The sequence below is a fragment of the Lampetra planeri genome, chromosome 16 (assembly GCF_965212315.1).
Source record: "Lampetra planeri chromosome 16, kcLamPlan1.2.h2, whole genome shotgun sequence".
Classification (NCBI taxonomy): Eukaryota; Metazoa; Chordata; class Hyperoartia; order Petromyzontiformes; family Petromyzontidae; genus Lampetra; species Lampetra planeri.
In genome coordinates this window covers 6,092,537-6,233,122 of record NC_136122.1, presented here as the reverse complement: position 1 = coordinate 6,233,122, position 140,586 = coordinate 6,092,537, and the positions used below count along the sequence as shown (strand labels likewise).

Below are 140,586 nucleotides of genomic sequence, written 5' to 3'. Positions count from 1 at the left end.
TCCGAAAGCGCGCGATGCTACGGCTGTCTTTGATGTTGAGCCAAAAGCCGCCGCTGCGAGGGTGACCGGAGTTCGCGCGATGATTTGTGCTCCCTGACGAGGTCATCGATGGATCGCGGGTCACTTGTGGCAGGCGCTTGGTGTGTAATGAGCGAGACCTTAAGACAGGGGTCGGCAACCTGCGGCTCCGGAGCCGCATGCGGCTCTTTTGAACCTTGACCGCGGCTCCGGGGCGGATGCTAGCGAGGGGAGGAGGCGCACTGTGACACCTGCTCTGGCGTTGCCGCTGCTGACAGGTCGCCGCTCCGCTCCACACTGCCCGCCCGGTGACAGGCAATAACGTTGCCGTTGCTTTGTCACATGTTTGGAAGAAGTAAAAACCTTCCTGGGCAGCAAAGAGCTCACCTTTGCTGAGCTGGAACAGCCAGAGTGGCTGGAAAAATTACATTTTATGGTAGACATGACAGCACATCTAAACACGCTAAATACAACCCTTCAAGGGAAAGGAGGCACATCCCTGCACATGCTGGAGGAGGTTTTGGCATTCGAGCGCAAGTTGACAGTGTTTGTCAAAGATTTACAGAGAGGTACACTGTCTCACTTTCCCTCTTTGAGAGAGTTCAAACAAAGTCATGATACGATAAATTTGGAATATTTCAAGTCTGCAATCACCACAATGCAAAGTTCGTTTGGGAAACGATTCTGTGAGTTCAGAGAGGAAAAAACGACATTATCCTTCCCTGTCACTCCCCTGGCGATCGATCCATCCCTATTGAATATGACTGCATTTGCAGGTGTAAGTCAACCTGATCTTGAGATGGAACTGGCCGATATAGCCGACAAAGATATATGGGTGTCCAAGTTCAAATGCTTGACCGCTACTCTTGAGGATGTTGCCCGTCAGAAGGCCATTCTGGCTCAGAATCATAAATGGAGTGATATTGAAAACCTTCCCAAACAGGACAAACTTGTATTCGAAACATGGAATGCCATCCCCAACACTTATATAAACATGAAAAAGTATGCATTTGGAGTCCTGTCGATCTTCGGCTCCACATATGTATGTGAGCAGGTCTTCTCCAACATGAACTATATTAAAAACAAACATCGATCACGCCTCACAGATGACAGCTTGCAAGCCTGTGTGAAAATGAAGGTGACGTCTTACAGCCCTGATGTGCAGACACTGTGCACTGAGGTTCAGGAGCAAAAATCCCATTAACCAGGTAATTTAGCTATTAATTTGCAAAAATATATTTTACATTGTTAAGTGAAAAAGTCCTTTTTTTATTCAGATTGACAGCTGACTGCACGATCCTGTATATAGCAATAAGGTAAGAAACAATATATGCAGTGTTATATTTGTTTTAAATGTTGCAATGGTTTTGCGGCTCCCAGTTTATTTTTTCCTTCGGAAACGGGTCCAAGTGGCTCTTTATGTCTTAAAGGTTGCAGACCCCTGCCTTAAGAGTATTAGGGAGCTCCATCTGGTGTTGTATGAGAGAGGCCTTATATACTTCTGGAGTCTCCGCAGTAATCTCTGACCAGTGTCATCTTCGACGTGGTGTGTGTTTCGCCGTCGGAGTGAGTCTCAGAATGACCGGCTTTACAATAAAACTCACAACAGTAGCAACCGCAATGTAGTTGTAGAACAATACAAGCAATACAAACGTGAACACGTGAAAGAGAAATTGGGTGACGTTTTAGCTCTACGATCAGTCGTGTTTTAGAACCCACATCTTTCACGATTGGCAGTAAATATTAAATCGTTTTGCATCGGTGTGCTTGGAGATTACAACAGAAGTGATAGTACAACGACAATGATATTATTCACGGTTCTTTTTTGGCGAAAGCAACGCTCACTAATACGGCCAAATCGGCCAGAAACGAACACGTGTTTGCGCATTTACCCCCCCCCCCCCACAAATATTCACAGCAACTGCCTTTCCACCAACGCACCGATGAGCCCCGTGAATTCTGTTGTTTTGTTGCGAGAACTGCGAGCGTGATGGAGTCGCGTTGTTTTGTCGCCGTCAACCCGCCGTGTGCCCGGCTCGTCGTGTCGGCACCGTGGAGGGGGCCTCGTGCGAGAGTTTCTCTTTGGACTTGTGTTGGGTTTTTTTGTGGCCGATGTAATGCGGCCTCGAATTGAGAGTTATTCTGATACTTACGAGACATTCCAAAGCAAGGGACAGTCATATACGGAAGCTGGTTTGGCTCTTGGTGGATGTTGTTCCAACACGTGCGTTGTTCGTTGTGTCACCCTTGTACAGTGTGCAGAAAACGATTCGGACAAAGGTGCCTTGCGTGTAGTAGGTGTGTGGACAATTCTGACAATGAGATTTACAGCCCCTTATCAACTCACTGGTGGATGAAGGCCTTCTCAGACCGTGTCGTGATTGGTGCTCATTTGATTATACTTCACCGTGCTGGTCAATGTTTACTTTGTCACACGTAAAGTCGCGTTTAGCCAGTTACCCAGCTAGTTTGCAAGGAAGATAATTGGTGCATCTGCACAGAGCAACAACGTCAACGCGATCCGTACGGAGAAACGGGAAACAGAATAGACCAGAACGCGTCAGAGGTCCGGGCAGAAATATTGCGTAAAGAACAAATATTAACACACTTCACAATTTATGGGTTGATTCGAGAGGCAGGTGGGGAAAGACCGATTTGGATAAAACTCACCACTGGCGTTAGCCGTGGCCAGGAATTCAACTTACTTTTCCGGTAAAAAAGAGACATTTAAATACGAATGGAATGGTAAAAAAACACATTTAAATACAGGGGGGGGGGTACAGTTTCACCATTCTTCACGACACCGGTTTGTGTGGGTCGGTGAAATCGTTTCCCTGTGCAGGTGCTTAGGTGTCCTGTTACATCACAGAATCGTGTAGATTTTGGCGATAAGCTTGTGGAGGCCCCCATCCAGCAGTGGATAGAACACGCCTGACGATGTTGAATCATTCAGGGTACATTTCAGAATTTGGAAGAAAAAAAATGTTCAATGTAGTTTATTGTCAAAAAATATATAAGAATGAAAAATGTATTGTGGGTATTGTAGTGAGACAAATTATGCACCGGTCAAGTAAATGGATATTGTCTGTTTCGACTTCAGAGCGCGTGTGGGAGCTTCTATCGCCGATAGATGCTTCCAGAAGGACGCGTTGTGTGTGCCACACGCATCAGCAACTTGTGCCGAACGCACGTGTGGGCGCACACGCCTCGTGTTATACAGCATGAGGCATTGAGTGTTTTTTTGCGAGTGTTTATGTGATCTCAAGTCCATCGGTTTTGTGTTTTTTGGTAACCCCCCCCCCCCCCGGAAAGCAGGTGGCCGTTACGTGGCCAACATCTGCCACGTGTGCGAGATTTGAAAAGGAGGCATGAACTATATTCACAACTGTTGTGCACACAAATCGTTAAACAATTTCTCATTGCATTTTTTGCTTGTTTGCCTTACACGCAAGCGGGGTGAGTGTTTTTTTTGTTTTTCTTGGAAACCGATGAAATGTAAAGTTTTGCCGTCTGCACGAGTGGTCGTAGCGGCTCTTCCGACGCGTTTTCGGGCTGTGCCACGTGTTGTCAGCCCTGATGTCCAACGTTTCCCTCCACGTTGCCGGGGAGCTTCTGTAAAGAAGTGGAATGAAATGTTGGACATGATACCAAAATCTAAATGTAAGTTTTTTATTTTACCAGGTCAAAATTTTACCTGGCTAAATGTTATCTGGTAAAAAAAATTACCTGCTTAAAATGTTACCTGGTAAAACATTTTACCTGTTTAAAATGTTACCTGGTAAAATGAAAAATAATGTATAGCTTAAAGCCCACTGAGCTCTTTTTTAAAAGCAACCTGGCCACGAATGATCGCTCAAAGAAGTGGCTTCTCATCACGTGAATATTTATAGCAGCCAAATACTCTAAACGCGTGTTAATTCTGAATGTGGAGGGAAAAACCGGAGGACCCGGAGAAAAATCCACGCGACCATGGGGAGAGAGACACGCAAACTCCAAATATACAGCAGGCGTCAGGGTCGGCATCGAACCCACGACCTTCTGTATACCTCGGGAGGTAGTTAACATATCGTCACCGTGTCACCGCCAACGCGCGCTCCAACCTGAAAGACATCAAGAGAGCGCTAAGCACCACAACCCTTGTATAAAGGTGTCAGTTTTGTACCAGTTTAAAGGGTAAACCCCTACTACTATATTTTGCCACTGGTAAAGGAGGTCTCATAGTGTAAATGCTTACCCCGAGCTCTCAATACTCTGATAGTGCACTGTTTTTGAGTTGTACGCCTTTTGGCGTCATCTGGTCCAACACCAATGGAGACTAGGCTCTAAGGAAAGCTGTCTCGGGTGTGGACCAATCAACTTCAAGGACAGTGCATATCATTACCATTATCAGAGTTGTTTCTTTTTGTTTGCATTTTGACTGCTTGTGTTGCGGTTATTGCAAACATGATGCCTTGTATAAAGGTGTCAGTTTTGTACCAGTTTAAAGGGTAAAAACCTACTACTACAACACCACAACCCTATGCATCCCACGGTATGTGACGTCATCCGGTGCCTGTCCACACGTGCGTGCGTGTGCTGCTCAGCTCGAGTTCGTCGTCGTTTGTTCTGCAACTCGCGTCGTGTACCTTAGGTGTCGCGCTCTCAAGTGTCGCACGTTCGCTGGGAAGGGAATTGCTCCGACGCTACATTTTTTTGGGGGGGGAGGCAGGGGGGGAGTTTGAGATAGGGCAGTCGACACAGATGCAAACGCGTAAGCGACTCGTCGACTCGGCGGGGAGGATCATCTCTCGCCGTCTCAGTGCCCGCAATGAAATCGTGCGACAGTGAGCAGCCCCGGTGGTTTACAGTTTATGCAAAGTAAATGCAAATGTCACCGCGCGCAGGCTTTATGAAAATGTACAAGGCACAGAAGAGATGGCGGGGGCATGTTTACGAGAGAGTACAAATGAGACGATAATGATTGAATCGCGATACCAAAACAAAAGTCGAAAAGTTGTGGCAGGGATAAATCCATGCCGCGACAAGCGATCGGAAAACTTGATAAAAAAAACTTCACCTGCCTCGCACGAGGTGTGAAACGCCATACAATATCGCCACGAGTACAGAGGCAGTGACGCCCCCCCACCCTTCCGCTGGCAATTGATCAAAACAATAGTTCGCTGAAACTACAATAAAAATAGGCCCCCAACTCAACCCCTCCCTGCTGGAATCTGTTTGATTTGACTCTCACCAACCCCAGCCATTCTCGCGCCCCTCTCGGGCCAAACTGGTGCATCATAGCCTTCTCCGTGACCCTGTCGCCGCATATTTTTGAACTAAACTATTTGTTATTTTACCAGGTCAGGCCCACTGAGCTATGTAGCTCTTTTTCAGAAGCGACATGGCCATCGCAGATGATAGCTCAAAGAAGTGGCTTCTCATCACGTGGACATTTATAGCAGCCAAATACTCTACACGCGTGACGTTGATTCTAAATGTGGAGGGGAAAACCGGAGAAAAATCCACGCGACCACGGGGAGAGAGACACGCAAACTCCAAATATACAGGCGTCAGGGTTGGGATCGAACCCACAATATATCTCCGCCCTGCGAGCTGATATAGCGGGTCATTCTGCAAGGACCTTCCCGTTGCACTATGAAAAAACAAGCTGGGTGGGTTACACGGTCCACATGCAGAATATACTATAACGGACAGCTTTTTGCAAATTATAACTCAGAAAGGGCTTTATCATACAACAACAGGATTTGGCCCATTATTTTCTGCTGACCGCACATGTTTAGTCTGCTGATTGTTGGACTGAAACGCCTGCCACTCTGTGCCATGAGAATAAAATTAATATTCTTAGGTTTTTTCGGTAAAGTCACGTAGGTAAAAACATTAAAATTAATAAAAGTAAAATAAAATAAGTACAGCTGTCGTGGCTGTGACGGTTCCACCTGAAGACGGAAGCTTGTGTTGCCTCCGAAACGTCGTGATTTTTATTTTATTTTACTTTTATTAATTTTAATGTTTTACCTACGTGACTTTACCGAAAAAACCTAAGAATATGAATCCTTGCAGTCACGAAAGCTTCAAATCTAGAAATAATATTAATAATCAGCAATGCATCAGAATTTCGTAGCTTTTCTTTGTCGAACCGTGCCTGAATACAACTCAGCCGAATCACGTTAAGATTTTCAGCTTAAGACTATCGCGATTGTTTGTTATGTTTTCAGTCCGTACGACGTTGTTACTCTGAAAACTAGTTATTGATGCAGTGTCTAAAGTATAAATGCACCCACAGCTTGTTTGGGTGAGAGCTTTGATGAACAGTAAATACACAAGAACAATCTGAGAGTACTCACAATCAGCGAAATCAGGTTGCATTCTGCTGTCATGTGATTCTAGTTTTCCTGTCATGGCAGTTATAATTACACTCATCATTTTCTATAGATCGATAACTAAAGTTGCACTTGAATCAAGGGAATAAAAATGGCTTGTAATGAAACAAATGAGGAAACTTTTCTACCTTTATAACCTGATTCTCTTGTAGGAATATACCGGTGTCATTCTGGAATGGTATTACCAAGTCACGTGTATCCGTCATGATAGTGTTCCTTATGCAGGAAAAAGCCTCGCTTAGATTCAACACTTTTTTTCGGACGGTCCTGCATTTGGATGCAATGAGAATTGCACTGCTCATGCGTACCTACACATATGCACCTCTGCCAAAGGTTCAACACAAAGCGACCTAACTATGATGTAGACTTGATCGTAAATGAAATACACTGGCACCTTAACTAACGTTCAATGTGCAAGACATTTAAAGTGCGCAAATCCGTATATGCAAGCGTCGTGAATGTCGGTGCACGGTGACTGAAGTGGTGTCAGGTGACACGATGCCTCTCCCAGACTCTCTGCGCGTGCCACCAGGGGCGCAGGTGTCACGGTGGGTGTCGTCGGGGTTACCCCCAACATGTTGGACTTAAAACTTTGGTGACTGCAGGAATTCATATTCCTTGGGTTATTTCGGTAAAGTCACGTTGATGAATAGAACAAAATAATAAAAAATAACGTCAATAAAAAATATCACGACGTTTCGATCGCAACACAAGCGACCGCTTTTTATTATTTTTTCTACTTACGTGACTTTACCGAAAAAAACCAAAGAGTATGAATCCTTGCAGTCACAAAAACTTCAAATCTAGAATATGTACCCCCAATATGTCTGGGATTGGACCCTCTGTGAGGATTGGGCAAAGGCATAGCCCAGCTGACAAAAAAAACACTCCATAGACGTGGCCGTAGAGAGAGACAGAGCCACAACAATTTTGATTTTAAAAAAATCGAGCTATTTTTTGAGTCTGCGGTTTTTTTTCCGTCCTACAAGTTGGCAATAATAAAGAATACACCGATTAATTATGGGACCTTTAAATCGCCCCCTCGCGCACAATACAGCCGGCTCAATACTGAGCCGATAGACAGTAGTTGCGCAGATAGATGTTGTATAATTAGAGCAAAGTAGGATAAAGTCGGAGCGGGGGGGTAGTTGAGACGAGAGAGTTGGACGACTCAACTCCCCAAGTGTGCCTGTGGCCTGTGGCCACTGTCTCAGCGTGCTCGCTTGACTTGCTTCGGTAATTGTGCGGCATTTCTTCTTTTACTTGCGTGCGTGATACAATTGTTGGTTGAAGGAGCGTCATCTAAACGAGTGACAAAAGTTTGGTCTGCTCTACCCCCCCTCCCAGACGCGAGCCCACGGTGCAACTGTGGGTACCGACTGCTGTCAGTTTTAAAAAAAATATTTAGTGCAGTTGCAAAGCAATTGTCGTAAACACAAGCACCGCGGACGCATCATCGGATGGCTTTCGTGTTACTGCGTAAGCGACAACCCGAGCGTAAACACACACACAAAGACAAAGATCCCCCGTATAGCCTTCACAGACTGTCGGGGCAAGTGCTGTTAGCGAGCACCTATGAAGGCCAGAACGGTACATGATGCGGTTGGTTTTGGCAGCACCATGCCCGGCCGCCTTTGTCTCCCTAGTGGCGATGTGTTTACGCACCGCACCAGGTATTCATTTGAGGCTGAGTCGACCTAGGGGAGGCCCAGGACCGGTTCAGATAATCGTCACTGGTGTTGCCCGTGAGCGGGAATCGAACTCGGCTCGCCGAGTTCGTAGCGCAGCGCCCTAACCACTACACCACCGCTCCCCAAACCCACACAAACTCACACACACAAACACACAAACTCAACACACATAAACTCACACACACACAAACTCACACACACAAACTCAACACACACAAACTCACACACAAACTCACACACACAAACACACACACACACAAACTCACACACAAACTCACACACACAAACTCACACACACAAACACACACACACAAACTCACACACACAAACTCTCACACACACAAACTCACACACAAACTCTCACACACAAACTCACACACACAAACTCACACACACAAACTCTCACACACACAAACTCACACACACACAAACTCACACACACAAACACACAACCTCACACACAAACTCACACACACAAACACACACACACACAAACTCACACACACACAAACACAAACTCACACACACAAACTCACACACACAAACTCTCACACACACAAACTCTCACACACACAAACACACACACACAAACTCACACACACAAACTCACACACACACACAAACTCACACACACAAACTCACACACACAAACTCAACACACACACAAACTCACACACACATACTCAACACACACAAACTCACACACACAAACTCACACACACACACACAAACTCACACACACACAAACTCACACACACACACACAAACTCACACACACACACACAAACTCACACACACAAACTCTCACACACACAAACTCACACACACACAAACTCAATACACACGAGAGCATGGACGCGAAAACGATCGCGAGTGTGTGTGTCTGATTGCCAAAAAAAATGTTCCCGATCATTACTTGGCTAAAATATAAACATGAAACAACAAATTCGGTGCGTAGTGTTGGCTGTGCCTGTGGTCATAAACTTGTTTTAAATTACACTTTCTTGGGGGAAAAAAACTTTGTAAATTATTTTGTATTGTAATAAATTAATTTAAAGATGGCGGTGTTTCTCAGTTTACTGTTTTTATTGTTGCTTGATTATATTCATTCATAGCCAAGTCGTGTCGGTAAAACCGGTTATTTCACTCATTACAAGTCTGTGCGGTAGTTGCAAGGAGGTTATATATGACTGGTCCTGAGATTCCAGCCTTCTGCTTGTATAATCCCTCCAAAACAGCTGCCCGCGTTATTTAATACTTTTGCACGCAGAGAACAGCTTGAAAAAAAAATGCCACGTGAGAATTGATGTGTCTGTTTCATTTTGTACAAATAAAGGGCTTAGGAAGTCAAGACCTTTTTTAAAAATACTTTTGTTTACATAACTTTACTAAACAACACCAAGACATAGTGTTCTAATGTTACATTCTTGTTTTATATGTGACATTTACACCACTGCCCTGGAGCGCTCCAATTGCTGAGCATAGTGTGGCATTATGGACTGATATTGCAATCTCATTTTGGTTTCGGTTCATGTGTATTCCACGCCGTATATTCTACCATATACATATTTGTCTCGGGTGTTTTCTTTTTAACCCAGGGCTCCCTTGCGCAAGAGGCTTTTGTTTCAATAGGCTCTCGCTCGGCTTTAGAGTTCATTCAATTGCAAATCACTGTTACGCTGAGTTAATGGAGCTTAAAGAATCTCCGTCTGGACAGAGACTAACACAGGATTCCTCTGACGGCAAACAGGCTTTCGCTGATTTTTTTTGTAAAAAGAAAACAGAGGTACATTGAGATGCTCTGCTGACCTACAGGTCAGAGCACTGAGCTGGCCGGCAACCACCGAGATTCTGGGTTTGAATCCAGGCAGTAACTTCTTGACGAGGCTGCCTCCTCCTCAAGTTGTCGTGTGAGTTGACGAACTCAGCCCAGTCACCAATGACCGCACACACAACAACAACAACCAAAACCCCATCACACTACATTTTTAATCTGCATTTCATCCCGCTTAAATCCAATGCTCGTCATCCCTTTCACTAACCCGCGCCAACCATCGTGGTGAAATACGAACAATGGTCTCCCCACGGCACGGTGAGGCCTTCAGACAACAGTGGATTGTCAAAGCGCTCTAAATTGTATTTACGTTATTAAATTAAACATTGCACTGCAGCCGGTACGATTTACGATTGCAAACTTTGTTCGCGTCCGAGTTAATTATTATCGAGTGAATGGATTTTTAAAGTTCTGCAAGTGCGCGATGCCCTCTGGTGGTTACATTTGTTGCTGCTGCCGTTTGTTTTTGTGGGAGACTCGAGCAAAGCTGCGAGAAAGGCGATCAGTGGGCAAATAAGTAATATATTAAAAAACATTTTTTTTAAACACGCTTTTATGAAATGTACTAGTATAATGGAAGAACTCCACGACTCCAGGAAGTGGCCCCGAAGCTTGCCATAACGTAAGGGACCGTGGGCAATTACAGCCAACGTCAGTTTACCGTGGACAATTAGACCCAAGCCGAAACATAAATAAAATAGAAAGTTTAAAAATGTCTACATTTTTATGATAGAATATAGTATTGTCATCAGTATGACATAAGTATACCAAGTTTGCAGTCGATACCACATTGGGAAGTGGGTAAAAATTTAGTTACAAGGTTTGAGAATACAACAACGACAATAACAACAGAGTGAGTTCAATGAAAGTGTGTAATAAAGAAGATCGTCAGACCCGAAAAGTGGGCCATCTGTGGATGTTTGCTGTCATGTCATCGATATAATAAGTTACTGATTGGCCTTGTCGGGTGGTGGAGGGTTTCGACACATTTATACTTACGCGATCTAACCAAAAAAACCTCTATTATGAAGGTATAATAAGTTACATCATACATCATGGGACCTCCTTTGCCAGTACCAAAATATAAGAATAGGTTTTTCCCCTTTTTTCTGGCAACAAAACTTAAACCTTTTTTTACAAGGAATCATGTCTGCATTAACCACAATACTTGTGGTCAGAATGCAAAAAAAACATACTCTGATAATATATGCATTGTCTTTGAAACTGATTGGTCCACACCAGAGACAGCTTTCTTTTGAGTCTCGTCTCAAAACGGTGCTAGACCAGAGGACGCCAAAATGCGAACAGCACAAAGACAATCACTATCAGAGTAATGAGAGCTCGGGGTGAGCAGCGACATCATGGGACCTCCTTTCTCGTATAATAAGTTGTTTACATATTTTAAGATCGTTAAGGTGGCTCTTTGGCGAGATGTTAACTACCTCACCTGGTATGCAGGGGGGCGTGGGTTCGTTGCCGACACTGACGCCTGCTGCTGTATATTTGGAGTTTGCATGCTACTCTCCCCATGGTGGTCGCGTGGATTTTTCTCCGGGTCCTCCGGTTTTTTTCCCCTCCACAATGAGAAACATGCGTTTAGAGTATTTGGCTGCTATACATTGATACGCCACTTCATTGAGCTACCATTTGTGGCGAGGTTGCTTCTGAAAAGGGGTTCTATAGCTCTGCGGACCTCACTTGATAAAATAAAAGTAGTTTAGTTTTAGTTTACGTGGCTTAGGAGGCAGAGAAGTCAGCCGGCACCGCTGACATCCTGGATTTGAACCGAGGCAGCTGCCCATGTTTATTAAACCGGGTTCTCACGTGTAACGAGTTTGATGGCCTTCCGCATGCCCACCGTGTAATGCACTAATACATCACATTTAAATATGGGTTTCACTTAATTTGTCTAAATTCCACCTCTGCAACTTAAAAATTTCGGCTTTGTAGACCTGAGATGAACAATTATGCAGTCCATTAAATGTGCGTCACTCACGTGGATAAATGCGGCTTTTCTAAGTGACTTCAGCAGTAGTTCTGTAATATCATCCTCCTGGGACATTCTCCGACCAATCTAACTGCCGCTGCCCCACTTCTTCTCATGGAAGTTTGGGAGTTAAATCGGATAACAAGTGTCTAATCCCAGGGTGCGGTGTCTATGTTCCAGAGAGCCAGACATATGTAGTCGATATTAATGTTCTCGGCTCTTACATGACCTTAGATAAGCCAAAATAATATAAATAAAAATAGAAATAAAAGAATAAATCACGACGTTTCGGAGGCAACACCAGTCTCCGTCATCAGGTGGGACCGTCACAGCTAAAATGAAACAGTAAATTTTAGCTGTGACGGTCCCACCTAATGACGGAGATTTGTGTTGCCTCCGAAACGTCGTGATTTATTATTTTATTTATATTATTATTTCTATTCTTTTTATTACATATTATTAATTACTTATTTTTACCTACGTGACTTTACCGAAAAAACCTAAGAATAGGGAACAATAAGTCGTCTTTTGTAAAAAAAATATATATATATATATACTTTTTTAAACACTCTGTATATATGAATCATTGCCTATAAGGATCTTCCAGACCTCGCCAATGGAAGAGTCTCGAGTATTTGAGGACCGATGCATCTTAGGGTTTAAAACAAAAAGGTCAACGTAACGTTAACATTCATTCTCACTCCATACACGGGGAGTACATCACTGTTAGTCAGGGGTGGGGAACCTTTTTTTCTGCCAAGGGCCATTTGGATATTTATAACATCATTCGCGGGCCATACACAATTATCAACTTAAAAATTTGCCCGTTATATTTGGTCAAACATTTAATTAACTCACCCCTAATGCGATGGCTGGAACTGCTTCTCTTTGGTGAGGCGTGTGATGTTAGCCGGTATTGATGATGTTGCTACTCGCAAATGCTTTTCCAGGTTTGCTCCTAGATTTATTGAATTTCGAGTCCCGCCTGCGGTTGCCTGGGCAGGGCCACACCAAATGATTTCGCGGGCCTCATACGGCCCGCGGGCCGGACGTTTCCCACCCCTCCTCTAAGCCATCAATCTGAACCTGGAGGTTGATGGAGCGCACAGAGCACCGTGTGTGAAACTCTCCACGTGCAGAGTTACAAGACGGCCGGCAGGTGGCAGTATAGTAAGTAGGTGGCTGACCTAAAGTTGGGGTGTGGGGGGGGGGGTCGCATTTAAAAATATAAATGTCAGTTATTGGAGTCGTTTGACCATACTGCACCACACTGGTTAGTGCAGACTTGTGAAGGGGCGAGGGATTCAGGACCAGTTCTGATATCGCTTGCCACTGGCTGGGAATCGAACTCGGATCACTGGGTTCAATGCGCAGAGTGTACACCACCGCACCATACATCGGGCAATAGCCTCTAACACGCGTGGAATTTCTCTCGGCCGGACAGTTTCCTCCCAACACACAAAATACTCAACGAGGAAAAGGCAAAATATCCCAAGGAGAGCACCCTCCTTTCAGAGGTCTCTCTAAAGAAATAATAACTCTTGTCAATTACTGAGATACGTGTGCAGCTATTGATATTTTCGTATATATTTTTTTGTTTTACCAATTTTCATTTTACGTTCTCTTGAGTTGTAGGTGCATGAAACATGCATCGAAATTGGGGGAGGGTTTTTGTTCATTAAAAAAATATCAAATAATATTTTAAGACGTAAATAACAGCACGCTAAAGTCCATCATTCGTGTCATTTCTGCAAGTGAAAAAAAATCATAAATAACTGTTATAAAGAAACAAAAGTTTGGGAAGGTGTTTACATTCTAGATTTGTTTGGGTGTTTGGAATCTGTAATGGAGCGCCCGTTGTGGCTTTATTTATTGCTCCCAAACAAACAAACAAACGGGACTCCACCCACGCCTCCCCCGTTGTCCAGAAGCCCTTTGAAGAACCCGCGTGGCTCTTGACTGCACAATGGGAACACATCACGGGCACGAGAGGCAATCGTAAAAAAAATATACAGATCTGTGCGCGCCTGGTTTTGGAGGGCAGAGGGCACCAAAGTGTAGAGGAGGCAATTAACCCATGAACTGCTGCCGAGTTGAAGGGCGTAAATCAGCGTCGCTGCTTTCCACACACTCCTTTCGCACCCTTTGCTCTTCATCAATCCGCCACTGCCGAGTCATACCTCTCCACGCTGCTCACTGCTGGTTTTGGCGAAATCGGCGCCCACCACCGGTGCCGGATGTCATTCACCGCTGATGATTTTTGCCGTGGTCGGGGAATCAAACTCGGGTCACGGGGTTCATAGCACAGGTGCGTTAGTCACCGCACCAACCTTCGCCCCCCCCCCCCCCCCCATATACTCCCCCCACGATCCATTCTCCTGTTGAATGTTATCAATAAAACTAAGTATTCTCCCTGCCGACTTGAGTGTGGAGCAGTGTCCATCTCATCTCCACTGGCAGCCCTGAGCCAGCGATGGAAATTCCGCATTCCCTCGATGGAGAGAAGAGCCTCTGTATACCAGCCTGCATTGAGTACCCGCTGAGGTTGCGAACAGATGCGCTGGGGAGACTGAGATAGTTGGACATGGTGCTTACCGCGTCTCTATCTCAGTCTTCGCATCAATTACATGTTCCTTCTTTCTAATTTCTATTTTCTATTATCAGGTAAAGTCCACTGAGCTATTATCTATTTTTTTCAGAGGCGACCTGGCCACACATGGTAGGTCATCGAAGTGTTATTGTGTGAATTTATAGCAGCCAAATATTGTAATCTAAATGCACGTTTCTAAATGTGGAGGGGAAAACCGGAGGTCCCCGAGGGAAATCCACGTGACCACGGGGAGAGAGACTTGCCGACTCCAAATGTACGGGCGTCGGGATCAGGGTAGAACCCACGACCTCCTGCATACCAGGCGAGGTAGTTAACATCTCCGAGCCACCGTGGCGACTATTGTTACATCGCAGAGCCATGACAGAAGGCGACAGATTGGAGAGGCCTTCATTCAGCAGCGGATTGACAATGGCTGATGATGATGATGATAGCGGCTAGTTTATCCATAAAGGTGATTAATTGAATCTTGTTTTTTTTATATTGTAGTGTTTGTAGTGGCCACTCGTGGCTGCGGGAGCCGCATTAACCTTTTAACACAGCACACGTAAAAAAGGAAAACCATTTATTTTGAAACATGCTGTTCGATGCATGTCTCGTGAACTTAAGAATCGATGTTAATCGATGCATCATTGCAACTCAAATACCATGTTAAGTGTGTGGATACCAAAAAGGCACTTGAAGGGTCCCCATCGATATTTCTGTGATGTCACCTTCCACAAGCTATTCTAGAACACAGGGTGACACGCGGCTTTATGAGAGTTCTGAATAGACGCTTTAATGAAGTGATGCCAGTAGCACCATTGGAATATAACGATAGGAAAGGATCAACATTTTGAATGACCCGAAGGTCAGCTTATCTGATTTTAAGAAGAACAATAAATACGTCCCATGTTGCTCAAGCACTTAAATGTTTGAGTACCCCTAAGCATATCCATTCCTAACGAGCATCAATGGTCGTACCCCACAGAAGAACCACTCAGCTGTAAGTGTACCCTGCAGACAATAGTCCTTATTGAATCCTGCGATGGTCAGAACATCGCTGAGACGGGTACGGCTATCTCCTGCGCACAACGTGTTCTTCACGCATTTTCAGTGGGGGGGCACTTTCACCGATAAGACATCGTCAGTGTGAGGGCCACCACACATTTTAAACCATTGGGATTTGACAGCACAATGATGATGGGGGGGGGGGGTGTAGTCACGTGTTGTGTACTGTCGGGGGCCGCACGCCAGGGGCCGCACTGAAGGCCACCAGCGGGCCGCCAGTGGCCCGCGGGCCTTGCAGTGAAGAACACTGATCTATGCTCGATGGCGCGATCTTAGCTGCACTCCCTGGGCCTTCCTGAATGAACCCTGCCAGGACCTCGGTGAGGAGGCAGCTATTGTCCTAAACTTTTCTTCTTTGGTTCTTTAACTCGCTTTTTGCCATATCCAGCTATACCCCAGTGGCCCGCGGGCCTTGCAATGAAGAACACTGCCCCACGCGATGGAAATGTAAGAATTGTTCAGCGTTGGGATTGTGGTCACCAAATCTCTAAATCTCACGGGCGCCACGGTGGAGAGATGTTAACTCCCTCGCCTTGTGTGCAGGAGGTCGTAGGATCGACCCTGACGCCTGCTGTATATTTGGAGTTTGCATGTTCTCCTCGTGGTCCCGTGGATTTTTCTCCGGGTCCTCCGGTTTTTCCCACCACATTTAGAAACATTTGGCTGCTATGAATTCCAACATGACGATAAGCCACTTAGTTGAGCTGTCATTTGTGATAGCGAGGTCGCGTCTGAAAAATAGATACATGTAGCTCAGAGGGCTTTGCCTGGTAAATAAAAATAAATAGTTTAGTTCAAAGCTTGGAGCACCACAGTAGACGCCACTGCTAACCCTCTGCCGAAATTCGCCGGCATCACAGACAGTCACCACGCTTGACTCTGCAACCTGGGCATGGACATAGCCACACGTAGATCATCACAGTCGCCACCATCGGAAGAATAAAAAGAAAAACACCTGCCGATGTGGTCATCCTAATAGTGACAAACAAACATTAATCGCGTCATGTAAACAGACTGTACAGTGTGCCGCCGTTATAAAGGAAAGGAAGCGGTCTTATCAGGTGCAATGAATAAACGTAAACTCTAAACAAGGGCATTTAACGGTGCAAGAATGTTGACAATCTATTAGTGGCGGCTTTTGTTTTGCGCCTGAGTATGCCGACAAAGGATAAGAAGTTACATTTAGCTTCGGCGCGAGGCATTGAGGCCGCATTCTGTTTGAAGAGTGAAAAATCCACGAGAAGATGTTTGTCGAAGTATTTGGACACGCTGTGGCTGCTCCAAATCCTTATCCCCATGGGGCCGTTACCCACATCTCTCGGTTAATTCGATCCGTAGTTTGAGTGTTTAACTCCTCCGGTGGACCAACATTGGCAACTGCGATTTTCTCACAAATCACGCGTCAGAGATAAACGGCTAAACATTTAAACACATCTTTCACCATCGGCATATTTTTTTTTCGCAATTCTCTCTTTATTTTCCTTTAATGCTTGGAACAACAACAACAACCACCACACACACACACACACCAAAAACAGAACATTTTCACATATACATTACTGTATTCTTTTATCGCAGCACTTTGTACCGGCATTCCAAGAAGACTCTCCGTTTCAGAGGCACGGGCACAGGTGTGACCACCACGGCATTCTTGTGCCGATGAACCTTGACTTCGCCCGCCTCGCTCCGCGCGCCGCTCTGATCTCTCTCGCCCTCCCCGCCAAAAAGAACCAACACCACCCCCTCCCAAAGCAACACCACACACACACACACCCCACACACACACACATCCCACACACACACACCCTACACACCCACACACACACACCCTACACACCCACACACACACCACACACACACACCCCACACACCCCATACACACACCACACACACCCACACACACACATCCCACACACACGCCTCACACACACACACCACACACACACCACACACACCACACACACACACCTCACACACCACACACACCACACACACACACATCCCACACACACACCTCACACACACACACCACACACACACACCACACACACACCACACACACACACCACACACACACACCTCACACACACACACCACACACATACAACACACACACACACCCCACACACACACACACACGCCACACACACACCCACACACACACATCCCACACACCCCACACACCCCACACACACATCCCTCACACGCATCCCCACACACACACCACACACACCCAACACACACACCCCACACACCCCACACACACACCATACCCCACACACACCCCACACACATACACACACCCCACACACACACCCCACACACACACCCCACACACACACCCCCACACACACCCCCACACACACACCACACACACACACCCCACACACACCCCCACACACACACCCCCCACACACACCCCACACACACCCACACACCCCCCCCCCCCACACACACACACCCCACACACACACACACACCACACACACACCACACACACACCACACACACACACCCCACACACACCCCACACACACACACCCCACACACACCCACACACACACACATACACACACCCACACACACACAACACACCACACACACACCACACACACACCACACACCCCCCACACACACCCCACACACACACACCACACACACACACCCCACACACACCCCCACACACACACCCCCCACACACACCCCACACACACCCACACACACCCCCCCCCCCACACACACACACCCCACACACACACACACACCACACACACACCACACACACACCACACACACACACCCCACACACACCCCACACACACACACACACCCCACACACACACACACACATACACACACCCACACACACACAACACACCACACACACACCACACACACACCACACACCCCACACACACACCCCACACACACACACACCCCACACACACACACCCCCCACACACACACACCCCACACACACACACCCCACACACACCACACACACACGACCCCCACACACACACCCCATACACACACACCCCATACACACACACCCCCACACACACACACACACATACACACACCCACACACACACAACACACCACACACACACCACACACACACCACACACCCCACACACACACCCCACACACACACACACCCCACACACACACACCCCCCACACACACACACCCCACACACACACACCCCACACACACCACACACACACGACCCCCACACACACACACCCCATACACACACACCCCCACACACACACCCCACACACACAGAAGTAGTCATTCTCACCGCAACAACAACAAACAACAATTCAACGAGCCGGGCCGCTGTAGGGCGCTTTCGGTGGCTAGGAGATGTTAACTACCTCGCCTGGTACGCAGGAGGTCGTGGGTTCTATTCTGGCCCTGACGATGCCTGCTGTATATTTTGAGTTTGCATGGCTCTCTCTCTCTCCCTGTGTCCCCGTGTTCGCGTGGATTTTTCTCGGGGTCCTCTGTTTTTTTTCCCCTCCGCATTTAGAATTAACATCGTGCGCTCAGATTATTTAAGCTGCTGTATATTTCCACGTGGGCGGTTGTTATAAAAAAGGTCACCACTTTGGGATATCATTTGTGGCCAGGTCGCTTACTGAAAAGGAGCTACATAGCTCAGTGGGACGTTACCGGGTAAAATAACAAAAATGAGTTGAACAGATTTTCGTTTAAAAATATATAACGATGAACAACATTGGGGAAAGGGAAGTCTGGGTCGGGTTGGAGAGGTGGGCTGAACTCCCCCCTCCCCAACACCTTCTGAAGGCTGAGCCCACCCCGCCCCCACCTTATAAAATGACGAAAGTAACATCACAAAATATTGATGCAATATTTAACGCGAATGGGCGGTTGTTTTTCAAAGGGTCACCACTTTCGCGAGACACCGTTAGCCATTAAAAACAAAGACCGCCCGTATAGCCTTAACAAGTGCTGTTAGCGAGCACCTACGAAGGCCGGCACGACACACGAGAGGGTGGGTGGCCAGCACCACGCCCGGCCGCCTTTGTCTCCCCAGCGACGATGTTTACACATCGCACCAGGTACTCGCTTGAGGCTGAGTCGACCTAGAGGAGGCCCAGGACCGATGCAGATAAATCGTCAATGGTGTTGACCGTGAACGGGAATCTGTCGCCATGTGCCCGCGTCCGTTTCAGCGGCAGTGAATCCGGTGTTGATCGACAGACTGCGGGCAATAGCAGTCGTAAGCAGCTCGGCACAATGTTGACATCATTTCAATAAAGTGATGGATCCTGCGGCCTGTACTCGCGTGTGTAGACACACGCGCAGGGCGTGACAGCCCGGGCAGAATGCGCGATTGGCAAAAAGCAGCTGTAATTGTTAACATTTGTTTCAAGTTCTGTTGAGCATTGACTGTGTTTTGCATCACTTCCCCTCTCCGGTCCGTGTATGCCTCCCCCTCCCACCCCGAGTTCACTCTGCACGGGGTTCGATAATGAGATGGCAGTACTGAGAGAATTAAGTGCCTGTGAAGAGAGGTGGTTTACGGCACGGAGGGCACTGACCGATCCGTGTGGAATTGCGTTACCTCCTTGATTTTTTCCAGGAACTCCAGTTTCACGATAGCCCTGGATGAGTCACCGTGGCCGTTTAAACACAACTACAAAGGCCACTTGCCGAGCCAAATTTGCCCAATGCCAAACCTCCTGTTTTGTCCATGTTCGCAGCGTTGTACAGCCCCTTCCTTGGTCGATCGACTGCTGGATGAGGGCCTCTTCACCATGTTGGTAAGTGCGGACTGATGAAGGTGGAGAACATACAAAACATGGAAGCATAGAAGTACAGTACAACGATGGATTTTTTTTCTGCACTTGCCCCTCTGATGACCACCATGTTGCCGAGACGAACTTTTTATCTTCATGCATGGTGATGGTCACCCATCCAACTACTCTCCGGTATAATACCTGCTTAGCCACAGAAGTTCTGACGATATCGGGCTCATTTCACGTAACCTGGTCCAATGTTCTCACGGATGCTGCGTTGTCAATGGGAGTAGTTCGTTGCTGAGAGTGTGAATATTTTCGGAAGAGAAAATACGTCTGCGGTTTTTTTTCCCCCCTATGACGGGAATAAGCTATGCGCTTTGAGGAAGTTGTGCAAAGTCTCTCAACGTGATCAAACAAACTAGTTGTTTTCAAACTAAACCAAAGCCCTAAAAAACATTAGTCTACCAATTTCATGGGACCTCCTTTTCCAGTACCAAAATATGATAATAGGTTTTCCCATTTTTTCTGGTAACAAAACAGGTGTTCAGATGTTAAAACACCAAAATGAAACCTTTTACAAGGAATCATGTCTGCTCTTAGGTTTTTTTCGGTAAAGTCACATAGGTAAAATAAATGAATGATAAAATGTAATAATAAAAAGAATAGAAATAATAATAGAAATAAAAGAATATTATAAATTCTATTATTTTTATTATTTATTTTTATTATTTATTTATTTTTTCCTACGTGACTTTACCGAAAAAACCTAAGAGTATGAATCCTTGCAGTCACGAAAGCTTCAAATCTAGAATTAATCATGTCTGCATTAACCACAATACTTGTGGTCAGAATGCAAACAAAAACATCCTCTAATAATATATGCATTGTCTTTGAAACTGATTGGTCCACACCAGAGACAGCTTTCTTTTTAGCCTCGTCTCAAACGGTGTTAGACCAGAGGTGTCTAACACCGTTTGAGACTAGGCATGATTCCTTGTAAAAGATTTCAGTTTGGTGTTTTAACATCTTAATACCTGTTTTGTTGCCAAAAAATGGTGAAAACCCTATTCTCAGTCTACCAATGTGTTGCTAGACATAAAACAAATACGTCTTCATGAAACCAACCGAAAGTACTGCAATATATTTCAGAGCCATGTTATTTATTTGATGCATTACTTCGTAGGTTTGTAATGCCCCACGAAATAATGCATCATTGCAAAAGTGGGTCGCCGAGGTGCTGAATGGCACGAAATGTTGGTGCAATGTCACAGGTGTCGCCGGCTGGTGCCAGCCCACTGGTCGCTGGGGTAAGTGAGGCGGCCTCACTGCGAGAATGGAGCCACACAGACAGGGCCTGTGTGAGAGAGAGAGGTGGACACACGGTGAGAGATGAAGAGACACAGAGAGGTCAACGTGAGAGACAGAGGGAGAGACACGGAGAGGACTTTGTGTGAGAGTGATGGAGAGACACGGGGAGGCCAGCGTCTGAGAGAGAGAGGGGGCACAGTGAGAGATGGAGAGACACGGAGAGACACGGAGAGGCCTGTGTGTGAGAGTGATGGAGAGACACGGAGAGGACTCTGTGTGTGAGAGTGATTGAGAGACACGGAGAGGCCTGCGTGAGAGAGAGAGGGGACACAGTGAGAGATGGAGAGACACGGAGAGACACGGAGAGGACTGTGTGTGAGAGGGAGATGGGACACAGTGAGAGATGGAGAGACACGGAGAGACACTGAGAGGACTGTGTGTGAGAGAGAGATGGGACACAGTGAGAGATGGAGAGACACGGAGAGACACGGAGAGGACTGCGTGTGAGAGAGAGGGGGGACACAGTGAGAGATGGAGAGACACTGAGAGACACGGAGAGGACTGCGTGAGAGTGAGAGGGGACACAGTGAGAGATGGAGAGACACGGAGAGACACGGAGAGGCCTGTGTGTGAGAGTGATGGAGAGACACGGAGAGGACTCTGTGTGAGAGTGATGGAGAGACACGGGGAGGCCTGCGTGTGAGAGAGAGGCGACACAGTGAGAGATGGAGAGACACGGATAGGCCTGTGTGTGGGAAAGAGAGAGGGGGGGACAGGCTGTGAGTGAGGGCGCAGGGAGGAGTTGCGTGAGGTGGGGTCGGGTACCCCGATCGCTTTGCGGAGTCATCAATCAACGCCGCGGTCCTTGCTGTCAGTGATGCCACATTGTGCCGTGGCAGTTTGGCGGAACCCTGGAACTCAATTGAAGAATCCGTGCCACTGCGAGACCATGCCCGCCCGCCCGCCTACTCGCCGTGCCTCGTCACTCTTTCCGGGACCCGCCGCTTTGAAACCGATCGGTGTTGGGAAAGCTGAGAATTGAAGACATTTTCAGAGAATTTCAATTTTTTTTTTCGTGTGTGAGCGTGGTGCGTGAAAGGGTTGGGCTTTGGAAATTAGCTGGGCGCTTGTGTGGAGGGTTGCGCAGAGGTGAGGCACAGAAGAAAGAAAGACGTGTTTTTGAACCAGGCGAAAGCAATCCGACGTTTGTTTGGCTTCGTTATTTATTTATTTGTGTTATTTCCTTTCAAACTAGGATTACCCTGGGAAGTTTGCGGCCAGCAATTTCGGGTTGCGCACGAACGCCATCTCGAAGCGTGGCTCGTGCAGTGCATTGTGGGGTCTTGCAGTGAGAAGAGCCACTGAGGATTGCGGATCGGAGTCTTGATTCAGACTGGAGGAATCCGATGAGCTATGAAGCCCTTGTTCACATATGTCCAGTAGAGGCGGGTCATGTTAATGGTTACTTCCTTTTTTATATTTATGCTTGTACACCACTGCCAGTGTTTTCCTTATCTTTTATTTGAATTCCACCATGCCAACAATTTTGTATTTCATTTAATCCTGCTCACCCTACCTCTGATAGGATAAGCACATTGGATGACTGTAAACACCGTTTACATGACATGAAGACATTCCCGTTGTAGTCGTGGGCTACACGAGCCTGTTGAAGTGTTTCAAAGTATCTCTTTGGTGTCATCTTTCAGTATCTCTTTGATGCCGTTCTGCAATGTTCATCTTCGCATACGGGCGGCGGAGGCGGTGGTGGTGGCGGTGGCGATGCACGTGGCCTGCAATCCAGCACTGCCCGAGGCGAACGTTGTGAAACTCCATTCCCGTACCCGAGGTGCCATACCCTGGCTTGCCAGGAGACGGCGTTACGGCAAATGTGGACCCCACCTGTTCCATCTGTATGGGATAGAGTGTTGCTCTCGGACATGCGTGTGTTTTATCCGGGCGCTCCGATTTCCTCCCACGTGCATAAACACATTTATGAGCTGATAGCACTTTCATATATATATAGAGGACCGCAGAGCTTGGGGAATTGTTGGCCCCGGTCCACCGCCTGACTGCTGCTGCCGCATTCCCGCTTGCATGTGGATCCTCCCCACGCCTCTGAGTCGTTTCGCTCCCTGAGAGAGAGAGAGCGAGTGCGTTACATGCTGGCATTGTCATTAGTATTATACGTGCATGCCTTTAAGCGATTCGTGCAAATTCCTGGGCATTTCTCTTAAGAGCTGTGGACCTCAATTATGTTTCGCGATTGCACTCATCAGCTGAGACATGGGATTGGCAGTTCGCATATTTTGTGTATCAACATTAAATGTATGGCCAGCGTGAAAGAGCGGTGATTACATTCGGGAGGAAATGAGAGTGTAAAAAGAAAACACACAAACGGCTCGACAGGCATCTCAGTAGCCTACTTGCTCTACTGCCTGCCAACGTCACAAAGTTGCAAGTGAATCCCGCACGCAAACCAGACGACACGATCTCCAGGTGACTCACCAACCCTGCCCATAGCATAGGCGTCACTTCAGAAGGAAAAAAACGGTTATTAAAAACAAATGCATACTCGTGAATTAGGTGACGTACGCAAGGCGCATTTACCTTCGGAAATATTAAATTTGCAGTACGGTGCCCGATGTGTTACGTTCAGGGTATGACGCGCTTGCATATTTGCAGAGAGTTGTTATGGTTCTTTATTTGGGTCTCACAGACTTTGGGCAACCGTCGGATCAATTTGACTGACTGTTTTTACAGGGGGGCGTCCTTAATAGCAGCAGCACAGCTTAAAAGTAGAGTTTAATTCATATTTGTTCGTCGACACGAGAAGTGCAATGCTCCCGAACCCCCAACAGTTACGGACGGACAGAGCTAATGCCAAAAAAAAAACATTTTTTGAAACCCGAGTTGGAAGAGGTTTTAAAAGAAACCTGCGTCATTCCAGAAAATGGTCACTTGACCCTTGACCCCCCCCCCCCCATCAAACACGTTTCCCGGCAGATGAGATAACATCCAGGATTTATTGGCTGTAAAATCTGTCTCGAGGGGCGCTGGTCTCTTTATGATGATGCCACCGCCATCGCCTTAATTGTCCTCCGCCTGTAAATCCTCTTCGCTCGCTCCCTTCGAGCGGGAGGTCTCCTCTCCTCCTCGTGCCCCACCTATCCCGGCACCCCGTGGGAGCCTGCCTCGCCCGCACCTTAATCATAATGATAGCAGGTGTCGCCTTACCTGCCGGGACCGCTACGTTACATAAGAAGAAGGCGCTCGGGGAGTCTTATCTGGAAAGGGTGGTAGAGGCAGGGGGCAGAGTGGGTGGGGGGGGCACAGAGTGGGATGGGAGGGGGTGCAGAGACATCCGAGATTGGTGTTACGCCTGTGGCCCCGTAACGCAAGCGGCCCGCTACAATCCGTATCTCTGGCATCAACACAAACACGGGCAGCCCGGGTCACAGGCAGCCTCGTCCCGGGCCGTGACCCCCCGCCCCCCCCCCCCCCACGAAAGGTCTTCTTGCTGCTGCTGCTACTGCTGCTGTGTGGACCCGCGTGTGTCTGTCAAAGGGCCTGCGTGTGTTAGCGCGCTGCGCTACGAATTTGGCCACCCGGGTTCGATTTCCGCTCACGGCCAACACCCAGTGACGATTATCTGAACCGGTCCTGGGCCTCCCCTAGGTCGACTCAGCCTAAAATTAGTACCTAGTGAAATTAGTAAATATATCCAAGAGGGAGACAAAGGCGGCCGGGCGTGGTGTTGGCCACCCTCCCTCTCGTGTGCCGTGCCGGCCTTCATAGCTGCTCGCTAACAGCACTTGCCTCTACACTCTGTTAATGCTAGACGGGGGATCTTTGTCTTTTTGTGGTATTGTCGTGGTTAGCGCGCTGTGCTACGAACCCGACGACCCTAATTCAATTCAAACTCACGGTCAACACCGGTGACGAATATCTGAACCGATTCTTAGCCTCCCCTAGGTCGACTCAGCCTAAAATTAGTACCTAGTGAAATTTGTAAATATATCCAAGAGGGAGACAAAGGCGGCCGGACGTAGTGCTGGCCACCCACCTCCTCGTGTGCCGTGCCGGCCTTCATAGGTGCTACTCGCTAGCAGCACTTGCCCCAATAGTCTGTTAAAGGCTATATGGTGATCTCTATTTTTGTGTAATTCATGGTGTGTATAATAATGAATGGCTTGTCTAGTATGCGTATAACACACGGTGTGTATATAATGGTGCCTGATACATGGCTTACACATGGCACCATACCATACTTCGCGTGACCCTACTTCACCATGTTGGTCAGTGCGGGGTGGGGGGATGACTCGATCCAGTTCGCATATCACTCCCCACTGATGTGAGCCGTCGCTGAGAATCGAACTCATGCTGCGCTAACCACTGCGCCACCCCTCCATCGCCACGACTACTCTTACCTGTATGTTTTTGTTCCATGGATTACATGCATGAGTCATGCGTTATGAATGACGTCATGGCACTCAACATACGTTACAGGAAACGATATCTGTCATGGATTGTTTGCAGCCTGATGTGTATCAAGTAAGGTCCATGTTTACCCGTGATTGTACTGAATATGACGCTCATCCTTACGTAGATTGTGCAACCACCGTATTTATTGATACCTTTATTGATAATGTTTTGATATTGTATGCACGTACGTGGTTTTTTTTGGTTCATATTGACATGGGTCTGCTGAATTAATATTTTTCTATCTCTACCCTTTTTGTCAAACCCACTATTGTGGGTTGTTTGACCATACTTCACCACACCGGTCACTGCAGATGGGGGTGAGGGATGGGGTGGGGGTAGCGGGGGGTGGTTGACGCAATCAGGACCGGTTCAGATTTCAACTCACCCCTGATCTTTGCCATGGCTGGGAATCGAACTCATGCTCGCAGTGTTCATAGCGCAGTGCGCTGCGGACCCGAACACGCTGTTACCGAAGCACGTTGCTCTGCAAAAGAAAAGAAGAGGCAGTACTCGTTGCTCGCACTCTGCTCACGATCCTCCTGCACTCGGAGCACTAAAAGCAATCGGCATTTTGACGCCGTGGAATGCCGAGATAAAAATGGATTTTGTGCACGGGCGCGTAAACGATCTATTCCAACGGAGGGGGGGGGGGGCTATGGAAGATACGAATGTGGGCCCCACTCGTTTCTCCCGACTCACGTTTACTGAAACAGCTACGGATGTGTTTAACCCCGTATACGATCATATGTAAGTATAAATATTATTTTAGTTGCACCGCGTATTTGGTTAAGAGGAAGACGGTCTCACAGGGACAGTATTAATACAAAGAGGCAAATGGAACAATACGATTAAGTTTGCGTGCGTCTTGCATGTCAGCAAACAAGCTTCGTGCTATTCAGTCACAAACAACAACAGTAGCGCTACTCTATTTTACGCTCTGTAATCTTCGGAAATATAAAAAATTGACAATGGTTTTTTTTGCATTAATGGTAAAAATGTAGGGGTTTTTTGTGAATGTTTTTGTTTAACATGTTGTTACTTGTTTATATTATGGCCGACTGGTCCCCTGTGCGTCGCATCGCGCTGCATACCACATAGGTACGCCCCTGATTGTGAGTTTCTTTATATTCTTTAGGGTTTAAACACTATTCTTGCGAAAGAATTGCATTAATGGGAGCACGAGTGAAAAAGTTTGAGCAATTTTCAGCCAAGCGTACCAGTCTTCTGTATTCGTTACCTACACCTCTTGGATGAACGTATTCCGAACTTCTTCCACCGTGTCAATCCAATGTGCATTTGTTACACGGAAAAAAATCCCGCTCAGCCAGTTACCCAGTTAACTTCGGTGGCTGCTCACAAAAGAGGAAACCAGTGAACAGCCAGTCAAGAAACCCGAGACATAGACTACATTTAATATTCGTATGCTACGTCGACATTGTCTATGCATGCTCCCGATCTCAATGGGGCTATCGCCCGCTATTAAACACGTCACCTGCGTGTGGCCGACGCAGAGCGTTGCGCCATTGCAACACACAGGCGTGAGGGTGGTGGTGGATGAGACACGCCGCGGCTGGAGTGGAAGGTGGTAGTGGTGGTAATTGGTTGGTGGTGGGGGAGGTGATGGTGGTGGTGGGGGAGGTGATGGTAGCGGCGGCGGCGACGGTGTTGGTGTTGGTGGTGGCACAGCGTGGGATCTCTTGAGAAACAAGGTGCTAACAATCTCCCGTAACGTCCCGCTGACAGCCCCTGACAGATTAGGACACGGGGAGGGCGATGGGCGGGTGGGTGGCCCTCGGTCTTGATTCATCCTCCCGCCAACAGAGTGCACGCGGCCCCTCTCTCTCTCCGCTTGCCAGACCGTAATGCCCTTCCCTGGGGCACAAGTTTGATACACGAGCGCAATTAGACTCGATCATGATGATAATGTTGTAGAAGGACTCGAGATGATGATGATGATGCAGGTGATTTCTGTAGTAAGCCTGTTGCTGACAGTGGTGTAGATAGGCCTGGTAAATGATTGATGATGATGATGGGTGTGGTCATGATGAACGTGCTGTTGCTGATGATGATGATGGTGAATGTGCTGTTGCTGCTGCTTATGATGATGAATGATGATGATGAACGTGCTTTTGCTGCTGCTGATGATGATGATGAATGTGATGTTGCTGCTGCTGCTGATGATGACGAACGTGTTTTTTCTGCTGCTGATGATGATGATGAATGTGCTGTTGCTGCTGATGATGACGAATGTGCCGTTGCTGTTGTTTCTGATGATGAATGATGACGAACGTGCTTTTGCTGCTGATGATGATGATGCATGTGCTGCTGCTGCTGATGATGATGATGATGAACGTGCTGTTGCTGCTGCCGATGATGATGAACGTGCTGCTGATGATGGGTGTGGTCATGATGAATGTGCTGTTGCTGTTGCTGCTGCTGATGTTGTGGTTGCAGTGACGGTATAGTGACGGTGTTGGTTACGGTCGTGGTGTTGGCAATCAGTTAATGACGTTGGGTGTTGTGGTGGTTGGTGGTAGAGGGAGTGATGATGATCGTTGTGGTACATGGTGGTGAACATGGTGCTGCTGATGATGACGATGCTAGTCTGAATCATGAGCGGCTATGGACGTGACAAACGAAAACATCATTCACGATCCGACGGTGGCAGTACCGGGATTCTCTCTTCCACGACCACTACGGACCACGCCGAACCGGGCCTGACCCCAGCACGGCAGATGCGCGTGCACGTTCCATAAATGTAAGATCAAAGAATCGCCCGACTGCGACTGTGGAGAAGTCCAAACCATCCAAGAACATCACCGATGAATGCTCCGTCCATGCACATCGTGTCGGTATCGCTGAAATCCACACAGCGTCAACCACATCGTTTGACTGGATGAGAAACCTTTGCATTCATTTACGACGATCATTAAGAAGAAAGAGGAGGAAAAAAACTGCTTCTTTTCACAACGCCATACGACAGAAGAAGAATGGTGGCGTTGATGATGCGGGGAGCGGTGGTGTCGCGGTTAGCGCCCTGAGCTACGAACACGACGACGCGCGTTCAAATCTCGCCTCGTGGCTAACAACGGTGACGATTATTTGAACCGGTCCTGGGCCTCCCATAAGTCGGTTATGATGCGTTTGCTTGCCGAATTAAAGAAGTGGTGCCCGGAGAAAAGGCAGCTTTAGCCAAACGGGGAATCGCTTACACAACGTTCAGGTCACTGAAATCGATTAGGAAAAGAATGGATGAATGGCGATTTAAAGCTTTCGTGACTGCAGGGATTCATCTTCTTGGTTCTTTCGGTAAAGTCACGTAGAAGGGAAATAATAAAAATAATAAAAATAAAACATAATAAAATCATTCTCACGACGTTTCGGCCACAACGTAAGCAGCCGTCCTCAGGTGAAGAACAGGTCTGTCGAGGAGACAGAGTCTGAATGAATGTCTTCCCGACAGACCTGTTCTTCACCTGAGGACGGCTGCTTGCGTTGTGGCCGAAACGTCGTGAGAATTGTATTTTATTATGTTTTATTTTTATTATTTTATTACTTCCCTTTTACGTGACTTTACCGAAAGAACCAAGAAGAAAAGAATGGATGAATGGTTCGCGTTTTGTTTTGACTCTGAACTGTTGGAAACGATCGTCGGTCAACATTTGAATCCGATGCCAAACCTTGTGGCGGATTCCGTGGAGGGCGGAGGGGGTGTGAGGACGATGGGGCCGATTTCCCCCCTGTCGAGACCCCGAAATGTGGTACTTTATTCCTATTAACCAGACAAAATGCATTGGATTTTTAGATTTAAAGCTTTCGTGACTGCAGGGATTCATATTCTTGGTTCTTTCGGTAAAGTCACGTAGAAGGGAAATAATAAAAATAAAAAATAAAAAACATAATAATTATGTTTTATAAAACACAATAATTACGTTTTATTTAAAAAGAAAAATAAGAATGTTTTATTTTTATTATTTTATTATTTCCCTTCTACGTGACTTTACCGAAATAACCAAGAATACAAATGCATTGGTTTCATTTAGTCGTGTCAATGTAGGGCACTGTTTAAACTACTTGAATATCTGGACTGCCCCCTTCCGTCTCTTTGGGAAGTTTATGTAGACTCATTACCACGTTGCTCGGTGCGGGTGGGGTTAGCGAAGGCAGGGTAATAGGATCGGTCGAGATACCACCGATATCAGCCGTGGGAATCTAACTCAGCAACCACCGCGTTCATAGCGCAGCGCCCCTGTGCCACCCACTGCCGATAAGTGGTGTGTGTGTCTGCGTACCGCCCTGCGCATGTGTGTGGCTGTCTTTTCGATTTAAAGCTTTCGTGACTGCAGGGATTCATCTTCTTGGTTCTTTCGGTAAAGTCACGTAGAAGGGAAATAATAAATTAATAAAAATCAAACATTATAAAATAATTCTCACGACAGACTCTGTCTACTCGACAGACCTGTTCTCCACCTGAAGACGGCTGCTTGCGTTGTGGCCGAAACGTCGTGAGAATTATTTTATTATGTTTTATTTTTATTATTTTATTATTTTCCTTCTACGTGACTTTACCGAAAGAACCAAGAAGATGTGTGGCTTTCCCTCGAATGAATGGTGCCAGGAGTTCACGCACACGCGGCTCAGCGTCCCCTATCTACAAACGCCGACGTCCAGGGCTTCCGCGGGGCCTTATCGGTGTTCGGCGTCACTTTATGGTAATGCCACGTCAGTGCACTTCAATCGTTGGGTGTTAATTGCCTAATTACCTCCTGTGGGAGCTTAAACTGTGTGGATGGAATTAATCCACTCGCGGCCGCGGCTGCTTTGTTCGTTACTTCTCTCTTTCGGTTGTTTTTGTTTGATTTCGATTCCGTGTCCCGGTTTAATTATAGTTTTGCCTAACGTGTCTTAATTAGCGCCTTATCTGTGCTGCCGCTAAAGACCTCTCTGGATAAGCTAGAAGTCAGCGTTGTGCCGTCCCTAAGAAGAAGAGGTCTCAGCGCTACAATCTCGAGATCATCGTCAGCCACGGTCCATCCACTGTTGGATTAAAGCCGTGCCACGTTACTGCTTTCACATAGGGGCCGTCCATAAATGACGTCACGCGATTTTGGACGATTTTTGACCCCCCCCCCTCGTCACACGGCGTCACAAAAAGTCAGACCCCCCCCCCCTCCCTCAAATATGACGTCACAAAGCTCTGCCCCCCCCCCCCAAAATATATAAAACATGCTTCAAATCGCTTTCAACTATTGTCATTGTAGTGCGTATTTAATGTGGCGCTGCACTCTGATGTTGCAGGAGAAAACATTTATTAAAACGTCCATTTAATTAAGCAGAACGTGTTGTGTATATTTATTTAAAGTTGCGCATTTTGATGTGACGTCACATTTCTAACCCCCCCCCCCCTCGTCACACATCGTCAAAAATGTCTGACCCCCCCCCCCCCCCCCAGGTGCGTGACGTCATTTATGGACGGCCCCACAGCCGTCCCATGTATACCACAATCCATCTCGGCTATGCACCTGAGCTCGTTCCATGGCTCCATCTCCGCGGTTTGTGGTGTACTCACACGCGGAGACGCGAATCTTGTAATTACATAATCTGGGAAGCGGTGGCGCAAGTGGTTAGCGCACTGCGCGACGAATCCGGCGACCAAAGCTCGGTGACGAAATATCTTGGTCCGGTCCCGGGGGTCACCCGCGGTCAACACATCCCTGGTGCGGTGCGTAAACATCATCGCATCAGGGGAGACAAAGGCGGCCCTGGCGTGGCACCTGCCACCAACTCGCCCGTGTGTTGTGCTGACCTTTAGAGGTGCCTCGCTAATTGCACTTGCCCCAAAGAGTCTGTTGAAGGCTATAATAGGGGAGAGGGGGATCTTTATCTTTGTATGTCCATTTATGCATAGCCCAACTACTCGAAAGGTACAATAATCGATAAATTACAAATATTAGGCGCTGTCTTGATGGGTTGAAGGTAAGAGATTGCAGGCAGCGATCTGTATGGCCGCCAAAACTACATTAATGTGAGTGTCCATCAAACGCGGCACTCAACGGGAAAACAACACGAAGCATCAGAGCGGTGTTGAAGAAGCCACGCTGATTATACATTAGTGGAGGAGTGGTGGCTCGGTGGTTAGCGCCCCGCACCAATAATCCGAACCCCTCCCCCACCAACCCGAGTTCGATTCCCAGCCGCGGCTACCACCGGTGATTTGTGAACCCGTTCCAGTTCGCGAAGTATGGTTCAACAGCACTCGCGGATCAACATGGCCTTCATCCAGCGGTGAATGAAATGTATTAGTAGTATTAGCCTGCGGATGAGGCTCAGATAAATGGGCACATTGCACCGAAATACACAGAGGCTTATGGACCTGTAATATTACGCATATTAATACAGAGTTTCATTAAATTTCGATTTAAATCTTTCGTGACTGCAGGGATTCATCTTCTTGGTTCTTTCGGTAAAGTCACGTAGAAGGGAAATAATAAAATAATAAAAATTCAACATAAATAATTCTCACGTTTCGCCCACAACGCAAGCAGCCGTCCTCAGGTGAAGAACAGGTCTGTCGGAAAGAACCAAGAAGACAGTATTTAATTGTCTGGTGGGGCAATCGACCCTTGTCTTTCCATTCGTTAATTTCAATGTGTATGTACGTGGGGTGCATTAGTGGCGCAGTGGTTATTATTTATAACTTTGCTCGTTTACCAAGACTCACGTCGTGTCACGCAGGTAATTATTACAATTTGACGCTAGCATACAATGGCCTACTCTTGAGAATGGGCGTCACGAGATATCTTTATTATTATGTATATATATATGAAACATCTACTGGGAAGTAGACAGCGCGTGTTCGTTAGGGGCCGTCCATAAATGACGTCACGCACCTAAGGGGGTTGGGGGGGTCAGACATTTGTGACGATGTGTGACGAGGGGTGGGGGGTTGTGAAATGTGACGTCACATCAAAATGCGCAACTTTGAATAAATATAGACACCACGTTCTACTTAATTAAATAGCGCCACATTAAATACGCACTACAATGACAATAGTTTAAAACGATTTGAAGCATGTTTTATTTTGGGGGGGGGTGCAGAGCTTTGTGACGTCATGTTTGAGGGGGAGTCTGACTTTTTGTGACGAAGGGGGGGGGGTCAGAAATCGTCCAAAATCGCGTGACGTCATTTATGAACGGCCTCTCAGGGTCCATAAACCCGCAGTACTAACCAGGGCGGCCGCTGAATTCGAGAGTGTGAACCCACTGCAACAAGCGGCGAACGCGCAGGGCAATGCCACCGCCCCGAACGCCGCTCCACCTTCGAACCTGGTGACGTGAAGTTCGACTCCGAAGCCGGAGGATGACAAACATCTGATCCGGAGCTCCTCCACCGAACACACACTTGACCAGCAAAGACGGCGCGGTCAAATCAGGAAGCCCCCATTGCTCAATAAGTGCACGGGACACCATTATCACAGTTCCTGAATGAGCCCCCCCCCCCCTTGCCCGCCCGCCCCAGCTCGTGGAACGAAACGTCAGACACCGTGCCAAACAACGCACAGCGAGAAGAAGAATCAACAACACGAGCGCCGGTTTCTCCCAATGACGTTGGCATTTTCCCGTCTGCACGACTCATCATCCTCCTCCTCCCTTGCACAATTTCCTCTCTCTCTCTCGTCTGGTCTCGGTCGTAAAATCTGACGCCCGGGTGACTTTACACGCGGATGACAGAGAGAAGAGAGAGGGGAGAACGGACGCCACCAAACTTCGCATTCCACCCCCACGAACCCCGCCCGCACCGGGATCAAACGGGAGAAGACGGGGGGGGGGGGGGCTCAAACACACCACACCACACACAGACACCTCTCTTCCTTTGTGTTTATTGGGCCTTGGTGGGTGTGATCACGGGGTCGAGAGACACTTCTTGACACGCGATGGGTGGCGGCGTGGGCCCTGCCCGAGATTTAAAAGACAAGGCTGGCGGGGGGGGGCGGTCAGGCTCTTGAGGCTGCAAGGAGGTCGTTGTCCGTTCCGTCGTCACTCAGAGACACGTGTCTGCCGTAGGTGCCACAAACACGTAGGTGGTGGTGGTGGCGGCACCAGCACGCGGTAGACTACAGAGACATCGCGCAGCTTGTCGACAATTATCTCGGCGAAGAAAGACAGGCAGGGTGGTGAGATGAGGGGGGAGTGACGAGAAACAAGCAGAACGTAACATTGAAATTGTTTTAAAACAGAATGTTACTTTTGCTTAATTGCGTGCTGTCCGTGCGGTAGTTGCATTGAGCGAAACTTTTGTTGTCGGAGGGAACGACAAGGAATGAAGCAAAGGCGCCAATGGATGTAGCTCACGGCAGATGTCCACGTCTATCACCTGGGTGCGAACATGTGTCCCGACGACACCTCGAGCCTACGACCATGCTGCTGGTAATTGCCATCATCTGCTTGGCTCTTGCCCAGGCCGCCTCCTCCACCGAGCAGCAGCAGCGGCACCACCACGGCGCAACCCGGGGTCCAACCAGCACCACCAGCCTCGATGCCGGTGTCCCGCGGGTCGAGCAGAAGCAGGAGGAGGAGAAGCGACACAGGTTCGCGAGAGACGGCGGCCGTGCCTACGATCTGCTGCCCGTCTACGAGCACCTGGGCGGAGCGCCACGGCGTCGGAAGTTGTTCTGTGCCACCAGGTTCCACGTGCAGATCCACCCGAGCGGAGATGTGGACGGCACCCTGGACAGGAACAGCGTGTTGAGTAAGTGGCGCCGGCTTTTATTCGATGGTTCTTTCGGTAAAGTCGCGGAGATAGATGACGACCGCTCGTGCTGCGATCGAAACGTCGTGATATTTGTAATCACTTTATTTTTTCTAGATTTGAAGCTTTCGTGACTGCAGGGATTCATCTTCTTGGTTCTTTCGGTAAAGTCACGTAGAATATCGCACCACCGATTAGCACGGTTGGGTACGTATGGTGCGAAAGAAATTGAATGTTTTAGAAAATAAGATACGATTTCAGACTGAGAGTACTGTATATGCGCTAAGATATATATATATCTCTGCCCGTGGTGGATACTGCCTATGGGGGTAGTGGTGGCATCTGTCTCCCCAGGTCGTACCGACCATCCTCCCCTTGGCTCATGGGCTGAGTGTGAGCAGGTCCCGGGCTGCAGACCCCACGAGATGACACTGCCCGGATTGCGTGCGGGAAGCACACCACCGTTGCTACACAGGGCGCTTCAAAAGCAATTTAACACTTATATGGGACTATCGTCTTGAATGGAAAAAGAACGGATAATATACTGTAACATGATAACAAATGTATTGTTAATAGCTTCAAAAAGTCAGAGTCTCCATCAGTCAACACATGGCTGGAATCTTCTCCAGGTGGTCTCCAGAGCCAGGAGGCACATATCTTGTGGTGTTGTTGCAAATTCTCACAAGTGTTAACATTTTTTGAAGGACAGCTCCTTTGCTCAATCCACTGCTGGATGAGGGCCTCCCCTCGGCATACGGGTCCTTGATGGTGATTTGACCATCCTCCTTGACGTTGGCCAGAACGGGTTGTGACTACAACTGCTGATTGTTACTGCACTGCCCTCTGCTGACAGCAAAGCCCCGTAGGAAGCCTCAGGGCTGGCCAGGCCCGAACCTGCTTAGCTGCTGAGAGCTGACAATATCGTCAATGGGAGGTCATCATTTATCCGGCCGTAGCAGCGCACGTCTGTGATCCGAGGGTTGATGGATCACGCAGAGCTTTGTGACACCCCGTGTGACCACCCTGCGATGGGGAGATGTTAACTACCTCGCCTGGTATGCGGGAGGGCGTGGATTCCATCCCGACCCTGACGCCCGCTGCTGTATATTTGGAGTTTGCGTGTCTTATCTCCCCGTGGTCGCGTGGATTTCCTGCGAGTTCTCCGGTTTTTCCCTCCACATTTAGAAACATGCGTCGAGAGGATTTGCCTGCAACCAATTTCCACACGATAAGCCGCTTCGTTGAGGTATCATTTGTGGCCGTGCCGCTTCTGAAAAAGAGCTACGTCGCTCAGTGGGCCTCACAGGGTGAAGTAAAACATAGTTTATATACTATGAGATCTCTTTTACCAGTGGCAAAATATAGTAGTAGGTTTTTACCCTTTTAAACTGGTACAAAACTGACACCTTTATTCAAGGCATCATGTTTGCAATAACCACAACACAAGTAGTCAAAAAGCAAACAAAAAGAAGCAACTCTGATAATGATAACAATATGCACTGTCCTTGAAGTTGATTGGTCCACACCCGAGACGGCTTTCTCGGCTCTAAATAAAGCCGTCTCGGGTGTCGACCAATCAACTTCAAGGACAGTGCATATTATTATCATTATCAGAGTTGATTCTTTTTGTTTGCTTTTTGACTACTTGTGTTGTGGTTATTGCAAACATGATGCCTTGAATAAAGGTGTCAGTTTTGTACCAGTTTAAAAGGGTAAAAACCTACTACTATAGTTGATATAGTTTAGACACTCTCAAACCCGACGAGCTGCGAGGTTATGACGGAGCTACAAATGAAGATGATAGTAGCAATGCTGATGGTGGTGCTGATGATCACCATGATAGTGGTGATAAACATGCTTGTTCTGTGATCACGTTGTTGATGGAGGTGTTGAAGTGGTGGTGTGATCATGTTGCTGGTGATGGTAATGAATCGAGTGATCATGATCGCAATGGTGGTAATAATGATGCCAGCTATAATCACGTCGATGATGATGATGAAGTCAGGGATCATGATGATAATGGTGGTGATGATGATGATAAGAGTGGTGATGACGATATGGCTTTCGATGATAGTGATGTTGAGGGCGATGGCTGACTGTTTTGCGGTGGTGTAGCGGTTAGCGCACTGCGCTACGAACCCAGCTTCCCGAGTTCAATTCCCGCACACGGCCAACACCAGTGACGAATATCGGAACTGGTCCTGGGGCTCACCTATGTCGACTCAGCCTCAAATGAGTACCCGGTACGGTGTGTAAACATCGCTACTGGGGAGACAAAGGCGGCCGGGCGTGTTCCTGACCACCCACCCCCTCGTGTGCCACAGTGCCAGCCTTCAATACGGTCTCGCTAACAGCACTTGACCCAACAGTCTGTTAAGGCTATACGGCGGATCTTTGTCTTTTGCCAGGTATACTGGAGATCACATCGGTGGACGTGGGAGTTGTGGCCATAAAGGGGCTACTCGCTGGTCGCTTTCTCGCCATGAACAGCAAGGGACGGCTCTACGCTTCGGTAAACTTGTGTACACCCCGGGACACTGGGATGCAATTGCACCTGGAAGTGCGTCGTTGGGTTGCCATGCAGCAAAATGTGCGCCGTGCTGCAAATGCAGGCAGCAAAAGCCCGTTAACGGAAGAGCTCATTCCAGCACCCACATTCTGTGAACAAAGCTTCAGCACACTCTGCAGGAATGTGAGAGATCTGGTCAAGTGATCGCGAGAAATAAATCTTGAGTGCTTCCTTGCAGCAAATGAGGCTTGGGTTTCAATTGTCTACCATTTTTGGAATGTAGAAGAGTAAAACACATTCTAAAATAGCAAAAAGCACACCAATAAAAAAAATATATGACGGGATGACAGCACGGAGTAGAGGGCTTCTGGTTCCAGGTGAAAGTGTTCACGTTGAATTGACCCCAAATGTATGATGGGCAAAGTTAACTACCACACCAGGATTTCGATTTAAAGCTTTCGCGACTGCAGGGATTCATCTTCTTGGTTCTTTCGGTAAAGTCACGTAGAAGGGAAATAATAAAATAATAAAAATAAAACAATCAAATAATTCTCACGACGTTTCGGCCACAACGCAAGCAGCCGTCCTCAGGTGAAGAACAGGTCTGTCGGAAAGACAGCGTCATTCATTTATTATTTTTATTATATTATTTCCCTTCTACGTGACTTTACCGAAAGAACCAAGAAGATACCACACCAGGATTTAAACACAACAAATAACCGTTGTTGGAATGCCAGTTGCTCACTGGATAAATGTCGATTTGAGAACCCCGTGGGAATTTGATTCCTCCACAAGGGGAGACTGCGGCCGGACGCGGCTAAACGTGGGTCGCCAAATGCGTCGCATAACCACTTGCTTCAGGGCATTTGTTAAAGCGATCAAGAGAGGCAGACAGCCGTTCCCTGCGCTTAACCGTTTCACCCATTCCAGATGTAAAACACTCGCAGTCAAAGACGAGTCTCTCCGTGGGGTTCAGGGGTCAAAGCCAGATTCGGGCAATGCGTTTTTTTGCACCGCGACGCTGCGTACTCTGGGAATGCTCGCTGGTGCTGTTGGTGCCGTTTCTGTTGCTACGGAGACCCGGGAGATCGATGATCGATGTTCGGCGGTCGCCGCGTCGATGGCATTCGCCGTGATTTTTTTTTATCGTTCTACAACAGAGTGGGGCCGCGTGAAGGCTGCCACCTTTCACTCTGGGAATTAAATTCCGTTCCGTCTCAATCGATCCCAGAATTCGGCAAGACTTGGATATCTTCGTGACTTTACTGAAAGAACCAGAGAGCAAGGCTTGGATACCCGACCTGAAATGTTTTGAGCGCAATCGCTAATCACATTTGTACTCGATCGTTTCTACATTTTGCACCCTGGCCTTTTTAAATCCTTTATATTAAGTTCACTTGCTTGCTTGCTTGCGCGCTTACGACCGTGCAAATCTTTCGGTCGTTTTTTTAACCAACTTCCCGTGATCCAATCGAGCTGACATTTGGCACACAGACTCGTTGTGCGTGACAATTTATTTTCGTGAAACAAAATTTCCTAAATTTTACACTTGTTAGGAAAAAATAAATTATATTTAATTACCAATTGCATAATGGTGGCAGGCAATCATCTGACCCATAGGTGGCAGCAATCTCAAGCCAGAGGACGAGAGGACTCTAGCCGCCACGCATATAAAGGATTTATAGTGAAAAACTTTGTTGTTACGGGTTAATTTTTTTTTTGATCAAAAGTATCGCGCAAGTAATTGCCGGCAGAATGCGACCTGCGCCGTTGTTTTGCCCGCGATTCGTCGTTTCGGCACGTGGTTGACTTTCACAAAAGTCGGTGTTCTCTCGCTGGCGAGCAACCGAGCTTCTCTTCGTAGGCATCGCAGCCCCCCCTTGTCCGCGTGTTTAGACCTCACCTACGCTTGCGTTTGTCATCACCTGTTTGGCCCCGAGGTCAACCTTGCAAAAGATACTTGAGGTCTCCGTGGGTTCTCGCCTGGTGACACAATCACGGAGATCAATCGATCGACAAAAAGAGCCTTTGCTCTCATGCGGTAATGAACAAATGTCCGGGTTTGTTGCTATGAAGATGGAGTGGAGTGCTCGGTTACTCGGCCCTCCTTTGAGTGTTCCCAATTAAGATGTTCTCTAACACAACAGCTTTTTTTTATTATTATTATTATTATCCAGACCATGGGACCCCTGCTGCTCACGATCGTATTTTGGCAACGTAACCCTGACCCCAAATAAATGTTCACAATTGTTCCTCTATGTAATTGATCCCGTGTTAAAGCAAGTGCACAGGTGTTCTGAGAATAGAGTTAACTCGTTTCCTTTACGTGGTCAGAGGTCAAAGAGCACGGTTGGATACGTACGGTGCAAAAGAAGTGTCAACATACATACAATAGAGCTGAGAACTGTAACTATGTATTTTCAACTTCAGTTGATTTTTACCAATGTTGTGTTTGAGCTGTGATATTTGCGCAGTGATATTCTATGAGTGACTAAAGGAAATTGACTTGGTGTTAATAGATATGTGAAGGTAATGACGATGATGATGGCAGCAGTGGAGGTGCTGTGTAAATTATGACGATGTTTGTGGTGGTACAAATGACGATCGTATCGATGATGATGATGATGGTGGAGGTGGTGGTATGGATGGTGTTTGATGATAAATGTGGAGGTGCAAATGATGGCGATTATTGTTGTAGAATAACTGATTATGATGATTGTGATAATCATGAGCATGTGGCATTGATGATGATAGTGCCGATGTTGGTGGTACGTTTGATGATTATTGTGACAATGATTTGCATGTGGGATTGATGATGATGATGATAGTGGCGATGGTGGTGGTGGTGTATATGACGTCGATGATTGTGACAATAATAAAAATGTGGCATTGATGGTGATAGTGGCGATGGTGGTACATTTGATGATTATTGTGACAATGATTTCAATGTGGGATTGATGATGATGATAGTGGCGATTGTGGTGGTGGTGCGTATGACGTCGATGATTGTGACAGTAATAAAAATGTGGCATTGATGGTGATAGTGGCGATGGTGGTGGTGGTACGTTTGATGATTATTGTGACAATGATTTGCATGTGGGATTGATGATGATGATGATGGTGATAGTGGCGATGGTGGTGGTGCTTATGACGACGACGATGACGATTCCGATCGGCGCGGCAGTGGCTAGCGCACGGCGCGATCCGTTGTTGTGTTGCGACTCGGGGCGCACGCGTCCGTCTCGCGTTACCCGACGAGCCCAGCACGCTCGCTCAGGCGTGCGACGTCCGTCGCTGCGTCCACCCACCCGTGCCCACGTCAGCTCCACTCTTAGCGAAGTTTCCGAGGAGGGTTTCCCAGCGGCGGCGACGTTTAACTTGGCATCGCGTTCCAGGTCGAGAGGTCAAATCGCTTCCGTAAACTCCCTCGAGTAGTGGCGGCGGCGGCGGGGGGAGGGGATTTGAGAAACATGCTTCCTCTGATAAACCCTGACCGGAGCGTACACGCTGCTACGTACGTGGAACTTATTTCACACCGTACGTAGCCAAGCGTGCTAATCGGAGGTACGCGGGAAGGACAACAAATGAAACACAAAGGCAGTTCTGAAGAAATGCGTCTTCAATCTAGATTATTTAAAAGTGTACAGCTCCAGTAGCTTCCCAATATCGGAAGAGAGAGCATTCCAGACGGCCGCGCGTGATGGTTGATGCTCCTTGACGAGACCGCGAGCTGTCGTGGTGCATTCTGTGGCAAGCGCTTTGTGTGTCACTGAGTGGAAGCCAATGCAGCTCAACGAGCACCGGACGGACGCGTTCGGATCTCGCAGCAGCCCGTCGCGACGCCGCTGAGCACAACGCCGATTGTGCGACCTCGCACCGCGTGATCCGGACGCTTCGCACTTCGCGTGCAGCGCCCTGCGCGCAGCTCTGCGTCCTCTCTGCCCAGCCTGCTTCTCGCCGCACACGCAACATCGAGTGTTCGCTTTGCCTTCATTGCTTTAAATTTCGATTTAAAGCTTTCGTGACTGCAGGGATTCATCTCCTTGGTTCTTTCGGTAAAGTCACGTAGAAGGGAAGTAATAAAATAATAAAAATAAAACATAATAAAATAATTCTCACGACGTTTCGGCCACAACGCAAGCAGCCGTCCTCAGGTGAAGAATGAAACACCATGGTCACAAGAATGAAACACCACCAAGCTTGGTGGTGTTTCATTCTTCACCTGAGGACGGCTGCTTGCGTTGTGGCCGAAACGTCGTGAGAATTATTTTATTATGTTTTATTTTTATTATTTTATTACTTCCCTTCTACGTGACTTTACCGAAAGAACCAAAAAGATTCATTGCTTTATTTGCCAACGTCTAGGCAGTGCCGCACTCTGCCCGCAAGTGATCGGGCAGGGCCTGTCCACGCCGAGCCCCTGACGCACGAGGCAGCCGCAGAAGGCAAAGACGGCTAGACTCTGCCGATGATTGCGAATGAAAATTGATCCCGTGTTTTTTCTTCATGTTTGTGGTCAAGACACAAGGCTTGACCACAAACATGATACACGCAGCACGGTGGTGTCGTGTGACATGCAATGCATGCTGGGAATACCGGGCTAATGGTCACAATTGTGCCTTCTGCTGTTGAGACAATCACCTTGTGTATTCTTAGGTTTTTTCGGTAAAGTCACGTAGGTAAAAAATTGAAATTAATAAAAGTAAAATAAAAATAAAATAAAAATCACGACGTTTCGGAGGCAACACAAGCTTCCGTCTTCAGGTGGAACAGTCACAGCACGATAGCTGTATTTTTTACCTACGTGACTTTACCGAAAAAACCTAAGCATATGAATCCTTGCAGTCACGAAAGCTTCAAATCTAGAATTAATCACCATGTGTGTCGTACACTTGTCAAGGGTTGGTGGATCATGCGAATTTGTTAGACACCCAATGCGGCAGGGCTGTGACGAGGTGGCTAGGAGATGGCAGGACAGCAACTGGGGTCTGTGAGCCCATCCGTGCGGCCCTTGAGTGTAACCACCCCCCCCCCCCCCCCCCCGATGTGTGGGTTTACTGTAGGTGCTCTCATGTACTCCCACATGCCACTCGTGAATGGAATTGGCCAATGCATCCCATGCGAGACTCTCCTAAACACGCGTGGTGAGACTCTTCCCGAGGCATTTCTCGATACATGATCATTGTTCTTACTTTCAGAACGGCTCAAATCACGGATCGGTTCTTTTTGAAACACATTTTACGCGTGCAAAATAATTATCCACGGCTACCAATGTTGCCCTTTAGGATGGATGCATAACCCCCCCCCCCGCCCCCCCCCAACTGGACGTGTGTGAAAAAGAGCTTCATAGCTCATCGGATTCCTCTAAATGAAGATTACGATTATGATCTGTGCGTTCGTTTCTCCGCTTGTCCTGATGAGGGTCGCGGCTGCAGCATGTTGGGTAGGGCGGTCCCTACTGAGCTGCATACTGCAAGTCAGCAGCGTGCAGCCCAGTGGAACTGCAAGCGCGTGTAGAAATGTGCACGCGTGTATTTGACGGGGGAGGAAAAAAAACAACGTAATCGAACTCAACACAAATCGTCAGTTAACACTGTGGTCTTAAAAAAATGCAATCGGTGATGTGTATCGCAATGGCCTTCTTAATAGAAGGTGCCCAAAATATGAAGTGTTTGTCGGTGCTGTGAAGAAGGGACATTGCCCGAAACGTCACCTCTAACACGTCTTTTATTTTATTTTAAGGCGACAGTGTTATTGACGATTGTGTTCAAAAATTTGTTCATAAAAGTGCATCAGTTTAATTGACAAGACTGTGTTCTTGCACTCAAGGTTCCAATGCAAGGAATCACACTTGGATTTACAATTCATACAGAATACAGAATGCACATGGTCGGCTGCAATTAAGCTTTTGCATCTAACACAATTGTACAAATGAGACGGTAAAAACGAGACAAATTGTTTGATTCTTGCATCGAATAATTTTACCCCAGATTGTGTCATTCCAATGAATCCCCGATGCAGTAAACGCATCACCTCTGCAGCTTGTTTGTCAATCCATTGACGGTCATTTGACCATACTTCACCACGCTGGTCAGTGCGAGTCGGCACTTTCTTCTGCCACCCATCCAAGTACTATCCAGGCTCAACGCCCGCTTAGCTTGCGATCTGTGACGAGACAGACACATTGCGGGCCATTTGGTCACCGGTGGAAATCTCAAACGTAATTGTCGACAACACTGCCCTAGGAGGAAACAATACAGAGGCTGCAATGGCTGACGTCTCGTGACAACTCTCCCATGTGTGTATCCCACGTGCGTTGAACTTCTTTCGCAGCGTGCGTGGCCAACCGCGCTAATCGAACGGTTCCGCAGCAGCGGGCAACAGCAGCAGCAGCGAGACGTGGCACGGCCCCAACCCGCGGCGTCTTAACTTTTTCGCTCGACTCCCCGCACCTCCCCAATCGCCGCAGGCGTCGTTCGGCCCGGAGTGCGAGTTCACGGAGCGCATCAACGCCCTGGGATACAACACGTACGCGTCGCGCGCCTTCGGTGGCAACGGCGACGAGGGCACCGGCGCCGGCGGGCAGACCGGCGCACGGCGGCCCTGGTACGTGACCATCAACGGCAAGGGCCGGCCGCGGCGGGGCTTCAAGACGCACGCCGTGCAGGTGGCCGCCCTCTTCCTCCCGCGCATCCTCGACGCCACTGACCGCGAGCTGCTGCGCCTGCTGCTGCTGCTGGCGGCCGGCCACGGCCCCGCGCGGCTGCCGGAGCTGGGCTAAGCGGGTCAAAGCGGCGACGAGCCGAGAGGGCCCTCTGGCGTTTGCGGCTGCCCCACAAAGCCCCCCGGCGCCTTTTTTCCTTTTCTTCCTTCCTTCAGCTTGGAGTCTCTTTGTTTTTGTTTTGTTTGATGGCTCACTCTCGAATCGCGCTGCCGTTTGGCGAGATTTTTCACGAGGTGAAGACGCGCGCCGCCGTTGTGGGAATCCGTGCGGCGAGCGGTCGAACGTCGCGTCAACGACGGAGAAGAATTTGGGCCGACCTCACCAGTTCTCAGACGCTAAGCAGGAGGGTTGGGCTTCGACGGCGTTTGAATGGACGATGACCGCGCAGGACGCACGTGGTGCAGGCTGCTGCAAGGTGGGCAGCAAAACCCATTGTTGTGCTGTACTATGCTCCTACGTCTATGCTGGCCCGCCTTCAGCAACCCGCACTGACACAGGGTTTGGTAAAGTATGGTCAACCAATAAATAAGGTCACCACACACGCGCCCTTGCCTCAACATGGACCTCCCGATAGGGGGCCCAGCGCGCCACCGCCGCGCCCGGTGATCGTGCCCCTGGCTCTGGTCGGAGAGTCGTCAAATGAGCGCCGGACCGGGGAAGTCGGTGACATTCATGGACATTTAATGACGTCGATCGATCAATCAATTGGATTTTAATCGGATTTATTGCTGCGTTTGCAGCCCAGGACGCTGTTTCTGCCGCGGTTCAAGAGAACACCGTTCCAGACTCAAGCGTTGCCGCTCGTTCTCTCCCGGCTCTTGGCTGCGGACTTCGTGACGCCGCTTGGCCAGGAGTCCAGCGGTGCTGCGTGGAGAACAGTGGCACGAAGTGTTACAAGGGGAAGTGATCTAATTCAGTCTGTGAACAAGACGCGGAAGAGAAGGAGGCCCTCAGTGAGAAAAGATCAACTACTGCATCATTAAAAGTAATAATAATATATAAATACTGTAAAGACTTTCATGTTGCTGACCAGTTACACGGTACAAGTTTACGAGCCAATGACTGCATTTTTTCCAGGCACAAACACACACCCCGCGAACTCATCACGAGACTCACTTTGTTCGTACAAAGTGGCCCCGGAATTGAAAATGCCGCGCGCGTGGCTAAACTTGACACCCTTCCCATGGGAATGTGGAATTTCCACCACTGCACCAGTGCCGCCAACGCGTGTGAGAACCGCACCCATCCACGCTCGTCTGAGCGGGAAGACTCGTCGGGCGCCAGACCCTGCGAGCGACGATTTGCTTCGCCGTCACGCCGGCCCGATGATGAACCTTCCGTGGCCGCCGTGCGCGCATTTCACAAGGGCCACCTTGGGGGACACCTGGTGCAAGTGGCTTAAGCCACCTTGGGCACCACGCGATGTGCCCAGCGCACGCTCGCTCTGCGCAGGGATTCGCTCGTCGGGAATGTTGTGGACTGGTGGTGTGTTGTAGGGAGGGTGACATCACTTTTGAGATAGAGCCAAGAGCTTGACATTGAACAGTGGGGGTCAGTGTCCAGGCATGAGTCACATTTGGGATGAGGCCTCTGCTTGTTAACGCTGTTATTTATTACGTAGCCAACTGAGAGTTAGAGAGCTGGGACTCTAAGAGGGAACGACAAGACAAGAAGCTCCTAGGACTTTTGAGTAGAGGTGCGCACAGATGATGCCAGGAGTCTCAACAACATCAACGGGTAAGCAACTTGGAAGTTCAGAATATAATTGGGTAGGCAAGCATTGCGGGCTTATTCAAGAAGAGAACGCTGCAATGGGGTGGAATGCGCGTGCATGCTGGTGGAGGGCAGGTCACCTAGACAAGCACTGGAGTCGCACCCAAAGCTCTGAGACGAAGGGGAAGAAATAAAATCAGATCTTGGTGGTGGTGGTGGTGAGGCCTTAAGAGCAACGGGTGTGTGATCCGCACCTCCGATTAGCACGGTTGGCTACGTACGGCGCGAAAGAAGTTCAACATACGTGCATCTGGCAGAAGGAAGGAAGCGATGGCGAGGTGCGGTGACGACGACGGTATTAGCCACGATGACCTCCTGACCTCGTCGGAGAGAAGTTACGTTTTGAATGTACTGGCGAGGGCAATGACACAGAATGTGCTGCACTGTCTCCACGCGTGTGGCTTGAGTCCTCGTGTCCAGAGGGCATCAGTCGACCCAGAGTGATGCCATTGTTATTTAAAAACGAATTTCGAACACACAGAGTGCAAACCCCTTTGTCAAACCTCCGCTTGACGAAAATCTAGATTTGAAGTTGTCGTGACTGTAGGGATCCATACTCTTTGGTTCTTTCGGTAAAGTCACGTAGGTATAAAATAAAATAAATTAAATTACGACGTTTCGGGCGCAACACAAGCGTCCGTCATCAGGTGCGACAACCACAGCCCACTTCAGCAATTGTCTCTTGCTGTGGTTGTCCCACCTGATGACGGACGCTTGTGTTGCGCCCTAAACGTCGTGATTTAATTTATTTTATTTTCTACCTACGTGACTTTACCGAAAGAACCAAAGAGTATGGACCTTCACATGATGTGCAGGTCGCAGAGGTTGTTTGACCATACTTCACCACACTCGTCAGTACGGGGAAGGTGAAGGGGTCGCGGAACCCGGCCAAGGACCGGTTGGGATATCACTGGCCCACTGACGATAGCCGTGGCAGGGAATGAAACTCAGTTTGCTGGGGTTCATAGCACAGTGCCACACGGTGCCGTACCTGTGACAATGCGGTTGGAGCCAAGGTGGGCAGCGAGTGATTGCTTTACATGTTGGAAGTCATTGGTGGTGGTTTTCCAGTCGGGCAAGGCTTATTCCCGCCGAACGAATGTGGAATTTCCACCGCTGACTCAGGACCACCAATGGAGACAGGCACTGCCCAATGCTCGTTGGCTCACATAGATACTTCGCTAATTGATAATTTGTGATCGATAACATTCATTTGTACGCGTGCATTGATTTCATTGATTAAAATCGGCTCTAAATGCTCGCGATCCAGATCAAGTCGATTATTTATGATTTTTTGAAGATGGCACGCAAAAAAGATACGATGGCACATTTGGGCCCAATGGAGTGGACAGAACTGCGCAGACAGGAAAATAGAAATGAGGGAGTAAAAATTAGACGAAATTTTTTTTATTGAATCGAATATCTACCCTAAACCGTGACGAATCATCATCCGATCACAGTGGGAGGGATTAACTTGCTCCATGCCCAATAGATACGAAAGTACCCATTCAAACGTACATTTACAACAAACCCACGCATTAACATCAATTGATATTGCTCTAATTTGTGTCCTTTACGCAAATGTGGGGCCAATAAAAAATCGTTCAAGAACCAAAAAAAGTTTCGTCAAACTCCTCCACTGTCAACAACAAAAATAACAACAAACACACACAATGTTCCAGCTCGCGCATATTTCGCGAAACGGACGCATTGTTCCTTCGAGAGCGGTGGTGACATCAACAATAGCCGTTAGCGAGTGTCGTTAGCGTGCATCCCTGAGCGCATTGAGGTCACAAGCAACAACTTGCTTAGCAATTGAGTCACCGCCGTTTGATAATCACATTCCCAAACCATTTCCTCTGCCGCCGTGAAATGTGTTGCTGTTGACAAGGTGACGCTCCATTGGCTACCTCTGCCGAATTAGGCTTGGTGTGATTATTGGCCAGTTTTGCTCGTGCTGAATTTATTTGACTAAATGTGCTCACTCTGGCTCCTCTTCATATTCGAACGGCGGGCGGTGTGCTTTTTGATGCGCGTTGTCCGTCATTAAACTGTTTACGTTTGTCATCATGGTCGCGTTGTCATTTTAAAAAAGGGATGGCTGTTACGTTGTGTAACCCGAGACCCGCTCGATGTGCCACCACACCAAGACGCAGGTTCACCACGAACTTTCATCAAGAATCGCGACACCACTGCACGTCTCGTCGGTTCCATCGTGCGCCATGACCCAGAACAACGAGCCATCAGCTCCACTTTATCCCTAGCAAAAGGTATCTATTTGGTATTTGAACATCTTGACACCTCCTGTTTTATTGGCAGAAAGGGCCAAACGTGTTCTTATTTGTCCACATTTTGATACCGGCAGACAGGCCCCATGATGCAGCTGCTCATCCAGAGCTATAAATGCTCAAATACGTGTGGCATTGTCTTTGTACTGTGCGCCTTCTGGCGTTCTCTGGTCTGACACTGGTGAGAGACTAGAGTCGGCCAGGGGTGGGGAACGTCCGGCCCACGGGCCGTATAAGGCCCGCGAAATAATTTGGTCTGTTCCATCCATCACATTAGGGGTGAGTTAATTAAATGTTTGACCAATTATAACGGGCACATTTTTAAGTTGATAATTTTGTATGGCCCGCGAATGATGTTATAAATATCCAAATGGCCCTTGGCAGAAAAAAGGTTCCCCACCCCACTCACTAGGCCATAAAGACTGCTTTCTCTGGTGTAGGCCAATCAGCTCCAAAGACAATGCGTAGACTATCAGAGTTTGTTTGCATGTTCACCCCAAGCACTGTGTGTGGTTAATGCAGACTTAATTCCTTGCGAAAGCTATCTCGACTTGGTGTTTGAACATCTTAACACCGCCTTTGATTATTTTTCGGCTCCACTGATATTCAGGGTTCTCATCCTGACATCCAGCTGCGATCAACCCAAATTTGTCGGAGCAGCATTTCAGCTCCCTTGCTGTGCGGCAACGAAAATAGCCGATTCCCGAGCGTGAATCCGCGTAGCCGCCGTGCGTCGCGGTGTCCCGAGGCCCTTGCCGCCACGTGCCCGTGGGCCCTCTTTGCGAGGCGAGGCTTCCGAAAGTGGACCCAGCGTGGCGGCAGCGGCGACCCACCTTGCCCTCAACTCCTGGCTGAGTCAGCGGGGACTCCCCGTGGACAGCAGAGCGAGACCCCCCCCCCCCCCATCGCTGCCCCCCCCCCCTTCCCCGCCACCCCGTGGCTTCTGGTCGAGAAGTTGGCAATGGAAAAGTCGTCACGGCTGAATCATCGCCCGCTCTGCCACTGGGACACGCGTAGAAACTATAACGCCATTTAAGCACATGGACACTTTTAGCACGCTTTTAACACGCTGTACCCACGGCAGAAAAGTTAACTTCAGCGGAAGCTATAATGTGTGAAGTAGAAGCGCAATGTGTGTGTGTGTCATAGGTCAGGATGGTGAACTTTAACAAAACGATCGGATTAAAACGTTTACGGACATTCAGTTTAGTAGGCGCATGCGGGTGGGTTTGTGGAATGCCGTGGAGGGATAGGGTAGACACGTCGGCTGGTTGGAATAGCACAAAAGAGCAGCGTAGATTTAATCAGGAAGAGACACTTGTGATTGATGAGACGCAGTGTACAGAATGGAGGAAGCAGCTTACCGAGACAGGCAAGGAAGTGGTACCCAGCGCTTCACTGCCGAGGGGAAGACCCAAGGTGGTAGTGGTGGTGAGGCACACAGGGGAGCGGTAGTGCAGTGGTTAGCGTGCTGCGCTATGAACCCGGCGAACCGAGTTCGATTCCCGCTCACGGCCAACACCAGTGACGATTATATCTGAACCGGTCCTGGGCCTCCCCTAGGTCGACTCAGCCTCAAATGAGTGGTGTAGCGATAGCTTTTCTTGTTTCATTGTATGTAATGGCAGACATTAGGGATTAATAAAGTACAACCATAACCACAATCATATAAACAAAAATCTATTTTACAGCAACATATTGGGGGGACATGTTGAGCATATTTGAATATTGGGGGGGGAATGTGTCCCCCCCCAATATATATTATAATTACGGCCTTGCTATAATATCACCACTGCACTTCTTGACCGATATACAGCAATACCCCGCTTTAGGTCGGAGATGCGTTCCTGCGAGGTGCGAGGACGAATATCGAAAAGACGTCAATCAAAGCGACGTACAGGGTAGTAGTGGGTGGTGGAGGCGAAGGTTGAGAGGCGACAGGATAACGAGAGAGGACGCGTGATGCGCTCAGCGACGTCAGTGTGGGGTTGAGGCGACGCAAATCACGTAGTGGTGTTAATCAAAAAGCGACGACGTATTTTCGAAACAACGTTAAAGTGCGAGACGTAAATCTGGGTATTACTGCTTTGAGATTTTTGTTCTTTTACATTTAAAGTCCCTGATGTACAGAGGACCTTTTGTCGATCCACTGCGAGATGTGGGCCTTCCCTCGCCGTGCAAGTCATGGGGGGGGGGGGGGGTTACTTGACCATACTTCACCGCGTTGGTCAGTGCGGGTTGGTAAGGCTGGGGGAGCATAGATGTGGGACCATAGTACGGTACAACAATATATTTTGATACACAACAGCCTATATAACATGCCTCATGCATTGGTGGTCACCCTCACCCAAGCACCATCTAGGCTCAATCGCGCTTCGCTTTTGAGATCCGGAGCATTCTGAGTTGATAGGATCACGGGGCGATCATTGTGCGCGTGCACGGTGCACAAATCCCGATGATGCAGCATCGAGGCCGCTGCTATGTGGTGCTGCGGCCTGCAATGAACGTTTCTTCTTCTTCTGTCGTATGGCTGCTGATGTAGATGTAGAGCAACAAGTCGGATTTCACATGCAGCTGGTCAAGCCAGATAACCGCGCCAGGAGCAGTCGCGGAGTGTTTCGTCGCTGTGATGTCTCCCTTCGTATTGGTGGAGCGGGCATCGCGTTGCGCGCTCTGTTCTTGATGACCGACAGTCGCACACTGTGGAGAGTTTTACATTCTCCATTATCGCGGCAGGTCTCCGCATCTACTGCCGTGTGGTTTGTGGCAGTGGATGCGGTTAAAGGTGGACCGTGAGCTTCAGTGGAAGATCAAACCCAGGAATCTTCCGCGTTGGGCCTTTCACCACGTACGCTCGTGCGACCCAACGCATCCACGCGCAGTGTGCACAGGCGATTCCTCACTTTGAAGATGTCTCAACCTGTCCCACCTGGCCCTCCTGCAACTCGCACACATTGAGTCGGCAAAGTTCCTCTGGCCCAGCGACAGGAAATGTTACTCAAAACTCTTAAGAGGTTCGGCATAGCGCAGTTTGTTTTAACTTCGCAGGTATCTGGTTTAAAGCGTTCCTGGATTGATGTGCGGTATGTTGGGGGATGGACGGCGAATTCGTGCGTGTGTGTGTGTGTGTCGGTGTTTGTGCTCACAGCACTTGCCCCAACTGTTTTGTAGAGGCTATATCGGGGAGGTGGGGGTGGATATCTTTGTCTTTGCGTGTGTGTGTATGGTGCGTGAGCAAGTTCAATCTGAAAATGCATCAAGGTCTAATAGGTATCTCTGTTCGCAGGTTATATCATCGCGAAACACTGTAGTGGCGGTTGAAAATCGAGCGTCGAAATTTACTTTACAACATTTACATTGAGGCAAGTTGTCCTGCAGCAGCATCCGAATTGGCATCGCAGTTTTCAGTGCTTGCACGATCAATTCTGCGGTCGACTCAGCCCATCATCTCTCCGTGATAGATAAAACATGAGTTTATCGCTTTGTGACTCATCCACAGTCCCCGTCATGGCAATGCTGAATTTGCACCACCGGTTCAAGACCATCAAATGCCGATGAGTGCGATCGGCATTCGCTTGGCTAAAGCACGGAGACAACTTGGCTTGTTTTGATTGGTATCGAGGTACAATTAACTTTAATTCGCAATCGTCATAACCACAGGGCACACAGTGCTGTGTTTCACGTGGTTCTATTTGTGAAGCTCACGTAAATATGCGTCAGAGGCATCTGAAGAGGCAACTTTGCGCGATGTTGGCGATTACACGAACACACCACCCAGCAGCGTCTGCTGTGCAGCGGCGATGTGACACCATCATTCAAAGGAGTAGGTCATTATAAAGTGCTGCTGTATTGGCTAATTCAAACCATAGATATTAACCAATAAATTACATTATTTGTCATCATCATCATTGACCATTTTCTGTCCACCGTTGGATGAAGGCCTCCCCAAGGTTGCCGCCTGTCATGCTCTTGCGATGCCACAATCCGTGTCACTCCCATGCAAGAGCTGATTTCATCGTCCCATCTCCACGGTGGTCGTCCTCTCAAGGGGTGGGTTTCCTCCTCGAGATACCATTATGTGACCAGTCTCATCCATCTGCTATCATCCGTTCTAGTGATATGTCCTCCCCAAGCCCACTTTTATTTATGTCAATATGATGTCTAATTTCCATTTGTTCTATGATCCACATGGTTCCTTTTTCTCATTGCTATTCCCAGCATGCATTTCTCTATGCTGCTTCGCATACTTTAAATAATTAATTCCACGTTCTTTGTCGGAGTCAATGTTTCCAATCCGTGTCATGGCGGGTAATATGCACCGACTGAAAAACATATTTTTTAAAGGCACATTGGCATGCCGCTTTTCATTTTCCAGCCGTGTCCCTGGAAGAATTGTCCTTTTATTTTGCTCATATTCATCTTTAACCCCACATCACGGCCTTCTTTGTCAGGTTCCTCAATCGCCGCCGTTAATTCAATAACGCCGCTTGTTATAATCCGTCCGTCGTCCATCAATTCGCGTGGACAGCTCTGGGGTCCGTTGCGACTGTCCGTGATGACCTCTGCGTCTGGCCTCGTCCCAAGTTCGGCGGTGGGAGGCGCGCGAGGAAACGGTGGCGATTTCATAGATCCCAGGGGAGGAGAGGACTCCACCTGACCGGCGAGGGCCGCCCGCCTGAACCGACGTCAGTGGCGAGCTCCGGGCCTCTACATAGCAGGGCTGCATTCACCAAAGTGTGAAAGGTATGCGATGACGACGCTAATACGAGACGCTCAATTTCGAGGCCAACCAACCATGAAGAGCGGGCTGCTATATGTTTTTAAACAAATCGTTGTTCTACCAGTGACCAAATACATACTAATAGTCATTCTATTAGACACAATTTCATAGCAAATGTCATAATTATTCCGTGGCTTGTGAAAAAAGGCATTTGATTCCATGGAATTCTGATGCAGTCATCCGAGCTCTCACAAACCAAGGTCTTGATTTTAAAATACGGCACCCTGAAAGTATCACAACATTTCATGGTGATGGAACAGCGCCACTGAAATTCCATAAAGTAGCAAAATACAAATCAGCGGAGGAGTCAGGCAAGGTGAAATTCACTCACCACGGCTCCTGACAGTGACTGCAGTGAAGATATTTTATGCAAACTGGACGGCAGAAATAAAAGCTTTAAATAAATCAGCGGCGAACGAATGAACCATTGACGACATAAATTACAAACGGAACAAAATGCACGCCTCTCCCTGCTCAAACCAGCATGGGGGAGGTGAAATTCCACATTTCCTAGGTGGGGCCCAGTATGTCCGGAGAACAGCCACTGCAGCCTTTCTCCAAGAGGTACTCTTTTGATTAATTTTGGAGGAATAATGGCCCTCAAACAGGAAATTAACTCACGTCTCTCCAACTGCAGTTTATGTACGACGACATCGCCACCCAGCCGCATAAATTAACGCGATTTGATTGCGGATGGTATGCGTTCGGAGCGCAGCAAACGTGGGCACGCATTTGATATTCAACACCGACGGGTGGTTTAAAATGTACGTCGCATCACTCCCCACGCCCTCCCACCCACCAATATCGCGCGAATTAATTTAAATAGTGGGCCTATCCTCATCCCTCCGATGGCCGAGTTGCTGCCCTGACACAACCCCAGCCACGCGGCGCAAAGCGCCTGACGAAAACGGAGCGCCCGCGACGAGCTAAGAGGCAGCAGCAGCAGCAGGCAGCAGCAGCAGGCAGCAGCAGCAGGCAGCAGCAAGCAGCCACATGGAGAGATTTCGCCTTGAGACGCAATCGTTCCCGCGACTCAGCGCACACCCGCGCACTGCAACGGCAATCGAACGTCTGCGGAGGCGACTCTGTGACATTTCACGGATTTTTCTCCGGGCATTTGAAAGAAGGGGCGGGGGCGGAAACAAGTGCCCTGCATTGTTGATCTCATACCTGATTAAACCTCGTCGGGTTTTCTTTTTTGACAGCACGCTGCTTTGTTGGGGCCACAAGTTAGCAGCGGGTGGCCCGCGAAATGCAGCGTGCCTCACGATGACGCACGAGGGGGGAGACACCTAAGGGGGTGAACAACAACAACAAACTCGTTTCAGCGCACCGCAAGAATAACTTTTTTTCTCTTTCCGAACCCAGAGCCGCTCCGTAAATTTAGCAGAAATGGCATTTAACCCACGTCATTCAATAGCGAGACGGATTCCTTATAAATAGGGCGGGCTGACTGATGGCAGTTTGCATCCACGGTATCGTGTCACCACCAATGTCTTGGCGGAAAGCCACCGTTTCAACTCCAATCCGTACGACGTCAACGCAAGGCAATTCTTTTTCCTCTCTCTCTCTTTTGCAATCTCGTCCATTCACTGCCGACGTGCGGCCTCGGTCCCCTTTGGAGTGGCCAGGCATCTGAGACCGGACCACATTCTGGAGTTTTGAGGCATTGTTATTGTTGCTATAATAAGTCCGGCAGTGTCAGTGGTGCTGGTGGCGGTGGTGGTGGCAGAGAAGAGAGAGAGAGACTTAGGGAGACAGACAGAGAGAAAGAGAGTGGAGAGAGAGAGAGAGAGGAGGCCGGCTTCAGTCTGCTGATATTTTTAGGTGGATCCCATCAACCAATCTTCCCTCCTGCAGGCCAACAATCCACGTGCCACGATGGGTGGAGCTCAGCCGGTTCTCCACTTGGCAGTAGCAGCGTGTCTCGTTACGTGCGCGCCGCCAAATATGACGCAGTGCCACCCGCTCGCGACCTCCTCCGGCCACGCCACCGTGCCCCGACAATTCTGGCTCGTGGGCTCTCGATACAACTCCAGGTATCCCCCGGCATCTTCCAACTCATCCTTCTCGTCGTCGTCGTCGTCTTCTGCCCTGGGACTCTCGGGTGACGGACGAGGCTTCTCGGTGGGCGGCTCAGAGCGGGCCCTGGAGCGGCTGGAGCGGCGGGGCCCGCACGGCTACCTGGCGGGGATCAAGCGGGTCCGCCGCCTCTACTGCAACGTGGGCATCGGCTACCACCTGCAGGTGCTGCCCGACGGGCACGTCGGCGGCGTGCACAGCGAGAGCCCCTACAGTGAGTGTGCGAGCGGCGGTCACACCGCACCGCGAGGGGGCGTGGGGCGTGGGGCGGTTGGTTACGTTGGAGGAATCTGATGAGCTGTGAAGCTCTTTTTCACACATGTCCAGTATTCAACTGTCGTGCCCCCCCCCACCCCACCACTCGGACGGCGGGGTGGGTGGCACGAAAGTTGACGCGACACAAACTTTAAGCGAATGTCGAAGCAGGCAGCAGCAATCCTGCTCCGGTCCATTGTGCGCCACCGCACAATGGACCAAAAAAATTTGTTTTAATTTTTTTTTACAAAAATGTTGCATTTAATCCAGCCACCTGCAACGACTGCCGAGATTCAGCAATGGCGCCGATTCGCCGAGCTGAAGCAGATGCGCCAGGGGCACAATTTCTGTTTCACGGTTATGGGGTTCCGCTGATTTAGTTTGACATCGGTGAAGACTCAACAGGGCCGGCCGAGTCTCGTTCGCAACGAGTGATCTGGGGCATTGGTTCTGCCAGTCGGGGGTGGTGGGGTGGGGTGGGGCGATGATTTACCGTTGTGCATAATAATCCCAATTGAGTAATTTTGGCGTCCGCCAAACTGTTAAACTTTGAAGAAAAGCCGCCACACCGATGCGAGATAACGTAACAACATTTTTGGACTATCAATTTCGATGGCTGAGAGCCCCCCGCCCGCCCGCTCCCCCTCCGACCACTTGGAGGTTGTTAGCACCGCTCGCTCTCGCTCTCTCTCTGGGCATGGCTCACTCGCCGCAGTTGAACGGCACGAGGCGTCCACCAGCGAGTGCCTCCACGCGCGTGAACTTGCCAGAGGCTGGCGGTGGCGGCGGCGGTGGCGGCGGTGGCGGTGATGATGATGAATGTGCGCTCGGCTGGTCTCGGTGTATTTTTGGTGACCGCTGCGCCGTGCTGTGTACGGGATGCCTGTGGCCGTTGGTAACCGCGGATGTACACAGAGCAGCCCACACTGGCACATGTCACACCTACACTTATATAGACGTGCACGTACGGACGATATCACTTGCACACACAAAGACAAAGATCCCCCGGATAGTCTATTGGGGCAAGTGCTGTTAGTGAGCACCTATCAAGGCAGCCACACGCACACGAGGGGGTGGGTGGCCAACACCAAGCCCTGGCCGCCTTTGTCTCCCGAGTGGCGATGTTTACACACCACGACACCAGGCACTAATTTGAGGCTGAGTCGACCTAGGGGACACCGAGCACCGGTTCAGATGTTGGCCGTGAAAGCGAATCGAACTTGAGTTGCCGGGTTTGTAGGGCAGTAACAACTACTTTACCGCTCCCCAAATATAAAGACAGGCATGTGCTTGCCAAGATAAAAAGATCCCCCGTATAGCCTCTAACAGACTGTGGGGTAAGTTCTGCTAGCGGGCATCTATATATATGCACAAAGACACAAAAAAGCAAAGTGCATGAATGCTCATAAAATTCCCAATTTGACACAAGACGTGTGGCTGGCATCGGACACGAGCCATAATCGGATATGTCAACGGTTTTAAAGGCCTCACGCCTTGTGGATTAGAGCAATTAACGCTCTCAACTCCCTTGTGTTTTTTGCCAAACACAGCATCGCTATGGTGACTAAGTGGCCGACCCTCGGTTCACTTCCACGCCTCCCTGTCTCATCCTCTCACCCTCTCCTTCTCTCTCCCTCTCTGCTTACCCCCTCCCACTCCGATGCTTTAAATATCGCACCATGATCTCTGCCTGATTTCCAGAGAGCCCGAGACGGACCGAGCTTTCAGCCTCTCACAAAAATAGTTGCGTGCCACCCCGGTAGATTATGGGCATTAAACTCAAAACAATAAACCCAGACAAGGTCATATTTACCGTCAAATAAATCAACGTTGAGGTCCCATCGGCCTTTTGGGACTGCTGCGACAATGGTTTCCAGCAAGGTATTTTTTGGGCTTTTTCAAGAAGAGGCCAGACTATGCTGACGAGAGTCAGAAAGTCAAAGTACGACCAGAGTTCTGCTCAAATTAATTCTGCTGGAAATCATCGGCCCAGAAGCCGGTAAAAGTCCGGCAGATCCTAAATGTTGTTTTAGTTTATTGCCGATGAAGCACAACCCCCTTTTGTCCGTTTATGTTTAGCCTCTCGTGGCTGTCACCTCGAGCAGGTCTCGGATTGTTCAAATCTCGCGTTGCGGCGCGCAATAAACCCAAAGCCGCCCCCAATGCCCCTTTGAGCACGTGGTGAGCTCCGCTCTTCATTCATCCGTGGAAACATCTCATCAAGTCGAAAGGCTCTTTTTCAAAATTGATTTCGCGGGAATTGGGATGTTTCGCCCAATTTCATGAATTCGTGTTTTGCCGATTGGAGGAAATTAAATAACCTGGGGACCCCCCCCCCCTACACACACAGGGGTTGTGTGACTCTCCGCACAGAAATATTCAAGAACACAGTGAGTCCTCGCTGCCTTCAAAGTGCCGCGTTAAGCGGGAAAAACGCATTCAGCAAAAACAATTTCTCCATAAATAATGTAGCGATGAAATTTGGCGAGATACGATGTACTGCGCGCACACAGCCACACAAACTCAGGGTACGCCGCCGCGTCACGATGTCGTCCCACGTACTCGATCATAGCGCTCAGCCGCGTCACCTCAACAAAGTCGTTCGTCGTCGACCGCTCGGAAACTCCGTTGTGACGGCGCGTGTCCCACGTGATCACGGCGCGTGTATCCACGTGATGACGGCGCCTGTCCCACGTGATCACGGCGCGTGTCCCACGTGATCACGGCGAGTGTCCCACGTGATGACGGCGCGTGTCCCACGTGATCACGGCGCGTGTCCCACGTGATCACGGCGCGTGTCCCACGTTATTCGACAAGTGTTCTCTAATGGAAGAACCGCGTTATAGCGGAAGCGTTTGTGTGAACACGCGTTAAGCGATGACTTTACCGTACTCTGGTATCGTGCAATCCCAGTCTCCCACCCACATAGAACTCAGTTAATATCCTGATCATCTGTTGAGGTCTGATGAGTTCAGATGTGACTACTCCTAACAGGTGCATGACACCGATGACACGGCTCTGTCGACTGTAAGGGGCGCTCCTTCTCTGCGTTTGTGTTTGGGATGGTGACACGGCAGAGCCACATGTTGTCAAGGTTCATAGTTCAAGACAATTGGCAGCGCTGGTTCACACTGCAGGCGTATTGACCGCAAATACACGCAGTGTGCTTCAGCGTGTTCGTTCAATGACCCTGTGACGTTATTCAAACGTGAGTGGGCAACGTGTGGCCGGGGTGACGGACATCCCCAGCGTTTAACAGTACTCTCCTTTTTGTATTTGGATTGTCAACCAATACCAGGTAAAACAACATGTGCACCTATTGTTCTCTTTGAGCCCCGCCCACCCCCCCAACACGTTCCATTCATTGGCTACCACATTCAGATAACCCCCTCCCCCCTCCTCCCCCCTTAACTTGTATTTAAGAGCTTGTCTCTTGAAGTTTTGCCTCACTTGATACAGTAAATCTGGCTGTGACGGTCCCACCTGATGACGGAGACTTGTGTTGCCTCCGAAACGTCGTGATTTATAATTTAATTTATATTATTATTTATATTATTTTATTTGCATTATTTATTTTTACCTACGTGACTTTACCGAAAAAACCTAAGAGTGTGACGGACAACGCTTGCCAAATTGCTCAATAATTATTTAATTTGGTGAAGTCACACATACAGCAACATCGGCCCCTACCGCAAGACTGCTGCGGATGATACCCGTCTGGAAAAGCAAAGCGCCCGCCTTCGCAATCGCCTTGCGCTATAAGATTGGCGCGGCAACCAAACGTGACGATGATAGCGTTCGATCTGCTCCGTTAGGTCTCCTGGAGATCTCCACCGTGCAGCGAGGGGTCGTCAGCATTTTCGGCATCAAAAGCGGCCTCTTCCTCGCCATGAGCAGCAGAGGGAATCTGTACGCAACGGTGAGTGTGAGCGTGGCTCTACGTGACGGTGAGTGTGTGTGTGGCTCTACGTGACGGTGAGTGTGTGTGTGGCTCTACGTGACGGTGAGTGTGTGTGTGGCTCTACGTGACGGTGAGTGTGTGTGTGGCTCTACGTGACGGTGAGTGTGTGCGTGGCTCTACGTGACGGTGAGTGTGTGTGTGGCTCTACGTGACGGTGAGTGTGTGTGTGGCTCTACGTGACGGTGAGTGTGAGTGTGGCTCTACGCGAGGGTGAGTGTGTGCGTGGCTCCATCGCCCCCTTCATCGGTGGGCATCGGACGACGCGGCGATCGAATCGATTAAAATCGATTGTCATAGCTGCCCGGGTGGTTCAAAGTTCAGAGCGCTGATTTGGCTCCACCACTGAGACTGCCTCCACCCCACAGGGTTTAAAGCCAGGCAGCTGCCCATTGCTGTCTTTCCCCGAACCTCTGATTATCACGGTTGGCTACGTACGGTGCGAAAGAAGTTCAACACACGTACATTAAACCGGATTCTCAAGTGTGGCGAGTTTATGAGCTCAGCCCGGTCACCGTTGACTCGCATAGAGAAGCGTATACTGACATAGAGTCAAATATATTAATATAGGGACCCATAGAATGACATTGAATCATGTCGTGACCCTCAAAAATTACAATTCCGTAGAATGTCTGCGGTGGGTGGGGTGAATAGTGACGTTTCTATTCGTCACGTTTGCTATTTATAAATAACAAAAATAATAGAAATAATAATAGAAATAAAATTATAAATCACGACGTTTCGGAGGCAACACAAGTCTCCGTCATCAGGTGGACCGTCACAGCTAGATTTACTGTATCAAATCTAGAATCAGTGTGAGAAAGAAGGCAGTTCCATTTTTGAGTTTGGTGGAAATTTCCGGATGTTGGTCGAGGTTTAGTCAAAGTGCCTCCCCACACACAGAGACCACGGGAAAGAGGCTCATCTTCTCTGGCAGCTAAACCAGAGGTGGATATTCCACATTCCTTTGGTCAGAACCAGTGCATCATAGGACAACCACAAGCGCTACTCGTAATCCATTAATGTGTCGTAATGTATTATGCAGCATTGAAGCCTTGCACTGCAGCGAAGCCATTCACATCATGCCACCGAGGATGCTCATTCTCACTGAGTACAACATCCATCGCCGTGCATTGCAACACGTGGGACAGAAGCCGAGTGCCTGGAGAAACCCCACACATACGAGGGGGTAACGTTCAAAACAACCCACGCAGTCAACGTAACAGGTCAGCCTCACGACCGGAAGGTTGAGTTTTATAATTCTGGTTGATATTTTGTATCAACTCATCATCACTCTAAATCAAAGGCAAGCCACAGTCGTGCCACGGTGGCCTTGAAGGAACGCAAACTACGAACCGTGTGTGGTTTGCACTCCGACACGAACTCTCCCCTGGAGCCCTCTCGTGTCTAGCAGACCTTGATATTGGCATGTAGCTGCTGAACGCGTTTTGCTTTAAGCAAGAATAGAATCACCCTCCAGTGGATACGATAAGCAACATTTTGTCGACGTAGAAATGACAACAGTTGTCTTGCGGATCTACTGCTCCCCGTGATTGGAGAACAGAATGCCTGCCACTGGCTCTGGGCCATGGATGGAGATGAACAGGGAGCCTCTTCGATAAAGTCACGTAGGAATAAAATAAAATAAATCACGACGTTTCGGGCGCAATACAAGCGTCCGTCTTCAGGTGGGAAAGCTTGGTCTGCTGCTGAGGTAGACTGTTTTAAAAGGTTTATTTTCTACCTACGTGACTTTACCGAAAGAACCAAAGAGTATGGATTCCTGCAGTCACGAAAGCTTCAAATCAAGATTGAGCCTCTTCGAGCCGATGATTTGAGACAAATTTATACGGGAATTAGAACGCAACACTGCATCAGTGACATCTGCTCGGTGAACCACTTTACGCTTGCCACCTGCGTTACATTTCACAATCAGCATTTTTAGACTGAAAAAAAACCCATATAAGAATAATTCCATTCTGTCTCGACATATAATTGCTAATATGTGAAGTAAACTGGCCTCTTGCCTGTTCAGAAGCAATATTATCCAGCAGCATTACTTTGAGCCAGCAAACTCTGGAACGGTCTCAACTTTCTGGGTCTCAGCAACGAGTCAAGCTTGTTTAAAACAATTCTGTTGGGCTAACGAGATGTTATTGGCAAGAGCACTCCATCTGAACCAGTGGTTCTCAGCCGGGGATACGTGGACCCCTTACGCTTGCCACTTGTGCTTGTATTGCGATCGAAACGTCGTAGTTTTTTTGTTTTATTTTATCCACGTGACTTTACCGAAAGACCCAAAGAATATGAATTCCTGAAATCACAAAAGCTTTAAGTCAAAATTTAATATTTGTATGTACAATTTTTTTATATTGATTGTAAACTATTGAAAATAAATTAATAAATGTGCCCAGTTTAGGGAGGGGGAGGCATTGCCCCCCCCCGTGCCATCCCCCCGTGCCACCCCCCCCGTGCCGCCCCCCCACCCAAACTCCACCCACGACCCTACCTACCTACTTTCTGTGCTGCCACAAGGACGGCCACCACCGCCACCACCACCACCGCCGCCACCGCCACCACCGCCGCCGCCACCACCGCCGCCGCCACCACCGTCACCACCTTCACCACCACCACCGCCAGCACCTAACATCGCCCCCCCCCTTCTTCTCTCTCCCCCACACGCAACCACCACCAACCCCCCCCCTCCTCCTGTCTCTCTCTCTCTCAGCCGTACTTTTCCGACGAGTGCAAGTTCGGCGAGACGCTGCTGCCCAACAACTACAACGCGTACGAGTCGAGCGCGCACGCCGGCGCGTTCGTGGCGCTCGGCAAGCGCGGACGCGCGAGGAACGGCAGGCGAGTCACCGCGCGCATGACCGCCACGCACTTTCTGCCCAGGCTGTGAGCGAAGCGGAAGGTTCGCGATCTGAAACCCCCCATACACCCTCGCCCCCCCCCCTCCCCCCCCCAAAAAAAAACCCACCACCTCAATTATGGATAATATTGTTCGCGAAAACCCACGCGTTAAACTGAACCAGAAAGCCCCTTGCACCAGTGGGGTTCCACTCACTGGTGCAGTTGTTCCACTCACTCGTGAAGTTGTTCTTCACTGGTGAAGTTGTTCTTCACTGGTGAAGTTGTTCCTCTCACTGGTGAAGTTGTTCTTCACTGGTGAAGTTGTTCTTCACTGGTGTAGTTGTTCCTCTCACTGGTGAAGTTGTTCTTCACTGGTGAAGTTGTTCTTCACTGGTGAAGTTGTTCTTCACTGGTGAAGTTGTTCTTCTCACTGGTGAAGTTGTTCTTCTCACTGGTGAAGTTGTTCTTCACTGGTGAAGTTGTTCTTCACTGGTGAAGTTGTTCTTCACTGGTGTAGTTGTTCCTCTCACTGGTGAAGTTGTTCTTCACTGGTGAAGTTGTTCTTCACTGGTGAAGTTGTTCCTCTCACTGGTGCAGTTGTTCTTCACTGGTGAAGTTGTTCTTCACTGGTGAAGTTGTTCTTCACTGGTGAAGTTGTTCTTCACTGGTGAAGTTGTTCTTCACTGGTGAAGTTGTTCTTCACTGGTGTAGTTATTCCTCTCACTGGTGAAGTTGTTCTTCACTGGTGAAGTTGTTTTTCACTGGTGAAGTTGTTCTTCACTGGTGAAGTTGTTCTTCACTGGTGAAGTTGTTCCTCTCACTGGTGAAGTTGTTCTTCACTGGTGGAGTTGTTCTTCACTGGTGTAGTTGTTCCTCTCACTGGTGAAGTTGTTCTTCACTGGTGAAGTTGTTCTTCACTGGTGTAGTTGTTCCTCTCACTGGTGAAGTTGTTCTTCACTGGTGAAGTTGTTCTTCACTGGTGGAGTTGTTCTTCACTGGCGTAGTTGTTCCTCTCACTGGTGAAGTTGTTCTTCACTGGTGAAGTTGTTCTTCACTGGTGTAGTTGTTCCTCTCACTGGTGAAGTTGTTCTTCACTGGTGAAGTTGTTCTTCACTGGTGAAGTTGTTCCTCTCACTGGTGAAGTTGTTCTTCACTGGTGAAGTTGTTCTTCACTGGTGTAGTTGTTCCTCTCACTGGTGAAGTTGTTCTTCACTGGTGAAGTTGTTCTTCACTGGTGAAGTTGTTCTTCACTGGTGAAGTTGTTCTTCTCACTGGTGAAGTTGTTCTTCACTGGTGAAGTTGTTCTTCACTGGTGTAGTTGTTCCTCTCACTGGTGAAGTTGTTCTTCACTGGTGAAGTTGTTCTTCACTGGTGAAGTTGTTCTTCTCACTGGTGAAGTTGTTCTTCACTGGTGAAGTTGTTCTTCACTGGTGAAGTTGTTCTTCTCACTGGTGAAGTTGTTCTTCACTGGTGAAGTTGTTCTTCACTGGTGAAGTTGTTCTTCACTGGTGTAGTTGTTCCTCTCACTGGTGAAGTTGTTCTTCACTGGTGTAGTTGTTCCTCTCACTGGTGAAGTTGTTCTTCACTGGTGAAGTTGTTCCTCTCACTGGTGAAGTTGTTCTTCACTGGTGAAGTTGTTCTTCACTGGTGAAGTTGTTCTTCACTGGTGAAGTTGTTCTTCACTGGTGAAGTTGTTCTTCACTGGTGAAGTTGTTCTTCACTGGTGAAGTTGTTCCTCTCACTGGTGAAGTTGTTCTTCACTGGTGAAGTTGTTCTTCACTGGTGAAGTTGTTCTTCACTGGTGAAGTTGTTCTTCACTGGTGAAGTTGTTCCTCTCACTGGTGAAGTTGTTCTTCACTGGTGGAGTTGTTCTTCACTGGTGAAGTTGTTCCTCTCACTGGTGAAGTTGTTCTTCACTGGTGAAGTTGTTCTTCACTGGTGAAGTTGTTCTTCACTGGTGAAGTTGTTCCTCTCACTGGTGAAGTTGTTCTTCACTGGTGAAGTTGTTCTTCACTGGCGTAGTTGTTCCTCTCACTGGTGAAGTTGTTCTTCACTGGTGAAGTTGTTCTTCACTGGTGAAGTTGTTCTTCTCACTGGTGAAGTTGTTCTTCACTGGTGAAGTTGTTCTTCACTGGTGAAGTTGTTCTTCTCACTGGTGAAGTTGTTCTTCACTGGTGAAGTTGTTCTTCACTGGTGAAGTTGTTCCTCTCACTGGTGAAGTTGTTCTTCACTGGTGAAGTTGTTCTTCACTGGTGAAGTTGTTCTTCTCACTGGTGAAGTTGTTCTTCACTGGTGAAGTTGTTCTTCACTGGTGTAGTTGTTCCTCTCGCTGGTGAAGTTGTTCTTCACTGGTGAAGTTGTTCTTCACTGGTGAAGTTGTTCTTCTCACTGGTGAAGTTGTTCTTCACTGGTGAAGTTGTTCTTCACTGGTGTAGTTGTTCCTCTCACTGGTGAAGTTGTTCTTCACTGGTGAAGTTGTTCTTCACTGGTGAAGTTGTTCTTCACTGGTGAAGTTGTTCTTCACTGGTGAAGTTGTTCCTCTCACTGGTGCAGTTGTTCTTCACTGGTGAAGTTGTTCTTCACTGGTGAAGTTGTTCTTCACTGGTGCAGTTGTTCTTCACTGGTGTAGTTGTTCCTCTCACTGGTGCAGTTGTTCTTCACTGGTGAAGTTGTTCTTCACTGGTGAAGTTGTTCTTCACTGGTGCAGTTGTTCTTCACTGGTGAAGTTGTTCTTCACTGGTGAAGTTGTTCTTCACTGGTGTAGTTGTTCTTCACTGGTGTAGTTGTTCTTCACTGGTGAAGTTGTTCTTCACTGGTGAAGTTGTTCTTCACTGGTGCAGTTGTTCTTCACTGGTGAAGTTGTTCTTCACTGGTGAAGTTGTTCTTCACTGGTGAAGTTGTTCTTCACTGGTGCAGTTGTTCTTCACTGGTGTAGTTGTTCCTCTCACTGGTGCAGTTGTTCTTCACTGGTGAAGTTGTTCTTCACTGGTGAAGTTGTTCTTCACTGGTGCAGTTGTTCTTCACTGGTGAAGTTGTTCTTCACTGGTGCAGTTGTTCTTCACTGGTGAAGTTGTTCTTCACTGGTGCAGTTGTTCTTCACTGGTGAAGTTGTTCTTCACTGGTGAAGTTGTTCTTCACTGGTGTAGTTGTTCCTCTCACTGGTGCAGTTGTTCTTCACTGGTGAAGTTGTTCTTCACTGGTGCAGTTGTTCTTCACTGGTGCAGTTGTTCTTCACTGGTGAAGTTGTTCTTCACTGGTGAAGTTGTTCTTCACTGGTGCAGTTGTTCTTCACTGGTGAAGTTGTTCCTCTCACTGATCACGTTGTTCTTCACTGGTGTAGTTGTTCTGCGTGAGGTGCCGCCACAACATTTGAAAGCATTGCGGGGTTTGACAGCAGCACAACGACGTTGACGACAGAGGGGTTGAGTTGTCACGTGGGGAGGGAGGGGTACCGAGCGTCACCAGGGGCCGCCAGTGGTACCCCCCGGGGCCTTGCGATGAAGAACACCGCGCTGGTGGATAAGGGGGGTGGGGGGGTGGGGTAAGGGAGGGTGGGGGGGGTAAGGGGATTGGGGGGGGTGGGGTAAGGGGGGGTGAGGGGGGTGGGGGCACTCGAGCATTTGGGGGAGTTTTTCAAATTTGAGACTTTGGACAATTATCAAATTTCTGGGTTTGGAGAAATTTTTTTTAACTTTCTAACGTGACGGTTTGGGAGTTTTTGAAGCTTGAGAGGTTTGGATTGGTTTTCTTTTTCAATTTGAATAATTGGAAGTGTTTTAAATTGAGAGTTTGGGAGAGAAAAACCGGCTATTATTTGAGAATATTGGAGTTTTTTTTTTTAAACGGGAGACATTTCAAACCCTTTCAAATGTCACGAGGGTGTAGGAATGTTTGAAATGTGAGGGTCTGGGGAATATTTTGGCAACTTGATTGTTGGGGAGTTCTTCAGACCTAAGGCATTTGGAATGTTTCGCTAACGCGAGGGGTTTAGAATGTTTCTCACTTGCAGTGGCCCTTGTTCTCAATGTCGGCGCGTGCGTGGCACGGCTCGCTTCATGCGGTGTCTGTTCCATACCCACGGTGCAAGGAGAGCGACATCACGCGTCAGCATTGGGCCGGTGGCTTTTAGAAGCTGGCATCAGTCGAGATTTCAAAAGTGACATGTATTTTGTGCGGCTTTCAAAGTTGTGCTTTGCAATCTTGCGATTGCTGCTGCCCTCCAAATGGCCGTGAGCTGCTGGCACGAATTGTATTGTCAAAACTGACGGCCAAGTGTAATCAACCGGCACAGGGCTAGGTACCGATAATCTTGTTACAGACTGAATACGGCACAAACTGGGACCTACCGGAAATCCACCTTCCCTAGTCTCATTACATCTGCGCACAATTTGAAAATGTGACCCCCCCCCCCCCCCTGCTGCTTCAGATATCATGCAGGGAGAATGCTCATTTATAATTGTGTTACGACAAACATTATAAATCCGTTCATCGCTCACTCGTTTGAAGGAAGCGGTCACGTGCAAGCGTCTAAATCGTCACACTGTGCTACTTTGAAGACGACGACAACAAGAACGCGAGAGAATAAGTTACGTTTCTTCTAAAATCTCAAGTAATCGGTAATCAGAGATGGATTACTTTTGAAAGGTCACCCTCCCACTTCCGAATGCTCGTGACCTTCCCCCCTCCCCCCTCGTGTCATCTCCCGCGCCTTCTCCCTCGCGTTGTTACCGATGTACTTCTACTTTCACCACTTGGGGGGCATTCAGGAGCCCGCACGAAAGCACTTTACGTCTTTGTATCGAAGGCATCGTAAGCATCGTGCACCCGTGTGCATTTACTCCACGTGCGTGGCACGGTGGCACGGGTAACCGACAGATGCAAATATTTAAAAAAATATTACCGTCGCAAAATGTTATTTAAGCAACGTACACTGCATACACTGCATTTTATTATCATCAAATTAACAAACTTGATTTGAAGCTTTCGTGACTGCAGGAATTACTCGTTGGTTCTTTCGGTGAAGTCCCGTGAAAAGAAAATAAATAATAGAATACGAATGCATGCTCGGAGAGAGACACACACGGAGACGTTTTCTTTCTAAGTGACTTTACCCAAAGAACCAAAGAGTAATCAAATTCACAATCGGAGAGCCAGCTCAGAACACCTGCGGTGCGCGTTCGAGAGGCGAAAGTCCTCGTTCCGTGGTCGCAGTTTGTCGTGGACGCGTGTTTGTGTCCTTGACCTCAGATTGAGTAAAACCACTCGAAGCCAGACAGCCGGGCAGCGATGGCGACGCATGTGGCCTATGACCCCGCATTGTCGAGGCAGGTTTGGAGGATGACCACAACGAGGTTACAAACTCCCTTCCCTTGGGCGTCGAGGTGACGCCAAGAATTGGGCTCGCCAACAGGATGCGGTCGAGCAAAGTGCGGACTAACATCGCCTGTCCGCTTCTGTGTGGGATACAGTGTTGCCCCCTCGCACCCGCGGATTTTGACCGGGCCCTGCGGTTTCCTGCCACGTGATAGAAACACTCAATGATTGGCTAAAACATCTTAATATATCGATGACTGCCGCCTTCCAAGCTCGTCTGTGACTCCTCGGAGATTGGGCGAGACGCAATAAAGGATGCAATATAAAACAATAACGTCAGTACATGATTATTAATTGGGACAGCAGACGTTCTGGTGATAGGGGGGTATCTGGTACAGGGCAAATAATTAAGCACTCAATTCCCACATTTTCCAAAAAATGAAACTAACACCTCGTGCCTAAATTAACACTTCAATGGCATTAACGCTTAATTAGTATTCATGTACAAACATTCTGAGCAGAAGGTCACGCCACCACCAGCAGACCACGTGGTATACCGACGATGCACTCAGTGAACCCGCAGCACTTGGGCGCTGTGGTATCAATGAACGCGGACTGCGGCTAAATCACCGATCTTTGCTGATATTAGCCAATCAAATGAAGGCGGTGCGTGTCATCACATCATTGCTCGATCCCACGGTTAGATTGGCAATTTAATCGACGCAGCGATGAACACGCAAATTACGATGAACCCCCGGCAATTTCAATGTTTGTTTATCATGACGATCCACAATGACTATATATGGGGGTGGGTGGGGAGGGGGGGGGGAGCAGGTCTCTGATCGGCGATGGAGTCGGGTGTACGATTATATCGCTCTGTTAACGGCACCGCAGATCGCCGCTGTCCCTCCGCGAGCACGGGAACTGTGCTCCTGCAGGAGTTTTTTTTCACCGTAAAACATCGATATTGTCTTTTATACAGGCAGCGCTTTTTTGGCAAACCACCCAATTCTCTGTTCCTCCTCCGCGTTGTGGCTCCGAGACGCTCACGTTGTCCTGAGCAGACGACGAGCGGCTCCGACAGCAGCAGGGAAAACAAACTGCGTTCAGAATTCGACGATTGGCTCGCCACGGACCCACGCCTCCTAATAGGGGTTTGCGTGTCGACCACACGGCTCAGTTTCCAATCGCACCTAAGAAGCAGCACATTCCAGACGCGGGGTCCTCAGACGAACACAAAAAAAGGTTAAAGAAATAAAATGTTGATTTGCCCAAAATATGACCACGACTCACATTATGGCCCTTAAATCCATATCCCCAGCCGAGCGCAGCTCAGATAAATTCCACCAAGATGTACCAGTTTGAGACATCCCGTACGTAATCGAAAGGTCACCGTGGACAGTGCCGATAACGCCATCATACTCTTGCTATCGCTTCCCTCTGCCCGATCCCACTGCTGTTGCAAAATCGGCACTCGACCGCCAATGTCTGAATTTCGATTTAAAGCTTTCGTGACTGCAGTGATTCATCTTCTTGGTTCTTTCGGTAAAGTCACGTAGAAGGGAAATAATAAAATAATAAAAATAAAACATAATAAAATAATTATCACGTTTCGGCCACAACGCAAGCAGCCGTCCTCAGGTGCTTGCGTTGTGGCCGAAACGTCGTGAGAAATATTTTATTATGTTTTATTTTTATTATTTTATTACTTCCCTTCTACGTGACTTTACCGAAAGAACCAAGAAGACGCCAACGTCTGCTCGCACTGTTTCCTCGCCACCGTTTGCCCAGTAAACTTGAAACTGATGGGCCAAACGCTAGCCCAACAGTTCCAACCAAATGCCAACATTGGCCCAAAGTTGCATGCCTACTGGGTGGCTCTGTCTTTCTACTAGTTGCTAACCTCTGGGTGCCCAAAGGTAAATCATGAATGCTCTGTTACATTATTCATTACTCTAGCCCCGAGGTACACAGACCAGCTACATCCCCAGTGTCTTTAGTTAGCGAGATGTTAACATGCTCGCAGCTATTCCTGAAATGTGGACATGTTCCTGTGAATCTACTCCGCAAGTGGAGATCTAGAACTGAAAGTCGGTTTCGACACCGTCACAGCTAGATTTACTGTATCAAGTGCCACTTGATACAGTAATCTAGCTGTGACGATCCGACCTGATGACGGAGACTAGTGTTGCCTCCGAAACGTCGTGATTTATAATTTTATTTCTATTATTACTATTATTTTTACTTTTATGATTTATTTTTACCTACGTGACTTTACCGAAAAAACCTGAGAGAGTGAGAGCATGTCCACAGCCGGAGAGAAACCACAGTGGCACACGTGTCAATCCTAAATACCTGATTAACTGGTAGGCTCCTGAGTTTTTACATTTTAAAACCTTTGACTGCAGGTAAACATTGCGTCAAAAAAAAAAATCAAGAATTTTACAAAGCGATATGATTCAATTTGAACAACAACAAAACTCTGCATGATAAAAGGATTTAAAAAAAGCGACAGCCTACCAGTCAATTTGGTAGAAATGGCAAAGTAAAGTAGGCAGCTGTAGCTGTCATAAGAAATACAGTGGATATGTTTGGGTACATTTTAAACTAAACACATTCAAATTCGGAAGAGTTTGTATGTGGATATCCTGTACACAACAGTGCCAATATATCCAGGTCAACAACGTCCACCACGTTTTCACCGACGAGGACTGTTCACACAGGTTCCGTTTAACTGGTCGGTCAAGAATTTACTTGGCTCCATTCCCACCCCGTGTAACGTTATGGGGTACGAAGTGTCCATGCTGTATGTAAAGATCCCCGCAGTCTGCTTCAAAGTGGACGTTAAAGATGCCCCAATGTCTATCACAAGAACGGACCATTGTGTGCTGGCGTCAGGGTCCAAATATGTCAAATTAGAAAGTTGGACCGCTAAATGACTCAAGTGCGTCGATGCATAGCAAGCATCGCCCCCTACTGGCAGACGAATGCCCCAGGTCACCCGTGGGTTTTTCCACTACACCAGTGCTTTGCCTTGCCAACCTTCTTGGTCCTGCGGGACCACTGTCACACCTTCGGCATTTTTTTCACAGACCTCCATGCGCCAATAAAAAAAATATTAAAAAATTAACACGACTCTTAAATCGTAGTCGCGTCTGTAGCAATTCCACGGATCACTTCCCACGGCGCGCAGATCAGAGGTTGGGAGCCACCGCTCAACGCAGTCCAAATGTCGAACCACCGAACGGCAGGACAGGGTGATAGCAGAGAGCTAATTTAAAAGTGACACAGTTTGATGGTGTGATCACAATGGCAGAGGAAACCCATTTCTTGACTCATGGACCCCAGGGCTCTTGATCACGATGGTTTTGATCCGGGCAGCAGAGTGAAGAGTCCTTCAGGCTCAAACATGCCACATACACGAGGCTAATCGTCCCCATCGCCAGCCGTGATCCATCTACCGCTTGGTGAAGGCCTTCCCCGAGTCATAACCATTCCCTCGGCGTCTCTTAATGAAATAATTAAATTTCGCTCCTGCACAGGAGCCGATATCACCGCCGGCGATGCGGATATTATTCCTCCCATCTCCACAGTGGGAAATCTTCTCGCGCGTGTTCACTTCCTTCGGCTGAGGCTCCATGGCGAGCGTCGATCATCCACCCTCGTGTCTCCCTCGGCAGTGCGTCGCGTTTCCAAGCCCACGTTCTCGTCTTGGCAGCTATCGTCGTCATCCACGAGCTGCGTTCGTTACTCGTTCGTTATTTCGGTAAAGTCACGTAGATAGAAATTTAAAAATTATAAAATAAAAATAATAGATCACGACGTTTCGATCGCAACAACATGCGATCGCCTTCAGGTGAAAGAAACAGACTGCAGAGATTGTGAGAGATTAGCATGTAGGGCATGTGAGAATGAGAGTGAGACGCGTTTCCGCTTCCAAAAATGCTCGAAGACGTCGTGGTAAGAAAATGGGAGTCGAGAGAGCGGGGAAAAGGTTGATTGTAATCGATAAATGGAGGCTTTTGGGAAATTTAATTATAACTGTGAAATGTGAAAATCAGGAGGGATTTTATGAAGATCTCGATATCCTAGGTATAAAATCATATTTTTCAGGTGAAGAGGAAATTCCAGATCACACTTAAAAGACATCAACCTTACCCTTCGTCATATGATGCGAGGGAAATCGCCTGAACCAGACAGAATAACTGCAGACATCATCAAAGAAGCGGGACCAGGTGTCGGAGCATGGCTCGTAGGGTTATCGTGATCGTGACTTGTCTGTGACTCCTCATCCAAGCCACCGTTCTCAACAAGCAATGAAACGAGAACTCGAAACCCCACGGCTATTCAGAGCGGTCAAACAACCCCTTGACGCCACAACAGCAATGCATGCGAACGCATGAGTTACATTGCCCGACAGTATTCCAATCCCCGTGGGTATATACCTCGAACGCTGAATGTTACTTGTATGGTGCAATGTGTTGGGCGTGTGGGACACCGTGCAGTTACGACCCCATGTCATTGCCGTACAGCTGCTGCTGCTACCAAGAAATAAAGATGTACATATCTAATATAACGACATTCGTGATGGTACCTTTACAATCATTGCCGCTGCCCTTCTTGAACAGGGTGATATTTTTCATGTCAAAGGTTTACATCAAGAAAACCTTGTCGCCCACACCTTAAAGAACACCCTGTGACGGGAGATGATACCAGAGCCACCCTGAGCAGACGGCTCTGCCGGGATACATCTGTTCCTGGACTATTTCCACGTTTCATTGCATCCACCGCTTTCACGACTTACTCCATTGCCGGGGGGAGCATCTAAAGCATCCACTATAGGCCCTTGTGGTAGTTTATTTTTGGACATGCCTGCTAATCCTGCCGCACCAAGGAGCTCAGCGACATGCTCTGTCCACCTTGCATTTGAGTCATCAGGAGGCAGATATCGGTATGCTGCCAATTTGTTGAACTTCTTTCGCACCGTCCCTAGAAAAGCATGCTCATCGGAGGTGCGGGGGAAGGGCAACTAAACACAAAAAGCAGTTCTAAAGAAATCAATTTTAAATCTAGATTTAAAAGTGCATAGCTCCAGTGGCTTCCTAATATCAGAAGAGCGTTCCAGACGGCCACAGGAGCGCACCCGAAAGCGCACAATGGTGTGACCGTCTACATTCGATGGCTCGCCAAAAAGCCGCTGCGTGGATGACCTGAATGTGCGATGGTTTATGCTCCTTGAAGAGATCGGCAAAGTATTGTGGTTCACTTGTGGCAGGCATTTCGTGACTGCAGGGATTCATCTTCTTGGTTCTTTCGGTAAAGTCACGTAGAAGGGAAATACATTTTTTTTTGCATTCAGACGCTGCCTCCCCGACAGACCTGGTCTTCACCTGAGGACGGCTGCTTACGTTGTGGCCGAAACGTCGTGAGAATTATTGTTTTATTTTTATTATTTTATTATTTCCCTTCTACGTGACTTTACCGAAAGAACCAAGAAGATTGTGGCAGGCACTTTGTGTACGAGTGCGACCTAAAATGCCTCGATAGAGAGGACCGAGTGTCATGCAGCGATGTATGAACTCAATTTGCACCGTACGTAACCAACCGTGCTCATCGGGGGTACGAGGAATCGGAGGGCAGCGAGGGGATCATGGCGATACACTGCGGTATTTCCGAGGCAGAAATCATTCCCGATGGCCAAACCAACACTCCGATAAAAGTGCATCCCTCCACGACCACGTGAACCACAGATCACAATCACTACAGGCCAACTGCTTTTATAAGTGGGTGAATCACGACGAACTGGAATGGAAACAAGTGTTTGAGGAGTGTCGTCCGCTACACCAGATCTCTCGCTCGCGCTCATTTCCTTACATTACAAATTAAAATGCCCACAAACTGCATTTGCACTGCATGTACTTTTATTCACTTTGCAAACGATTTGTGGAGGTGATTTGCATTGCATGTTCAAACGGACTGCAGCCGACGGGACATGAAAAATTCCGTAACGGTGTTTGCAATTGAGTCATTTAAAGAGTAAGAAATGTTGAAGACAACCTCGCTTCCATAACATGTTGAACACCTTCTGTGTGGCATGACATTTTTCCCCAGCCAAAACAATCCAATATAAACCTTGATGGTAAGTGTACAGTATTTAATTCATGTTCTTTTTCTGTTTACACTTCTTTAGCTTTTAAAATTATATTTCTAATATAACTTTGTGATCAATACATTCCGAACAAAAAAAACCTCTGCTACAATGTTTACTGTTGCACCAGCACTTAAACCGTTGAGCAAAAATATATACCGGGAGGCAAAACGCACCGATGACCAATTGACTGAACTGCATAGCATGTTACTCCGTAGCATTCACATTCCTACTGCCAAATCCAGCCAGCCAAGGTGACGTTGAAAAATGTTCCGTCTCCTACGGGATTTAAAAGTTAACATTTTAAGTGCTGGTAAATTTTCTCTGAAATATATATCGTTTTAAATACGCATGTGTGTGTGTGTACAACACCCCAGTCACATTCTGTTTACTTACAATTTACAAAACAATAAAATATTGCAATTTCTGAAGGAATTATTTTCGTCTTTTTAAATAACTGCGGCATCTGAACTCAACAAAATTTATGAAAAGGAAAAATCCTCAACTCGCCACAATCGGCAAATAGGAGGGGGGAAAAAAACATTCACCAAGATTCATTTTTGCAAACCTAGCAAGTTTTCCAGAAATTGAGGTTAAAAAAAAAACAGTTCATTGTCGACCCAGCTGTCAGTACAAATAAAAATAGTACAAAGCACTGTTAGTACAAAGGAAACAGTCCGGGAATAGTTATGCATATTTTTTACAGACCTAGAAGCAAACGTTTTAAGGGTCATTGAAGAACGGGAGCTCAATTCACAACTCCGCCATCACGACGTGCCTGCCACTGGTGCGGGCAATTGCACCGAATGCTCCCTTCAACCTTCACTGAAGGCCACCCCTCGTCTCCGTACGCAACACGCCCGTCCCATAATGCAGCGGGGCCCAGTGTCTCCCTCCGGTAGCACGACACGACATTGCCAGATGTATTTTCCCTACTGTGGGTTGAGGAACAGCGCGAGGTTAATGATAAGGCCTTTGCTTTTATAGGGCGCCTGATTGAACACCGACAACTCAAAAAGCACCTTACACGATCATCTCATCTCTGATCATTCCAAAGCCCTGCTGGAATTTATCCCGGGGAATTCGTCGGCAACGACGACAGAGCAGTCAACAGTAATTGTTTTGAATTTGTACCATGACTTGAGTTGTACCATGACCTTGGTGCACATGGGCTGCTCAGTTTCAAATGTCACGGAGATCTTCACCCTTTCCCGATCCTAGATGTCTGCGAGTTGCAGGGTGGGTCGCGTTCACCGCTGAATCTCGGGACGCGCAAGCGATTCGGCGATAATTTTATTTAGAAAGGCGTAGCGCCATTGTTATTAAAGACTTTGTACTCACCGAAGAAAACTGTAGCGACACAACCGCACTCTGACAGTTGGCGCCAAACTGTGCCACAGGCCCTTCCCCCCAGCATGGCCTTTTACTTCCGATTCCGGACCAGAATGGAAATAAAGATTTATGGCCTACACTTATGTCATCGCAATGGGAAAGGGTTAAACATCCACAGTGAAGGCGGGCCGTGTATATTTACGGTTGGTACACCCGCAGGATTAAGCAGGGTGGGGCACGGAGCCCGAATCGCAAACCTCTGCAACGAGGGGCAATCGCACGACTCTCGTCGGATGCACTTCCCCCATCCGAGCGGGCGTTTTGTGGAATGGGCTCGACAAATTGTGTACGAGCACAGAGGACCGCTGCACCAGGCCCTGCCCTGAAAATTTGCGAATTCTCGGGAGTGAAAACCAAGCAGCATGTAAATCGGGAACTCCGTATAGAACATTTCTCTGCATTATTCTAACAGTTTGCCACAGCGGACAATCAACACTTTCAGATGTAACAGTCATTGTAACTTGGGCCTTTTGTTACAAATGGAGCAAACAAAAAATGGAGAGATTTAGGTGAAATTACGTGAATTTCATTTTGAACATTTTCTATTTTAATGCAACTGTTTTCCCATAACAAGCAACAAAAGCACACTATATCCCCCATTTGCAACGTGCGTGCCTCCGACGTCCGTGTAAACTAAACAACCATACCGTAAATATCGATATCCAGCTCTGGTACAAGCCCTATCTCCGGAGCAGGGATGGGTTCGTGACAACTTTACACAATCAACAAGTCCTTGGCAACATGAACAATCAGTCTTATTTCAAGAAATCCCTTTTCACATGTCCTGGCTTCCTCTAAGCACTCACAGCTGAATGAATGAATGTCAATTGAAGAGTGAAATATGAATTTACCTTTTTTTTCTGCCACAACTATTGTCCTTTAAATTCTTCCTTGATGCGGGTATGCAATGTGAGTGTCGAAAATCCGGTTGTTGCGAGTGGACCAGAGGGCGAGTGTTGAGGCTTCTTTTCAGCTTCCACGTTCGAAATTGTCAGTTTGTTGGGGGTTGGGGAGGGTGGTTTGTTTGAGTTATTTAAAGTTACGAATCCAAACAAATTCAGTTGGGAGCAGCGCCGGGCCCCCCAAAGTTAAAGGTAGTAGGCACGTTCAGATTATCAAACTTGTACCCACCAGCCTTTTCGATCTTCTTCGACTCTGCGTTCACACAAACGAAGGGGCGAGAGGAGCCAGCACACATTGCCGATACGTCACAAGAGGGACGAAACCGGAGCGGAGAAAGCCTAAATAGTAGATTCAACTTACAACGCGCCGCACTGCAGAGGTTGCAAACGGGTTTTGATTCCTTACCCGTACCCAGTCGGGTACGGGTAGCCGGGTATCGGGTAGGGTACGGGTATCGGGTAGGGTACGGGTATCGGGTACCCGATTGAGACCTCTGCCGCACTGTCTTCACTCGTTCTCGAAGAGAGACAACGACTCCGACGCGCACGGAATCGCAAAGCAGGAAGGCAGCCACGTGGTGAGCCGGCAGCAACAACTGTCCAAGCTCTGTAATCCTCTTTATATATTACGGTGTTATCAATCCATTAATAAGTGATGAAAAATATGAATAGGCTTTTACCCTTTCTGGCAAAAGAACAGGTGTTAAGAACACCAAATATATACCCCTATTGCAAGGCATCAAATCTGCATTAACCACATATACCTTGTGGCAAAATATGCCAACGTGCTTTGATAAAACATGCATTGGTTGGAGCCCCTATGTTTTGCTGTACTTCTCCTGGAAACCTCAATGACCACCAGAAGGGAGTTTCGCAACATTTGTGTGCGCCACCAACCGTTGCCTCCACACCGATGGATTACAAGCAACGTGCAAACAAGGATAGTAAAGCCGCTTCCTTTATCGCCTATGCCAGTGTTGTTCACTAATTTTCAGACGGAGAGCCACTACACATTTAAAACCATTGGGGTTTGTTCAGCACGACGGTGGGGTGGGGGGGGGGGGTTTCTTGTCACATTTTTGTACTGTCGGGGGCCGCACGTCAGGGGCCGCACTGAAGGCCACCAGAGGCCCGCCAGTGGCCCGCGGGCCTTGCAGTGAAGAACACTCATCTATGCTCGATGGCCCTTCCTTAGCTGCACTCCCTGGGCCTTCCTGAATGAACCCTGCCAGGACCTCGGTGAGGAGGCAGCTATTGTCCTAAACTTTTCTTCTTTGGTTCTTTAACTCGCTTTTTGACATATCCAGCTACTCGCCCTGCTCTCTTTCCGAGCTGCAGCACTCGGCGTGTAAACCGTCTGAATATGTTGCAAAATGTTCTGCTATCCCACCTTCCATCTGATAAAGTATTTATGTCCATGCTTAGCACAACTCTCCCAAACGTCATTGTTTTCCATATTTGTCGAGCTTGATCAGATCTTCAAAATAATATTGTATTTAAAAAAAAATAACAAACATTGTTCTAAAAGTTTTTGTAAAATCTTGGTAAAAGTGATATATTACTCCTGCTATAAAGTGCAGGGATGAACCAACTGCTTCCACTTGGTAGGGTAATGAGTGAGAGAGGAGAGTTAGTGGAGTAATGGGAGCGGGAGAGGAGGAAATGGTGATCTAAATGGTGGGGGAAGGGACCAGTGGGGATACCTGCAGCAGCCTGACGCTGGTTGGCTGTCGTCAGCACGTCCAGGATGGCTTTTCGCTGCTCGTCCGTGAGCCCGGTGGTCAGGGCCTGGTACCAGGCCGGGTCTTGGCTCTCGATGCCTGCGGGAGGAGGGTAAAGCGGCGCATGGTGCACGGTTAGGAACGGAAAAGTGAAGTAACAGAACTCATGAGGTTGCATCACCGATTTTCATCCACAACGAGTGGAGCAACTTCTCATTGGTCCGAATATAGAGGAGTTTGGCACGTGGCAATACATCTGGAAATGCACCGAAATTATCCGACTGCTTTTTTGCTCGAAACCATTCACAACCAGACTGAGAACAACAGCTCGCTACGCTTGAGAGCATGGTTTTAATCACGGATGACTGAATCCCAGGTTCAAACTCTCATGACATGTCAGTGGCGACTGCTTGGTGCTCCAACGCAGGATTAGCCTCCGGAGTCACCCGGCCTGGACATTTTTTCTTGATTTTCTCGAGTTTTGGCCAAACACCCCAAGTGTGATCCTCTACAAAGGGCACAAATTCACACCACGGCATGTTGAACAACGGACCCATTGAAGTAACCTCGCAGTTGTGTCATTTTCCTGACACCACATAATGTCACTCTGAATCATTGTGAGCTCTCCAAACACATTCCTTTATCTCGTCATTAAGCCAACAATGCAGAAAAAGTCAAGCCAAAGCATCACTTTGCTCAATTGGACACTGGGGGCAGCACTGACCTCTGTCGGTAGCCCTAAGCAAAAGGTTAAAACACCACATTCCCATGGCAAGAGCCTCTTTCCTCTGGCTTGGCTCAAACATGAGCACCACAGCACAAAACCTCATAATTTAGGCACCAAGCTAAATACTTCACTTTGACGTGACACACGTAGAGGATGCGGAATACAATTTCAAAAGAACATAAAAAACCCACTCTATCAAGCGTATGTAGGTATGTACAGCCCTTTGTCAACCCACTTCGGGATGAAGGCCTTCCCAGACCTTGGTCAATCATTGGGGGTTGTTTGACCATACTTCACCACGCTGGCCAGTGCGGGTTGGCGAAAGGGTGGGAAAGGCCACCAACGTTAGCCACAGGCGGGAATTGAAATCAGACCGCCGGCTTCAGACCGCAGAGCTCCAAACAGCGGCCACTATTCCACCAAACAATCATAATCACAATCTTTATTTAGACTGCAGGAGCCCTATGAGCTATGGAAGCCCTCTTTCACACGTGTCCAGTATGGGCGGGTCAGCAAGTTACAACAGCAAAACAAAGAAATATATGCAATCACAAAACAAAGATTTACCCCGTGTAGCCCGCAGAGACTGGTAAGGCAAGTGCTGTTAACGAAAACATTTAGGTCAACATGATGTACAAGGTGGTATTAGGGAGGGGGGGGGGGGGCAAGGTACCCTTGCTTCTCCACTACTTGTGGTTTTTACACCAAATACTTGTTTAAGGCTGAGGCAACCTAGAGGAAAACCCAAGGAACGGTTGAGATATCACTGCTGTCCCCTATGGAGTCTATGAAAGGTGGTTGCTGCTGCTGCTGAGTGTGTGGGCAGGTGGAGGCTGCTACTGCTGCAGCTGAGTGTGTGGGCAGGTGGAGGCTGCTACTGCTGCTGCTGCAGCTGAGTGTGTGGGTAGGTGGAGGCTGCTACTGCTGCAGCTGAGTGTGTGGGTAGGTGGAGGCTGCTGCTGCTGCTACTGCTGCAGCTGAGTGTGTGGGTAGGTGGAGGCTGCTACTGCTGCAGCTGAGTGTGTGGGTAGGTGGAGGCTGCTACTGCTGCAGCTGAGTGTGTGGGTAGGTGGAGGCTGCTACTGCTGCAGCTGAGTGTGTGGGTAGGTGGAGGCTGCTGCTGCTGCAGCTGAGTGTGTGGGTAGGTGGAGGCTGCTACTGCTGCTGCAGCTGAGTGTGTGGGTAGGTGGAGGCTGCCCGGGGTGGGTCAAGGTGCCCCGGCCAGTACTATGCACCCGCTCTGCTCTGGGCCCCGTCGGGGGTCGGCGTGGACGCAGCGAGCGCCGGCAGGACGCCGGGAGCTCACCGCACCAGACGCGGACGGCACACCGCACACACCAACCCCCAGGGGCCGGCACGCAACGACTAAAGATGGCACTTGCCGACTGGGGACCAGGACAGCAAAGGAAAGGGTGATCTGACCAGCACCATACCCGAAGCCTTGAAAACACTTTCACGGATTCCCTTGAAAATAATTTTGGAGCAAGTGCCGTTGGAGGAGCACCTATGAAGGCCGACACCGCACATGAAGGGTCGGCTTGGCCAGCAACACCACGCCCGGCCGCCTTCTTCTCCCGAGTGCTGACGTTTTTAAACGCCCCCCGAAGGTGCATCACCACTGACGTTATGATGTCAGTCTACGTACAGCGCGCGATGCTATCGCGATCAAAGTCGATTAATTCCGCGGGAGCCACCGACGCGTGGGAACGGCTGGAGAAGGTGGACGCTTACTCTGCAGGGTGACCTTGAACACCTGATACTCGTCCACCTCGCAGGTCTCCTCGTCCAGCGGCGTCGAGAAGCCCTCGAGCGCCGTCTCCTCCGTGCCGTCGTCGTCCCATTCGTCGTCATCGTCGTCGTCCTCGCAGGCCACGTCGTCCCCGCTCGCCTTCTTGTTCAGCGTGTCCAGGAAGCGCTGGCCCGACTCGTCCACGTCATCCTCGTCGCTGCCCAGCTCCACTGCACAAAGACAAAGACCCGCCCACACCCACCGCCGGGGAGCCTTTAGCAGACCGTTTGGGGCAAGCGCCTTATGTGGAGCGCCTACGAAGTCTGGCATGGCACGCAAAGGGGTCGAGTGGCCAGAAACACCATGCCTCGCCGCCTTTGTTTCCCCAAGTGCCGATGTTTTTACACACCGCACCAAGGTACTCTTTTAAGGCCGAGTCGACCTAGGGGAGGCCCAGGATCAGTTCAGATAATAGTCGATGGTGTTTCCCATAAACGGAATCGACCTCGGGTCGCTGGGTTCGTAGGGCAGCATGCTAACTGCTACACTTCCGCACAAAGTACTCATCTAAGGCAGAGGCAACCTAGGGGAAAACCCCAGGACCCGTTGAGATATCACTGCTGTCCCGTGTGGAGTCTATGACAGGTTGCTGCTGCTGCAGCTGAGTGTGTGGGTAGGTGGAGGCTGCTACTGCTGCTGCTGCAGCTGAGTGTGTGGGGTAGGCAGAGGCTGCTACTGCTGCTGCTGCAGCTGAGTGTGTGGGGTAGGCAGAGGCTGCTGCTGCTGCAGCTGAGTGTGTGGGTAGGTGGAGGCTGCTGCTGCTGCTACTGCTGCAGCTGAGTGTGTGGGTAGGTGGAGGCTGCTACTGCTGCAGCTGAGTGTGTGGGTAGGTGGAGGCTGCTGCTGCTGCTGCAGCTGAGTGTGTGGGTAGGTGGAGGCTGCTGCTGCTGCTGCTGCAGCAGCTGAGTGTGTGGGTAGGTGGAGGCTGCTACTGCTGCAGCTGAGTGTGTGGGTAGGTGGAGGCTGCTACTGCTGCTACTGCAGCTGAGTGTGTGGGTAGGTGGAGGCTGCCCGGGGTGGGTCAAGGTGCCCCGGCCAGTACTATGCACCCGCTCTGCTCTGGGCCCCGTCGGGGGTCGGCGTGGACGCGGCGAGCGCCGGCAGGACGCCGGGAGCTCACCGCACCAGACACGGACGGCACACCGCACACACCAACCCCCAGGGGCCGGCACGCAACAACGAAAGATCGCCCCCCCCAACCCCTGAAATACATTCCTGCCGTCAGTACGGCAAAATAAAGGCCAGCACCGTGCTCAGCTACCTTTTGTCTCTTCAATGTTGATGTAAACGCCACACTACGGTAGGCACCAGGACCAGTTCGGACATCACTCGCCACTGATATTAGTCGGGAATCCACTTCACGTTACCGAGTTCACAGCACAGTACACCTCCGCCACTCCCTACGATGTAATCACGCGTCCACAATCATGGTTGGGAGCCTGTCTGAAGTGACACTGAAAACCAGTGACATCTCTTGCTAATGAAGCGCCTGGCCAGGAATTAAGGCCGTCTTGGCTCGCAGAGACGTAAAGAGATACAGCAGGTTCGGGGAGATGAAAGAAATAAGAGGTAGAGATGAGAGAGCTATGGAGCAGAGATCAAGATTAGCGAGATGAAAGTGAGATAAACAAGAGAGAGATGACAAGAGCTGGAGACGGGAGGAACACAATAGTGGTCACATGTACAGACGTTATGACTTCAAGAAAAATGAAGTTGAATAACACTGCACTACACCACACCGATGTGTGTAGTCCAGTGTTACAAAAAGAGCAAAAATCCACCGTACAGCCTATATAGGTGATTGGGGCAAGTGCTGTTTGTGAGTACCTATGAAGGCTAGCCATGAATAAGCCGCCTTTGTCTCCCAAGCACTGTTGTTTACACACCTGTACCAGGTGGAGTGGAGCTAGGGGAGGAGAGCCCAGGACCGGTTCTGTTATCACTTGTCAATGATGCCGACAGTGCGATAACCACACGCAAACAGACGCACGCACGCAAACTCTGCGCACCGTTGTCATCTTCCTCATCGTTGTCGTCGTCGTCGTCGTCGTCGCTGTCCTCGTCCTCGGCACGCGAGGCGTATGCGCGCTTCAGGCCCTGGAAGAGCATGAGCAGCGACGGCAGCAGCCGGGGGGCGGCCGCCATCACCATCTCTGGCCGCCGCTCCAGCTGCAGCAGCGAGCACAGGCCCAGCACGCTCAGCTTGCGGTCGTGCAGCCTGGGGGAAGGAGCATGGGGCGGTGGCGGAGCGCCGTCAGCATGCGTCTTCCTGGTGGTGCAAGGGAGTCAAAAGTGGGCCCCCCCTCCCTGGCCCCACCCCTAACGTCCAATATCCTCCGCCTCAGTTTAACACGTAGGCTTTGGCGACCAGTATTATTCGTAAGAAACGTTTTTGGGTTAGATCGCGTTATTTATGAGTGTGTCGTAGCCCTCCACCACCCGACACGGCCAATCAGTAAAAAAGTGTCACGTTGACAAAAGACAAATAGTTCACTACTTTAGCCCACCGGTGTTGAGTGAATCCACAACATTTAAAAAAATTAGTACGACGTTTCGCTGGTAATTACATCCAGCATCATCGGGCAATTTGACAGAATAGCGAAGCCCTCACTTGCTCCCCCTGTTCGTAGTCCGGCGACTGGGACCCACCAGATCACGGGATGCCACGGTGGCGAGATGTTAACTACCTTGGCTGGTATACAGGAGGTCGTGGGCTTGATCTCAACCCTGACACACGTATTTTGGAATTTACATGTTCTCCCCCGTGGTCGTGTGGATTTTTTTCCAGGTCATCCGGTTATTCGCTTCACATTTAGAAACTTGCGTTTTATATTTGGCTGCTATAAATTTCCACGCGATAAGCCACTTTGTTGCGCTATCATTTGCGGCCAGGTCGCTTCTGAAAAAGAGCCATAAAGAGCAGTGGGCATCAACCTCTCTTTAGAAGAATCACCGCTGAATTGCAATAGCGGCACAAAGCGCGACCAATTTTATCCAACCCAGAGGGCAGAAGGAATTGATGAGTGGAAGAGCAGCGCATAATGATTTACCGCAATTTGATTAAATGGCACCATTTGTGGTTACAATGCAATTAAAAAAAAACACGTAAATTTTCCTTCCATTTTCACAATCTCATTTGTATTGTTTCTAGTGTTGTCTTATTTATAGTCTTGGTCATGTCATTAGCCTAATTGTTTATCATTTGCAGATAATCTGCATAAATTGTAAACAACGTATGTAACCGATAAGCATGGTTGGCTACGTACGGCGTCGATTTGATGCGCGCAATACGAGTGGACGATTTTAAAACGCACGATTTTAACCCGCGAAGCGATGCATCAGAACACGTCTCGCAGGCGAGTATTGTCGAGAGGGAGCTAGAGGAGGCAGCACAGCCTCAACGTCTCAGCACGGGTTCCGAGTCGGACCCGGGCGTGGCTCCCGCTTGCTGCGCTGGGAGGGAACACGTGGGGGGGGGGGGGGGTGCTGCGGTGCCTCACCCCAGGAAGCAGTCGGTGTCGTTGAGCCACTGGTTGAGGAAGTGCGCCGTAACGGGCAGGCTGCTAGCCGGGAAGTGCATGTTGTCTAGGGTGCTGAGCAGCAGCGTGGGGCTGCAGTAGAGGGCAGCAATCACCACCTACACACACACAGATAAGCCACGGGGGGGGGGGGGCGTCAGCAACACTCCCCGCGTCTCCTCCGGGTTCAGCCTCGTCAATGAACACAAGAGAATTTGGAGCCGTATGAACGCATTTCGGGACTAATTCTAGATTTGAAGCTTTCGTGACTGCAAGGATGAAGAGGGCTATTTAAATACGAAGCTCTCTTCATACGCTACAGTAATTTTTGCTGGAGCAGTCACACCTGATGACGGAGGTTTGTGTTGCTTCCGAAACGTCGTGATTTAATTTAGTTGTTTTATTTTTATTTTATTTTCACCTACGTGACTTTACCGAAAAAACCAAAGAGTACATTTCGGGACGTTGTATCTGAACTCGTCAGATCTGGGCAGCTGGTTGTTGTTATGGGCTGCAGGGGCTACGTGGCGGGTGGCAGAGGGAAATGCAGCAACAAATCTTTCGTTTTGTTTGGCTACATCAGGCGGTCGTCAACCTGTGGTTGTGGAGGTCGCATGCGACTCTTTAATGACTGCTTCATGACGTTACCCATTCAGGACCATCTGGTATTCACATGCATTGCGGCTCTTGAAATATTGAGTTTGTTTTGACCGAATTTGAAAAAAATGGCCCTTGTTAATATTCTTTACAGACTCGTGGGCTATACCATAATTTAACGTCTTGATCAACTTCATTTATAAGCAAGCGATAGCCGAATGAGAACACATCAGTCAGCACTGTGTTGTAAAACGCGCTCGCGAATGAGTCTGCAGTGTGGAGCACTTCTCACCTGGAGGCACATGGTGCGCAACTCGCTCGTTTTCACCTCCCGCGTCAGCCTCTCCAGTGCCGCCTCCACAAACAGCGGCATGCACTGCACCCGCACATCCAGCGCACCGAGCACGCACGCAGAAGATCAATACCTCCCCACCAACAGACGACAATACACGTTTAAGAGCGCACACACACGAGACATGCCCATCTACCAGAGGTCGCAATCGGGTACCCGATACCCGTACCCTACCCGATACCCGGCTACCCGTACCCGGCCGGGTATCGGGTAGGGTACGGGTACCCGTACGCGACCCTGGTGTGGCCGGGAATGGGTACGGGTAAGGAATCAAAACCCGTTTGCGACCTCTGCCATCTACAAGAGAAATTAGATTCAGTGCTCAACAGATGGAATGTGATCAAATCACCAGGAATGGGCCTAATCTCATTATCTCTCGGAAGGCAAGCAAGGGGCGAGCTCAAAAAGTGCCTGGATGGGTGATCACCACGCATTTATGCTCCCCGCATTCGCCTAACCGCAATGACCAGCAGGGTGAAGTATGGTCAAACAACCCTCAAGATCTACATGGTGCGGTGAAGCCCTCATCCAGCGGTGGATTGACAAAGTTGCCATGCATGCCGATGTACACAGTCAGGGACTGTTTTTGCTGTTGTTATGCTGCCTTGCCCAAGCTTTGGAAGTGGTGTACCTATGCAATCTGAACTTACATAACCTTATCTATTTTTTTTACTTTACATTTTCTTACCTTTCCTATACTTCGCACTCCCAATGTTTTTGTGTTGTTTGCTGTTGTCCCTTTCTGAGCCCGTGCCCCTACTGGGAATCTGTCAAATAGAGCTTCATAGCTCATCGGATTTCTCCAGGATAAATAAAGATTCTGAAGCAACAGGCCCGAGAAGAGGCGTGTATGAACAACACAACAATGGCGAGCAAGGGACCGTCAGTAGCGCAGGCAGAATGAGCGCAGACTGGACACGGCAAGTGCAGCGATGCGGTAGCGGTGGCGAGATGTTAACTCCCTCGATATGGGTTCGATTGCCGACACAGACGCCTGTAATATTTGGAGTCTGCATGTCTCCCTCCCCGTGGTCGCGTGGATTTTTCTCCGGATCCTCTGGTTTTTCCCTCCACATTTAGAAACGCGCGTGTGTAGTACGTGGCCCCGGTAAATTTCCACGCGATAAGTCACTTTGTTGAGCTATCATGTGTGATAACCAGGTAACTTTTGAAAAAGACCTGTATAGGATCAGTGGGCCTTACCCGGTTAAAAAAAAACGTGCGTTATTAAATAGGTGGGTGAAGAACGGAGCGAGTGTTGGGAGGCCAGACCTGCTCGATGCCACGGCCGTGGCACTGCAGGAGGATGACCTCCAGGAGCTTCGCGGCGTGGCATTCGGCGTCCTCCCCGGCGTCGCTCGTCAGGATCTGTCACAAGGCGAACGCGCAACGCAGAAACCGCGTGGGGTTGGGGGGGTCACACGGTACACGCGCGACAACATGCGCTAAAGCACAGCGGTAAGCGCTCGTTAAGTACTCGTTTTAGGATGAGTCGACCTGGGGTGGGGGCGCTAAGCACCGTTGTAACTTTCTGACCCGCCTCTACTGGACATCTGTGAAAGAGCTTTACAGCTTATCGGATTCCTCGAGTATGAATAAGGATTCAGATTCTGATTGGTTCTGATGTCACTCAACACTGATGTTAGCCGTGGCTGGGGCTCACCCTTTAACAGAAAAGCAAAGAAAAAAGATCCCCCCCCGTAGACTTCACACTGTTGGGGTAAGTGCTGTTCGCGAGCACCTACAAAGGCCAACAAGGAACATGAGGGGGTGGGTGACCAGCACCACGCCCGACCACCTTTGTCTCCCCAGTGGCGATGTTTTACACACCACACCAGCTGCTCATATGAGACCGAGTGGACCTCGGAGAAGACCAGGACCAGTTTAAATATTCAACCTCAGCTCACCGGGTTTGTATCGCAGTGCACTAAACCACGACACCACCGCTCACCATCAACGTGATCATACACACACGCAATCACAAATTAAATCTGCTGCACTCAACATTAAACCCATATGCTGGAACCCCCCCCCCCCCCACTGCGCACCTTCTTGCACATGCTGTACATGACCTCCAAATACTTGGGGTTGGCGAGCAGTGTGTCCGTGTCCACCGTCACGTAGTTGTGCAGCACGGGCATCATCTCTGGAACACAAAGCAGCCGCGATGTTTGGTGCCGGCGAATACGAGACGGTTTAAGTCATAACTGGCTGTGATGTTTCCATCCTACCTTCCGATGTTAGTACAGGTAGTCCTCTACTTACGATGGAGATGCGTTACGACGATCCCATCGTAAGTCAAAAATATCGTAAGTCGAAGATGGCCTAGCCTACCCAGGAGTCTTAAAGAATGGTAATAATTTAGCAAAACAGAGCAATTTACAGTACCGTACTGTATAAACTATATACTGTATGTATTTATTAATTACGATACTGTATTGCACAGTAAAATGTAAAGTAAAAAAACAAGGTAAATTCTTAGCCTTCCTATATGAACTGCAATTCAATAGAAAGGCGGGAGATGCGTACATCCCGGCAGCGTCCCAACGTACAATATCGTACCTCGTAAGCTGCTGCGTTTGCCTGCCGCGCAAAATTTAAAATATTTTACAATTTTGTCGTATCGCCATCGTAAAATCGAAATATAGTAAGTCGGACCATCGTAACTCGGGGACTATCATTAGTTATTTCGACTCTCTGGTTTGACATTAACAGGTTAAATGTCTTTACATTAACAGGTTAAATGTCTCACTAACACAGCCACCCGTTGCTCGTTTTCCTCCATGTGGCGGTAGCTCTACGACCTGACATTGACATGCAAATTTCTCACATTAACATCACTAGCCCACTTCGCTTATGACCCTTGGGCTACACCCATTTCCAACCTTTAAAACATCCTGCCTCAGCAGCTTTCCCGCTATTTTTTCTACCGATTACGACTGCTTGCGTTGCGATCGAAACGTCGTCGTTTTTTGTTATTTTTTTGCTATTTTCTTTGAACCTATCTACGTGACTTTACCGAAAGACCCAAGAATATGATTGTACAGATTATATTTTTTTCATTATCTATGTAGCAGCCTCTAGTGGTTGAACAGATCCCACAACCGTATTACATACAATATATATAAGAATTGCAAAACGTTATTACACAAGTATTTGACGCATACAAAGCGAGCTTCAATAATTAAATCTATGGGACCTTTGTATGGGACCAAAGATAATGCAGAAATTATCAGAGCATGTTTGTTTTTCATGTTTTGTGTGGTAAACCCTATTCTTATTTTTCATCACTTTTAAACTATTACAAACCATCAATAGATACTTTGGAAACGAATTTTCACACAAGTGTCAGACACAGCCTCAGTGAGTAAACATACGTTAAACTTCTATCGCGCCATACGTAGCCAACCGTGCTAATTGGTGGCACAAGTATAAAGGAGAACCCAGCTGGGATTGGGTTAAGCCTTCCCCCCCACTTAGGCCGTTGCTGGGAGGTTCCGAAGAGGAAACCCAATACCTGTGAAGCAGTCATCCCCGTCTTGTTGAAAGACTTCGAACAGCATGGGCAGCAGCTGCCACATCTGGGGCGACACCACCTGGCACGTGAGGCTGTACGCCAGCGACAGCACCTCCTCGTAGAACTCTGCGCATCGCAATCACGCGCGTAACACCGCGTCACCCGGCCGTTCACCGCCGCTCAAACCGGCACGGCTCCCCTTCACTTCAACCAACACGTCAGGGTCCCAATGGTCCACAATTCAAAAGGTAAAGTGCCCTCGTCCACTAACCAACATACAATGGTGTTCACGTGTGTGGGTCTGCTCACAACAATACCGGCTTCCTGCATTACCTACTAGAATCACCCAGAGATGTCTGTCCGTCCCGCGTGTGACGTCACTCCACATGAGGCCCATCCCCCCCTTCATTAATATTCATGAGCGGGTGGATTTTTACACTAACGCAGAGGAAGGTCGATCTGAATTAAATAATTTATTACGCAAAGTCGCTTCAAATATGACGTTTCTTTACAGAAAGTGACGGTAAAAACTAAATCTACGCAGCACAGTGCTACATCCGTGCGTGACGTCACCGCAAAAGAGGCCCACCCCTCATTAATATTCATGCCCGCGTGGAAATTTACACTAACGCACAAGAAGGTCGCGCACTCCACATGCAGCACCCCTCCCCAATAACCATTAGCGGGTGACGTCACTCAACATGGGGCAACCCCCCCCCCTCATTAATAATCATGAGCTGAACAATTTTATATTTTATATTTCAGATTTACTGAAATATTCACCCGCCCTTGGACAGGCAAAAGGCTAGTTGCTGTATATTCACCCACCCATAGCTCCTCTTCATCAACATCAGTCTCAATGCGTGCCCGGGGGATGTAGGAGAATGAATATCGGCAGATGAGCTCTGCGTGTTTTACGGTGGGCAGCAGAGGGCAGTCATTGCCAACCAGGTTGAGACCGCCACCTCGCTTGAGAAAGCATCTAATCGAAAGTGCTTGCCATTATGCAAACCCAGTGTCTCAGCTCCCAGATCCACCTCTCTATCAACATCTTTCTGTCCAACTTAACGGAGTCGTTTCACAAGGCCTGCTACTGCTGCTGCAGCTGAGTGTGTGGGTAGGTGGAGGCTGCTGCTGCTGCAGCTGAGTGTGTGGGTAGGTGGAGGCTGCTGCTGCAGCAGCTGAGTGTGTGGGTAGGTGGAGGCTGCTACTGCTGCAGCTGAGTGTGTGGGTAGGTGGAGGCTGCTACTGCTGCAGCTGAGTGTGTGGGTAGGTGGAGGCTGCCCGGGGTGGGTCAAGGTGCCCCGGCCAGTACTATGCACCCGCTCTGCTCTGGGCCCCGTCGGGGGTCGGCGTGGACGCGGCGAGCGCCGGCAGGACGCCGGGAGCTCACCGCACCAGACGCGGACGGCACACCGCACACACCAACCCCCAGGGGCCGTGAAGCATTAGACTTTCAGCTATCAAGGCCAGCGCAGCGCACAAGGGAGTGGCGTGACAAAGACCTTTGTTGTCTTCCCAGTGCTCGTCTTCACCACTAAGTGGCTAATATGACGTGACCATGGGTCGAACAAACTTGCCCATGTTGGATGTATGGCTGTGGTGGCGCCCAGCTGTGGCCCAGAGTTTCGGAGGCGAGGGTTTGTGGATTGCTTGGAGACTTATGAAGTCACAAACCCACTTTGCTATAAGGTTAGCAAGAGATGGCAGTGTAGCAAGTGGGTTCATGTCCCTGTCTGTGCATAACAGAGGTTGGTAGCTTGGTGAGCCGATTGCAAGTGGAAAGGCAATAGCACAAGAGATGACCTTAGGATGGGATGTCAGCCCCGTTGGCCAAGTTTTGAGCAGCAGATGGCCATTACTCTACTCAAATGCTCCCAGTCTATGCTGCCCACCTTCACCAATCTGCACTATCCAGAAGGGAGAAGTATGGTCAAATAACCCCCACTATCTGCATGGCATGGGAAGGCACTCATCCAGAGCTAAGTGCTGTACACGTGCAGCTCTTTCGTGCATGGTTCTGCTGTCTCTAGGAATGCACAGCCTTACCACTGATATGCTGCTGCATGACCGATCCAATCACGTGCAGGCAGATTCCCTCCAACTGCTGCGTGATCTGTGCACAAAGGACCAGGGAAGTCGCAATGAATGTATCAGCGACATGCCTGCGTGTAGAGCCAAACTGTATCCGAACAAACAGCATCAGGGACTGACTGACGGTGTGAAACGTGAAACATGCTAACGATGGATGCATCCACAGTCTGGCAAGATAGCTCTGTGGCGAAGCGCGCGGCTCGCAATCAAAACGTTGCGAGTTCAACTCCAAGATTGGGGGAGACTCAGCCCATCATCCCCTCCAGGGATGACAAAAAATAGTTCCACTTTGAGTCACGGCAATTTAAGTTATCCAACAGAGACACTGATCCCCACACTACAAAAATGTTCACCAGCGATACCACGACCACTAACAGCGATGAGCAGCTGTCGTTAAGCAGGGAGATGTTGTCTCCTTAACAGCTTAATTATAGATCAGTCCCTCCAGAAAAACGCGATTATGCGATCGCAAGATTTCACGCAAAATCAGCCAAAGTTCGCATATTTATGCGGGGGACGCGTTTTTTCAAATACGCCGCACTTTCGCCGCATAAATTGCAGATTTCCGCGCGCAAAATATGCGGGCTTGCATGATTTCATAATCCCCGCATTTTCGTTGCAAAAAGTCACATATATCTTAGCAGAAAGTTGAAAAATTTTGCGTTTACTTCACACAAGCGCAGCCATTTCCCTTGTTGCCATGGGAACGTTATGAAGTGACGTCACTCATTACGCGACATCATTGAAAAGCTGCAAACCCCGCGATGCCAATGAAACCATGATGAAGCCCGCAAATCTTTCTCATTTGCCAACAAACATAAGCGCAAAAGACCGCGCAAAGCAGTTCCCCAGTGTGTTACATGACAGTGGGGGCAAATTATTTTGCATAGCTAACTCTGTAAAACAGGAAGCACACATTTTATTTTTTTATATTTTATTTATTCATTTTTACAGAAGTTGTAGCATATTCATTTTGTAAAGCTACAGAACTTGTTCGACTCAATGTTTTGTAAGTTTGAGCCATCTGTTTGTTAAGGTCTGAAATAAAACAAGATGAGAACTTAAATATTCCCAGCACTTTCTGTGATGTAGTATGCTTGCTTATCATAGGAAGTAATAAGAAATGACTCTTTACATTAAAGTAGTAGCCTAGTGAATAGGGTGTTGGGGGAATCACTTTTTTTTCTCTTTTTCATCAAACCGCAGTTTTTGCAAGTTCCCGCAATTTTTGCAAGTTCCCGCAATTGTTGCAAGTTCCCGCAATTTAATCGCATAAAATTGCATAAATATCCCGCATATTCCATCGCATTTTTTAAGAAAACGTGCCGCATAATCAACGATTTTTGCCCGCAACAATCACCAAAAAACTCCGCGTTTTTCTGGAGGGACTGATAGATTCGTCTTATTATTGTGACTGTCGCTTTGCTTGCAGTGACAATATTTTTTTATTGACGATCACCCATCCAAGTGTGAACCGGGCTCAACCAAGCTTGGCGCCGGCACTCGGCAGACACACACACCGCACGGCGGGGGCAGTGGACGGTTAAACTGTCCGCTGCTGCCGGCACCGCGTGTGCGCGCGTTCCCGTACCTCCTTGTGGTCCTCCATCACGGTGAGGATGGTGTCGATGGTGTTGAGGATGCCCATGGCCGTGATGGCCTTCTCCTCGTTGCCGTCGTCGTTGTTGTTGTTCGAGATGAGCTTGGTGAACGTCATCGCCTGGTGGGGAGCAGAGTGGAAGAGAAAACGGTCAACCACCATCAGCAACGTCGCCAGGTCTCACTACCGCCACGATTCACCACCAGGAGCACCACCATCATCACCATGCCTCGCTGCAATGAAGCAGGGCCACTATCATATTTCATCACCATCAGAAAGCATCGCTAACACGGTTATCTACTATTGCCGGTATCAAAGTCCACTACTTCTATAATCAAGGTGCTCACTATCGAGTTCACCACCACCATTACCACAAGTGACTGCTAATAATGAGGACAATTTATCTTCTTGGTTCTTTCGGTAAAGTCACGTAGAAGGGAAGTATTTTTTTTATTTTATTACTTCCCTTCTACGTGACTTTACCGAAAGAACCAAGAAGATGAATCCCTGCAGTCACGAAAGCTTTAAATCGAGGACAATTTACTTTGATGAATCAAAAGGTTCGATTCAAGAATCAATTATTTTTTGGTCTCACGAGTGGTCTTGTTTGCAGTCAGTTTTCAATGCATGGCCTCATTTGTTCCCTCTCAATATGCACCATCGATCTCGTTCGTAGTCGGCACTTTGTGTTTAGTTTATCTTCTCATTTGCTTCATCTCATTTGTGCTTTGTTGTTTGTTCCGCCTTATTTTCCTGCATCTGTCATTCACAATTGTTCGTGCATTCCGACAATTAACCAAAGCAATGGCATCAAATTAGAATAAGCATATATATATATTCTTGGTTCTTTCGGTGAAGTCACGTAGAAGGGAAATAATAAAATAATAATAATAAAACAATTACATTCTCACGAAGTTTTGATTGCAACACAAGCTTGCCGTGGTTTTCACACCTGATGATGATTGCTTGTGTTGCAATCGAAACGTCGTGAGAATTTTATTGTTTTATTTGTATTCTTTTATTATTTCCCTTCTACGTGACTTTACCGAAACAACCAAGGATATGAATCCCTGCAGTCACGAAAGCTTTAAATCGAAACAGATATAAATAAAATATATTTCAACGGACTCACCGCGAGTGCAACAATCATTACATTCCCACATCCAACGTTTTCCTCCTGTCAACGTTTCCCCCCCACCGCTGCAAGCCACACGGTCAGCACTACGAGCCCCACGGTTCACTGGCTGCGTTCTCACCAGGTGCTGCGTCATCTCCACGGCGATCGGCGTCACCTCCTCGCTGTACTCGCAGATCATCTTTTGCACAACGTTGGTCAGGTCGTCGTTCTCCGTCTCGCGGATGATGTACAGCAGGGCCTGCATCACCGGCCCGATGAACGCCTTCAAGTAGTCCTTGGCTACACGGGGGATGCAAACACGACGGGCCAGGCACGTGCAGGCGAGGGCACGGGACTAGGGTTAGAACACACGCAGACACAATAGGAGACCACAAGGTTCCCTGGTGTAGCCTATGCTCGCAGCAATTGGGCCAAGTGCTGTTAGTTAATACTTATGAAGGCCAGCATGGCACACGAGGTGGGTGGCCAATACCATGCCTGGCCACCTTTGTCTCCCCAGTGCTTATGTTTTTACACATTGCACCAGGTACCCATTTGAGGCCGAGTCGACCGTAGGGAGGTCCAGGTCTGGTTCAAATAATCGTCAGCGGTGTTGGCCACGAAAGTGAATCAAACTCGGGTCACCGGGTTCATAGCGCAGTGCGGTAACCACTACACTACCGCTCCCCAAATATAAAGACAGGCATGTGCCTGTACACACGACACACACAAGCACATGTGCAAACACAGGCATAGAATTACACATACATCTGTTCACATAATAACGTGCAGGTCTGGCCATTTTCGTATCACAAGTCCCAATGTTCGTGGGACAGGGATCTGTTTGGCATGATGCCAAGCAGCGACAAGAGTCTGGGCGCGTGCTGCGCAGAAGGGAGAGGGGAGGGGGGGAAGAGGGGAGAGGGGAAGAGGGGGCGGAACCAGATCTCACCTTTGTCCTGGCTGCAGACGAGCACCTGCAGGGCGATGGCGGCCTCCACCTTGACGGGCAGCTCGTTGTCCTCGATGAGGCACTTGCGCGTGAGCTCCAGGGCATTGCGCAGGTTCAGCTCGCTGGTGAAGCGCACGTCGCTGAACGAGTGCAGCACCCAGCACGCCTGCGCCGCCAAACACGCACACACACACACACGTGTACATATGTTGAACTTCTTTTGCGCCGTACGTAGCCAACCGTGCGAATCGGAGGTGCGAGGGAAGGATAATAAAACATAGCAAGGCACGCATTGCACCGCAGCCTGTACCAACACCTGTAATGTATGGTGGCTGCCCATTCTAACAATGCCCAGAGCTCAGTTCTCTTCTGCTCAGCTTCCGAGATCTGATTTTGTAATTTTAAGGATTTAAACAGAATGTTAAATCATTTGCTGCATGAAAGTGACCTCCGCACGGAGACTGATGGGATAGACAAATTACCATTCCTCACCCGCCCACGATTCAATCATCACAATTCGGGATCTAAATTAGATTTATTAATCAATTCCCTTTTCTCTATTTTGTTTGTCCAGTTTGCCTCTCGTTCAATCTATCACAAATAGAAATGGCATTTCATTTCCATCATTTGTAAGTGGTTTATATTTATGCAACTACCTCTATGCATGTATAATCGTGAGCGCAGGATATTATGTGCCTCATCAAAATATAAATTATCAAACAACATCTCGGACCGTGTTCGCGAGCACAAGGCAGATCTGAAACACAGAAGAACTCCTCCGCCGTGGCTGACCACTGCTATAATGCTGTGGGCTCTCATGATATTGTTTTTTCGAGACCAAGATACTCTGCAAACATTCGGGCTACCATCAAAGGTTTGTTCATGAAGCCATCCAGATATGTAAACATAGACATAACTTCAACCAAGAAGATGGATACAAATTGAGAAATCATTGGAAGGATGTAATTAACCAGGTAAAACCCTAACTGCTTTGTAGTGGTTGTCGTCTATCATATCTGCCAGGTACTACTACACCACGCAAGCGCTTCCCCTCCCCCTACCCCACACCCCCACCCCTCCCTCTCCTCCCTTGCTCCTCCCCCTTTCTTACCTATATAACCTCTTACCACGGCAACTCTCTCTCTCCCACTTCAGCAAAAGCATTTCTTGCTGTGGTTTTCCCATCTGATGATGACTGCTTGTGTTGCAATCGAAACGTCGTGATTTAATTTATTTTATACCTATGTGACTTTACCGAAAGAACCAAAGAGTACGCCTACTGGTGGAACATTGCAAGACGCCATTACCACACTAACAAGAGAACAAGCCCGATTCACAATACGCACAGAATTCATGCAGCGAGTCGCTAACCAAAGCCAGAGGTGAGGGACTGGTTGCTACCAGTCCCGGATGGAGGACTGGGAAAGCACTGAATACCGCAGATGATGTCGCCGGGTCCTGGCCCGGGCAACCAAGCGTAGGCGGTGAAGACATCGAATCGCTATGGTTGGTTGGGTGCGAGAACTCACCCTCGCCCTCATGTATCCCAGCTCGCAGCTGAACAGCGGGAAGACAAAACTCTGCAGCATCATCTCCAGCTGCCCCTTGTACTGCTTCTTCTGTAGGCAGCACACACGTCCACAAGCGCTTACACACACGTACACACACGTACACACACGTACACTCTCACCAACGTCAGCACCACGCCCGGCCGCCTTGGCCTCCCCAATGCTGATGTTAACACCACATCAGGCAAACAATTCAGGATTAAATGATCCACACAAGGCACAGGTCACACGTGCAGTCACATGCCAACATGACGCAAGGACATGAGGAAGCCTCTGAAGCTATGCACTTTTAAGTTGTATAGATTTAAAAGTTAATTTGTTGAGAACTGATTTTCATGTTTAGTTTGTTGTCCTTCCCCCGCACCTTCCATTAGCACGGTTGGCTACGTACAGTGCGAAAGAAGTTCAACATACATACCAGATCTCTCCACAAGGTGACCACGGCCGAATTTCCCGTCATAATCATTTAATAAACCAATCACAACCAGTATATTAACTATTCATATTAATACAAGGCCTCACAGTAAAGAGTCACAGTTCCACTGATGACAGACGGCAACCAAACCCGAAGCGGCGTTAGCCAGAGGCTCAAAGCCACATGGCGTTAGATCGTCATATGGTACACACACACACCCACCTTGAGCAGGACCTCGGCGAGTGAGCCAATGATGTGCAGCGCACCATCCTTCCTGCGCGGGTCACTCGCGGGGTTCGTCAGGAGCTGGTGGCAGAAGCCCATGGTCTTCTCGAGCACCTGGGAACGAGGGACAGCAGCGGACAACGTTCAAACCGACTCCATCTCAGGACTTGGGCTGCTTAACTCTTTCCCATTCCAATGACGCACTTGGATGTCACTAGTTTTTTTTCTTCCGGTTCTGTTCCGACGACGTACATGTAAAATAAAATAACTTTAGTGATACCGAGGCTCCCACATAGCCATGCGGGAGGGCGTGTGGGGCAAAGTCGGGGTCGTGTCGCTACAGTTCTCCGCGGTGAGTACAATATCTTTCAAAAAATTGGCGCTACGCCTAAATTAAATTAACACAGAGCTGCAAGATTCAGCGGCGAACGGGACCCCCACCCTGCAACTTGCACATGTCTCAGAATGGGAAAGGGGTTAAACAAACGCCTGGGCGGGCTACAGAGCAGGACGGTTTCAACGAGACAAGAAACACGCTGTGGCTTTGTTTGCAATGCTCACCCCCTTCCGCTTGCTAGCCGCAGAGTACAGCAGAGTCTGGGCCGCGGTGGTCGGGGAAATGAAATCCTCAAAGACGTCTGGTGAGAACACAGCAGAGACGACGCATGTCAATGTACATCCACATCAGTATCACGAGATGCACAGCAATCGGCATGACAGTGGTAGTCTGTTAGGGAAGAACATGCAGGGACTACTATACACGGAGGCCTAAAAGGTTGAGGTGGTAGGATCCGTCGACTCGATCAACAATGCACACCGGTTTCATCGTTGAGAAATTTTCAACGGATAATGGCTTTTGAACATAAACACCATGCCATCTGTAAACTCCAGATACAGAACCTACGTCTCATTATGGTGGCTTAAGTTTCGGACAGTACAAATTTCACCGATTCCTAACAATCTTGCACATGTGCCGAGAACACATTTAAGAAATTATCTCTATATAACAACCACCGCCGACTGCAAGAGAGTGCTGCTGCTCAATACAGATCGACCCCACATGAACGATGAGACGATGTCAACCCCTTACGAGCATTTACGCCCGTGCCCTTTCAACCGAGTTAAGGCTGCCTAACGGTGTAGTCAGCACCACCGTACCACCTTGGGGGAATCAATAACAGCAGCACACGATCAAGAGAGCGGCTCACCGAACTTCAGGCGGATGTACTCGTAAGGATCGTCATTCCAAAGCTCGTCGTCTTCGTCCGTGTAGCACATGAGCGGAAAGATCACCTCTTGCACAACCGTCTGCATGCACAGAGAAAACACAAGAACCCGTTCCATCAGTCAGCTCAAAACGAGCGAGCAAGTGGGGTTTAGCTGGGCGTAGTGGTGCACACTTGTTAACAAGCGCTGCGGAGTGCTCTTGAACAATTTTGGTCAAAGACAAAAAAAATGACTTATTTGAAAGGTTGCCGACCCCTGCTCTAGGCCTATCGGCAGAGACGGTTTTGTGTAGAAGCGAAGGCGGTGGCAAATGGAAGAATCAGAATCTTTCTTTAGACCGGAGGAAGAGACCTGCATGTGGGCCTTGAGCGTTCTCCACGTGAGGGCGTGGGCCACGGCCTGCTTGAGGAAGTTGAGCGTCTGCTGCAGCACGCGCGGCGGCACGTACCGCTTCTGCACGTACTGCTCCAGTACCTTGAGCAGAACCTGCAAGCGAACGCACACACAGACACACAACAGATTCCCCGTATAACGACACTGTTCGGGAAAAGTGTGGGTCGCGAGCGCCTCTTGAGGCAGGCATGAAGCATGAGTGGAGGGGACGGGTGGGGGGAGCGGTGTCACCAGCAGCACGCACAGCTGCCTCCGTCTCTTCAGTGCTAACGTTGACACGCCGCAACCAGGTACTCATTTAAAAAGGTGTGTCCCTAAGTGTGGATAAAAAGGCCGATTGAGGTGACCACACCAGGTACTCGTGTCAGGCCGAGTCTAACTAGGGGAAACCGCAGGACCAGTTGAGATATCACTGCTGTCCCGTGTGGAGTCTATGAGAGGTGGTTGCTTCTGCTGCTGCAGCTGAGTGTGTGGGTAGGTGGAGGCTGCTGCTGCTGCAGCTGAGTGTGTGGGTAGGTGGAGGCTGCTGCTGCTACTGCTGCAGCTGAGTGTGTGGGTAGGTGGAGGCTGCTACTGCTGCAGCTGAGTGTGTGGGTAGGTGGAGGCTGCTGCTGCCGCAGCTGAGTGTGTGGGTAGGTGGAGGCTGCCCGGGGTGGGTCAAGGTGCCCCGGCCAGTACTATGCACCCGCTCTGCTCTGGGCCCCGTCGGGGGTCGGCGTGGACGCGGCGAGCGCCGGCAGGACGCCGGGAGCTCACCGCACCAGACGCGGACGGCACACCGCACACACCAACCCCCAGGGGCCGGCACGCAACAACGAAAGATTACCCAAACTTCAATTGAAGCTTTCGTGACTGCAGGTTATTTCGGTAAAGTCACATAGAAAGAAAAAATTAAAATTTTAAATTCATCAGGTAGAACTAAATTTGAGAGACAAAACACAGACACCGAGACACACAGAGAGACATACAAACAGAGAGAGACAACACAAAGAGACACACAACATAGACACACACAACATAGACACACAGAGACCCAATGCCTCTGTCAAGGCCTTCATTTTTTTCTCTCCCCCGGCCGCTTCGGGGTGGATTTCCACACCTCTGTGTGTCTCTGTTTGTCAAATTTCACACTTAACTTCTAATTTTAGCAATCTTTGGAGATCGTAATCAACCAGGCTATGCGTTAACTGTGCTTTTGCCAACTCTGTTACATTCCATTACATTTCCAAAAAAATTGCTACATTTTGTTTTCAAAAACTGCCTATTTCTCTCTCTAAAATGTACCAGTCTTGTTGGGTCTTTCATTGACATGCTAATTTCTCTGCTCCATCCGCTGCTCCATCAGCTGCTCCAGCAGACCCACCTCTCTCTCTGCCCCCCCCCCTCTCTAAGGCCTCGACACAAGGGCATTGGGTCTCTGTTTGTCTATGTTCTGTGTCTTTCTCTGCGTGTCTCTGTGTTGTCTCTGCTTGTCTGCTTGTGTGTCTGTCTGTGTGTCTGTGTTGTCTCTCTCTCTGCTTGTGTGTCTGTCTGTGTGTCTGTGTTTTGTCTCTCTGAAATTTACTTCTACCTGATGACGGTAGCTTGTGTTGCAATCGAATCGTCGTATTCTATTATTTAATTAATTTTCTCTCTACGTGACTTTACCAAAAGAACAAAAGTTTACCCCCCATACAACCATTGCTCAGCACAGGTGCAAGTGCTGTTAAGCGAGCACTGGTCAAGGTAGGCACGACGCATGAGGAAATGCTGCAGCCAGCATTACGCCTGGTTGCATTTACCGCCCCAGTGATGATGTTCGCGCTAGTCTAGACATTAATTTTTAGGCAGAGCCAGCCGATTGGGACGCAGACAACAGGTTCACATTCCACTTGCCACCCATCTACGTGGTGGAAAATCTAGCCAACGTCACTAAGATTGTAATGTTGTGCTCTCAGCACTGTACCGCTACTGCTAACACACAGAGGTACGCACAATGCACAGACACGCACACAAACAAATCATACACACATAAATAGACAAGTTTTTTCGTCTTCTGAAGAAAGCTGAAGGCTTGGATGGCAAATTATGGGACGACAGAGCCATGTGTTAAGGGTTAACTTACTGATGTGACTGGCAGCTGCACAATCTGCACTCCTGTACCAACCTGCTGTATTTTAGCCACTCAGCTCGTGGTTGTGAGCTTCACACATGTGCTCACACACAAAGGTTTAAGAGACATTTGGGGCCTCGCCCCACCTCCCCCAATCCCCTAGCCCCTTGTCTCGCCTCAGTATGTTAGTTATCTTTCCCCTTCCCCCTTTCTCCTCCCCAAAGAGATGTTCATGTCCCTGCACGTGGTCCTCCACTTGGGTGGAGCAGCGAGTACAATTTCCCCACAGCGCCGAATTTGGGTTGCTGTTCCCCTCCATTGGCCATCGGAGTACTGTGCCGGGCTCGCGTTGTGTTGCAATAAAAAAAATCATTTCGGGGCAAGTGCTATTAGCAGTACCATGCACACGGCGCATGACGGCAAGGGCAAGTGCCACACTTCACCGCATAGATAACCATCTGACACTGCACCCCAAGCACGAAGCTTTATTGGTTCATGCCCCGCCTGAGTCAAGCACCCAGAAAACATGTGCATGCAGCTCCGCTGCGCCCCCACACACACACACACAAACCTGCAGGATGCCGACAGCGTACGCCTTCAGGAAGAACTCTGCAAACTCTCCGTACTCCTTGGACACTGTGCCCGGACTGCCGTACCTGCAGGCGAAGAGGTACGGGAGAGTGACGGGAAGGAATCGCCACACATGGAACTACACCATTCATTTCTTAAAACCACGCAGCATGTCATATTTAATTAAAACAATTAAGATTTAGTAGGATTGCTGGGTTCATGTGGAGAGTTCGTGAGCACTGCCTTAAAGCTCGTGTGAGCAAGAAATCACTTTTGACTTGTGATGTAGTTGCAAAAATGTTTGTACAGCAGCATTAGAGGCATACGATACCAACAAAATGAACTCGTACTGCAAATCAAGATGATGACAAATTCGTTGAAATCTGCTTAACTGTACACGGTCCCATTTGCTAATTCCGTGCGGGAGTTCTACTATCCACTTTGCAGGAACTGGCTTCAATGGCGAGCACACGGACCTCTCTCAGTCACACATTCACGTGTATCAAAAACAAGAACTTCAACAGCAGCAGCACTATGGCACTATCACGTGTTTCGTCTATGAAGGTGGCAGCTGCTGCTGTGCACCGAGCGTGCACGGAGGCTGCTGGGGAGTAAACACACCCCAAGCAGGACTATGCACCCACATCAGGCTCCACTGGTCAGTGTCAACACGGATGGTACACCGTGTACACCAACCTATAGAGGCCAGCACACAAGGATTAAGAACCCCGGTAGGTGCTAGTCCTGTTGGCAAACAAAGCTGTTACCGCCTATTATAGGCCGCTACGGCACAGCACACAAGGGCGTGGTGCAGTCGGGACCTTTGTCTTCTCGGTGTTCATGTTCACAAATAAGCAGATCAAATCTGGAAGTATGTTTCACATCTATATTTGACTGGAGGAACTTAGCCTCGTCAGCTCTAGCAATATCAATAAATTCAATACCATTTGAAAGCTTGTGATACGAAGCGTACCTGATATACAGCGTTATATGCAGCCAACTAAGTATAGACGTTTCACGAGGGCTGCTACGACTGCTGCTACTGCTGCAGCTGAGTGTGTGGGTAGGCGGAGGCTGCTGCTGCTGCTGCTGCAGCTGAGTGTGTGGGTAGGTGGAGGCTGCTGCTGTTGCTGCAGCTGAGTGTGTGGGTAGGCGGAGGCTGCTGCTGCAGCTGAGTGTGTGGGTAGGTGGAGGCTGCTGCTGCTGCAGCTGAGTGTGTGGGTAGGTGGAGGCTGCTGCTGCTGCTGCTGCTGCAGCTAAGTGTGTGGGTACGTGGAGGCTGCTGTTGCAGCTGAGTGTGTGGGTAGGTGGAGGCTGCTGCTGCTGCTGCTGCAGCTGAGTGTGTGGGTAGGTGGAGGCTGCTGCTGCTGCTGCTGCAGCTGCAGCTGAGTGTGTGGGTAGGTGGAGGCTGCTACTGCTGCAGCTGAGTGTGTGGGTAAGTGGAGGCTGCTACTGCTGCAGCTGAGTGTGTGGGTAGGTGGAGGCTGCTGCTACTGTTGCAGCTGAGTGTGTGGGTAGGTGGAGGCTGCCCGGGGTGGGTCAAGGTGCCCCGGCCAGTACTATGCACCCGCTCTGCTCTGGGCCCCATCGGGGGTCGGCGTGGACGCGGCGAGCGCCGGCAGGACGCCGGGAGCTCACCGCACCAGACGCGGACGGCACACCGCACACACCAACCCCCAGGGGCCGGCACGCAACAACGAAAGACTTCCCCCCCACCCCACCCCCCGTAAAGCATTGGTCCTGTTACCGGACTCGGACTCAGGCCAGCACACAAAGGCATGGTGCAGCCAGGACCTTTCTCTTCCCAGTGCTCGTGTTCACCAAATAAGTGCCTAATCTGTACGGTTGTTTGCATCTCTCGTTTGTCTGGAGAATGGAGAACTTCTCCTAGACAACTCTGCTCATTTTAATGAGTGAGCAGTCTTTTGAAAGCCTGAAATAAGCAGTTTATTATAGTTAAAGGGAACATCATTAACAAAATATACCTCTAAATTAATGTGGCTTATTATCAGACCATATAAAAGCACCAGTCACGATCTACTGAACCAACTGTCTCTCCCACACACGCACACTACTGCTAAGTAAACCACTACAAGCATGTGTTGGTTTTGTTCTGATCACTTGAGGTTCGTGACCGCACGACATAAGAATAAAAGTCGGCCGTGCGTTTGCGTACCCAGGACTGGGCGACACTGCAGCACAAAGGATGTGTAGCTGTAACGCTGCATAGTACGCGTGCGCCTGCATTGTTCACCGATTATTGACAGGAACGCGACGTAAGCGTGGGCTGAACGTAAACTTTGATGTTGGCTGCATGGACGCGGTGGCACTGTTTCGCCACCGAGGCAAAAGGTCGGCGAATCACTGAAAAAAAGAGACTTATCAAAAACTCCCAAACCAAACCCCACGATGTTGAGAGGGCCAGGAGATGACAGTAAAACAAGTGGAGCTCATCGACCTGTCTGTGTGGACCCGGTGGTAACTTAACATAGCTGATGGCAAGCAGAGAAGCAGCAGCAGCGGCAAAAGAGAGATGCATTTCGGATGAGATGTCAGCACGAGGAAGCGCCCGTACCTTTCAAAGAGTCGGGCAAGGATGTGCATGGCCCACTTTTTACACTTCCAGCAGGCGAGCTCTGGCCGCTCATCCTCATCGATGTTATACGCCTCCTGGAGAGGCACGCACACGCTCACAATAGCCCGACGACACTTGCTGCATAATAGAGTCACTGCAGAGTACGAGCAACCGTCATGAATTAGAATTCATGGAATTGAAACGGGTCCCATTTCTAACAATGAGGACCCTGCCCTAATAATAACAAATTGGTTTTATGGCATCCGCCAAGTCTCCTACGATGGCACAAAATGTGAGGGTAAGTATAATTTGGTCAAGGACAGTTCTGAATTCTTAATCAACAGATCACTTGCAGAGTGAACCACTCACAGATGAATAGCGCAGGCCACCTGCTCTGCAAGACTGGCTGTCGAAGAATTGCATGACTTTGGTAGTCATCTCTGACTCAATGAATAAAGCACAAATACAATATTTTAACATCGAGAGAGAACGCTTAACGTATAGATTAGAGGACATTCAAGCTTTTTAGACAAGTAATTGGGCTTGGGCAGGAGACGTTGCTAGAAGGGGCGATGATGACTGGTGGTCGAGACTAACGATGGAGTGTCAGCAAAGGGAGGGAACGCACACCGACCGAGAGAGATGGAGTGATGAAATAAACTCGTGTGCATGTGCTAGGTGAATTATTACATCAAAGGATTGCGAGATGGCAATAGTTTGGGAAGGCCTTCATCCAGCAGTGGGGCGAACAAGGCCGATGCTAAAAACACAAACAAATCTAGCAACTTGGTCCAGCTCACCTGGGGAACATCACGGTCCACGACCGCGCGGAAGATCTCCATCCACTGCGTGAGCGTGTGTTGGTTGACCAGCTCCAGAGGAAGGGAGTACTGGTGGGTAAAAAGCAACAATTGGATTTTAATAAAGCCCTGCATCTATCTGTTAATAGTAGGATACACACATTGTAACACTGCAACAGGGATAGTGATAATGTTGAGTTAAAATAATTTAACTGGACTAATGACAGCTATTTATATACAAAAAAGAAACAATCTTCATGTGCTTATATTATAGTAGCTACTCGTCACCGATCGCTGGGTTGGACTTGCCATCGACTCTAGAACATCACACTATATGGGCGGCGAGTAAATCAGTTCCCTCAGTGGCGTTCGTATAGTTGTTTAGCACGAGACTTAAAGTAATGAACTACTCTAGACTGGCCTTGCCCTATGAGTTAGACTGATTAAAGTCCAGGGTCATACATTCTCGTGGAAGGTAACTAACAAGCAAAGTTATGCCCAGGTAACTTCTCATTAACAGATTTATGCATTATATACGATTCTAAAATGCCTGTATAGTTTACTTATTCAGGTTCCCGTGCCTAATAAAGTATCACGTTTATTTTGATTCACCAGGTAAGAACTCGGAGACAAAGATTGTCTCTCCTTCGCAAGAGTGACCTGGTGCATGAGACTGCCAGGAGGCAATGCTTGCTATGTATAATCCCAAATGAGTATTTTCTGGGTAACTTTATAATCTGGAAAATTTGCATCCTGACACTCGCACACAACGGCCATCTATTGCTTGCAAATAATGTTAGAGGATCTTTACCGTCCACGGTGAAGCAGACGGCACTTAGTAGTCGCATTACGATTATTACACCCCATTGATTTGAACCGTGAACTTCTGCAACAAGCAGCAAATTCACTGCCGTTGGGCCATGATACAACGCCAAGCCAACGAGGGATGGCAATGGGGCATGGGTGGGCATCCTTGTCCTCTATTTTATTCTGCACAGACAATGACCATCACTAAGTTTAATTGCTTGGCAGTGTGCCAACATGTTGCATAACAGAAGCAACAAAGATACAGTGTTTAAACATGGGATGTTGCGCAACACGTCAAGAATGCAATCGGAAAGTCGTTTCATTTCGGCTTGACGTATGACTGGGTGACACCGACACATCAATGTGGAAATTCACTTACCGAACTAACCCACTCATTAAGAGAAACACATCCAGTTTAACAATGGGAGTGACTGTTTCACCAACAAAACACATTATTCTTAAAGCACGGCTAAATTTATAGCAAGATATTATAACTGCAGTATTTCACAGTTGTTTTAAATCATCCTGGGTGTGACAAGTCCACAGATGCAAGTCACAAATCCCGAATCTTCATGGTTGCAGTATACTACACCCAATTCCAATAAGTCGATCACCCTTCATACACTTACCAGGCCTGCATTCCAGTACCTTGCACGTGTTTACGAAGTTGTATAAAAAAAATTACTTGCTTATAATAAAGCAAAGTAAACTGTAAACCAGTGATGTGAGAAACTAAACAAAGCGTTTCCATGGGCAGAGATTAATGCCCTGTAACATTGAAAAAAACCCAAGCACACTGCACGCCAAGGTAGATAACCTAAACCAAATTTCATTCAAGCTTCATTGCATTTTCCCATTCATCTCAAAAAACTGGATTCTTCCAAGCGCATTATCTGGTGGGCCGCAATAATATTAGGACTCATCTTCTTGGTTCTTTCGGTAAAGTCACGTAGAAGGGAAAAAATTAAATAATAAAAATAAAACATAATACAATAATTATCATGACGTTTCGGCCACAACGCAATCAGCCGTCCTTTATCGAAAGAACCAAGAAGATGAATCCCTGCAGTCACGAAAGCTTTAAATCGAAATATTAGGACTTTCTTGTGGGCCACATGGCAAGCTATTATACCATCCATACGTGCCCCCTAATCCGTGCTTCTTGCACCCCAGTTCACTCATCTGTCGCTTGTTCATCTCTTACATTTCACGAACCTTTACCTCTTGCCTGAATCTGCCGTTTGTCTTTCATCTCACTCGTGTATCTCTTGACACCGGGTCTCTGACAGACCACATATCTCCATTTCATCTCCCCCAACCTTAATCTCCTTGCGGCTCGGCAAAAAGTAACTGTACGCAGGCCAACTCCAACAGCCTTCACTGGCCAGACGTAGCTCAGTGTCGCCAACAGCAGAAGCCCGTCCGTCATACAATGCCGAGGACACGCACCTGCACGAGCGCATAGAAGATCTTCAGGATCTGCTTCTGGATGAGCAGGGACTGCTCTGACGAGTCGGCCAGCAGCTGCACAAAGCGCTGCTGTAGCACGGGCATGAAGAGCTGCATGGAAGCAAGCATTGGCATTCGCTCCTGCGTCTTCTTGTACCTGCCAGAGCAGCGGGAGAGCGCGAGGGGGACCCAATTAGAGAAAGCACCTCATGACCCCTCCACGCCATCGTTCTGGCGAGCAGCAGCAGGGAAGGGGGTAAAACCAATCCCTGCGTTTAAGCACGCAGGAGATAGTAGGTAGCCATATGACCAGGTACTGCAGGCAGTGCCGCGCCTGCAGCCGAGTGCGAGCTGAAGGAACTGCTTTCTGTATAGAACTGCTTTGTGTTTAATGTTGTCCTTCCCCGCACCTCCCAATAGCACGGTTGACTCCGTAAGGTACTAAAGAGGCTCAACATACGTCCACTTATTTCACAGCACGTGGAAATAACATCAGTGTGGGAAACGCACCGCTGCCTCGACCGTCTGCGAGCGCTCGCGGCCTTCGGCAGTGTGCGCACTCACTCGTATAGCTTCACGAGCTGGTACAGACAGAGGAGGCTGCCCAGCCAGAAGCGGCTGTCATCGCCCTGCAGATAGAGGCTCATCTTGTCGATGACGCCGGGCCACCGGCTCGGGTAGTCGCTCTTGATCATGTGGTTGATGCATGTCGTGAGCTGCACCCTGCGAGACACCACGTGTACATCACCGTGACGGTCAGCGGTGTAAAGCAGCATGGCAGAAGGCAGTGCGCGTGCAGCAAGTGTGAACATGAGTCGAGGCGGCACCGAGTCAAAGGGGTTCATGTATCAATTACACACGACAGCAAAGTGTTTATGTGAAACCTGAGCTCATTTCATATCCACAATATTATTAAAATATTGCAAATAATGGTGATTGGTGGCACAGTGGGTGAGCGTGCCGCGCTATGAATCCGGCGGCCCGAGTTTTAATCCCAGTCACGGCTAGCATCAATGGTAAGCAATGTTAAAGCTGTTCCTTGCCCATCTCCACTTCATCAACATGCTGCTCTAACCGGCATGAAGAATGGTCAAAAAGCCTCATGAGTGACATGGTATGGGGAGGTATTCATCCATCGGTCGACTGACAAAGGGCTGTAAAAGCAAGCGCACTTCTGGGAAAGTCAACGCCCGTTGCGCAATGGATAGCCCGGCCTCTGCCACAGAAATGCAGAATTGACATCACAGGTTTCAAATATAGATGGGCACCATCCTAAAAAAAGTATGTGTTTAATAAAAGTGCCAAAAGACAACCGAACTTTGCAAAGTGTATCACAGCCAAGTAAAAGTGTCCCACTGCTCAAACAAGTAAAAGGGTGGCACTCAATTGGTGACACCAAGCCTCAGGAGGGCTGATCCCCTCCACAGTACATCAACTACTCGTGTAATACATCACAGCGACAATCCGGCATACTCAATACAGCACCCGCCATCGGTTCATTACCAGCGGTATGTACAGTGTACAGCTGCAAAGCAGACTGAATTATTTACCCATGGACTGACAGACTGTGACTTAGCATTATCCAATTACACCGTCAGGTTCAGAGCTCTAGTTTCAAGACCCCACGTGGCTTGGTTGCATCAGCTCCGAGTGAAGTGCTCGTCGGAGGCGCTCACCGGATAATGTCGGGCGCGTGCAGGATGGCCTCCACGATGACCTCGCGGATCTTGGCGCGGTCGGCTTCGGGAAAGCAGAACGGCGCCACCTCGCCGGCCGCCAACGCCGCCGCCACATTGCGCTCCTCCCAGAACTGGCTGACGCTGTTCTTCAGGTAGATGGCGCCTGGGTGTGTCACGGACGCAAGAAAAAAAACGCCCGCCCCCATTTAGTCACGCTCAAGAGGACAGTTCTGTTGGTGAACTCTTAATTAGGGCTGGGGAAAAAAAACGATGACCCTCATTTTATATTCTATTTCCTTATTACCAAAGATTTGCCCAGGTTCATGCCTACAATATAACAACCCTTTTCCAATGGCACATCCGAGCCGAGCCGGTGCAGGATACTCACAGGACCGATGTTTTTCCACTGGCTGTTTTCCTCTGCTGAGCCAGAACAAACTGTGATGCGGTGGCCTAACAAGACATCTGAATCTGGCTCAGGGCCAGCGGTGGAGCTAACAAAGCAATCACTGTGCGTGACTTCAGAAGCACGGCTCGGCTTTTGCAGTTGAAAAACAAGCTGGCACCGCACGGGGCTAGCTTAGCACGGCCCCAGCGTAGCTCGGATGTACAGCAGACGAGAGGTAATAAAATATTTATTTTTGGGGGTTGATTATTTCTTAAAGAGTGCGACTCACTGCGAGGGTTACGCGAGGCACTCACCTGCTTGCCGCACGGACAGATCAACGGCTTCCGACATGACGATCTGTAGCAGCATGGGAGAGAACTCGTTGATCTTACAGGCCTGTGGGCGGGCACAAGAATGGCAAGGAATTAGGTTATGTTCGCAGCAACCTTCATCCATTCCAACATTATTAACGACTTCAAGAAAAAAGTTGTCATTTGTATTTAGTTTTTTTACTCTTGAGCTAACCTGTAAATGGGATTTCTTGTGAGAATGCGCAGTACAGTTGGTCTATTCAAGAAAGGCCCATTGAGCTAAGAAGCTATTTTTTACGGTAACCCAACTTTTAATGGCAACTTCGTATTGGGACTTGTACAGAGCACATTGGCATGATAAGACAAAGAATGGACATTGAACAAGTTAAACCATTATTAACTTATCAAAGCATACAGCAACCTCGGTACAGAATTTTTCTATGCCAACGTGTTCACAACTTTACGTGGAAAGTACCAAAATACTTAAATATGAAACTGTTACGTTTGTAACAACAAAATTGAAAGAACATATCTGAGTAAGCATCAACTTGGATGTGTCGCGAGACAAGGACCGTACGTCGATGTTCATGACAAAGGATGCACCAAAAAATGTACACAGAAAATGCAGGACTACACACACAAGAAACGCCCTAGTGTCTGGCCTGCCTCCAATGAGTGCGATGGAATTTGATGCAGCTGTTTGAACACAAATAGTTTATACCATGGCTCAGCTCACGGAATGCTTGTGATGTCTCAGCGTATGTGATAAATGATCGCAAACAAAAAAGCGCAATTATAAAGTGGTGAACGCAATTTAGAAATGAGAAATTCTGCATTATTAGTTACTTTACCCGAAATGAGAACGTATCCATTAGCTACCACGTCGGTTGTTTTGTGGTTGTGCTGTACAAACCAAGAACGCATTGGTGGAGCTTTACGCATTATCCGATTCCTGATCTATTCATGGGTTAGGCCACGTAATGATCTGGCAAACCTCATGTCATGAAGACCCGCCACCACTGACAGTCAAATTCAAACTATAAAGTAAACAAGTGGCTAACACGAAAAATTGTTACAGGTCACTGGTAAGTTGAAAAATATTTAACCAAATGGATGAAGCAATTATCAGAATCTTTATTTTGACTGCAGGAGGAATTCGATGAGTTATGACGTTATTTTTTTACAGATGTCCAGTAGGGGAGGGGTAGCAAGTTTGAATGACAATCCCAAAAAAAACAATACAAAACTTAGATTGTTGCATTTGAAACTAGTCAAACAACATTAGGACGAGATCCAGTCAATCATATTAGCTGTGCAACCTATATCGTTAAGGTTACCCATAATCTATTACTATATTAAGAACGTGTAATTAAAGCTCAACGTTGTCATGCCAAGCCAAAAAACGACAGCCTGTGAAAGAGCAGCGATTTAGTAATTACTTTTGAGCAGGAATCAATAAAATTGACATTTATAAACCACTTAAATGTGATCACATCTGAAGATGCTGTACACTTATGCAGATGTGTACATTATGAAATCATGGAGAAAAAAGAATTTACTTTCAAGGAGAGGGGCTAACGAAGATGCACCTCAAACAGTACACGTAACGCATCAACGAGTATGTTCTGTCTAGCTCGAAAATAAAAAAAAAATACGCAGGATGTTGCAATTTCACAGATCGTGCGAGCAACAGCACAACAACCCGCAGATATGTACACGTCCCTTGTCGTTCACACTTAGATTCTGTACAATACGTTTACATCTATCCCTTCCTGCACCAAGATCTCCCCAAATTGTGGCCATGCCTCGTATCCTCGCGATATAACAGTCTAGAGAACTGCATAAGAGCTGCTTTCGTCGCTCCATCTCTGTGGGCAACGTCTCCTTGGGGTGTTCCCTCTTTTTGTTTGCCAACAATCATCTCTTCTTGTGGCTTTCCCAAAGCCCACTGGTGAATACACCGGCAGGATGTCTTATTGGAGGTGTTCCCCTCTGGTAAAAAGTTTTCCGTGATGCTGCTCCACTTCTCTGGAATACCCTTGCTGCTCATCTACAACTCAGTTCCCCCCTCCACTTTATACCCCTATTAGGTCAAAACACAGAGCTGACTTGCACACAACTTTATTCTGGCACCGATTGCATCGAGGTTTTTCGCTTTGTGTGTTTATGTAACTGTTAGACTAAAATATATACATACTCTTTGGTTTTTCGGTAAAGTCACGTAGGTAAAAATATAAAATGAATATGGGAAAAAAATAACTTAATTAGTTTTTTTCTTTTTTTTCATTTATTTCATTTTATATTTTTACCTACGTGACTTTACCGAAAAAAACAAAGAGTATGAATCCTTGCAGTCACGAAAACTTCAAATCTAGAATTAAAATATAGACCTTACTTGCACCTGTACATACGTTTTCTCTTGCGCATCTTGCCGCAACACTTGCAGTTTTTTTTATATTTCATCGTTTCGTTTATGATCGTCAAACACCTCATTTGTTAGCTGTGCAATATTCCTTGAGGACCCTGTGGAGAACTCATTCTCTGCAATGTTGGTGTTGTCTTTTGTTGCTGCTGTGCTCACGCACCATGGCTAAGTGGGATCATCCGTGTCACAAATCAAATAAATTCGAATTCCAAACGTAACTTCTCATGCGATTCTGCACTTTTCAGTTTATCAGCTGGCAGCTAAATAACCACATTATATGAACAGATATGCACACACAAACCAAAGGATGCAATAACACACAAAGACTCAGACACCTATAGGATTTTAAGGTTCAAGATGAATGTCTAAAATGTATAACTTGTAACAAGAGGCATGGCCACAGAAAACGACCAAGTACAACTTCATGTTAATTAAAAAAAATACCAAAACATATAATGAAGTCTCTGCAATAGACATAGCCACATTGTAGCTCATCCATGAATTCTAAAAACAAAATGGGGACACAGGTTTGGGATAAGTGGTTTAATGTATGTACAACTTTTTTTGCACCGTATATGTCGCCAACCATGCAAATCGACAACTTTGTCACCACAACGCGACTTGGGACAAATGCAAGCCACCTACACACCTGCAGGGCAGCACTCATGGAACCTACGCTGAACAAATTACCCAACTTCTGCACATACATCAGCCCACCAGGGACACGTGAATGTTGGCTTTAGCTCACACTAATGAGGTAAACAAAGACGCATTGTGGGATAAAAACACTGGGCGGAGTGACCACAAATTTATTAGGTGCAGCAGAACATTAACACTCCACCTCCCTCCCTCAATGAAGCACCTCATTAAAATTCTGGTGCGAGTGGAGCTTAGAGCAGCTAGAGCAGCACAATGAATTACATTGTGGTTAATACTCCATGTGCAAGATTGTCTCTCGTAGACAGAGCACTCGGCAAATAACTGTATTGACAATCACATATCACTAAGAACCAAGGAAGACGATGTGGGTGAAAATCAGCTGGTTAATGGTTTAAACAAGATAATTGAGCAACTTAAATAATAAAGAAATTAAAACAACGGTACCACCAGAAGCCTATATGAATATATCATCATCATCTAACTTTACAACTGTTTCAATCCACCGATTCAGGTTGGTCAAGGCAGGTTACAAACATATAGGAGCATAGAAGGACAGAATAACGGATTTTCCTGCATTGCCTTTTGCTGTCCCAAACGTAGTCCACCAAGGGGCATCACCTGATATACGAGCCTTATGGCAGTACCCCGGCTCTCGCATAATGTCCGTGATGCAGTCATGTTTAGTCTGCTGATGGTCGGCGATGCGGCAATCGACTCATCTCGACGAGCTGTACACGATGCACTACGGTGCGTAAGAGCGTTCAGGGTTTCAGCACAATCGTCCTAGCTGGGTTTCGACATGGCGGAGTAGCACTGATTTCGGATTGATTGGTGTCCCAGTCGTGGAGTTAAGTACACCTAACACCGCCAATCAGTAAAAAGTTGTGTCACGATGACAAAAGACAAATAGTTCACTACTTTAGCCCACCGGTGTGTTGAAGAGTGGATCCACAACATTTACAATTTGAGTAGTACGAAGTTTCGCTGGAAATTACATCCAGCATCTTCTGGAGATTTGCGAGAATAGTGAAGCCATCCACCTGCTTCTGGTCTTAAATAGTGCAGGATTACATCATTGTTGAACCCCATCATGATTCGAGATCAGACGCGGAGGTGTATACAATTATGTAATAGATGAGTGAGTAATCAGCCACTTAGCATGTGACTCACCTGTAAGGAATTGCAATATGTGTTGTGTATTACTTAATAATATGCTTCCAGGCTGCACTGAGTCTATAGCTATCACAGCGATTGAAATTATTTGAATTCTTCTCAATTTCAATTGATCATCTAACTAATCTTGGCCAGTAATAATTAGTTCTGCATAACACTTCAACGGTATCAAAATCAATTGAATGTCCTTGTTGGCAAGCATGCTCTGCCACTGCTGACAGCTGTGTTTGAGATAATGTAATGTTCCTTTGGTGTTCTTTTAGTCTTACGCTAATGTTACGTCTCGTCTGTCCAATATAACACTTACCGCATAAGCAATCGCTCCGATATACACCTACTGTTGATAACTTCGGGAATTCATCTTTAGTACATGACACTAGTTTTTTTATTTTGTGTACCGTACCAAATCTTACTTTAATGTTTTGCTTTTGCAAAACACGGGCTAATTTGTCAACTCCCGAGATATATTGTATGTTAATTGTTTTGATAATCCGATCACTTTCAACAGTATTGTTGTTCGATCTTGATTTGGCCTTCAATGCTCTGTTAATTTGAGCATTATTGTAGCCATTCAGTCTTAGTGCTTCTTTAAAATGTTTAATCTCTTTCCTTAAACTTTGACCATCTGACACTGTCTTTGCCCAATGTAAGAACGTCTTCATAATCAACGATTTTTGGGTTTAGATCGCGTTATTTATAAATGTGTCGTAACCCTCCACCACCCAACACGGCCAATCAGTAAAAAAGTGTCACGTTGACAAAAGACAAATAGTTCACTGCTTTAGCCCACCGGTGTGTTGAAGCGTGAAACCACAACATTTACAATTTGAGTACGACGTTTCGCTGGTAATTGCATCCGGCATCATCGGGCAATTCGCCCGATGATGCTGGATGCCATTCTGGCGAATTGCCCGATGATGCTGGATGCAATTACCAGCGAAACGTCGTACTCAAATTGTAAATGTTGTGGTTTCACGCTTCAACACACCGGTGGGCTAAAGCAGTGAACTATTTGTCTTTTGTCAACGTGACACTTTTTTACTGATTGGCCGTGTTGGGTGGTGGAGGGTTACGACACATTTATAAATAACGCGATCTAAACCCAAAAATCGTTGATTATGAACAATATTGGTCGCGAAAGCCTACGTGTTAAACTAAGAACGTCTTGATGAGAGAGGATTTCTGTATTGGGTGATGATGCGAATCAGCGTTCCCTTTTGGTAGACGCTGTGTGTTATTTTGCCATTTTGACCGCGTCCAAGCAAAATATCCAAGAAGGGGAGTGTGACGATCACCTCCATTTCCATGGTGAACTGAATGGCTAGGTTTTGCGCATTGAGATGATTTCAAAATTCATTACATGTATTTTTACCATGTGGCTAGACAATCAGAGTATCATCGACATATCTAAACCAAAAAGATGGTTTTAATGTACTTGAGGTAAGTGCTCTTGTTTCAAAGTTTTCCATGTACAGATTTGCTATAGCAGGAGACAAAGGAGAGCCCATTGCTGCTTCTTCCTTTTGTTTAAAGTCACCTCTACTCTTTGGTTCTTTCGGTAAAGTCACGTAGGTATAAAATAAAATAAATCACGACGTTTCGGGCGCAACACAAGCGTCCGTCATCAGGTGGGAACTTTCGTCGTGATTTATTTTCTACCTACGTGACTTTACCGAAAGAACCAAAGAGTATGGATTCCTGCAGTCACGAAAACTTCAAATCCAGAAAGTCACCTCTCCACAAGAAATAAGTGTTATTTAGACAACGGTCAGCTAGTTTTGGAATATCTTCTGGTAAACCCGTCTTTTTTACCAGTGTATCAAGTAATTGAAGTGACTCGTTAAATGGAACCTTGGTGAACAGAGTAATTACATCAAAACTTACCAGAATATCATTAGGGTTAAGTCACATCACATTGACAAGATATTCTGAATTCCTTATAAATGAAGATGTCCTTCCAATGTAGGCCTGTATTTGATAAGTTACATATTTTGCTAATTTATATGTGGCAGAGCCTATTGTACTTACTATGGGTCGTAATGGGATACCGATTTTATGAATTTTTGGTAGCCCATAGAATCTTGGTGGTTTTGAGGCCAGTGGCTTAATTTGGTATTGCTCAGTGTTGGGGATTAATGAATTTGCAATGATTGCAGAAGTCTTGCGTTCTAAAGTATTGGTTGGATCTCGTTTAATTTTAATACAGGTATCTTCCTCCAGTAAATCTTTTAATTTTATTATCATAATCTGATCGGGACATCACTACAGCGAAGACATACATTTAACCCGCTTAATGCGGAGTTTCTCCAATCTTCTGGTTTTGAGAAAAGTTTGTCACGTTAACAAAAGACAAATAGTTCACTACTTTAGCCCACACAATTTTTTACTGATTGGCCATATCGGGCGGTGGAGGGTTGCGACACACTTATAAATAACGCGATGTAACCCAAAAACTTTTATTATATTGGTCGCGAAAGCCTACGTATTAAACAGAGACACACGTGTTGGGGGTTCCACTGACATACCGGCTTCATGAAAGTGGGTTTGGGCACGACATATCTAGACGGGATGGTGATCAATGAACGAAAATAGTGACGGAATGTACGAAAAAGGTTGGACCTCAAAGCATGCCCAACGCAACGATGCATGCGCGAGATGGATTATAGCATCATACAATCTTGAGGGATGATGTAGAAATAAACTTAATTTAGCAATGGATTAATCATAGCTGATGAAGATGAACTCTTACAGAAGTCAGGTAAATGGGGGAGGGTGTAAAAATTGGAAATCTGTGTACTTTTAAAATACTGATGGTATTTCAAGATTCCTCCGGCTCTTGAAACTGGTAATATACAGAAGCACTGCCAACATTTTACCCTGCTTATCAGGTTATTTCAGTGAGATAAAACAAAACTTGTTAACTAAAGGGTATTGCAGTTTAAAGTTTTCACAACACTCAGTAGGTCGTGGGTTGTGTACAGCAATTCTACTCATAGTTTGTAAAACATTAACGTAGTGAAAAGGAAACGGGGCATAATAATGCCCTGTGTATTGTATTAACACTGAAACATGATAGTTTAAAGAACATTTATGGGACATGCTAGACTGTTTTTAATTATGGAATGCTTGGATTATATAATGCCTTTAAGCTGTACAGCAACCACTCCATAAGCAGCCTTCACTCCAGTTATTCCACTCCAACTGTGAGTCTTTCATCAGACATCAGACTGAAAAATGTTAAATTAGGAAAAAATATATATTCTACAGCCTGCTACTATCATCATTACCAATGTATATACTGTTAGTTTTTAGCAATGCATATACAATTTTATAGACAGTTTTGACCAACGGCTAATTTTCAGAACAAACTAAACTGCCTACAGGCAAATGTTTCCAAGTTACAATGCGAGTGTTGATTCGTGATGAAAGCAATGCACACGTTTTATATACTGCTGCCAACTTTGCTCCCCAACTCATTTGTTCGACTAGACGGTACTGTACACACATTTAACAATGTAACAGGACACCCTGGGCTTTTAAACCCTGGCACGAACAGTCAGCACTGTGTTTTTGGGGGGTTTTTTTGTTGCAAGGGTGTCGAATTTTATTTAAGAGTTCAATCATCTCCCTGCCCACCAAGGCAAGATGGTGGTGCCAGCCGATTGTCAGCGATGGTCATTCGACGTTATTTTATTTTGTAGTGTGCAAATGACAAGTTGAAAAAGCTGGCGATTACAGCAAAGTTATCCCATCAATCAAGTCTCTTGATGGGACCACTTTCCCACTCTGCTCTAAGAAATGCCAGTCGAGTTGCCCTCTTGTTTAAAACGTAAAACTCTTTAAAGTCTTCCGAAGATTGCCTGTTAAGTTCCTCTGATCGCAGCACCAGAGCCAACGGAAATGAATGCAAACTATTAATAATGTATACGCGCGCAAACGGTAACTTTAACTAGTCAAAAAAATAATTGATATTTGAATACGTATAAATCTAAACCCCAAATTGTTCACTCAATATAAAACTGGGGTTCTAAGACCCTGGCCACTAGGTTAGAATGGTTGAGCATTAAGCATGGGCGTCAAGAAGACCTTTCATCTAGCAGCGCTAGAATTAAGTACGGATAAATGTTATTGCGAATAACTACAAAAATATTATAATGGCCTCATAGCATTGCTATGTAATCACGACCGATATACTCTTTAAAGCAATTTGAGTTAACACGAAATACCACTAATCCCTTCGTTTTAATTCACCCCGCGCGGCCACATGTTAAGCGTTCTCTCCTCCCCAGCGAATCCACGGCGTCAATAACCCCACGCTACATTAAACCACTGCACGGTGCGCATACAATAAGCCATCCCACGCCTCTCTCGCAAATCGGACGCACGTTACCAAGCGAAACATTTCACCGGGAGACGCAAAATAAACCGCGAAACCCCGGGCAACATACACCACGTTGTAGGGCCTAGCCGGCAGAGTGGACACGCTGCTCGCCTAGCGCCTCTGCCCAACCGAGGCGAGCCTCCACGGGCAGCCCCGCCATGCGAGTAGAGGTGGGGGGGTCAGTGTGCGGTGAAGCGGCTATCGGCGACTGCGTACACCCGCAGTCGGTCGGGCGAAAAGCAACCTGCCGTGATGGTTTGTCAAGGTGTGGAATAGATAGGGGGGGGACTCAGAGGCGAAACAAACCCTTACATTGTCGAGCTCAGCCTCGGCCGCCGCGCGCTGGTTCGAGTCGATGGTGCCGCTCAAGGCCGCTACAATCTTCGCGGCCTCCATCACGGACGCGGCGGGGTCCCCGACTGCGCATGCGCGGAGATTCCGTTTCTTGGGTTTTTCCGCGGCCCCCACGTGTTTCGCCGGGCGGTCGGTCGGTCGGGCGTGTGGAGCACGTGGGTTGGGGCACTTCCGGGCGTCTCGTGCCGCACGTGGTCCGGGTGGTTACCCCCCCCCCCCACAATTGAGAACATTGAGAATTTTTCGTGACTGCAGGGATTCATATTCTTGGTTCTTTCGGTAAAGTCACGTAGAAGGGAAATAATAAAAATAATACAAATATAAAACATTGTTTTTTATTGTTATATATTTGTATTAATTTATTATTTCCCTTTTACGTGTTTTATTGTTTTATATGTGTATTATTTTATTATTTCCCTTCTACTTTTTTATTGTTTTATATTTGTATTATTTTATTATTTTCCTTCTACGTGACTTTACCGAAAGAACACAGAATAACAGTGAGAATATTATTAATGAGGGAATGACGTTACGCGCGGGACACACATTCATGGCTCATTATGGTAGTAAATGTAGTTTTATTTACATATATATTTTAAAGTGATTTGTTTACATTTCCTAAACTTTGCACTCCTATCGTGTTTTTTTTATATTGTTTTGCTCTACCTCTAACTGTATAAAAGTCAATCTTGATTTGAAGCTTTCATGACTGCAGAACTCCATACTCTTTGGTTATTTCGGTAAAGTCACGTCGGTAGAAAATGAATGTATAAAAGTCACGTGTAAAAAAGCATTGGCTAAATAAATTGTTGTTGCAACGTTCTGAACTGATAGCTTATCGGATTCCTCCAGTATAAATAAGTATTACAATTCTGATTGCTTTTTGAAGTGTCATTGCCCGACAGGTCCGCCGATTATGTATTTGTTTTCCTTTCAAGGCAGTGTTATTGACACATTTGTTTAGGGGTTTTTTATTTGCTTGTGCACGCCTTGCTCAATGCACTCCCACTAAATATTGTGGCGCAATGAGAGAGTACTCTAGTGTATAGGCAAATTGCACAATGGTTTGTATTGGGGGTCTCTTTTTTTATTGGTGATCTTGTAGTTCATTGGTTTCCGAAATTGTGCCTCTGACCAAATCACATGGAGTGCGCCCGATATCGGAAGCCAAGCATGGTAAAGCCTGGATAGTGATCAATTACCGCGACATAAACACCCAGTTGGAAACCGAAGGGGTTCCTTCACATTACTGTTGGAATGGAGTGGCTCAGTGCTTTGGTTCTGGCGTCATAGCAATATGGCGTGTTGCAGGATTATTCTTATGGGATTAAAAGCGTTCGAGTGCTCTATGATTTGTATCGGATTCTAAGTGCTTTCATTGCGAATATCAAACGAATATCAAAACGTCCAACCAACTTTCCTTCGGCCATTTGGACGTGACTTTAATTGGTAACCCTGTAAAAAAACGAGCCTTACCCTAAATAATTAGGCACAGCATTAGCCAGAAGCATCACGTTGAAAAAACAGATCGGAAAGGTGTGCGAAAAAAACACGTGAAAGGGGATTCTGATTCGATAACTGACCGCAACAACACGGGCAGCCGCCAGATGAACTCTACGTGTGGCCGCCCTCTTCTGGTCCAGTGCCGAGATGTTAACTACCTCGCCTGGTATGCAAGAGGTCGTGGGCTCGATCCAGACCCTGACGCCTGCTGTATATTTGAAGTTTGCGTGTTCTCCCCGTAGATTTTTCTCCGGCTCCTCCGGTTTTTCACCCCACCTTTAGAAACATGCGTTAAGAGTATTTGACTGCGATACATTTCCACATGACAAACCACTTCGTTAAGCTATCATTTGTGGTCATGTCACTTCCTAAAAAGAGCAATATAACTCAGTAGGCCTTACCTGGTAAATATATAAAAAGTTTCAGTCTGGGCATCAAGCACCAACACTGAAATTGGACGACCAGATCAACAGCATCCTTCGAACAATAACGGGCACACTGCAACGCGTTCCCACCAAATGGCTACCCCGTTCTTGTCAACGTTATGCCAGCCAACTTCTCGCGGGATGTCACGACATCAAACCAACTGGGAAAAATCCGAAGAAGTGTAGACCTTCCCGTTAAACCAGTGTTATCTAATTTTCCCCAATAGGACATCATCAGTGTGAGGGCCGCCACAGCGCCCGCAAGGGCTCTTTTCACTCGTTGTGTTTTGTCGTGGGCCACACGTCAGGGGCCGCACTAAAGGCCATCAGGGGCCGCCAGTGGCCTGCGGGCCTTGCAATTAACACCCCCGCGTTAAACCCAAGACCTGCCGGCACATTTAGAGCCACCCTCAAGGCCTTCTTCCCATGGGGTTCTCGTTGTTACGTAGCTCTCAAGTAAAGTCCGACTCCCTGTCTGTGGTGTCAAATTAATTTCAATGAAAACACGCAGCAAACAAAAGGTCATGCTACCACAGCAACGAATGGATATTTATACTCAACTAATCTGTTCAATGGTATACCCACGACACAGTGACATGCGAGTAATGGGGGTTATTTGACCGTTATCACGCTGATCATTGCGAGCCGTGGAGGCATAGAAGCACAATACAGTGGACCCTGCTGCATTGCCCTCGACTGCCCACCACTTAGCCTCACAACAGCTTACAACATCGTCCAAGCATCTGGGCACAACCCTGCTTGGCTTCCGTAATGGGACAAGATTGGACACATTCCAGATTGTTTGATCACAGGCATTGCGTTTTATTACTATTCATAATTTTGTTCATCCAGCACGATTGTTGTAGTAGCGGCGTGTCGTATAGCTCAGGTGTGGTGGTTGCGATTTGTGGGGTGGTCCAAGAGGTCGTCAGCTGTGAGCTGCCGAGACTCAACAGAGACACACGCGGCCTCCGTGGCCCTTGGCTCCTGCAACACACGCAGGGGAATCAAAGTAACGATATGTGCGTACGTATGTTGAACCTCTTTCGCACTGTACATTGACAACTGTCCTAATCGGCGGTGCGTCCAGCAGAGGAGAAGCTTTGTGATGTCTTGCATCCATTTGAGTAGCTGGTTGTAGACGTGCACCTTCAGTGAGACTTGTCGTTAAGATGATACTTTACGTGGACTTATTATACCATGGACCAAGAGAAATGCAACTGAAGGTGTGTGAAAATATAATGCGCACGTTTCTCAATCATGAGGTCGTGAGTTCAAATCTTTCACCACCATCATTGTCATGAATATCATCATTTAACAAGCAGGCATCATCAGTCACATCATCAACAACAGGAGCAGCATATTCTTGGTTCTTTCGATAAAGTCACGTAGAAGGAAAATAATAAAATAAAAGAAATATAAAACAATAAAAATTCTCACGACGTTTCGACTGCAACATAAGCAATCATCATCAGGTGTGAAATAGTAGCAGCATCAATGTCACTGCATTGGGATGATAAAAATGAGCACCACCTAGTTGGGGTCGCACCATTTGGTGGGAAGTCATCGATGGTTGTCCTGTTGAGAAAAGTGTCCCTGGCAAAGGAATGCAGATATTTCCATCACTGGCTCAGGACCACCAACATAGATGAGCACCACTCAATGCTCGTTTGGGCACGGATTCCCCCATTGTTTTTGTTCAAGCAGTATATCATCACACCGACATCGTCAATTCCCAGCGGGTGATGAGACCTACCCAGCAAGCTGCTGAGGAACGAAGCGTAAGTTGCATTCCCAGTTACAGCGCCGGGCAGTGCGGGATTGCGCCGAGTGGTCGTCACGCTGAAGGGAGGATCCCCCATGCCCCTCACCTCGATCTCCACGATGTGCCAGTCCGGCAGGCTGGGAACACGAACGAGAGTTATTCGAGATTGCGGGTTACAGAAGAAATCTCATTAGAACTCCTCGACTGCAGGCTACCGAAGTCATCCTGATTCGCAATTGTTTTTTGGGTCAGATCGCTGCGTGAGTACGATGTGTGGTCTAAACCCTCCTCCACCTGACACAGCCAATTAATAAAAGTTGCCGCGTGATGAACAAACGTGCCGATTTATCACTGCTTCAGCAGCACCACGGGTGTGTTGGAGAGCAATTAATGACACTTACCAATTGAGTACGGACGTTTCATTGGTGATTACAACCAGCATCATCAGGCAGTTGCCAGAAATCGGAAAATGTTGTTCAAGTCGAGTCGAAGAGGGTTTACGACACGCATTTTACTGAAATGATCTAACCCAATAATTCAATATAAATCGTAACATTGGTCACGAAAGCCTACGTGATTAATCAAAGTCACCCGGATAGCCAGGCTTTAATGAAGGTAGCGATGATCTACGCCTGTAATTCTCCACGTCTGTGGCACAGATTGGTGGATCATCCATACATCTGTGGGTTGGTGAAGGCAGGGAGCATATATTCCAAAGCGTAGTACAGTACAACAATGTATTTGCCGCACCGCCCTCTACTGCCCACAACGTAACCTCGCTGCCACTTGTAACACCTGTTTGATGCACACGGTGGCTACCCATAAAAGCACTATCCAGGTTTGCTTAGCTTCTGAGAACGGATGAGTTGAGGAACATTCTGGGACATCTGTACAGTATATCACATGACTTCTGTGTGGCCACCCCCACTTTGAATCCCTCCCCCTCTCCCGCCCCTTGTGGAAAAAAACAGACGCTGCTCCGTGCAGCAGCGTCCAGAGCCTCGTGTAGCCTCTTCCTCCCTCTCCTCATCTCTCCTGACCCTTTGTACACATTTTCCATTCCTTTTCCATCCTTTTCCTCTTACTTCCACTTTATTTCTCTTCTCCCCTTTCCCGTTCCGTTTATTTACCCGCGCATCATAATCCTCGTCCCTACTCCCCGTTCGCGCGGCGTGCCATGGGCACAACAGTCGCCAGTTCACAATCAACGTGCGTTGACAGTATTTGGCTGCTATACATTTCCACGCGATGAGCCACTTGGTTGAGCTATTATTTGTCGCCAGGTCGCTTCTGAAAAAGAGCTAAACAGCTCAGTGGGCCTTACCTGCTAAAATAAAAATTTGTTTCAGTATACTTTAGTTTAAAACCGACCAAATACATGACCGGTCGCAAAAAGACGAGCTGCGCTTGAGCGGCCGCTCGCACACACGCACGCACCTCGAATCGGCCACCAGTCGGCCGGTCACGCCGTCGAACCCCAGGTTGTGCGCGGCCATGGCGGCGGCCGCCATCGTGTTCACGTTGTTCGGGGCCAGAGGGCAGAGGCGTCGCACGGGGCCCTCGTACAAGACGCGGCGAGCAGCCCCTGGGCCTTCCGCCAGCGACTGAGCATTCGCCTGCCGAAGGGCACCCTCGAGCTTGAAGCTCGCCGGGTGTTTGGTCATCGTGACGGTCAGGGCCTGCGTAGGCAAAACGGGCCCAAAGGGGGAGGTGCACAATCAGGCAAAGGTTAAAACGGTAAAGGTGCGGCCCCGCGACATTTTACTCTCACCACTGCAAGCGGAAGGGGCCTCCATTACAGGGAGCTCTATAGTGAGACAGCATTCCCTCATTCGCATTCCTAAAGAGGGACTGGTCTCCTCCATAGGAATGTGAAGTTACCACCACCACTGTATCTAGGCTACCAACAGCGGTGGGTTATATGGCATTGTGGCTATTCTCTAGATCAGAGGTTGGCAACCCACGGTTCCGGAGCCGCATGCGGCTCTATAAGGACTGCTTCGTGGCATTGTTTATTAAGGGCCGCTCTCTCGTATTCACCAAACGCATTGCGACGCTTGACATATTTAGGGTTTTTTTTATTGAATTTGAAAAAAAACTGCTCTTGTTATTTTAGTTGCTGACCCCTGCCCTAGATCATGTGACCTAAACATACGATTGATAAATGTCGGTATGTTGTTCATGTCAGGCAATTCAAATTGCCGAGTATCAGGTGGCATACATACCGAGCGACATATTGAACGGTGGTAAGCAAACTTGCAATGAAGGCCACAAAGTGCCAACATGCACAAACCATCGCTAACGCAGGGACACACAAATATAAGACAATGATTACAGGCTACAACTCAACGCAAACGCATGGCACAACAGCTCTCCACCCTGTCGCATGACACCTGTTGGCGTACCAGAACTTATATTTTCTGAGCGGTCGGTGGCTATGCACGCTTGTAATTCAGCACTGTGGAGGCGAGCGTTGGTGGATCACACAAATGTTGTGAAACTCCATTCCCGCGGGTCTCGAGAAGCCATTCCCTGGCTCGCCAGGAGAACGCGACAGAGTGAAATGAGAACTGCACCTGTTCTACCTGTATGGGATAGAGTATTGCCCCCTCGCAAGTGTTTCTCCAGGTGCTCCGGTTTCCTCCCACGTGTAAAAACTAATTAACTGACCGATAACATCTTAAAACAGAGATGACCGCAAGAGCTTGGGCAACCGTTGGTAGTGCCGGCTCACCACCTGGCTGCTGCCTTGCCCACTTTTCTGCGGCTCCTCGCGCCTCTTGGAGCCGTTCTCTCTGCCTACGATGGCGAGCAAGCACCGTGCGCATTACAAGCCGACGTAAAATAAGTATAACCCGTAAAAACGAAGTTTTTCACTATAAATCCTTTATATGCGTGGCAGCAAACTTAATATAGAGGGATTAAAATTATATTCGCCTGTGGAGGACGCGGGGATCGATCCCGCGACCTTTGACATGGGAAGCGAGGGCGCTACCAACTGCGCTACTCCGCCACGGCCTGTGGAGGGGTTACGCTCTGGGCTCTTACACTGTGCGTTCTATTTGAATATATGTAAAATAAAAAAATTTTGCCTAAAAAGTGTAAAATGTTGGGAATTTTTTTTCACGAACATTAATTGTCTCGCACAACGAGTCTGTGTGGAAAATGTCAGCTCGATTGGATCACGGGAAGTGGGTTAAAAAACGACCGAAAGATTTGCACGGTCGTAAGCAAGCAAGCATGCAAGCAAGCACGCAAGCAAGCAAGCAAGCGAACTTAATATAAAGGATAAAAAAAAAAATGATTATTGTAAGATATCTTTTTTTTTTTAAGTTCAAGCGCTGGGGACCTTGAGCGTGCCTCGGTCGGCCATTTTCTGGATGTCGTCTCCTCCCCAGAAGGCCCCAGTGGGCACGTAGAGCGTGCGGCCGTGCGTGGTGCTGGCCTCGCGCAGCCGCCTCTCCGTCGCCGCGTCGGCCAGGGCCGTCGGAGAGCCCACCTGGGCCGTAGCGGGAGAGACTTTGACGTCGTTACCAGCGCCGCCTCTGGATTAGCACTGTTGGCTACGTGCGGTTGCGAAAAAAGTTCAGCGTACATACGGACATCATCAACATCCTAGATTTGAAGCTTTCGTGACTGCAAGGATTCATATTCTTAGGTTTTTTCGGTAAAGTCACGTAGATAAAAAATTTAATTAATAAAAGTAAAAAAATAAAATATATAAAAAATAAAATAATAATATAATAAAATAAAATACAAATAAATTATTACATTTTTATTTTACTTTTTTTTTTTATTTTTTATCTACGTGACTTTACCGAAAAAACCTAAGAATATCATCAACATCATCATCCTTAGCATGGTGGGCTACGTACGGTGCGAAAAAAGTTGAACGAACTACCATTCAATCACCAATAGGTAAGTTTTATTTGTATATTTTAGGTGATTTGTTTACGTTTCCTATACTTTGCACTCCAATCGTGTGTTTGTATTGTTTGTTGTTGTAACGTTCTGACCTGCCCCGACTGGACATCTGTGAAAAAGAGCTTTATAGCTCATCGGATTCCTCCAGCATAAATACAGATTCTGATTCCGATTAGCACGGTTGGCTACGTACGGTGCGAAAGAAGTTCAACGTACGTACATGCGTGCAAGGTTTGCTTTTGAAAATGACGTCGGGGGATGCGTTCCTGAAAGGTGCGACGACAAACATTGAAACGTTGTGAATCCAATCTTGATTGGAAGCTTTCGTGACTGCAGGAATCCATACTCTTTGGTTCTTTCGGTAAAGTCACGTAGGTAGGAAAATAAAATAAAACAAAAAATAACATATCACGACGTTTCGATCACAACACAAGCGGTCGTCCTTAGGCTTGAACCGGCAGTTCCACTGCTGGATTATTTTTTTCCGCCTGAGGACGACTGCTTGTGTTGCGATCGAAACGTCGTGATTTGTTATTTTTGTTTTTATTTTATTTTTCTACCTACGTGACTTTACCGAAAGAACCAAAGAGTTGTGAGTCCACGCGACTTCCAGGGTGGTGGTGGAGGCGGAGGCTGAAAGGCGACAGGACGTCGAGAGAGGATGGATGACGTTGAGGCGACGCAAAATGACATAAAATGGGAAGACGTAAATCGGGGTATTGCTGTAATTCGTTTCTGCGTTTGTTGTTGGGATTATTTTGTAACAGTTGTTGAGCACAAAATTAGGGTAATCATAAAATATACTTAGCTTACGCTACCAGCCGAGCAACAGTAATCATATCACACACCAAAAGAGGCGTGATAATATAGGATTACAAATACCCGTCGTTAGTAGTATGAATAATGAAGTCCCTCCAGAAAAACGCGATTATGCGATCGCATGATTCCATGCAAAATCAGCCAAAGTCCGCATATTTATGCGGGGGGCGCGTTTTTTCAAATACGCCGCACTTTCGCCGCATAAATAGCAGATTTCCGCGCGCAAAATATGCGGGCTTGCATGATTTCATAATCCCCGCATTTTCGTTGCAAAAAGTCACATATATCTTAGCAGAAAGTTGAAAAATGTTGCGTTTACTTCACACAAGCGCAGCCATTTCCCCTGTTGCCATGGGAACGTTATGAAGTGACGTCACTCATTACGCGACATCATTGAAAAGCTGCAAACCCCGCGATGCCAATGAAACCATGATGAAGCCAGCAAATCTTTCTCATTTGCCAACAAACATAAGCGCAAAAGACCGCGCAAAGCAGTTTCCCAGTGTGTTACATGACAGTGGGGGCAAATTATTTTGCACTCCGTGCAACTGCGTGTTGGACCACAGGCGGAAGTCGACGCTGGACAGTAGTATGTAAATTTACATTACTGTAAGACTGTACTGTTACTGTATTGCTTACGTTACTGTGCACTGAAAACACTTATTTTAACAGAAGATGTCTGTTTTGTATAGCTACCTCTGCAAAACAGGAAGCACACATTTTATTTTTTAATATTTTATTTATTAAATTTTACAGAAGTTGTAGCATATTCATTTTGTAAAGCTACAGAACTTGTTCGACTCAATGTTTTGTAAGTTTGAGCCATCTGTTTGTTAAGGTCTGAAATAAAACAAGATGAGAACTTAAATATTCCCAGCACTTTCTGTGATGTAGTATGCTTGCTTATCATAGGAAGTAATAAGAAATTACTCTTTACATTAAAGTAGTAGCCTAGTGAATAGGGTGTTGGGGGAATCACTTTTTTTTCTCTTTTTCATCAACCGCAGTTTTTGCAAGTTCCCGCAATTTTTGCAAGTTCCCGAAATTTAATTGCGTAAAATTGCGTAAATATCCCGCACATTCCATCGCATTTTTTAAGAAAACGTGCCGCATAATCAACGATTTTTGCCCGCAACAATCACCAAAAAACTCCGCGTTTTTCTGGAGGGACTGATAATACAATAAGAAAGGTTTTATTTAATAAAGTGTCATTCATGCTAATAGCACCTGACAACGCTGCACATTAATTATAATATATGAGGACCAAATCCCATATACAGCCACTACCAAGCAAATTAAAACCCTTACTACCGAGAAAAATATTAAAAAATTAAGATATTGCGCCACAATAAAAAGCGCGAACAACAAAAATGTATCGCCACAAGGAAATGAGTCACATCCCAAAACTTAAGTGCAAATGCTTATCTCCCCAACGCCGGCTTCACTGACTCCACAAGAAAAGCGTTGTCGATGCCACACGTGCACCTCACTTCTCCACCCCAGCTGCTGCTGCTGTTGCTGCTGTCCGAGGACACGCCGCGAACGTGTGCCCATGACCCCAGCTCACCAAGTAGTCTGCGTGCTGCAGGAACCTCTCCCCAAAGTCCCTGGAGATGTTTGGATGAGAAACCTCCACAATAAGATCTGCCCTCCTGTGCAAAAGACAAAGACAAAGATCCCCCGTATAGCCTTAACAGACCGTTGGGGGCAAGTGCTGTTAGCGAGCACCTGTGAAGGCCGGCGCGGCATACGATGGGGTGGGTGGTCAAGACCACGCCCGGCCGCCTTTGTCTCCCCAGTGGCGATGTTTCCACCGCACCAGGTATTAATTGAGGCCGAGTTGACCTAGGGGAGGTTCAGATAATCGTCATTGGTGTTGGCCTTAAGCGGGGAATCGAACTCAAGTCGCTGGGTTTGTAGCAGCGTGCGCTAAGTGCTACGCGCACACACACACAGCGCCAGGGCGAGTGATATTAGCAAGCGACCCTTAAGGTCGCTACAGCAAACGATTGGGGAGAGGACTCTGTAAACATGCCACGTTTGGCCAACGTCGGGCCAACGTTAGCAAGCGATTGGAACCGTTTGCTCAACGTTGGCACAACATTCAATTTACTGGGAAGTGGCAGTGGGTCATGCACAGTGCTATGATATTAACCCGGTGACCTGAGTTTGGGTTCCGGCCACTGCGAACATGGACAGCAAGTGATATCTGATCTCATTATGGTCCTCCTCCTCTTCACCACCATGCACCGACGAGTATGGTGAAGTATGGTCAAAGGAACCCCCATGACCAACACAGCATGGGGGAAGACTTCATTAAGCCCCTCCGATTAGCACGGTTGGCTACGTACGGCGCGAAAGAAGTTCAACATACTTACATTTAGCAGTGGCCTGAAAGAGAGCTGTAAACTTGATAAAATAAGGACTCAAACTGCAAGAGGTAAATGCGGACACCCCGCGCCCACCGTGGATTTCAATAGGCAAGCGTACGCACGTGCTTATTCAGGAACTAATGGTCGTGGGTGACACACATCTATGTATTGGTGCTAAGCATCGCTCAAGTTTCGCCGAGATGGATTTGGAATAAAATCTCAAAAGAATGTCGTGTTCTGTTTGCTCATATCGCTTATGGAAGAATCAGCCGCTAGAATCCCATGCAAATGGTTGGAAATGTTAACATGGTAATCGGCGATCGAAGAATCTCGATTCCTGTATAAATCGTCCAGGATGGAATCTAGAAATTGTGTATGATTCCTGCAGGGGTTAATCCAGGATTGATTTGAGGGATCACAAATGGCTCCTGCAGGAATAATCCAGGGTGGACTTTTAAGAAGCAAATAGGATTTCTGCAAAAATCATTCAGGATGAGATTCCTACATTACATCCTGGATGTTTTCTGCATTAATTCATTGATTCCTGCAGGAATAACCCAAGATGGAATCTCGAACTCACAAAATGTGAATGCAGCAATCATCCCGGATGGAATCTAGAAACCTTCGTAACTGGGTAAGATGCCTGCAGGCATAATCGAGGATAGAATTTCAGGAACTGCGTTGCAATTCCTGCAAGAATCTCCCAACTCCCGTGGCAATACTGAGGGTTCACCAGATGTTGTGGAATTCATGGTCAGGGCCAACTCACCTCTCGGCAAATCGCTCCAAGTCATCTAGCTGCTGATCCGGCTCCACGTTTCCCTGCATGCGCTCAGCGCTCCGGTTCCACACGAAGGCGAGCTCCAGGCCGTGTGTTCCGCCTTCCCTCTGCAGCTCCCGCACCAGGTACTCCCCTGTGGATGGAGACAGTCGTTTTGCAGATCCGCTGCTGGATGGGGACATCCCCTCGCCATGCAGGTCGTGTGGGTTACTTGGAAATGCTTCACCGCGCTCGTCAGTGCGGGTTGGTGAAGACAAGGAGCATAGATGTCTGGAGCATAGTATAGTACAACAATGAATGTCTACGCACTGCTCTTCCGTGACAACGTAGCCTCCCAGAAGCCTACAATGCATGTTTTGTGCATGGTGGCCGCCGATCCGAGCACTATCCAGGCTCAAACCAGCTCAGCTAACGATATCTTACGAGATTTGGCGCATTCCGAGTGATTTAAACCAATTAACGAATCACCATCAGTCGATAATTATCGCTTATATATAAACGAACTGCTCTTTTGTGAACGTCCACACAGAGTACAGTACAGCAATGGATATTACTTGTAGGAACCTCCTGGTTACACCAACCCACAGAGGATTATTGTGTCCGTCCGTCGTGTATCCAAAAATGGGAGGGTGGGGCTGGGTGAAGAGGGGAGGGTGGGGAGAGACTGGGTGGGGAGAGTGGGGAGGGGCTGGGTGGGGAGGGTGGGGAGGGGCTGGGTGGGGAGGGTGGGGCTGGGTGGGGAGGATGGGGAGGGGAGGGCTGGGTGGGGAGGGTGGGGAGGGGCTGGGTGGGGAGGGTGGGGCTGGGTGGGGAGGGTGGGAGGGGTGGGGCTGGGTGGGGAGGGGCTGGTCACCCCGTGGTGCCCTTATAAAACTCAACGTTTAACCTACTCACGCCGGCTTGTGCCCGCCCTCACAGTCGGCCATATTTGCGGAATACACCACGCCGCCGTTGACCCTGGCCAATGACCGAGCAACCCAACGTTCCTACCAGCTCCCTCTGCAGAAATGTGTTTCTGCACTGGCCTCTGGACAACATCACCCCCGTAGAGCCGTCTATATCGGTAATGCCAGATGATTCTCATTGCAGCAGGAAAGATGAGTCACTAGGGCGTGGGCTGATGGAATTCAATGGTCACTGCTTTGTAGGAATCATATTTGCTTCCTTACACACAAAGTGCTTGCCACAAATGAACCACAATACATTGCTGAGCTCTTCAAGAAACTGCTTTTGGCTAGCCATCGAACAAGACGCTGGGTATAGCGAGAAGACCTCGTGAAAAAAAAATCGCACTCGACAATTTACCAAGTAATACAAAGAGCTTCAAAATCTGTCAAATATACTGGTCCCAGAAAGTCGCAAGATTATTGTCGCTATCGTCGGTTTGACGAAATGTCGTCGTCAGGGAAAACTCAAAGGATCGTTCAAATGTAGCGACAAAATCGCCGAATTGGCAACCCTGCTTGGGGCGCAGCCTGGACATCTGTGAACAAAAAGAGCTTCATAGCTCATCTGATTCCTCCCGGAAACATAAATGTTCTGATTTTCATGTTGCCTGTACTACAGGTTGCTCGACCAAATCGCACCTCAAAAATCACGCCACGTAATCAGCCATCGCCTGGCAACTGCTTTGTCCACGTGCGAGCGAGTCGTTGCGCAACAGGGAAAACCACGCGTCGGACGTGACGATGAATCGTAGCTCGCGAGTGTTGCACGCAGCACGTGAAGAAACGGGTCGCTCGAAAAATCGCCGAAGAGATTCGGTGGCTTGAGGTCACAACCGCTCGTGTTGCAGACAAAGTCCACATGTTAGAATCGACGGCCGCATTCCTGATAATTGGTTTTTTATCCTTCTATCTGGCAACAAAACTGACACCTTTTTACAAGGAGTCATGTTTGCATAGACCACAATACCTGCAGTCATAATGCAAACAAAAAACACAACTCTGATAATGTGCACTGTCCTTGAAGTTGATTGGTCCACACCCGAGACAGCTTTCCTTAGAGCCTAGTCTCACATGGGTTGGACCAGATGACGCCAGTTATGTTTTTTGTTTGCATTATGACTGCAGGTATTGTGGTCTATGCAAACATGACTCCTTGTAAAAAGGTGTCAGTTCTGTTGCCAGATAGAAGGGTAAAAAAAAACAATTATCATATTTTTACTGGCAAATGAGGTTCCAATGTTGCATGCGACTGTCGTTTGGCTCTGGGCGCCTCTCGTGGGAATTGCGAGGTGCAGGACACAAACCCCTGGGGGTGGTGAACTCCTCTGCGAGGGCACGCTAAGAGCGGTGGTCAAGGCGAGAGACTTTTCGATGGAAGAGCAGAGCGCGGAGGGAGGGAGGGGTGAGAGGCGTGATGGTGGATGGGTACATTACCTAGGTGGCCGTATCCCACGATGCCGACCCGGCGGCGGGAGTTGCTTGAGGCTGAGCACATGTTGGTTCGCGTGGATCCTGATGGTGGATCGACACACGTGGAAGCCTTCCGTCACCGGGCGCTCTCTGTTGTCGCGTTAGTTCTCTCTTGCAGCCACGCAACTTCGCTACAATTGCACGTCTCCATTGTTATATGCCGACGTGTCGTCGTCCTCCGATTAGCGCGGTTGGCTACGTACGGTGCCAAAGAAGTTCAAGATCTCCCCGCATATCTGCCTCTAGCCTCTGTGTCGCTTCATTCAACTCTGCTCCAGCCTCACTCTATGCACGTGCCCCCCTCTCCTGTCTCTCTCTGTGAAGGCCTCTCTGCCCATTCACTTACAAGCGTGTGTCTGGCCGTCAGTCGGCTCTCTGTCGCTTCTCGAGTTCCAGACAGATTACTCGTCTGGATGTTGCACTCACACGGTCCCGCCTCTTACTTCTCAGACAGCTCGATGTTGTCTATAGCTGACTTTCACTCAAACAAAACAGACTTCTCCCGTGCGTGTCTGTGTGTGTATCTCTCACACACACCTCCCTGTCTCCATGTCTGTCTCTGTAGGACTCTGTCTCTCATTCAGCCCAGATTGATTGTGGGTTGCTTCCTACACAGCTGTCTCCCTCTGTCTCGCAGCCCAGACAGACCTTCTAGGCGTCCTTTCCCGCTCACAGCTCTCTGAGTCTCTCACTCCAGACAGACGCCTCACTTGTCTGTCTCTCTCTCACAGATCTCACTCTCACTGTGTGTGTCTATCACAGATCACTCTCCCACTCTCAGTGTGTGTGTGTCTCTCACCCTCTCACAGATCACTCTCCCACTCTCAGTGTGTCTCTCTCTCACACAGACCTCTCTCCCACTCCCACTCTCAGTGTGTCTCTCACAGACCTCTCTCCCACTCTCAGTGTGTGTGTCTCTCTCACACAGACCTCTCTCCCACTCTCACTGTGTGTGTCTCTCACACATACCTCTCTCCCACTCTGTGTCTGTCTCACACAGACCTCTCTCCCACTCTCAGTGTGTGTGTCTCTCTCACACAGGCCTCTCTCCCACTCTCAGTGTGTGTGTCTCTCTCACACAGACCTCTCTCCCACTCTCAGTGTGTGTGTCTCTCTCACACAGACCTCTCTCCCACTCTCAGTGTTTGTGTCTCTCTCACACATACCTCTCTCCCACTCTGTGTCTGTCTCACACAGACCTCTCTCCCGCTCTCAGTGTGTGTGTCTCTCTCACACATACCTCTCTCCCACTCTCACTGTGTGTGTCTCTCACACATACCTCTCTCCCACTCTGTGTCTGTCTCACACAGACCTCTCTCCCACTCTCAGTGTGTGTGTCTCTCTCACACAGACCTCTCTCCCACTCTCACTGTGTGTGTCTCTCACACATACCTCTCTCCCACTCTGTGTCTGTCTCACACAGACCTCTCTCCCACTCTCAGTGTGTGTGTCTCTCTCACACAGACCTCTCTCCCACTCTCAGTGTGTGTGTCTCTCTCACACAGACCTCTCTCCCACTCTGTGTCTGTCTCACACAGACCTCTCTCCCACTCTCAGTGTGTGTGTCTCTCTCACACAGACCTCTCTCCCACTCTCAGTGTGTGTCTCTCTCACACAGACCTCTCTCCCACTCTCAGTGTGTGTGTCTCTCTCACACAGACCTCTCTCCCACTCTCACTGTGTGTGTCTCTCACACATACCTCTCTCCCACTCTGTGTCTGTCTCACACAGACCTCTCTCCCACTCTCACTGTTTGTGTCTCTCTGTCTCTCCGGCGGCAGCTGGCCCCAGGGCTGTAATTGCACAACTTGTGAACGCCCCCTGCACACACCACGAACCCTGACCTGGAACTGAAGTGCTTGCTGAGTTGTCACAGAGCAAGGCAAATGTTGGTTTGTCTGGGTCCTTGTATCGAATTCCCACCACGGTAAGGGGAGCCCTGCCGATGACATCCCAATTTACTAACAACAACCCCACTGCTCAATGAAGATCTCCCCAAACTTACCAACTTTTTACTCACTGAGCTATATAGCCGTGTTAATCACGCGGGGGAAGGGGGGGGGGGGGGTTGGTTGACCATACTTCACCACCGTTGCTTTTCTTATGGGTTCGTGAAGTTGCGGCATTGGTGCTTAAGCGCCCCGGGTCAGACAAATCACTCGCGCCACTGACGTGGGCCGTGGAGGCTAAGTGGCGGAGCCAGGTCAACCACAGCGCCGCTGCGTTCACCACCGCGCAAACCGCTGCAGGTGAAACTTTAACGCATCGGTGAAACTTTCCTTCGAATCGACTTCATTCTTGATTGGGGGGGCGGGGGTGGCCACGAGGATGCGGTGACGAGTTGATCAAAACCAAAACCCAATGTCATCACGCGCAGTCGCGCAACGCGTTCGCCCGACGCCCCCGTTGCCACTTCGAGGCCGATGTCGACAACCACCACGGCGCCTGTGCCAGGCTAGGTGCACTTTGAGGCCAGGTGAAGTGTCGAAAACCTCGCCGAGAGGTCTAGGGACAGACCCAGCAGGTGCCATGGGTTGGCTGACTGAGATGACTGGCAGATGCACACCAGCTGTGCCCCCGACTTTGCTAAGTCACTGTATTTTATCCGCCCGGCTCTCCGCTCGTTGTTGTGAGCGTCGCTTTTCTGCCCTGCGTTGTTGTTGGAGGGCGACTGCCTCCAATTGTCCAGTTGCAGCGTCATTCACGAGCCTCCTCCTCCCCCACAGAGGCCGATCTCGACATTGCTGATACCAGTCTTCGGCAAGTCCACTCAGCTCCACATCCTCCTGTACCGCATCAGTTCCTTCTCTACTCCAGTCCGTTTTGTGCTCGTTTAGCCCCCCCTCGATCCGGCCAAACAGAAGCTGCTTGGGCACGCGGTGGCTGGGCATGCGGGCTACATGACCCAACCAACGCAGCCTTGCCTCCAGGAGGATATGTCCCCATATATAGCCACCTTTACCGACATGCATTCACCAGCGTGTTGTAGAATAGCCTCCACACGACTGGCTCGTCGTGGGGAGGCTCTAGTCCCACAGTGGATTGGCAAGAGGGCTCTCGGTGAATTATGAGCAGTGACCCATTGCTCATTTGAGCATGGAGACACTGATGTGATACCACAAATAAAACAAGAATATTGCGAGTGTTTATTCACACACAAGTTCCTGGGGCACATTGTGCGTTAACAAGCAACACCGATAACTCTTTGGTTCTTTCGCTAAAGTCACGTGCGATCGAAACGTCGTGATCCATCATTTTTCTACCCACGTGACTTTACCGAAAGAACCAAAGAGCATGGATTCCTGCAGTCACGAAAGCTTCAAATCAAGAAGCAACACCTAATCCGCCAGACCACGACGAGTGGCACTTACGTGGTTAAAATGACACGAGCAGCACCTTTGGCGTGTCGTACAGAAACTTTACCGAGTATTGCCAACAGACGGCACAAATCAAACGGGCAGGCGCATCGCAGCCAGACCACACGGGTAGAAAGTCACGATTTGACACGAGCAACGTGGAGCTACACACCAAAACTGAACTTTCACCTGCGTCGATTATCCCGTGGCTTGATATGAACTCAGATTTGCCAAATTGAGGCCGAATGGCCAATCACTGGGGTACAGCGTGGCATCGATTAAACACATTCCTGCGGAGGGAGCTGATAGGAACGTTGGGTTGCTCGGTCAATGGCCAGGGTCAACGGCGGCGTGGTGTATTCTGCAAATATGCCCGACTGTGAGGGCGGACACAAGCCGGCGTGAGTAGGTTAAACGTTGAGTTTTATAAGGGCACCACGGGGTGACCAGCCCCTCCCCACCCCCCACCCAGCCCCACCCTCCCCACCCAGCCCCTTCCCACCCTCCCCACCCAGCCCCACCCCTCCCATTTTTGGATGCATGACGGACGGACACAATAATCCCCTGTGGGCAGGTGTAGCCAGGAGGTTCCTACCAGTATTATCGGCTTACATGTTACTGTGAGTCGTCCACCATGAGCTTATGGTACGAAGACAAAGATCGCAATCGCTGTTAGCCAGAAACTATTAAGGCCGACACTGTGGCACACGATGGGATGGGTGGCCAGCAGCACGCCAAGCTGACCTAGGGTCAGTTTAGAACTTTAGATAATCATCACTGGTGTTGGCCGTGAACGGGAATTGAACTCAGGTTCGTAGCGGAGCGCGCTAACCACTATACGCATGCTCATGGTACCGTAACCAATTTCACATCAAATTGTAACCGTCATACAAATGTAACGATCATCTCATTCTGGGGCTATTGGCTCAGAATGTCTCTGGTCACTCTTTACCAATACCCACTATAATCACCCAGGAGTGTCTGTCCTTAACGCTCGTGACGTCACTCCACATCGATCAGCCCCCCTCATTAATTACCATGAGCAGGTGACGTCCTCCAAATGGCCACCCCCCCCCCCCCCATTCATAATAATTAGCGGCTGACGTCACTCCACATGGGGGGGCGAGGTGCCTCCTCCCCCCTCCTCGGCGTCAACTTACAACCGTCACTACAAAGGCAGAACCCTCACGTCACGCGATCTCCGTCACGCTGTTGAGACATCGAAGTAAAAATGACGTCATGATGAACAAGAGATTATAACCTTACAATGAAATAGGTTTGTGTCACCGCGGCCTTACAAATTGCACACGAATGGATGCAATGAATATCACGTCGCGGTCTGATTTTCGCTTGCAAGTTTCAGATGTATTGCAATACACCCGTCCTTGGACGGGCAAAAGGCTAGTTCATTGACTCTTTTTACTAATAAAAAAAAACTATTGTTTACTGAATGATGTATTGTTGGTTAATGTGTATTTATCCGTTTCCAATATGTCCAGGGCATGAGATATTTACGTATAGAAGATATGTAAGCGGGTTGTTTACGTTGCAGCGCAGACTCGTGTCGTTGGTCGACCAGTACACAAAAAAGGCAGATTTTTTAATAAACCTGACATGTTTAATATCATTATAAATAAGTAACTCATTCTCAAACGTTGACAAAAACGCATACATACACACACAAACCAAACCATTTCAAAGGTGTTTTTTAATGTAAAGCCACATTGAAAATCCATCTCTAAAAAATATGTTCCTTCCTGTACAGACATTGGGGAGTATTGATAACTCGGTCCGACGCACATCGTCACCATCACTATCATCATCTAACCGGCATGCCCTGTTCGCCTGGGAAGCAAAGGTTTTGCAGTGACAACGCTCACATTACACTCCCACACCGGGCAGTGTCAGTAACCGTTTAAAACCGCTGAGACACACAATGGACTTGAGAAAAATGCACGCGGACATCACGAACGAAACCCGCCATCGAAAACAACTCGGGAAGCCCTGTTCACATTGCACGCATACAGAGGCAAAGATCCACATTCAGCCCAAGAGACCGCCAAGTGCTATGAGCAGCACCGACTAACGGTGACATGCAACACCAGAGAGATGTCGTGGCCAGCACCACTGCCCCGGCCATCTCATCTTCCCGGCGATTATAGTTTTTACTCACTGCACCAGGTACTCAATCGCTTAAGGCTGAGTCGACCGACAGGCTCAGATATACTTTTCCGCCTTCGTTACGGTCAGGGACAGACACCAGGTTACACCGGGGATTGTTACGCGAAGAGCGAGAAAGCGCTCTGCCACACACGCGGAACAGCGGTGGGGACGACTGGTCTACCGAGTCAATATGGACAACAAACATTCTCATCGACTCCCTTTTATATGGTCGATTACTCGGGCCCGCTTAGGAAAAATGGCAGCAAGCCACAAGTCCTGCCGCCCAAAGGCAGGAAACCCCCGTGCAAGTCACGCCCAGCATGATGCGAGTGACGCCGATGATCTTCACCAAACCCAGAGCCCATGACCTCCCCTCCAGCGGCACAAGTGGGAAGAACAGAGATGAGACTTCACCCCCCCCCCCCCAGCTAACTTGCACGTTATCCGATCGGTCGAGTAAACGGACCGACAATCGGTAGAAGATGCAGCGATTATGTTAATAATCAAGATGGCCGAGCTCTTCATCAGCCATGATCGATAAGTGAATAGTCCCATAGGGGCGTCGTGGGTTGTGATGTCCCATGCTGTGAATGATCCAGACCCAGGTTGAACGTGGAGCTCGAACAAACGCCGCCAATGTGACATTCACTTGCCTCGTCCAGCGATTAGACATTAACCAGAAACGTTTCGGATGCCCAACACACAACGTCTGAAGGTCATCCGGCTGTAACAAAACAAAAAACATGTTGCGTATGGTTTTGGGAAAGCTGTGCATTTGTTTGACGACTTCAGCGCTTCGATGGAGCTAACGTGATTAGCACGACTTTGTGGACAATCAATAGTGGTAGTCCTTTGGAGAAGCTGGCCACTGTCATAGGAATGTGGAATTTCCTCATCCAGCTAGGGTCATCATTTGTCCACAGATACGACTCGGACTTCTTAACCATTTTGACGCTCATTTCCGAATTTCAAATGGAGAATTCAATCACAAATCAGAAATGTCTTAATTGCGATTGTGAAATTGCATATCGGGATCAATGTGTTCCCTTCATTATGCACGTTGTTAATATATAAATATTTAAAATACGATCATTTATAAAAAGCGGGCACATTATGCCGGTGAAACAAGTCAAAACACTTATTCATTTTTCAAAGCAATTGTTTGAACTCATGGTAACTGATAAAACGAATCCTACAACGCTCGCTATAAGTCATCATCCAAAAATGTGCAGACCCAAAATCATATTTAAAAAATTAATAATACACATTTACAAACGACTTCGACTTTTTTTTTTTACAAATTTTTCTGACAATTTTTTTGTCCTCGCAACAACAACAAAAAAAACCACGGTACAGACAAAAAAAACAAATTCACTTCGAATGTTTGAAAAATGAAAAAGGAAAAAAATCCAAGTAGGTAACGGTGCAACTTTAAAACATGCTGCACACTGCTTAGGCTACGAAGCAAATACATTAATAAGTCCCAACAGAGAAATGCGTACAAATACGAGAGTATAAATACTGCGGCAATCTATCTACAAATACAAACGTCTAGGGCCGCGTTATGCTACGGAGAGCACCTGTACATGGGGGGCGGGTTTGCTATGATATGGGACCCTTCCTTCAGTATGAACATATTCACTGAAAGGCAACATTGAGAATAAACAAGATGTACATCGGCGCAAAAAAGGCTTCTCTCTGTACAGCGACAGTAAACAAAACGAATAATACTAAACACTTGACACCCCTAGGCTCTCATACGTACATTACAATGAAAAATAAACGTTTATTAAGACTTCTGTTACATCCTATCAAACATAATTACAGCAATCTGATTAAAAAACGTATTTGCGGTGCATTCTTTTGGACGCCTCTAATTAACATACATCCGTAAGACCACGTGAATTTGTAGAACGGTTAAGAAAAAATGGCTCATGGCTTTAGGGGTATTATACTGTGCTGGACCCTTCTTACAATTCAATTGAGACGATGGGAAGTGGTGGTGGTGGCAGAATTTTCCATATTTCCATCGGGTGCAAACAACACACGGGCAAAGCCACTGCTGAGACCGATGACCAGCCACACGTGACACGGGCAGCAATCACTCGATACGTTGACAGGGGAATTGAATTCCATCCGCAGAAGCGATTATGTTTCAAACAATAAATTACTCTACAAACACATATCAATTATCGCCATATTCTACTATTAAGTTACTCCTGGGAAAAAAAATCTAGAAAAACTAACGTGGATGTTAAAGTAAGGAAAGTGTTGGGTTGTAAAAAAAATCCAATTCAAAACACTTCATATTGTCTTAAATACTATCAATTATGGCAGTACTGATAATCATAAAATCCACTCTTTGCAATTACAGTAATTCTATTTTAAAAATAACTGGCATTCACCTTTACATATGCTGATTAAATGGCATTTATCAGGGCCTGTGCTAATTTTGTAATTTTTTTGCTTTTAAAAAAGTAGTTTATTGCTCAACACACATTATATAACATTTCATTTTGCAATGGGATGCGGACTTCAAAGCGAGCCTCCTACATACATCCTACAGCTCGAACGTGCCCCTAAAAGTAAGAAAAAAAATCCCCGGCAAGATCCTCCTGGTGAAAAAAGGGGGGGGGGTTCTAATGGTCTCCAGATTCCGTAAAGCTTTCATGGTTCGGTAAATGACATAATTAGGACATTAATATTGTCCACGACCACGACAGAGCCAGCCAGGAACCCTGACAGCCTGGCCTAAAACCATCATTGACATCTGCAGGTAAAACAGGGAGGGGCTCCTGTGATCACTGACTATGGGGGGACTCGGAGCCATCGTCAACAATGATCAGTTGTCCCACGTGTGCCCACGTGTTTGCTCCGAGGGCACTGATACCACACTCCAGATGCAAAGGAGCACAAACTCCTGCATCGGGAGCTGCATTGCACACTCTCTCAAGGGTTTGGGAACAAAAACGACATTGAACGAGTCCTGCTGTGTCTTGGTCCGGGATTATTCCCTGCCAGAAAGTACTGCATCAACAGCGGGGGTCAGAGGACGAGTTCTTTCTTGTAACAGATGGCAATGAAACACTGGTTTAATGTACTGAAAAAAAAACCCCGGCACTAACAGAGTAACGACCAGATAATAACAGTAACGCAATCTCCACCGTGTGTATAGCAAGATTGCAGCAGTGTTTGTGCGTTAATTTGACAGACCCTGGGTTGCGAGTTGTAATCCGGTGTGTGTTTACCACTGGCACTTTTATGCCAAATCTTGCGCTTTTAAATTATTTAATCGTCTATAACTTTTAAAAGATACTTTTTATATTTCAAATTACGTGAGTTCTTACCTTTTTTTATTGTATTATTCATTTATTTTTCTCTGATGTGTTACGTCTGTCACAGAAACGGTGTGTTTTTATTGATGGTACCCCGACTTAAAAGTTTCTTAGCTCACTGGATACTTCAAAAGAAACTTAACCCAATCCCGTGACGCCACTTCAGTGGGAATTCAACATCGGCCCAAACAATGGTAATGGGAGGGGGGGGGGAATTTCCGCTAGTGGCTCAGACACTGCCAACGAAGATGACGACCGCCCAAGTGCTCAAATGAAGAAACTGTGACCGGACATGTCTGCACTGCGATGGGATTTGTGAATTTTGAGCTGCCAATCGAGTCAAACCACTGCTCTGCCTTGTTACTCACCGACAGACACACGTGAGCAC

At 48.0% G+C, this 140,586-nt stretch overlaps 4 protein-coding genes across 8 annotated transcripts; 2 read left to right on the top strand and 2 right to left on the bottom strand.

The window, feature by feature from the left end:
• The first annotated feature begins 34,551 nt into the window (after window positions 1-34,551).
• On the top strand, window positions 34,552-44,172 carry LOC144722952 (fibroblast growth factor 3-like). The gene is made up of 3 exons (XM_078601392.1): window positions 34,552-34,882; window positions 37,291-37,394; window positions 43,861-44,172. Exons 1-3 carry the CDS (start codon window positions 34,552-34,554, stop codon window positions 44,170-44,172), a joined length of 747 nt encoding a protein of 248 aa, XP_078457518.1.
• Window positions 44,173-54,906: 10,734 nt separating this feature from the next.
• LOC144722951 (fibroblast growth factor 4A-like) lies at window positions 54,907-62,156 on the top strand. Its single transcript, XM_078601391.1, has 3 exons — window positions 54,907-55,252; window positions 59,109-59,212; window positions 61,980-62,156. The coding sequence occupies exons 1-3, from the start codon at window positions 54,907-54,909 to the stop codon at window positions 62,154-62,156; spliced, it is 627 nt and encodes a 208-aa protein (XP_078457517.1).
• Window positions 62,157-73,323: 11,167 nt separating this feature from the next.
• LOC144722962 (importin-7-like) lies at window positions 73,324-117,425 on the bottom strand. Its single transcript, XM_078601423.1, has 26 exons — window positions 117,297-117,425; window positions 108,349-108,430; window positions 107,644-107,809; window positions 106,532-106,690; window positions 105,968-106,124; window positions 103,712-103,801; window positions 102,912-103,006; window positions 100,338-100,422; window positions 97,633-97,767; window positions 97,263-97,362; window positions 96,616-96,692; window positions 96,052-96,168; window positions 95,376-95,465; window positions 93,847-94,012; window positions 93,034-93,194; window positions 91,769-91,897; window positions 90,133-90,199; window positions 88,084-88,209; window positions 86,615-86,712; window positions 85,839-85,934; window positions 84,507-84,590; window positions 83,600-83,736; window positions 82,109-82,317; window positions 80,042-80,269; window positions 77,566-77,682; window positions 73,324-76,115 (listed from the first exon to the last, which is right to left on the bottom strand). Exons 1-26 carry the CDS (start codon window positions 117,378-117,380, stop codon window positions 76,018-76,020), a joined length of 3,153 nt encoding a protein of 1,050 aa, XP_078457549.1. The 5' UTR covers window positions 117,381-117,425; the 3' UTR covers window positions 73,324-76,017.
• A 2,642-nt stretch (window positions 117,426-120,067) lies between these two features.
• On the bottom strand, window positions 120,068-133,174 carry ASPDH (aspartate dehydrogenase domain containing). 5 transcript variants are annotated; one of them, XM_078601426.1, is made up of 8 exons: window positions 133,045-133,169; window positions 131,309-131,386; window positions 128,916-129,060; window positions 127,342-127,426; window positions 124,381-124,530; window positions 122,469-122,710; window positions 121,023-121,168; window positions 120,068-120,253 (listed from the first exon to the last, which is right to left on the bottom strand). In XM_078601426.1, the coding sequence occupies exons 2-8, from the start codon at window positions 131,367-131,369 to the stop codon at window positions 120,216-120,218; spliced, it is 867 nt and encodes a 288-aa protein (XP_078457552.1). In that variant the 5' UTR covers window positions 131,370-131,386; window positions 133,045-133,169; the 3' UTR covers window positions 120,068-120,215. The 5 variants fall into 5 exon arrangements, with proteins under 5 accessions (XP_078457552.1, XP_078457550.1, XP_078457551.1 ...); XM_078601424.1 differs by having other exon boundaries at window positions 133,095-133,139; XM_078601425.1 differs by lacking the exon at window positions 133,045-133,169 and adding an exon at window positions 132,314-132,434.
• Window positions 133,175-140,586: the final 7,412 nt, after the last annotated feature.

Bases quoted from the DNA above. Each gene is read 5' to 3' on its own strand.
- ASPDH (XM_078601426.1), bottom strand. From the start codon at position 131,369: ATGTGCTCAGCCTCAAGCAACTCCCGCCGCCGGGTCGGCATCGTGGGA. The intron at 121,169-122,468 runs GTGCGTGCGTGT...TCGTGTTCCCAG, and splicing joins CGACTGGTGGCCGATTCGAG to CCTGCCGGACTGGCACATCG. The intron at 120,254-121,022 runs GTAGGTCTCATC...CGTGTGTTGCAG, and splicing joins GTTCCTCAGCAGCTTGCTGG to GAGCCAAGGGCCACGGAGGC.
- LOC144722951 (XM_078601391.1), top strand. From the start codon at position 54,907: ATGACGCAGTGCCACCCGCTCGCGACCTCCTCCGGCCACGCCACCGTG. The intron at 55,253-59,108 runs GTGAGTGTGCGA...CTGCTCCGTTAG, and splicing joins GCACAGCGAGAGCCCCTACA to GTCTCCTGGAGATCTCCACC. The intron at 59,213-61,979 runs GTGAGTGTGAGC...TCTCTCTCTCAG, and splicing joins GAGGGAATCTGTACGCAACG to CCGTACTTTTCCGACGAGTG.
- LOC144722952 (XM_078601392.1), top strand. From the start codon at position 34,552: ATGCTGCTGGTAATTGCCATCATCTGCTTGGCTCTTGCCCAGGCCGCC. The intron at 34,883-37,290 runs GTAAGTGGCGCC...GTCTTTTGCCAG, and splicing joins GGACAGGAACAGCGTGTTGA to GTATACTGGAGATCACATCG. The intron at 37,395-43,860 runs GTAAACTTGTGT...CAATCGCCGCAG, and splicing joins AGGGACGGCTCTACGCTTCG to GCGTCGTTCGGCCCGGAGTG.
- LOC144722962 (XM_078601423.1), bottom strand. From the start codon at position 117,380: ATGGAGGCCGCGAAGATTGTAGCGGCCTTGAGCGGCACCATCGACTCG. The intron at 108,431-117,296 runs GTAAGGGTTTGT...GCCCGCCCACAG, and splicing joins CCGAGGCTGAGCTCGACAAT to GCCTGTAAGATCAACGAGTT. The intron at 106,691-107,643 runs GTGAGCGCCTCC...GGTGTCTCGCAG, and splicing joins CACGCGCCCGACATTATCCG to GGTGCAGCTCACGACATGCA.